Source organism: Mercenaria mercenaria, chromosome 8 (assembly GCF_021730395.1).
Source record: "Mercenaria mercenaria strain notata chromosome 8, MADL_Memer_1, whole genome shotgun sequence".
NCBI lineage: Eukaryota > Metazoa > Mollusca > Bivalvia > Venerida > Veneridae > Mercenaria > Mercenaria mercenaria.
The window spans coordinates 21,143,710-21,268,847 of NC_069368.1; the positions used below are offsets into that span (position 1 = coordinate 21,143,710).

Genomic DNA, 125,138 nt, shown 5'->3' on the forward strand with positions numbered 1-125,138 from the left:
AGGTACCTTGATAGTTTCTCTCCGTTCCTTATAGTATATTTCTCGATTCAAAATACGTTAGTTTACCGTAAGAACATAACGTTACGCTACAAACGATAAAACTAAAGTGGAACTTTGTTATTGTGCGTAACGCAAAACGTCATGACGTCACTTCTGCTTACGGACGTTAATTTCCCGCGCTCTACTATAAGAAAGAGTGCTACAAAGAAAGTATTTCTATCTGTTATTTGTAAAATACGGTATGCAAGAAAAATAATCTGCCAGAATAAAATGCTAACATGTATACGGTATGCAAGAAAAAATATCAGTCATGTGTTTACGAATCGGATGGAAATATCCGTTCCGAGGGCACCTGCGCATTGGGCAGTAATGAGGCTTGCCGATTCGTAAACACATGACAGATTATTAATCTGAATCAAGCAGACCAAGAGCTATGACGTCATTATAGTTGGAAGTGAAATTAGCGTGTTTTAAAACGAAATAAGTTAGTTTATTAAAACATGTTGAGGTAAATTTATTTTTTATCATTTTTAGCTAAATAGTATGGTGGCTGATTCTGCCATTTCGCGTTTTCGCCCCGCGACCCCGCCAAGCGAAAACACGAGAATTTACAAGTTAAAATGGCGGGGGCGCGGGGCGAAAACTCGCTATTTAGCGGGGACGTGGAGCGAAAACACGATAATTAGCGCTGAGTTTTCGCACCGCACCCCCCGACATTCCAGTTCCTAAATCTCGCCCCTCGACACCGCTAATTATCGTGTTTTCGCTTCGCGCCCCTACTAAATAGCGAGTTTTCGCCCCGCGACCCCGCCGAGCGAAAACACGAAAATTAACAAGATAAAATGGCGGGGGCGCCAGGCGAAAACTCGCTATTTAGCGGGGGCGCGAAGCGAAAACACGATAATTAGCGGGGGCGCGGGGCGAGATTTAGTAAATGGATGTCGGGGCGCGGTGCGAAAACTCGACGTTTAAGCAGCGCTTATTATCGTGTTTTCGTCTCGCGCCCCCGACATACCAGTTACTAAATCTCGCCCCGCGACCCCGCTAAACAGCGAATTTTCGCTCAGCGCCCACGCTAAATAGCGAGTTTTCGCCCCGCGCCCCCGCCATTTTAACTTGTTAATTCTCGTGTTTTCGCTCGGCGGGGTCGCGGGGCGAAAACGCGAAATGGCAGAAATCAGCCACCATAAAATAGGAAGGTATTCTTAGAAAATGTGTGCGAAACCGGGTACACTGACTAGCTATTACTTATTACCTTTTAGCTCACCTAAGCACACGGACATTTTTGAAACTATCTGATGGAAGACGACGAAACTTATATTGGATGTTCTTTGGATGGTAAGCTACCAGTGGTGTTGAAACTATTCTTTTTGTTGCATATAGGGACCGTCTGAGCTAAAAATAGAAAATTCTTTAATTGACATCTTCCTAAACAACTGGTCTTCTTTCAGCGATATTCTTTGAGTGACCATCTACCAAAGCTATTCAAATTATTCTGATTTATCAAAACAACATGGCAGCTAGGGAAAATTGTCAATTTTACCTATATGTATATTAAGGGAACCTTTAAGATCTATTTTTGGAAAGAGATGTCCCAGTTTTAAAATATTTAGAACCAATGATCATCTGTATTTCTGCAAGATTTTAATATACCGTTAAGGTTTAGGACTATATCATCAAAACACAGAAATATTTGATCTACGAAACAACCTACCTCTTAAAATAAACATTTGCTAAAAACAATGTTCCATCTAGTAATTTGAAATTTCAGTACTGTGACATTATAAATGCAAATGCAACAAAACGGAGATATTTAATAGCTCAGTTGTTTTGAAATGCATCAAACTATCCGAAAGAGTGGCCCCTTTATGCAGCCCTTATCCGGAATTCAAGGTATCTAGACTAATAATAAACTGACAATTGTTTTTTAGAGTAATATACATGTTTTACATGTTGTTTAATTTTCCTGTGAAACAACCCTTTCTTTCTATGATTTTGTGTTGTTTGAATTATTTTTCTCAAGATGTAAGGCTAAGCGTTAATTGTGTAAGTGTGGTATGAATAGATTATACAATAGGCCTAATGTTTTCCATTACCATTTTAATCATGATTTTGTACAGCATGTTTAATACCTATACTGAAGCATGTACATGTAGAATTTAATAAAATATTCTAACACGATCAGATTCATTTTCCTATTAAACAAAGAAGGCTGAAAACAGTGAATTATAATACAACAGTTCACTGTTCTGACGTCACAATTATTACATAATAGCGTCAAACGGCATAGCGGCGAACTGGAAAAGAAACCAATTGAAAACGGGCAAATATTTAATGAATGCCGCCAAGGATGTACTTTAAAGTCCTTGGTAACGTGTTAGAATCGAAATAATATCATTGAATAAAATCATTGTTTGTCGTTCAGATGCGTATTATTATATCAGTCGGGCTGCGCCCTCGTGATATAGGCCTAATTCCTTCGCATCTGAACTCCAAACAATGATTTATTCAGCGACAAATCACTAAATGAGATATATTATTTCTTAAATATTACATTAGAAATTTTGATAATGTTATTGTAAATATATTTTTCATTCTACATTCCGCTCTCATAGTTAAGCTTATAAACAGAATTTAATATGATAGAAAGATTTTTAATAGAAATTAGAAGATTTTCTCATTCATATAGATTTGTACAAATCTTTTTTCTTCTAAATTTAGTCGCAGCTCTATTTTATAAACGATTTTAACTCAAACCTTTACCTAAAATCACAATGTACTTGGAGTACCTAAAATATATTCCCTTATACTTACACATTACTCACATGGAATTTCGCCTCAGTAGGCCTACCAAGTATGTATGTAAGACGAAATATTTAAAAAGTCAGCATTTTTCTAAAATACTCAAATGTTGTTTTGTGACTGATTAAATTAAAAGAAATATATTGGGTCAGTACGATAAAGCCCTTCACACACACACACACACACATCTACCCCAGCCTCTCGCCAGTTTATCATTCTGACCCACATATTACAGTTGAGGTTCACTAACAAACCTCGCCCCTCCCCTACCCCTTCTCCATAATTATCATACTTACCCCTGACGTGTAGGGCCACTAACAAACCCAATAACTAACAGCGTATAAATATGTACGGAACAGTCAAAGATTACCACACAGATATAGAAACAAAGGTATATTACAGTCGCACACCATGTGTCGTATTAAAAAATGCCTCACAGTTTAGAAATGCCGCTGGCAAGATGACACTAAAAAGATAAAGGACCAACATATTATACGCCTCAATTCACCTGCTATACAACTTAAACAATACAGTTTATGCATAATATATACGCCACTGTAAGACAAGTTTCGCCAACTCATTTTCGTATTAAAATGAATGTGTTTTAATTCTGGATTTTAGACAGTGATATAACTTCCTTAGCACGGTTTTCGCGATCAGACAGAATGAATTTTAGACCTTTTTTCTGATATGATTTTAATTTTTGGATGATAATGTAAAAAAAAAGCAAGAGAGAAATATGTGTATCACTTAAGAGGATTTTCTTTTCATAAAATAATGAGGGACGGAGTTGACTTTTGATTTTTGTCAGGTAAGTTGTCTTAAAACAGTTTTAAAAGACAAGCCTTCACTCAATAAAAATAAGTTTGATCGTTTTAAATACCTTTATCCATAAAATGATTCAAGTAATTCGTCAATATAATTGAAGCTGTTTTTTATCAAGCATAATTCTAATTGTTTATATTCTGTCACATTTTTTCTGCGTAACGAATGAAATAAACATAGTTATTCTAATTCAGTAGATAATAAATATATTCTATTTCGATAATTTACAGACTCTTCTAGTTTTTTTCCTTTTTTTCATAAATAAAAACTGCAAAAAAAGACAAGTTGGAAAACTTTTTTTAGTTCGAATACTAATGACAAAAAATCCGGGGACTTGTGTCTTTTAATGTTATTCTCATTTGAGTCGCACCATGGGGAAACCAACATAGTGCATTTGCGACCAGCATGGATCCGGACCAGACTGCGCGGATGTGCAGGCTGGTCTGGATCCATGCTGGCCGGAAATGCACTATGTTGGTTTTCTCATTGTGCGTCTAATTTACGCCAAAGACTCTTTTTATAAATCATAACCACTTCGGCTGCAAGACCAGAGGCAATATTCATCAACTTTTAGAAGGCAATATTTAGACTGATAAAAATTCTTTTTGCTCTGTCATTTATAACTTGATACAGATTGTAATGGAACTTCTCATGCATGTGCACTCAGCCTTTACAGACAGTTCTGCAAAATTTCATCAGTATAATTTGCTATAAATAAAGAAATAGAAAATTGGTTTTTTACACGTCTTTGATTAAATCGGAATTTCAGACTTTAAATGTTGACGCATACGGAAACAGACAGGCTTTTGCATTAATGCATATTGCATATTTAAAATGTTAAATACATTAATGTAAAGGTTCTTGATGGCATTGGTGAGGGGGGGGGGGGATTAAATTTACCTCAGCCTCTAAAAATGCAGTAGTTAAAATGGCATTTTTATAAAACTCTTTGAGCCATTAACACTTCATTATATACTTGTATCATCATCGATTTTTACGAGTTCGTATACACGTTGTGACCATTGTTAATAAAGCGCAAAGACACATTTTGCATGTCCCTTTTACATAACAATTAAATATTAATTTTACTTTCGTATTATGTTAGAGAAATGACATATTTTACGGCCAAAACCTGCTTTTTTATTCTGAGAAGAAGGAACGAATTTATATATAAATAATGTCTTGTGTATTTTATGTAATATAATATTTTTTACAGGTTAGAAAATATCTTAGGTAAATGCACAAAAACAATTTTAATCAGTTCCTCTCATATCTGATATGAGATTATAAGTATTTTAAACTATATATTCAATAATTATAACAGCCTTTGCTTAGATTTTCATGATCAGGTCTTACACTCCCTGTTTTAAAGTGGAATTATACGCATTTTTCAAGTAAAAATACAGCAGAAATAGATATGTGTGTAAAAAGGGTGGAGGGAATTATAGCTTTTAACCCAGTATACCAAATTCTTCCAGTTACCAGTACGAAATAATAACTTTCCAAATATGACTTTTCTTATTTTGACTGGGGCAGTCTTTTTAAGAAAAGTCAAACTGCATGCAGGAGTTGCTTCCCTTCAACTTTAGAAATCTCTACTTATAGGTAGGGGAGATCACTGCGTACAAGACTGAAGAAATGAACTATTTTTTGTAAGTCCGATTTCTTCATTTCTAAAGCATCACTTTCAAATTCTTATGCGGCATTATTGTTAACTTAACACATTTAAATGCATAGCAACCAAAAACTTGCTTTTATATATAACATTCACCAAAAACACACTATGTGCTGTAAGATGCGCATAATACCACTTTAACTAGTTTTTAACAGACAGTATTTGCTGTTTTCTTCAGAATATGTAGCAATTACTCTCTGTAAGATTAACATTGTTATTATGTTTCTTAAAGTGGAATTATACGCATTTTTCAAGTAAAAATACAGCAGAAATAGAGATGTGTGTAAAAAAGGTGGAGGAAATTATGGCTTTTAACCCAGCATACCAAACTCTTCCTGTCACCATTACAAAATTATAACTTTCTAAATATGACTTTTCTTATTTTGACCGGGGCAGTCTTTTTTAGAAAAGTCAAACTGCATGCAGGAGTTGCTTCCCTTCAACTTCAAAAATCTCTACTTATAGGTAAGGGAGATCACTGCGTACAAGACTGAAGAAATGAACTATTATTTTATATGTCTGATTTCTTTATTTCTAAAGCATCACTTTCAAACACTTATGAAGCATTATTGTTAATTTTACACATTAAAATGCACAACAACCGAAAATTTGCTTTTTTAATATATTCACCCAAAAACACACTATGTGCTGTAAGATGCGCATAATGCCACTTTAAGTGTCAGTATTTAAATACATTGTACTTAAAGTGGTATTATGCGCATCTTACAGCACATAGTGTGTTTTTGGTGAATGTTATATATAAAAGCAAGTTTTTGGTTGCTATGCATTTAAATGTGTTAAGTTAACAATAATGCCGCATAAGAATTTGAAAGTGATGCTTTAGAAATGAAGAAATCGGACTTACAAAAAATAGTTCATTTCTTCAGTCTTGTACGCAGTGATCTCCCCTACCTATAAGTAGAGATTTCTAAAGTTGAAGGGAAGCAACTCCTGCATGCAGTTTGACTTTTCTTAAAAAGACTGCCCCAGTCAAAATAAGAAAAGTCATATTTGGAAAGTTATTATTTCGTACTGGTAACTGGAAGAATTTGGTATACTGGGTTAAAAGCTATAATTCCCTCCACCCTTTTTACACACATATCTATTTCTGCTGTATTTTTACTTGAAAAGTGCGTATAATTCCACTTTAACAAAATAAATTATAGTGTACTAGAAAGGAATGACACCAATGACCTTTTATTGTATCTTATAGTTCTATCTTAAGAATGGATATGCACAGTGCTATATTCTATTAGAAGTTATTTGCATAGATGATACTGTAGAAATGAATAAATATAAAATGTTATCATACGGTCACTTACTCAACATTTATACAGGTATTATATACTTAGTCGGTCATTTACTCTACATCGGTACACTCGTGTACTCACTCGGTCACTTAACATCCGTACGTGTACTCGTGTACTCTCTTAGTCTCTTAAAATTGTTGAAAAAGACGTTAAACCCGAACACATACACACACACACTTACTCAACATCCGTACATATATTCATGTACCCACTCGGGCATTCACTCAACATCCACACACTCATGTACTCACTCGGTCACCTACTCAACATCTGTACATGTACTCATGTACCAACTCGGTCACCTACCTAAACATCCGTACATTTATGTACTCACTTGGTCAGTTACTCAGCATATGTGCATTCATGTACTCACTCAACATCCGTACTTTCATGTACTCACTTGATCAGTTACTCAGCATTTGTGCATTCATGTACTCACTCAACATCCGTACACTCATGTACTCATTTGGTCATCTACTCATCATCTTCACATGTATTTATGTACCCACTCGGTTACTTACCTCAACATCCGTACATTTATGTAATCACTAGGTCAGTTATTCAACATTCGTGCATTCGTGTACTCATTCAACATCCATAGATGTATTCATGTAGTCACTTGGTCATTGTCAACTTTTATGTAGTGCCATACCAGAGGGATTTTATTCATAAATGATATTGAATATAGTACACATGATTTTGTATTTTAATTTTAATATAAATTTGTATAACTTATGGTATGTTTTTAAATATAAGTATGTATATTGTCTCTTATAGTTCTATTTAGAACGGTGATTTACAATTGTTTTAGTCTGCATGTAATTTTATATGTTTGTAAATGAATGAGACATAAATAAATAAAATAAATATGTTAGCCCGTTTATTAAATAAGATATCGAAATGTTTTATTTCAGCTGTGGGTCGATAGCTTTAGAATAGTGAATGAAGCTCTGTGACAGTTGATATTTGTTATATTACCCTTGACATTTTGTATGAGTGACATCAATAATTAAAGATCTGTGTTTTGTGTTACACTTTAACAATAAATGATGAATTAGTTAACTGTTTTCACTCTGTAGAGATAGTAAACGTTGAAGCAGAATAAGTACATGTGTTTTGCTTTATTTTTAACTATTAATGATGAATTATTTTTTCTCTAAATGAAAACGCAAAAAAAAGAAGAGCTGTGTTTTTGTGTTATTTAAAAATGATGAATTAATGCTTTATCTGGTCTGATAGAAAATGTTGAAACAAAATATCATATTCCACTCGTAGCTTGCTCAAACTGACGTCATAACCTAGCGATAAAAGTGAACTAATGTCGTCACAGCAACGCAACATCTGTCCCATATCCCCGCATTCCCTACACCATCCCCAACCCCACAACACTTACTTTAAAAAGGGAAATATTTTAAAAGTATATAATCGACGTCCCAACATCTGAATGTCGGTGATTTGCAGAAATGACGTGTGTATCGACGTCATCTGTTTCTTCAGCGCATGTCAGCAATCGGTACAGTTACACTTTTCCATGTAACTGTATCAGCTATCACAGCCTTGCCGTAAAAGTTATAGTCACGGTTGTAACTAAGCTTACGCTGTCTGTGTCATGAGAGTTTTTATCAAAACATTTTTTAAGTGATAAGTTTCAATATTTGTGCAACATTCAACTCAGACTTGATTGTAACGTTTCCGGTAGCCATGCACTAGTTGCATTGCGTTGATTTTGTTACGGCTAAAATGTAACTTTTTCCTATTGCCAAAGATGACTGCAGCGTAATCAGCATTGGCTGTATGTATGTGAAGTTACTACGCCACGTCATCTGAACATTCAGTTAGACACTTTAACAAAAGTCAAGCTGCATCTTCAAGCTAGCTAAACTCTCAACTCGATATTCGTTTTATGTTTTCAAAGTCAAGCCAACATTTAATTCATTTTTTTTCTAGGTCAAGCCGACATTTGATTTTTGTTCTCAGAATTAAGGCCAGCTTCATTTGCTATTATAAACTATCATCGGGGCAAATGCCAAGCTGATTATTATTGATGATTCAGATAAAATGTAAAATGTGGAATGTTGATAGTCAATCTAGCTTCGCAGACAATTTCCTTTTTGACATACTGACTTGAACACCTTAAAAAATGCAGAAGCACATGGGTTCATTGTTAACGTATATGTACTTTGAGTTTCTGTCCCCAAACAGTAAATGATCAAAAGTCCTTCAAACCTAAGTGGTGACATGATGTTTTTCTCACAGAAAATTTAAGATTTCTTCGCCCTATTTTGAATAAGTTAACATATAATTTGATGAGATATTTTCTTTTTACTGCTATGAATTTCATTAAACAATTAATATTTCTTATTTTCTGTTTCAACTTGTGCGGAAAGGAAGTACAAACATTAAACCGTATGGTTTTTCTCTCCTTTTAATTTAATAACATTTCAGTATTAAAACGACCACAATTCATTTTAGTTCCATTCAGCATTGTTAACAAATTTTTGTGGACAGCGGGTGTGGTTTTAATCATCAGTCATGACTTTGTTTGATTTCGTTATTACTCTGTTAAATCATTATGATAGTTATTACACTTTATATTTTACATATATCATTTATATGACTTAAGGAGGTAGGTTACCTTGTTACAAGGGTAAATTCAAATTAGTTGAACCGCAGCGTTTGTTTGTATTTCGTGTAATATGAAGTTTTACCTGCTACAATATCAATTTCGTTTGTCTCTGTCCCTTCAAATTCAATTTTTATCCAGGTTTGAAGAACATGACCCTCTAAAGGTATTTCATATTGAAAGAAGAAGGAAAATACGGATATTTAACACTTTTCAGTGTATTTTAGTTTCATTGATATCCGTAGAAGTCTGCATAATTGATAATTTTACTAATATGCACGTACGCTTTCTAATATAAGCTTTAAATGTATATGTCGCGGGGCTCGTGTTTCCATGGTAACGCATTTTCTCTCATTTTTAAACAACTATGTATAAAAATAGGGGTTTTCGACGGCTTAAGTGTCATTCTGTTAATGACCAACATAGAATATTTGGGAAATATTATAAGCAAAATACCAAGCACTTTACATGGTACCCTATTTTTCTTAACGTTTACAGTAACCATGGCAACAGAGATGTTTAAAATAGCTTATATCTTGCTTTTTGTCGTAATTTCTTATAAATAATTATTGAATAAGATTATCATTCTAGTTAATGTAGCTTTAAAACATATTATTTCTAACGTAAGTTATATTTTCTTGTTATTTGCATTGATTCAAACAAATTTCACAGCTTAGAATACATACGGCAGTACCCCTCGTCTGGCATTTTTCATGGAAAAATCGTTCAGCATGCTGCTATTATTCTCACGGATATTGTTGAAATGAAAATAAAAAACCGAAGCTGTGTTTCTTAAATAGACCAGTGTCAACGCTTTTGAATTTTACATTTAGATACATAGGTCACGGGCTTCGTTTCCATGGTAACATCAATTAAATTCAAGGAACCACATTTTTCTACTGAAATTTGAACAATTTTAGATCTTAGTTTCAGTATATAAGTAACAAATTATCAACGGAACCTGAAAAATAAGAATTACAAATCAAACTGCTAGATTTTTTATTTGAAAATGGCCGTTACAAGTAACCTTTCATCCAACTATATTCCAAATAACATTGGTTACCATCATCCATTTTCTTACAATCCGCATAACGTTTCAATATAACTACATAAAAGAAGCAAAATATTGATGATTATTCAGAGCAAAAGATTCATAACAAATATTTCAGCAAATTTTTGTTATTTGAAGATAGTTAAAATAAAGAAAATGCACAGAATTACGTACTTTCAAGATAAGTCTATTAATTTTGCGCGGTAACTGACACGTAACGTCATGACGTCAATGACGTCATTTTGAGGCAACATTGTTTTGAAGCGTTTCTGCGGCAATTGATTCATTATTTCTGCATTATTAAACCATAAAGTATCAGATCGGAGACAGGTTCATGATTTGTTTTCAGAAGAATGAATATACAAACACATTTAATTTGTCGTAAACGTCGTCGTAAATCGTCACGTTAGCTTCCGGTTGGACATGCGCACATACAAATATGAAGGTAACCTACCTCCTTAAGAAGAACGTTTCGTTTATATAGAGTTTAATATGTACATTATAAAGTTGGCTTTCATTTGATTTACCGGTTTGCTTGATAATGCATTCTGCTCTATTTTATTCGGTGAAACGGTATTAAGTTAACAAGATGAGACCGCAAAACAGAATTATTTGGCAAAAGACTTCAAGCCTTGTCAAATAATGTAATAATGCATGTTGGTAAATCGGAAGTTATTACCAATAATATTAGCAATTTCCGAAGCGACTTATCTCCCTTTAGAGTCAGTAGGGGCAGTCGCTGCAGGTTTTGTTTTTGATTTCAACAGAATAATTATGTTCTTGAAAAAAAAACTGTCAACTTTACTACATTTCGTATTACAGAATATTTTATGTGACAGAATTAAATAATTCGTGATACAGTAAGTTTGAAATCATACTCATCCTTGTTAAATTCGGGGCCGCCTACCTTCGATCAGGGATGTACGTATCCGACTGTTTTGCTAAACATAATTACCATGGTGGACGCCGAAGTTTATGTGAGTCAGTTCAAGAAAAGTGTAAACAAGAGTATATTTAAGAGTAAAGATAGATATCCGCTATGATTTCGATTAAACCATGCAAAAGTGTCACACGGAGTTCCAAACAATTCTGAGGTCTGTTAAAGTTTGCTTAAAGGATTCAAAAATGCTTTCAGGGTAGAAGCCTTTTCTTTAGATTGAACTGAAAAATCCAGGAAACAAATTTGGAAAAGCTCGTTTGCATGAAAAGTGGTGCATAATAAACGAGCCACTACTAAAGGCGATTCATACCCCGATTACTGAAAAGCCTTGTTTGAAAAAAGGTTATAATCATATAAATACTAATAATAATAATAATGTACCCTGTTTCTGTTATACTCAGCAACATCCGGACAGACACATAGGAGGGGGGAGGGGGGTGGGGTCATCGTCCACCAACAACAGCTAAAAATCGCCATATGATCTAAACTGTGTCAGTTAGTTTCCAATCCCAACAAAAATAAAAACAAAGGTTCGTTTCACAGTAACTATATAGTCACTATACATTTTATTTTCAATCTGAAATCGATTGTTTTTAGTAACATTTAACAAAAAGGTTATGCCAGGATTTTGTTAGTTTTACTGTTCGGTTTATTTCATTCGCATCAGTCATTATACCAAATTATATATTGTATTCTCAGAGAATTAAAAGTTATTGTCTTAAATGTAGCAAAAAAAAAATGTCAGAAATCAAGTACGAAAAGGTGGGGATAATTTTATAAAAATTCATATTAAGAATTCAATAAATTGTGATGCGTTATCATGGTCTAGTGAAAAATGAAAGAACTCTGTATTTTGTGGCTCTATTGGAAACGATATAATACGTATTTGAACCGCGCCATGAGAAAACCACCAACATTGTGCGTTTGCGAGCAGCATGGATCCAGACCAGCCTGCACATCCACGCAGTCTGGTCAGGATCAATGATGTCCGCTAACAGCTTCTCTAATTGCAATAAGCTTTGAAAGCGAACAGCATGGATCCTGACAAGACTGCGCGGATGCGCAGGCTGGTCTGGATCCATGCTGGTCGCAAACACACAATGTTGGTTTTCACATGGCGCTGCTCATTTGTTGACTGTCACCTTCTCAAGGAAATAATAAAAACGTACGACTGTCAACCTTGTTAATTATTACAATGTTTTGCGAGTCAGAACTTAACAACCCATGTAACGTTAAGACAAATGTTTATATACAGTTTAACAGCAGCCTCGAAATGACAATCGAGTTTATTTCCTCGTTTCCGTACCATTTCCGGTTCATGATTATCTACTGTTTTGATCAGTTTTGAAACGTCACGAACTGTACGACAGACATTAAATTCAGCATACACATAAATGGATCTTGAAAGTGTTTTTGAAGTTATTTAAACGTGCAGACACGCTTATTTATTAAGATTTATCTCAAACAGGTGCACATGTGTCCAGCACCTAGGTATGAAGATGAATGATGGCATAAACTGTAGTAAAAGCACAGTTTAAGAGTTTGTGTTATACACACATATACTATATTGGAAAGGGAACTTACCTATCATAGCCCAAGTTTCTGCTCTGTCCTATTTTCAGACCTTTATTTTGGTCCGAGTTTTACCCTTACCTTGCTAAATTTCTGTAATGAACCTGTCCATCTTTCAATTTGGACAGTACCATTAACTGTTAAAAGGGATGCTTGTTAAAAATATACTGACTGAATGGCGAACAGTGCAGGTCATGATCGGACTGCATGGATGTGCAGGCTGATCATTATCTACACTGGTCGCAAAGGCAGAATCAATCGTATCCAGCATGAAAAGGTTTAAGATAATTATTTCTCACTCTATTGAAGGTAAACATACCTTCAAAAATGAAATAATATGCCAATTTTTCCAAATTAGACAATGTCATGATATTGTAAATCATTTGTATGACAAGTTTAGAGAGGCCGGAAATAGAAGAACATTTTGTCACAAGTTGGTTCAGTGTTAACGCCTAGATTATTAGTGACAGCTGTTCTTTGAATTGCACTTCATTTAATTTTACACTTTACAAAGCAAGCAAGTATCTGGTTACAAATTATTGACAGCGGTAAAGTTGTTGGGATTGCATTTTCAGATTTTGGTTTTAGCTGAATCATAAAAACATGGAATTCTTTGGAATAAACTAGTGTAAAAAGTGTTAACATTTTTCTGAAAATTCCATAAAGTTTTTAAATTCATACCTTATAAACAGAAAGCAAATGATTTGAAAAAAAAAATAACTTTAAATTTCAACAAAGAAAAAAGTTTCTGGTGTTCAGCAGGGATCTGTATTTATACCTTATTGTTTGTACATAGTGTAAATGACATAGCTTATTAAAGCGATAATATAACATTGATTTATAGGCAGATAATTCTACTATTAATATGTCTGAAGAGAAACTTTATTCTCATTTAAAAAAGCACTGAAGTTTTGTTCCAAAGTTCACAAATGACTGACATAAAATATTTTTTTAAAAGTTCAAAATGCACACATTTATCTAGTATTCTTCGGCAGTTAGTGTAGAAACTGTTTTCTTTTTATTTAACTTTTAGACTGCTAAATTTCTAAAATGGGCTAAAATAGGCTGGTCCATCATTCAGTTTGGGCAATACCATTTATTACTTAAGGGGTGTTCACTGAAAATTTACTAACTGAATAGCGAACAGTGCCGACCGTAATCCGTGCAGGCTAATCTTGGCCCGCTAGGGGGCGTGAGAGGTTACTTCTCATGAACAGACTCAATCACACCGAGTCTACTATTATGTTGATGGGTTGAGTTCTGTGTTTCCAAATGATCTTTTCACAGATTTTATTACTTATCAAACTCGTGGAACAAATGATAAGCATCGCATTTTATTAATTTTATCAACTCACATAATAAATTAAACAGGAAATGTCAATAATGTATCATCTATAATTAAGATAATCCATTAACCTGCTAAATTTCTAAAACTGACTGGTCCATCATTCAATTTAATTTTGGGCAATACCAGTTAACATTCTAAGATATTTGACTATCATACAACATATATTACTAACAGTTTAATGGAGGTGTCGCAAATACAGGTTACTGGTTGTAGGAGAAGAGTATTTTTGTATTAAAACCCTTAAAATGGTCATTGGCAAAGCATCTATATAACATAGAGATGAAAAACATTGCAGAACATGACAAGATGACGAGACAGCAGCATGTGTATTTGCGTAAGTTACGCTGCAGTAGAATTTATGATTCTGTTTCAGTAGTTTTTCGAAATCAGGCAACCTATAGATATAAATAAGCTTGCAAAAATAAACAAACAAACAATGTCGTTGTCATAAAATCTCTACCTCATTTGTTAATATGACTTGATAATTGCATTATCAACAAATTAAATTGTCAAATAAGTGCGAAAATAGCAGGTATTTATACAGATATAGTGCAGATATATATCAAGTGTTTTATGAACAAGTAGAATTTATGTGTTTTGTAGGACAGCTGCACACGATGGATGTGCATCATAGTTTGATAATTCACTGTTTCATCACGGTGGCCAGTCGCACCTTAAGTAGTCTGGGAAATATTCCTGAAATTATGTATTTAACCCTTAGCCTGCTGGCGGCAAGTGATTTTGCCTTTGAGACCAGCGCTATTCAGTCAGTAAATTTTCAGTGAACACTCCTTCGAATAATGAATGGTACTGCCCAAATTGATAGATGGACCAGTCCATTTTAGAAATTTAGCAGGGTAAGGGTTAATCCATTTTCTCGTAAGATCAAGCAAAAGTACCATTATAAGGCTCTTAGCTTTTACATAGAATCTAGACCCTCCTCACTCAGGTGACGACAATATTTGAAGATATACGTTACGAACATTCTATATTTTTTATTTGATTTAGAGTCACGACGGCTTACTTTAGGTTTCCAGTTTTTGATGATGGAGGAAGATCCCAGGTGCCCCTTCGAACATTGTTTCAAACATCGGCGGGCACCTGTGTAGAACCCCCGACCTTCCGTAAGCCTGCTGGATGGCTTCCTCACATGAGGATTAGTCACGGCAATGAAAAATCTTGAATCTAATTGTTTTGGTTAAATCTTGTCGAGTTTCATTTCTTTAAAAAAACACACACACACACATTTTAAATCACATTTTTACATGGTAATAATGAAACAGAGTTACACCCATATCTAGAAAATAAAATTCATATTGTATATGACTTCGTGTTGGATTAGTAAACCATATTTAGTTATGACTTCATGACATTCGGAACTCGCACTTCTCCCCATTTTACCGCTTTTATCAAACATTATATCAGTTTTAGATGAAGTAAAAATAAGATGTAGAAATATTAATAACGTTCTTTTGTTTGCTATATTTAGTCGATGTCTGGTTATAGTCCTAGTTTCGGTTAATAAAATACAGTTGAGACGATGTCGGGTTTTAGTCCTAGTTTCGGTCACAGACACTTGTGATCAGGACCCCTCCACGACTATCCTCCTCCCAGTACGCGTTATAATGCTAAAAAATACTGGCTTACAGTTAGCAAAGGCAGAGGGGGTGGGGGACCTGATCCTAAGTGTCCGGGGTTAATAATACAGTTGAGTCGATGTTGGGTTTTCGGCCTGATTTCAGTTAATAATACAGTTGAGTCGATGTCTGGTTTTAGGCCTGGTTTCGGTTAACTAAATATTTGAAGCAGCTTCAGTTAACCCTTAGCCTGCTGCAGGCGAATTTAACAGCCTTTGCAAACAGCTTGGAACCAGATCAGACGCCGATTAAATCGGCGTCTGATCAGGTTCCAAGCTGTTTGCTACTCTGACAATATTTCTTCCAATTTTGGAGCAAATTGAATGAACTTAACAATTTTAGCAGACGACATTTCCAGCAGACGACAATTTACCTAGCATGCTAAAGGTTAAATAGTAGCATTCGTTCAGCGTTTACCTTTTGCCTGGTAGAAGTTCTACTTGGATGTTCACGTACCCTGTTAAATTGCTTTATGTTTCTATTGTAGGTTAAAGAAGATACATATGCGAAATAAGGAAGATCAGGGTTATAGGAACCCAGCTTATATTTATGTAAGTACCTTTCTACGGTAACACGTGTTCTTTTGTATTGATATATAAGTAAATTGTACCTTACTGAACTTGACCTTATTAAATCTCTCTGTTGTTCTCTAGAAATTCGTGTGACAGTCACATAAGCATGGAACGGAGATCATAAGGCAATAATGTGGATTGTATATCAAAATTCCATCCACGGGCAAAGCCCAACTCCCCCATCACATGAGATCTATTAGTATTATTTGTTCTCCAACTCTGCGACGTGCGGGAAAGTCTGTCAGAATAAATTCGTTGTTCCTTGTTGAAAAAAACGCCTTTTAGGTAGTTCTGCATGTTTGATAAACCGGAAGTGATGGTGTAACGTCATTTATCCGGAAAACGTAGAATAAAGCGTGGATTCGGCGTACGGAAACGAAAATCATTTTATAATTGAAATCTGTGAGTAAATTTATTACAAAGGCACTGTTGCTATACCCGTATTTCGAAAGTCAAAATATGATATATATAAAACACGATGCGATAAAGCGAAAACACGATGCGAAAAAATATCGCGTTTTTGCGCTACTAATATCGTGTTTTAGGGTTTTCGCCCTCGATCTCCCATCGTGTTTTCACCTTCGCGGTCAATATGGCAAAAACGCAAAAACATGAAATTTATAGCTTGAAAACATAATATTTTTCGTTCCATGTTTTTGCGATTTTGTATCATGTTTTCGCCCTACTGACCGCGAAGGCGAAACACGAAAACACAATATTAGTAGCGCAAAAACACGGTATTTTCATGTCTCACTTTCGCCATCCGGATAGACATGCGTGAACATGGAAGACGAATTATACTCACGTATCTACGGAATTCCGTTTAGGTCATCGCCTTTGAATGTGTTGATCTGAACGCGATAGTCGATAGTACGATGATGAAAACGTGAAATCACGAAACTACGATAACGATAACGCGATACCACGATGATGATAACGCGATACTACGATAACGAAAACGCGATAATACGATAGTACGATGATGATAATGCGATATACTGTCGTGTTTTCTTCATCGCACTGTCACGTTTTCACCATCGTAATATCGTCAAATCGCGTTTTTGTTATCGTAGTATCGTGATTTTGTAATTTCATTATCGTACTATCGCATAATCATCATCGTACTATTGCGTTATCATCATCGTAGTGTCGCATTATCACCATCGTACTGTCGCGTTATCACCATTGTACTGTCGCGTTATCACTATCGTACTATCGCATTATCATCGTCGTACTATTTGGTAGCGGATATTGATGAAGATCGACAGCTGATTTATTGGTAACGCTCCGGGTAAAAATACAACTAAATATTCGAAATGATAAATGAGGTCTGAACATTAAAAACCTGAAAAATGTTTTATATATGGATAAATCTTTTATATAAAATTCATAGATGCGTCTAAAATGTAGTACCTTTAAAGGTCCCAACTGGCAGATTGAACCAAAATTAATGATCTGTTATTTGTGAAAACATCAGGCTGATATGATAACTAGTAAACTTTTGAAGTATAGATACTAACATTACATGAAAAATGGTTCAGATTTGATATGTAGTTATTTAAGAAATAATAAGTTCCGAAAAGTGGTTTATCGTAGAATAGTTCTGAGTTCTTATGCGTAAGAATATATCACGAAGGCCGTTATTCTACGATAAATCACACTTGGGAACTTATTATTTCGATTCTAACGCGACATACTAGTATCAACAGTGTTAGAAAAAATGGTAACTACTTTTTACGACCGTGCTACGCACCTGGATCGGATGACATCATTGCACGTGAGTGGTTTATTGCAGAATAACCCGAGATTGATTTTGCTCTAGGTTATTTGCTGGTCGTTTTAGAATATTATATGATTTGATTTGTAGGTATTATTATAGTAACATGGTTAGTAGCTGAATAGATTTTGGGGTGGATGAAGTACGAAAGCTGCACCATGTCGTTTTATAGGAAGCATCTAAATTTTACCAGCTCAAGGTCACCAGTCAAGGTTAAAGGTTCGAACCTTTGATTTTATGTCTGCTCCATCAATGAACGTGGTTGTTCCCCTTCCCAAGACAAAGTGCAAACATGTTGGTCCATCCATCTCCTCGGATATAAAATGGTCCTCCAAATATCTATCACTTTGAAAAAAAGCTTGGCAACGAATTCGAATTATGAAATTTCTTAAATTTCTACTGAAACGACATAGTCTCGAACGAATGTACTTTTCATTTATTCGTCCAATCTTGGAATATTCTGATGCTGTTTGGGACAATTGTACAGAAGCCCTAAAGAATGACATCGAGGCCGCCCAAAACGAGGCTGCTCGTATAGCCACCGTTTCCACAAACTCTGTAACATCCAGAAACTCTTATTCGATCTCGGTTGGGAACCTCTGACGGCACGACGAAAAAAAAACAACAACGCCTGGTTTTGTTCTATAAAATTATCAATGGCTTATCACCCGCCTACCTGTGTTAACTAATTCCCCAAAACCAACACAATATCAATACTAGATCTAACCAAAGAAACATCAGAAATACCTTTTGCCAGTCACATTCATACAGCTCTTTCTTTCTTCCAAACACAATACACGACTGGATCTTACTTCCTCAACATATAAAATTATCTTCTTCAATCAATGTCTTTAAATCAAATCTGAATAAAAACATACCAAAATCAAATTCATTATTTGAAATATATAAATCGGATCCAGAAAAAGGCCAAATTCTTCATGCTCGGCTACGTTCTGGGATGTAGCTCCCTTAACCATGACCTCAACCAGAATTCATGGCAGATTTAAGTAACTTGTTTTCGTATCCATTCGACTAATATTTTCTTTGTTTGTTTGTACTATTTTGATTGGTGTATGTTAACTTTATTAACTTAAATGTACTACTCGTGTTAGTAAATATAATTATAATTGTGGAAATAAATACGGTTTAAACCAAAGTGCAGAGCTTGTGCGCCGGCTACGGGCGCTCAGGGTCAAGGTCATCAGTGAAGGTCAAAGGTTTAAGCCTTTGGATTTCATGTCTGCTCTATTTCTCATAAACCCTTGGAAGGATTACCATGAAATTTGGGTGATATGTTCACGTCCTGAAGGCTGTATGCGAACTCACAAGCAAACCATGCTGGCTGAAGGTCAAGATCACTATGTCAAAGGTGTGAACCTTGGATATGACCCTTTTATGACAGCTGTTTGAATGCAGGCAACAAAAGTGTTCCAAGTGTTCCGAGAAACACGTCTCTAATTTCTCAGATCTATGGTATTCAAGTATATAGAAAACTGGCAGACAAAGTGGCCACATGAGAATGGTAATAACACGACAGTATGTTGATGATAATGCGACAGTACGATGATGATGGCGTAACAGTACGATGACGATAACGCGATAGTACGATAATGACATTGCGAAATCATGATACTGCGATAACGAAAACGCGATATCACGATATTACGATGATGAAAACGCGATAGAATATCGCATTATCATCATTGTACTATCGTTTCATCGCGTTTTCTTCATCATAGTATCGCGATATCACCATCGTGTTGTCGCATTTTCGTTATCGTAGTTTCGTGATTTCGCTTTTCATCATCGTACTATCGAATATTACGTTTAAGATCAACACATTCAAAGGCGATGGCCCTAACGGAATTCTGTACTGATACGCGAGTCTAATTCGTCTTCCATGATTATGCATGTCCAACCGAAAGATGACAGTGCGATTTTAAAATATCGTGTTTTCGCGTTTTCGCCCTTGATCTCCCATCGTGTTTTTGTGTTTTCGCCTTCGCGGTCTGTAGGGCGAAAATGCGATACAAGATCGCAAAAACACGATGCGAAAAATATAGCTTTTTCGCGCTATTGATATCGTGTTTTCGCCCGACTGACCGCGGAGGCGAAAACACGAAAACACGATGGGAGATCGAGGGCGGAAGTGCGAAAACACGATATTAATAGCGCGAAAACGCGACCTCCACTTCGCCACACAATTTTTCATAATAAAATGCCTAAAAGTCTGACAATTAAGACGGATCTAAGATTTATTAGATTGTACCAGAAAAAACTGTATTAAATGTAACTGAGATGCTGAAAATAGTTTATGTCTTCCGCTCAAGTAAGCCATAAAGATCCATTAGTCACGAAACTTCCTCGTTAGAACCTGATACACCTTATCCGTATGAAAGATTGAAAGTATTAGTAAAATCTTCCATAGGGTGATGAATTACCACCAGGTCCTTTGCAAGTATGTGCCTAATACAGACAAAATTTTGTCATGACAAATTAAGTTGTGTCAGCAGCGTACATTGTATTAAAGACATAATTTTGATAGTCCGCATTGTTTACTTGAAGTTGTAAATTATTTGAGGCTTACACATGTGATATAAGAGGTTCTGGAAAGGAAAAGTGAACGCCACGACCGCGGTTGTTCTTTTTTTTCATATTTTTGATAACCTGCTTGTAGTTTCTTTTTGAAAAATGGTGTTTCATATAACATTCTATAAATATGTTATGCATTATGCTTCTCAGTGACGTATAGAGCTATTGTCTCGGATGCGTTCATTTGTCAAATGAGCCGTGCCATGAGAAAACCAACATATTGGCTTTGCGACCAGCATGGATCCAGACCAGCCTGCGCATCCGCGGATCCATGCTGGTCGCAAAGCCACTATGTTGGTTTTCTCATGGCACGGCTCAAATGTATAACATGCACTAATGTTGTAATGTATATACGTTCATCCAGGTCACGCAAAAAAAACGTTTCCCTCTTTTTGAAATACGAAATTGCAACATTTGTGAAAGTTTGCTGAAACAAATAAAGTTTAGAATACACGTTACAAAGGTAAACAATTATATTTATTTCGCCTCTCTACATTCTGATCTATGCAGTGTAATATTGGTAGCAAAAATACATGTAAAAATGCATCATGGAAACACATCACAAACTCAATTTAAGACTGACATTTCATTTATTGTTTGTGCCAATTTTATTTCAAGCATAATTATAATCTTTATTTGAGTCTCATAAATGTACATACATTATATCATACAAAGTTATAAACAAAAAGCAATATACAAGTACATCACCTCTCATGTAATGAGTTATAAGAGAGTTTTGGTACACTTAACATTGCATTATATAATTATACTATTTGCATATTACTAAAGCTAAGACGTAGACGCTAATCCATATATTATAAGGATATTAAAATGAGCGATTAAAAACACTGATATTTAAAAATAGATAAAGCACTATTTCGCAGATTAAAACAAAGGCTAAAAAATCAGATATCACCACGATCAGATCGTAGATGAACTGATTAGCACTTACTTCTTAGGAGAAAACAAAAGGTACAAATAACAGTTTAAAAAAGAAATTACATTATTTGCATAGATAAAACTTCTGTTTAAAATGTCATAACAGGTTTTGGCACAAAATCTGAAGAGTGAATGATTTGAAAACACAAGTTTTAACTTATCGACATCTTGCATACTATTGAAGTTAGAACAAGCTCAAGCAATTTAATCCTAAAATCATCATACATAGAGCAATTGAATATTTTCAGTTGAACGTTTCCGTTCCAATAGCTTGACAAAATGGACATGTTCTATTTTCTATACTCAAGTTTTCGAACCTACTAATTTTTATAGGTGCCACACCACAACGAATTTTACAGTAAGCAGTCGCAGAGCGATGCCTGTGAGATATTACAGTAGTGCTCTGTGATAAATTCTGATTTATATTTACAATAATTTCTAAACTTGTTACCACCTTTTCCAATAACATTCGTGGTCCTATTGATAGTTTCACGCCATTCAGCAATATATTTACTCTTCATATATGACTGAATACCAACCACAATGTAGGTTTGTGACACATGTACATTTATATCAGAACAATTGGCAAGGTTACATCCAGTTATTTGCTTTTTTTTCACAAAAAAGAAGCAATTCTTATATGACACAGCAGCCTTTTCATTTGTCCAAATTGCAATCCGTTTACTGATACGCGATGAAAGAGTATTACAAATACAGATCCAGTAAGCCGATATAGTTTTCCATTGGCGAACAATAGGGGGCTGCCAAGCCATTTCTCCTGCAAGAGCCGCGTTTGGTGGGTACACATAGGAAATACCTCATCGCTCTGTTCTGGACTGCATTTATAATACAAGAAAATGACCGACAACCCCACACTGCTGCACTCTAGCTTATTACAGGCCACACAACGGTGTCATACAACTTAGTGAACACGTTATAAGGCACACCACCAATTATTTTACATTTAGCAATTGTCCTAGCTGTTATATATAGGTTCATGTAAAGTCTATTGAAACCACCCCTCGGGTAAATATTTGTTTTAGTTTTTTACGCCACATAGGCCTTGGCCTATTATAAATAATACACCAAATTGTTCATAATAAGTAGATGAAACTTTTAAGACAGTTTATTCCCTTTTGGACAACACATTTTGTTTTATATCACATGTGCTTTTACTGTTCATGTTCTATTTTGTAGAAGAGGTCAAACTTCTTTTTCAAAAGTACTTTGTCATTACTTTTATTATCATTATGCGTCTAACATATTTGTCCAGGTACTACGGGAGTTGCAAGTGTTACAAACCATGTACATTTCAAAACAATTCAAACATTGCAAAATGAAAGTGAAAGTAGAGCTGTCAAATTGACAAAAAATAAACTGCAGTATTTCAATAAATATAAAAGTAAACTATTTTTCATTAACCGGAGTACCTAGATAAGTATATAAGACACACTACAAAAAAACAAACTTAGAGAAAAAATATTTTTGAAATGGAAGTTTGATATTTTGTACAAAATATAATGTGGACAGTTGAAGTATGTTTTGTAAGACAAAATACATATTACCAAACAAGGTGACCTCTATTGAAAGTATATTCTACTTCTTCTGAACAACTCCGTATATATATCTTATGAATATTATGGGTCTGTCGAGTATAATTTCCAAAATGAAAATTTACCCTAAAGGTGGTCTCAACCTTAAAATCGAGGTGTTCATTATACCAAAGTATGTATATTTATCAATAATATGGAGAGTTTCGCTACCACATGTAAATACAAAATCAGTTTTGTTAACCGAAGGTGATCTTAACTGTACGATATTGCTTTTTGTACAATTAACTTGCATATGGTTAACATTACACCAATCATTCAAAGCATTAAGCAAATTTGCAGATCGTGCTTGTTTTCAGCTAACAAAACAATATCATCAGCGTATAACAGAATACTTATAATGTCGTTAATAACGGAAACTTTAATATTTAAAGATTTTAAATATACAGCAAGGTCATTAATGTATAAATTGAAGAGCAAAGGGGACAAGGTGCAGCCCTGTCTTAAACCAGAATGTACAGTGAACCAGTCAGTTTTATAGAAATTTTACACGAACACATGATGAATCATTAGAGTATAATGACCTTACAGCGGTAAACATTTTCCCAGAAATACCAGTGTCATGTAGTTTCTTCCATAACTTATTGCTATTAATATTGTCGTAGGCCTTTTTAAAATCAATAAATGCACAAAATGTTGATTGCTTTAGTTTCTCCCAAGTATCAGTTAAAGTTGTCAATGAGGAGTTGTGATCAATAGTTGTATGCTTCTTCCTAAATCCAGTTTGCTCGTCAATCATGAACAATATCGTTTTTCTTTAACTTAGGCTTATTTGTACACAGTTCTTAAAAATACTTAGATTAAACAGGCACAATATGAGAACTGCAATTGTTTTTGTGTTTTTTTTTTATAAAATGAAATATAATCAGCTATTCAGTTTGTATCTAAAACACTAACATATTGTGCATAATGTATACAAAGAAATTTGAACATTCGTTTTTCTTTTTAAATATCAACAGTGAAAAAACAGTTTACATGATAACATAAACAGCTTGTATTCATTATGTAATAGGGTGTATGCTCTTGAATGTTGTATGTTGTATGCATAATTGAATATATATTTGCGAATTACGCGTTTTGAATACGAAATAAATTGTAAACAGAGCAATGAAGCATAATTCGATTCACTTTAATTCCGTAATGATCATATGGTGGTAAAAGTAATTTTTAATTCTTACAAGTTAGTTCTGTCTTTGATAATGTTCAGTCTCTCGCTTTTTTTTTTTTTTTTTTTTTTTTTTTTGTGCATAAAACTGTGATTAAGAATTTATGTCAAGTTTAGACCCAAAAAATCTGAATGCTTAAAATCCAAAGAATGACGCAGGGATTGTTCTAAGATTATAGTAGGGATTTAAATGAAAATGATTTTAGGATTCCGTCAAATTTCCAGAACCACACGTGAAGACTTTTAACACTTTAAGACAAAATTCCTGTTTCAATATGGTATCTAAGAATGACGTTGTTTCCTTACAGAAATTCCCGGTTGTTTTGTTACTAAAATAGTCATACTCTTTATTAGGATGTACAAGAAAAATATTCGTTGAAGATAACAAAAGTACTGACAAAATTTAATGTCTACCGCCCAAGTAAGCCACGCAGATTCATTTGTTATAACAGCATTTCCTTTTTAAGAGTCAGCACCTAAAAGTATCCTTAACTTTACTATAGTGTAAGATCAGGTGTAACAGTAAAAACATCTACTGAGTGATGAATTGCCTTCTGTTCTTTTTAAGTGGTTTGTGGTATAAAAGTACGCAAAATTTATGTCATACGCCAAGTAACACGAATATTGTTTATACGCATTCTTTTTAATTGTATAATATAAATTAGCATCATTAAATTATAGAAGAAAATAACTCAGTGTAACTGCAGAAAAACATTTAATATCGAGGATAATGCCTTCTAATCTATTAACATGTATAAGGCAAATCCAGTTAAATGTATGACCAATAATCCCACACGGACGTGCACATACTGCAGCACAATACCATCTAAAAAACCCCGAAACAAACACAACCTAAAAGAGAAACAAACACAAAAGGACACGTGGGACACCGCTTGGAACGGTCATCGACAAAACCACCACTGGGGAGCTAAAACCAGTTTATGGTGAACCTAACCTAACTCTTACCCCCATCATGTTCCCAAGTCACATGGCAGAGCGAATAAAAGTTATTCCCTACAGGTGAAACCCTAAGATGCGCAATGGCAACAGAAAGCATGTTATGTAAAACAGAAATGCTCAAGAAGTGTGCATTTATATAAGAAGCAATCCTAAAACACATGTACCCAGTGCCTTTGCAGAAGACAGAGCAACAAGGAAAATACCCTTTAGGACCCCGATGAAAACCAGAACAATATATTCACCGCGCGAGAAATAAGATTTTCAGTTCTGCAGCCAGAAGTATACACTAATTGTTTCACGAAGTAATGGGTACTTCATTTCTTTTTCTTGTCAGTTAATTTCTTTTTTCTTGCAAAATACAAAATCAAGTTCAATTATCAACAAAGAGCATTGTTATAGAATATTTTGTTTAGACTGAAAAACACTGTGATGAAAGGGAAATGGTTAAAGTAGAACTAGTTCAAACATCACAGTGGTGTTTTTAGTTGTAATGCATTCAGTATTTTCCCTATTTATTCTCTTTTCAAACATGTACAATGTTTACAGTGTTACATATAGCCAGGCTCAATTTAGATTACAAATCCACTACAGGGTCATATCATAACTGCATTGCTGTGACCTGGGTTAATGCTCATACTAAAATTTAGATTTAGGTCACCAGATACAACATTCTCATTTTTTTCTAGTAAAATACATAAATACTTAAACAAAACCTGGGGTTAGCATATACTTCTAGGGTCATCCCAAGTGAAATATTAATGTTTAACCTGTCCATCTTGACGTGATTAAACCAGATGGCTCCAGCGCTGGTTCCTTTAGGTTATTTAGTCCTTTGGTCACCGGTAGCTCTAAGGCGTTGCCTGACTGTGTTTGATTGGTTATTTTGTCCTCGTTTTCTACATGTTTTATTTGTATAGATATCAGTCACGCTAAAATCCATATACTGTACATTGCTTCGGAGTATTGTTACTGCAGTATATACTATTTACATAATAAAAGCATTCGAGTAGTTTGTCGCCTGACTTATCACTGTTCGGAACTCAGATGCGCAGGAAGTGAACTTCCATGTTAATATCTAAGCATCTGAACGATTGCTTAATAATAAGTATGTATTGAAATAATTGTAAAAGACATAAGCTGCAGTAACACTGCTCTGTAGCATTGTATAGTCCATTTGTGAATGGGCGATAAGAGTTCTTGGCATTTAGGTAAATATACAAAAGCCTTAAACAATCATGTGATGACTGATTAAAATATGTCTCTGGTTTTCTTTCAATTACTACAATGGAGACATATTGTTATGATTTTATTCGTAACAGAATTGTATGTCAAACTACATCATGGAACCTTAGACAACACAATTTAAGTACTGATTTTACCGCGTGTTTGTGCGACTTAAAAGATTATTCATGCATAATCGAAAATGCATTTGCCCAGTGGGGTATATTTAGTTTTACTAAATAATTTGTAAATAGAGTAATAAAACTGAATGTTTTGCGCATTTTTTTCCGTAATACTTTTTTGTTGGTTTCTCGGCAACTTTTCATAAATAAGATTATTCTAAAGAAAACTGAAATGGTAGTAAACTGTTTACCCTAAACACAATGTTGAAGATACTGAGAAAGTCTCAATTTATTGGGGTATTTTCCGTTTTACATTTCAGACATTTTCATATTGGATAATCTATTGAATTAACGCTAGTTAATTCATATCAAATCTAAATGTATTTTTTATAGTCCGAAGAATTGCAAAGGGACTTCGCAATCTTTGTAGGGCTTTACCTTGTGTGAAAAGACACAGTTTGGTTGCGTCCGTTGCTTCCAAATGATGTTCTTGTGATTTTATTTATTATTATTATTATACCAGTTTTATATAGCGCCCTTTTCATGATCAATTTCACGTTCAAAGGCGCTTTACATAGTTCAAATGTAGCCACACAGGGCGCATAATTCATCCTCTACTAATACAGACACAGAGCGATCTGATCAGAGTGAGACAAAGCCCCCACGATAGAGAGATCAGAAATCAGATACAGGCTTGTCCGGCTAACTTAGCCCAGCTCGTTGCGAATAGACAGCCTGGTTCTTTAACGTGCCCAGTGTATAGCACTGATACACGCAAGGATTGCCTGGGTTCCTGACCAGTACACCTCTAGTTGGGTGGGAAACACTGAAAAGCGTTTCTGAAAATTCCCGAGTAGCTGCTGGGGATCGAACTCCTGACCTCAGGATTGGAAGGCCAGTGTGCAAACCACTTGAAAAATGAATCATTATACTGTCAAAGCTCCATGAGTGTTTGTGTTGCGCCCATACTTGGACTCAATGCTATATTCCTGTTTCTTTTGGATAATGAATTCCATTGAAGGTATATTCGTAATCCTCCTAAGGTCGGGCTAGGGGACATGAGGGGTATTGTACATTTAATTTCATCTCGTAACATACTCGGACAAACACACTCTGTTATTATTTGATATTGTTATGTTCTACGCTTTCTACGGACTTTTTATAGGCTTTTTATATGACGCAACATCAGTTAGAAGTGTCATGTGGTGGACCCTGTTTAGACTTTGTATTTATATCTTTTCCTTTTGGATCATGTTGTCTATTCATTGTCTAAGTATGGTAGAATTCCACTTAAGTTGACCTTAGGGATGTTTATGTTTAATTACTTTTCACGCACAGACTCAATGAAATCGAGTTTGCTATCGCTTGGTTGTGTAATATGTTTCCAAAGGCTCTTGATTTCAATTACTTCTTCTTCTTCTTCTTCTTGTCGTTCGCGATTTCGATTACTTCCTCGCCTTAATGTTGTCTTATTTTACTAAACTGTTTGTCTACCTGACAGTAACCTCGAGAAATACAGTCCTGGAATGAGTTAACGAAACAATAGTGCATAGAATTCGTTGACAAATATATAGCCCATCCATCATTCATAAGTGAACCACCTTTGAATGTATGAAATAAATTAAATCAAATCATAATAGAATAAAGGAAGTTATATCTAGAAAGTATATTTACTAAAGATTAACACTTCTAGAACCCTTGCGTTGTTATGAATGGCATACGGATTTCTGAATTTTCGTTTGAATATACATGTACGTCGTTAACTGACTCATATTATTTGTAAACTGTTTTGATTTTAGGATATTCAACAATGTCAAATCCAACGGTCCGTCAGTTAACTTAATCTCGTAACATACAGTGCAACCTCTCCAGAGCGGCCCTCCCTTAAGCAAAAACCTCTCTATAACAACATCATCAAAATTTCCCTCAGCTGAAATATACTATCAAATTTACCTCTCCAGAACAACAACCTCTACATATCAATCAATATTTGTATCTCCCAAAGGGTGTTGCTCTACAGAGGTTGCACTGTATGCTATTTATATAATTTATAATTATGTATGTTACCAATGTTGGTCCAGACATTTTGGATCAGGCTTGATACACGTTCGGATTAGGGTGGATACATTTTATTCAACGATAACCATTTAACAGTGTATGACAAGGACACGTGTTAGGTTTGTTATCATTTATTTAGGTCATATCGCGTACGTTTGTGGTTGGCGTTTACGTTTTCGAATCAAGTTGGGAACAGTCAGGTTCATATTTATAATTTTGGATAAAGTTTGCTACAGTCAGATCTGCTGTTTTACTGTTACGTTTTAGGATATATTTGTTTACGTTTAGGCAGACAGTAAAGTTTTCGGATGAAACTGGATAGCTTAAGATTGGCTGTTACGTTTTCAGAACAAGTTGGATACCTTTTGATTGACAGTTACATTTTCGAATCAAATTGGATGCCTTCTAATTGAGAGTTACGTTTTTGGATAAGTTGGGATTATCTGTGTTTACTGTTGCGCTTTTGGATCAAGTCTGTTGTACCTTTCAGTTATAATGTAACGTTTTCGAATCAAGTTGAGTGTGTCCACTAAGTCGGTGCATTTAGTTTGACCATTTTTTATAGTGGATTAAGTTGGGTATATTTAGGTCGATTGTCACGTTTACGGATCAGTTGGATAAGTTTATGTTGGTTTATACGTTTTGGGATCAGGTTGGTTACATTTAGTATAACAATTACGTTTCCGGATCAAGAAAAATTAAGGTTAGCTGTACATTTAGGTTTACCATTTATCTTTTAGGACCATGTTGTGTTTTTTAAGGTTGCCAGTTGTAAACGTTTTCAAATCAAGTTATGCATAGTTAGTCTGGCTGTTAAATTTTCAGAACAAGCTCGTTACATATTGGTATTTTTCTTACATTTTTAGATCCAGTTGTATATATTAAGGTTGTTACATTTTGGTATTTTTCTTACATTTTTAGATCCAGTTGTATATTAAGGTTGTTACATTTTCGAATTAAGGTGGTTACGTTTAAGCTCGTTGTTGCGTTTTCGGATGAGATAATATTTAAATTGACGATTCTGTTTTCAGATTCGGCAAGGGGCATTTTATGTTGACGCATAAATTTTAGGATCAGAACGGGTGCACCAAAATTTTTCGAATACGATGTGGCAAGGTACATGTAGGCTTACAGTTTCAGTTATTGATTAGGCAATGTACATTTCGGATTAGTTACAATTATTGTTGACACAAAGTACATCCAGGGTTACAGTTTGCAGTCATTGTTGAGGAAAGGTACATTAAGGATCATAGTTACAGTTATTGTTGAGGCAAGGTACATTTAGGATTACAGTTACACTTATTTTTGAGACAAGGTACATTTAGGAGTACAGTTATAGTCATTGTTGAGACAAAGTACATCCGGGTTTACAGTTACAATTTTTGTTGAGACAAGGTACATTTAGGATGACGGTTACGATTATTGATGAGACAAAGTACATCTAGATTTACACTTACGATTGAGGATCAGGAAAGGTACATGTAGGTTTACAATTACAGTTATTGTTGAGGCAAAGTATGTCTAGGTTTACAGTAACTATTGAAGATTTGGCAAGGTACATCTATATTTACAGTTACGTTTATGGATACGGCACAAGATTCTTGTTATTGATTAGGTAATATGACAAGGTATATCTAGGTTTTATATTACAATTATTGATGAGGCAAAGTACGTCTAGGTTTACACTTAAGATTGCGAATGAGGCATGAGAAATATAGATTAAGACTGTGGATATGGCAAGGTAAATGTATGTTTCAAGATTCAGTTATTGATTAGGCAAGGTATATCTAGGATTTCTCTTACAATTATTGATGAGACAAAGTACGTCTTGGTTTACAGTTACGATTGTGTATATTGCAAGGGGCATGGAGGTTTACAGTTTTATATATTGGTTAGGCAACGTGCATCTAAGATTACTGTTACAATATTGATTAGGCAAGGTACGTCTAGGATTAGGCAAGGTGCCTCTAGGATAACTGTTACAGTTATTGATCAGAAAATGTACGTCTAGGATCACAGTTACAATTATTGATTAGGAAATGTACGTCTAGGATAACTGTTACAATTATTGATTAGGCAAGGTGCCTCTAGGATAACTGTTACAATTATTGATTAGGCAAGGTGCCTCTAGGATAACTGTTACAATTATTGATTAGGTAATGTGCGTCTAGGATTACAGTTACAATTACTGATTTGGAAATGTACGTCTAGGATCACTGATACAATTATTGATTAGGCAATGTACGTCTAGGATCACTGTTACAATTATTGATTAGGCAATGTACGTCTAGGATCACTGTTACAATTATTGATTAGGCAATGTACGTCTAGGATAACTGTTACAACTATTGGTTAGGCAATGTACGTCTAGGATCACTGATGCAATTATTGATTAGGCAAGGTGCCTCTAGGATAACTGTTACAATTATTGATTAGGTAAAGTGCGTCTAGGATTAAAGTTACAATTATTGATTAGGAAATGTACGTCTAGGATCACTGATACAATTATTGATTAGGCAATGTACCTCTAGGATAACTGTTACAATTATTGATTAGGCAAGGTGCCTCTAGGATATCTGTTACAATTATTGATTAGGCAAGGTGCCTCTAGGATAACTGTTACAATTATTGATTAGGTAATGTGCGTCTAGGATTACAGTTACAATTATTGATTAGGAAATGTACGTCTATGATCACTGATACAATTATTGATTAGGCAATGTACGTCTAGGATAACTGTTACAATTATTGATTAGGCAATGTACGTCTAGGATAACTATTACAATTAATGATTAGGCAAGGTGCCTCTAGAATAACTGTTACAATTATTGATTAGGCAAGGTGCGTCTAGGATTACAGTAACAATTATTGATTAGGAAATGTACGTCTAGGATCACTGATACAATTATTGATTAGGCAATGTACGTCTAGGATCACTGTTACAATTATTGACTAGGCAATATACGTCTAGGATCACTACTACAATTATTGATTATAGATCCTATGTACGTCTAGGATCACTGTTACAATTATTGATTAGGCAATGTACGTCTAGGATCACTGATACAATTATTAATTAGGCTATGTACATCTAGGATCACTGTTACAATTATTGAGTAGCAATGTACGTCTAGAATTACAGTTACAATTATTGATTAGCAATGTACGTCTAGAATTACAGTTACAATTATTGATTAGGCAATATAGGTCTAAGATCACTGTTACACTTATTGATTAGGAAATGTACGTCTAGGATTACAGTTACAATTATTGATTAGGCAAAGTACGTCTAGGGTCACTGATATAATTATTGATTAGGCAATGTACGTTTAGGATCACAGTAACAATTTTTCATTAGGCAAGGTGCGTCTAGAATTACAGTTACAATTATTGATTAGGCAAGTCACGTCTAGGATTACTGTTACAATTATTGATTAGGTAATGTGCGTCTAGGATTACAATTACAATTACTGATTAGGAAATGTACGTCTAGGATCACTGATACAATTATTGATTAGGCAATGTACGTCTAGGGTCACTGTTACAATTATTGATTAGGCAAGGTGCCTCTAGGATAACTGTTACAATTATTGATTAGGCAATGTACGTCTAGGATAACTGTTACAATTATTGATTAGGCAATGTACGTCTAGGATCACTGATACAATTATTGATTAGGCAAGGTGCCTCTAGGATAACTGTTACAATTATTGATTAGGTAAAGTGCGTCTAGGATTAAAGTTACAATTCTTGATTAGGAAATGTACGTCTAGGATCACTGATACAATTATTGATTAGGCAATGTACGTCTAGGATAACTGTTACAATTATTGATTAGGCAAGGTGCCTCTAGGATATCTGTTACAATTATTGATTAGGCAAGGTGCCTCTAGGATAACTGTTACAATTATTGATTAGGTAATGTGCGTCTAGAATTACAGTTACAATTATTGATTAGGAAATGTACGTCTAGGATCACTGATACAATTATTGATTAGGCAATGTACGTCTAGGATAACTGTTACAATTATTGATTAGGCAATGTACGTCTAGGATAACTGTTATAATTAATGATTAGGCAAGGTGCCTCTAGAATAACTGTTACAATTATTGATTAGGCAAGGTGCGTCTAGGATTACAGTAACAATTATTGATTAGGAAATGTACGTCTAGGATCACTGATACAATTATTGATTAGGCAATGTACGTCTAGGATCACTGTTACAATTATTGACTAGGCAATATACGTCTAGGATCACTACTACAATTATTGATTAGGCAATGTACGTCTAGGATCACTGTTACAATTATTGATTAGGCAATGTACGTCTAGGATCACTGATACAATTATTGATTAGGCTATGTACATCTAGGATCACTGTTACAATTATTGATTAGCAATGTACGTCTAGAATTACAGTTACAATTATTGATTAGGCAATATAGGTCTAGGCTCACTGTTACACTTATTGATTAGGAAATGTACGTCTAGGATTACAGTTACAATTATTGATTAGGCAAAGTACGTCTAGGGTCACTGATATAATTATTGATTAGGCAATGTACGTTTAGGATCACAGTAACAATTTTTTATTAGGCAAGGTGCGTCTAGAATTACAGTTACAATTATTGATTAGGCAAGTCACGTCTAGGATTACTGTTACAGTTATTGATTAAGTTAGGTACGTCAATGTTTACATTTACGATTGTGAATCTGACAAGGTGTACGTAGATTTACAGGTACAATAAAATTTATGTTAAGGCTAGGTATATTTAGGATTACATTTTTCATTATAAATCAGCTGAGGTTAGACTAGGTTTCCAGTTACGATTGTGGATTTGGCAAGGTACATTTAGGTCAGAAGTGTTACCTCCTAAATCTCATAAATAAATTATCATTAAACTAGAAACGTACATTTACAGTTTGCTTGCTGTCATTTTCATCGTTTCTAATGCCGTTTTCGTATGTAGATTTTGTCTCGTTTATTATTATGTTAACCCTTCCAATATGTACTGTTACAGTATTGGCAACATAGAATATTAGACGTATTAAATGCAAATTCAGAGCTTTAGCATAATAATAACGATGTTCCCTTTGTGTTTTGCATGAGAACTTTATTGTTCTGTTGTCGTTTATGAACTTTGCTGTGGCAAGGACAAAAACACCACTACATCCATTTCCAAATGCTCTTTTATTCAGAAATAGTATATCAGCATATTAAGCAGATGTTTAGTGACAGGTTCTCCGTCGTCTATTAAGCAGGTCTTTCTAATTATGCAAAATGAAGTATATTTAGAATGAAAAGTGTCTAAGAGCACGCGTGTGATGTATTTGCATTCTAACTGTATAGCTCCGGTTTCATTTTGATTTTTCTAATGCGGAAATTGTACAGAACTTTTGTTTTGTTGTTGTTGGTTTGTTGTAATACGGTACGCCTATGTTTTGGGACGTCCAAGTTTTGTGACTGAAAAATAAAACCAGGTGTCCCACTGGCACAATCTGACGACTCCATATAGTTAGTGAGGTTCGAACCTGCAGTTGTGTGGCGGTAGTGATTTAATGTTTGTGATCTTTACTTCACAGCCTAGGAGACGTCCTATTTGAAAAAGTTCAATTCTTCAGCTGTGTTCCATTTTTTTCCAATTTATTTTACTGGCAAGACGCATTATTTGTCAATGACATTTGTCGTCTACTTGAATTTACAGAAAGTAATCATTAATAAAAGTGATAAAAGTAGCAGCAGCATGAAACATTTGCAGTTAACCTTTAACTTGCTAAATTTCTAAAATGGACTGGTCCATCATTCAATTTGGGCAATACCATTTATCATTAGAAGGGGTGTTCTCTGAAAATATACTGACTGGATAGTGAACAATGAAACCACGGATGTGTAGGCTGATCTTGGTCTGTACTGGTCGCAAGGGCAGAATCACTTGCCGCCAGCAGGCTAAATGTTAAAGCAGTTGCTGCAACAGCAGCGACAGTAGTAGCAGCAGCATATGTTTTCAGTGCATGTATGTGCAGATGGGAATACCCGCCACCAGAGTCACTGTTCAGCTGGAAACGAGACTCTGCACAGTTGCCGCATGAACAGCCATCCGAGAGCCGAGTTTTCCCATCTGCGCGCACAGTCGGTGTCAAAATCTCTTTCCAAGCACGCCATATTCAACAAATAATGGCAAAAATCAAATCAAACGATTGGCTCCGAATCCGTTATACGGCCTCGTGAAATCTTTCCGCAGGCGTATAGCTTCTTCGCCGTGTTTGAATAATATTATATAAAAACATATTTCTGTTGCATGTATTTCTTATTTAAAGAGAACCACAAATCAAAATCACATTTCTTTTTTATATATTTGAATGTCACCTCATGTTGCAATAATAATAAAATAACTTTATTTTTATCTTTCGAGTGCCTATGCTCATTAAATATAACCTAATTTCGGCAAAGCTGTATAATTTTGATATAAAATTATTCTCGTATGTCAAGTTAAAAAGACTCAAACTGCTTCTGTAATTGCCCAACATAAATGTCACATTGTTTTGTCATTTAATGATATCAACGAGCTTAATTTGAAATTCGTTTACTTTCAGCTGTGTCTTTAGATGCACTTAAAATAATAAACAATACAGATTTCCTGGCTTATTTGATATCATTATCAGTCTTTTTTGCCAACCTTTTTATGAAAACATAATTCAACTAAAATTATTCGATTTATAGTTATGTCACAAATTTTACGCTAGGTATTTTACATTATAAAGTACGCAAAGTTCGTCATTTTCGCTTGAATGTTTGTATATCCCAGTTAAATATTCGCATTACGTGCACTTTTAAACGAAAACTGAGAAATAATAAAATAAGATTCGACCTTTTACCAAAATGTATGCTTTCATCTGTGTAAAGGTTACTTTACTCTATAAATCCAAACGCTTGGCTATAAACGAACACACTAAAACCCAGGAAAAAAACCCGTAATCAGTCGCAAATGCCATTTAAATGCATGGAATTCTGAGACCTGAAGTTTTCCGCATGAAAATGACTATTCTAAGAAAGCATAGAATTCTAAAGCATGAATATGACTTTCAGTCTAGGATTCTAAGACCTGGCCCCAATTTTAAGGAAAAAAAACTTAAGTAGTTGCTACTTAAAGTGGAATTATACGCATTTACAAGTAAAAATAAAGCACAAATAGATATATGTGTAAAAAGGGTCGAGGAAATTATAGTTTTTAACCCAGTATTCCAAACTCTTCCTGTTACCATTACGAAATAATAACTTTTTAAATATGACTTTTCTTATTTTGACTGGGGCAGTCTTTTTAAGAAAAGTCAAACTGCTTGCAGGAGTTGCTTCCGTTCAACCTCAGAAATCTCTACTTGTAGGTAAGGGAGATCATTGCGTACAAGACTGAAGAAATGAACTATTTTTTGTAAGTCCGATTTCTTCATTTCTAAAGCATCACTTTCAAATACTTATGCGGCATTATTGTTAATTTAACACATTTAAATGCACAGCAACTGAAAACTTCCTTTTATAAAACATTCACCAAAAACACACTACGTGCTGTAAGATGCGCATAATGCCACTTTAAGTCTTTTTATTTAAAGTCGTGCTATTGCTTAGGTTATTGTTAGTTAATGTTAATGTTTTTCTGTAACAATGTATTTTATTAACAGTTAAATAAACTATGGTTAGTACATGTAGTATTTGTCTGGAGTACTTATTTCAGCCACACAATATGATATTTCTGTTTAAGCACAATATAACGAACTTAAGAACATGTATTTTCTTAAATATATTTCTGATTTCTATACTTCGTTTACAGTTAAATTCAGAATTGTTGTTTTGATCTATGAAATAGTCATGTACGGTTCTGATATAGATGAAAAAATTCAACATTAAAGACGCATAAAGGGCAAAAACAAGCACTTGAAATAACAGGCTTAGCTAAGCAATTACTTAAGTTTTTTTTCGTGAAATTTGGACAGAAATCTCTGTGTGAATGTGAAAATTTACTTAAAAGCATAAAATCTTAAAGCATGAACTGTTATGCACAAATGTGACTCATACATGAATGTGGATCTTTTCTGAAAGCATAAAACTTGAAGACCTAAGTGTCCTGCATGAACATGCCATGAATATCCTACCACTTTAGATTTCATACAGTTTGCCGGGTTTTAGCGATGAACATAGCCAGTCTATCCCTCTGATCCATGACATTCCGTGCAAAGCATTGTTGCAAATTCATTCCGTGCAAATCATGGTTGTAAATTATCTAAATACATGTACACTGCTGACTAGCGTACAAATTAAACCAACTATCAGTCAAATCGAGTCTGCAATATTTACTATTTGTCCTCGTTGCTTCTGAGGGATCTATTTTTCAGATTTTGTTAGGGCCTAATATATTATGTTGTTATTAAGTGATTAGGTATATATAAATATCTAATTCAAGAAAAAAAAACATTAGATAATTTTAGGATTTTATTTAATGATAACATCCTTACACCATTTAAAGATGTTTCAGCAAATAACTTTTTATTTACACTACAGTATGTTCTTTGATTTTAATGCCGACCGTAACTTTGTAAATTCTTGTCCGGGCTGTAATTCTGTCATCCATGAAGGAATTTTGAAATAGTCTGGCATAAATATATTAACCTTAATGAGACGACGTTTCATGTGTAACTCTCAGACCCCTTTCTACAAGGTCAAGGTCACACTTAGAAGTCAAACAGTCTGTTTCGTGTCCGGATCGTAACTTTGCCATTCATCAAGAGGTTTTAAAAGTACTTAGCATAAATGTTTATCAAAATGAGAACCCTAGCTCCAAGGTCAAGGTGTTAACAGGGTTATTTTTGTGTCCGATCCATATTTCTGCTATCCATGGAGGGATTTTGAAATATCTTGGCATAAATGGTAACTATAATCAGACAATGTGTCACGCGCAAGACCCAGATCCCTTGCTCCAAGGTCAGTGTCATATTTAGAAGTCATATATCATAATAGATCTTTACGTGTCCGATATATAACTCTGTTATCCATGAGGGGGTTTTGAAACAACCTGGCAGCAATGTTTGCCATAAGGAGGCAATGTGTTACGCGCAAGACCCAGACCCCTAGCTCCAAGATCAATATTACACTTGGAAGTCAAGTGAAAGGTTAAAAAGGTCTGTTTCATATCCGATTCGTAACTCTGTCATTAATCATGTTACAATCTAAATATTTTAAGATTTTGTACCAATTGCAAATTAGCTCAGTGGTAAAGAAATAGAAGCAGATAGACTAGTTTCGCTCTAAGCCCTCGATTTAGATTCCTTCATGAACTATGTGACAACACAACAGAGACGTATCATAAGCCGATATGGCAGATCAGAAAAGTTTACCATTATATCAAAGATGATATTGACTAAATGCATGCATTTAAGCCATGCAAATAATAAACATACTGTTGTTTTATATAAAGGCATACATACAAATACAAACCATCAAAGAAAGAAACAAAAATATGGGAATGAAAATGAAAACGAAAAGAAACACACACACACACACACACACACAAACAAAGACAAAACATGAAAACTTGCACTTGCTCTGTATAAGCGACTGGTCCCGGATTCGAGTCCCTGACAGCCTACACATTTTTCTTATCTTTGACATTCGAACAAGTCGTCTGATTGGTTAAAAAAAAATAGAATTGCGAAAATAATAAATAGCAATTCTGGAAATCAAAAATATACAGAAGACGATTAAGAATGGGTCATTCTCGGATCTTCGTTTAGAAGATCAAGTACTTCAGTCAGATTGTTCCATAATTGTAATTATACATTTTTGTATGGAGAAATGAGAAATAGCAAGTGTCTAATTACAGTTTGACAGTAACAGATATAAGGCTAAGACAGTGTATTACTAAATATATTATTCAATTAATGTAGCAGTATGCACGGTACTTCATGTATTAAGGTGAGTTTAGATCACACTTTGTTTCTATATACAGTGTAAGATAGTTATTATTCTATTTTTTTTATAAAACTATACTGAGAAGAGAATGACTGAGTAAGTTTGCAGATGAAGTTATGAAAACCGGACTGAGCTTGTCCACCTGTCATCTTGTAGAATAGTTGTATGATACCAGTATTACCAGAATTATTTGCACAAAGTTCATGTTGGAGGAAAAAGTAGACCACTAGGTATTGGCGGGTCTTTAACTCTTCTAACTTGTTAAATACCGATGGATAAAAATAAATGCTATAGCCTATAATTAACGGTCAATGCGAATACGTTAATGTTACACACCGATAGCCACACGAAAACTACATGCAGATATAGACTTGCCACAGTTCTCTACTGCGAAAAACTAAAGTGGTAATTTTGACTGGGAATTCACGGCATGTGTGTCTCTTTTCTAAAAAGCATGGACTTCTAAAGCATGAACTTTTCTGCATGGATGTGTCTCCTCTTAAAAGCACGAGAGTCTCAGTTTTTAAATATGAATTCGACAGTCTACTCAAAAAGCACGAGTTTCCAAAGTATGAAACCTTAAGTATTTACCCTGACAGTACACTTTCTTTTACACAAATTTGACATTTTACCCAAAATTATTAAACGTTCACATTCTCTGACAGTTCCTCTCAAATGACATGTATTTCTGGAAGAGTGAACACCTTTTATCAAATAAAACGCACGTTGGTATGAACAGTACAATCGGTATTGAAATTTTTTCAAATCAACCTGTTATTGAAACTGAATCCTATAGTTTGCCAACAAGGTGGTCAAACCAAGTGACTTTTGGATACCATAAACAAGAAGAAAGCGTCTCGATCCAAGTAACATATTGCCTCTATTTTATTTATTACATGACATATTGTCATGAAATAAAGTGCGTCTAAGACAGCAAAATGGGTGCTTTCCTCCGCACAAAGCGTCTGCCATCGGTTCTCAGTACTTTATGCAAGCACTCATTAGCTGTCTTTGTCTCTCTTTATCTTATGAAAATTCGTCAAGGAGTACGAAAAATATACTTATTTGGGTACGGTATCCAAACGTCATGTGGGATGGCCGCCTTGAAACAAGCCTATGACAGAAATGTGCTTGATTAACTCTCATTTTAACTGGGTGAGTAATAACATAAACATCTTATTTGTTTTTCTTCCTCTGCTGTAATGATAAGGTTACTTCAATCACATACATCTCATTAACCAATTAATTAAACAGTTGACTGACAAAGTCCTTTCAATATTCAACAATTGACGTGGTATGAAATGAAAATGACATGACATTGTAACGATGGAAAGAAAATTATATCATTCGGAAGTTTTCACGGGTCAAGATCAAAGCAAATATGACGTCATCCCTGTTGCAAATGTTAACCATCATTTAGACATAAACGTTTTATTATTTTATTTTATTTAATTTTTTTGTAAAATTTTTCAAAGTTCCTCTATATTTTACAAAGGAAATGCACAGTCATGCTCGACTCATTTAGTTAAGCGGTGTTTCAAAACAATATAGGTAACCAGCATTTCAAAACAACTTTTGATGTGTGTTTGGGATTTGGAAAACCACAGATATCATCCAGTTTTATTATGACAGAGATTGAATGATAATAGAGGAACTTGTTCCGCAAAACGCGGAAGAACATAAAAATGTATTTATAGTGCTTTCTGTTTACTGTGGTTTTGTCAGATTTTGATTTGGCGTTGTGAACTATGATTAGTAACTATCATAATTCCTCGTAGGTCGTAGGATTTTGGGATGGACTTTCGGCAAAATGTACGTTTTATGAGAGATGAGGCACTAAAGTATTGTCATGCTTCACCAATATATGAGCCGTGCCATGGGAAAACCAACATAGTGGGTTTGCGACCAGCATGGATCCAGACCAGCCTGCGCATCCGCGCAGTCTGGTCAGGATCCATGCTGTTCGCTAACAGTTTCTCCAATTCCAATAGGCTTTAAAAGCGAACAGCATGGAGCCTGACCAGACTGCGCGGATGCGCAGGCTGGTCTGGATCCATGCTGGTCGCACACCCACTGTGTTGGTTTTCCCATGGCACGACTCATATGTATAATAATTCCTTTGAGATAATTGCATAGGTATTGTAAATACGAGACCAGCCGATGTTAAATATGTGTAACGGATAAGAGATGTTGTCGGATATAGCAATTTATATACCTTGTTACCCGTGACCATGCAGTTCGACGTTTCGGTTGGTTAATGCTAATTTAGTATATAATAACAAAGAAATATAGGATTCTATGAGTTATTTGGGAAATATATTTTAGTTTTGCGTGTTTTGTGGGCAAATAAAACACGGTTTTGAGCTCAGATGCTTAGTAATCTAATCACGAAGGCCGACGCATCTGAACGAAAAAATGTGTTTTATTTGCCAGCAAATCACGCAAAACTTAAATCTATTTCCATTCTAACACGTTCGAATTACACCAGGAAGGGATACTAATCTGGAATAAAATGCGGTTTTAAATAGGAAGGAGTTAACCGGAATAGCCAAAAGTAGGCCATTTTGCGAAACGTGTTCTAATCGACAAGACAATACACGGTAAAATCCTTCTTTGTTTATATCAAAGTGTTAGAACGATCTGTTTATATTATTTCATCTTAAACAAATGTGAAACTTACATTGCGTGTATTATGATAGTAATGAAAAAAAAAACTGTGTTGCACAGAAATTTTATCATATGTGAAAGTTTCGTCAATATACTTAACATTCTATTTTACACATTTTTTAGGATGAAGGAAGAGGTGGCGGTGGACCAGACTCACGCTCAGGGTCTTCAACATCTTCGAAATCTAGCATGAAGATCATAAGCACAAAGTTGAAAGGTCAAGGTCGACGTCGATGGCTTACGTTAGCTTTGATTCTAGTTATAGCAATCGTTATCATCATCGCAGTGACGACAGCAATCTATTTCACAAGAAACAATAATAAAGGTAAAACATAAGTGCTGTATTTGTGCATTCTTTTTCGTTTGTTTGCGGTTTATACAGCTTCTCAATAGCAGTTTGTCCCGACATAAAGTACTTATCGCATAGTCAAGAGAAAGTTTCTAATTTTCCTAATGAAATAATTTTGAAAACCAAAGACAGCCAGAATGTTCTAATCAACACAAAAAAAGCAATTATATCTTTATGTAAACAAGTTCAACATTGAAGTCAAAATGTTCCTCCTACAGACCGTATGTCACTCAGTATAAGAATTTTCCTTAAGTATACATTCACAAACTTAAGAGATGTTTATGTCTGTTTGAATATTGTTTAGTTTCTTTTGTGTGATGATGGTGTTAACTAGACACTCCAATGGTTATTTATAGAATGCGGTAAATTCCAGATCTGGAATTTATAGCATAGCTCTTTCTGTAACTTCCAATTCTTGCATTCTATAGCAAAGGTGCTAATAATAATAATATTAAACTTGTCATCATATATTTGAAAAGATCCTGTGTACAGTATGCCAATCAAATATCATTTTCTTCGGTTATAGGTTCGTCTACTGGGAATGGCGGGGAATTTCAACACACTAGTAAGTATTTAATATTTAAAACAATACAACTGTTTCGTTAATTTGTCCCATTTTCTTGTTTAATGCCAGTTCGAAACGTTTGGAGATCAGTTTTATATGATATCCATGGCTCTATGGTTGTGTTCGGGGAGCTTTGTGCTTCCGGAAAATCTGCCTTTATTTTCCAACATCTGATTTTATATTTCTGACGACAATCTTAACATATTAAGATATACCAATGTTCACGGGTATGAAACGTTGTCTGCGGCACAAAATGTGCCGCACTGAAATGAAGGCATCGCGCCTCCGACGGCGCAGGCATTGCGCAGGATGTTTACAAAAATAACGAGCAAGGAGAGTAAAATTGAATGTTTTTGGTTATTGTCTTTTTACAGTAAAAACTTTTTAGAAATCGGGGAATGCAGCGGGTTGTAGTTGTGTCTTGCCGACAAATCCATGCCCAGTTTTTTGAAGAAATATGTAATATTGTTATTTTGCGCGTGTTTTTCATCGGATACAGTAACGTGAAAATTACAAAAGCAGTGAATATTCCGAGTCATTTCACCTCCTGCTGAAAAAGGAATGATGTATTTCTGTAGTATATCATATAAAGACATGATATCTGATCGATTGAGATAAAATACATGCCTAGGAAAAGGCATATCCCTTCGTTCTGCCGACTTTTCAGTCCAGTGACGCAGGCATCTCGATGGTGCAGCAGACATCGTGAGAGGCGCAGTCACATTGAATACTATTGTAGTCAGTAGTACGTGTAATTTCGACCTTCTAACATGTATTGAAGTACAAAAATATCAATAACAATTTTGTTCATCCAGTTATTGTGTAAGATAAATCTGCTTAATCCGAACTTTGTAATATTAATAGCTATTTTAAGAAGTTTGCAATATTTTTTCTTGCTCTTTTGGGGGATGGGACCAGGTGCCTCCCAGTTGAGAAAATCACGTCATTTTGTATCGAATTTGGATTATTTTCTCCTAAAAAAACAATATTCAATTACCAAACATTCTCATTTGTAACAATTATTGATGCTTAGTTCAAAGCAAGGTATGAAAACTAGCATTGGAGCACAAAAACTGTCATAACTTTTGTCATTTTTCAACCAATTTTGATGTTTTTGTTTCAGCATCAAGTTTTGTTGTTGTTTTGTTTTTTTTCTTTACAGTTTGGGCGTACTATTTTGATAAGCGATGAGCTGAATTTCACCCCCTTCCCCAACCCCCGAAAAATAAATGGCGAAAAATCACTGTTTTGGCTTTCCGAAGAAAAGGAACGCAAAAGAAGACACACCAACAAAAAACCCGTAAATTTAAAACATGAAACTTCCCTTAAAATGCTACTGTTTCCAAGTTTTGTGTGGAAAAGAAGCAATGAAGTTATTGATAGTTAAATATGTTGTTTATATTATATTTTCAGATGGATGTACATGTATTCAGTGTATATTAAAAATAAAAATAAAAAATCATTTCTCCTTATGATCAGACGAAAACTTTATGTGTACAGTCAGTGCACAGACCTAAATCATAGTTGAACGACAAAGGGTGAGTAAAATACGTTAATATTTTTGTAGAATTTCAGAAATAATTTGAACAAGTTAAGCCCCATTTTGGACAATTTTTTCATTAGTTCTTTTCTACACAAAACTTTTTTTTCGGAACGCCAAAACTGCGAATCTCACCATTTATTTATTTATTCCTATTTTTTTGGAGTGGGGAGGGTGGGAAGAGGGTGGGGTTGAAATTCAGCTCGCCGATAATAAAAAGAGTACGCCCAAACTGTAAAGAAAAAAAACTCGATGCTGAAACAAAAACATTAAAATTGGTTGAATAATGACAAAAGTTATGACAGTTTTTGTGCTCCAATTCTGGTTTTCATACCTTGTTTTTGAACTATAAGCATCAATAATTGTTACAAATGGGCTGATTGAGTATTGCTATTTTACGTGAGAAAATGAATCCCAGATTGATAAAAAATGACGTAATTTTCCCTGGCCCCATTCCAAAAAACAGCGAGAAGAAATACTCTATTTACATTACAACGTTCGGATTGAGAAGATTTGTCTTACTACTACAATAACTGGATGAACAAAATTGTTATTGATATTTTTGTACTTCAATACATGTTAGAAGGTCGAAATGACACATATTCTGACTACAACAGTATTCAAGATGACTGCGCCTCTCACGATGTCTGCGGCACCATCGAGATGTCTGCGGCACTGGACTGAAAAGTCGGCAGAACGAGGGGATATGCCTTTTCCTAGGCATGTATTTTATCTCAGTCGATCAGATATCATGTCTTTATATGATATACTACAGAAATACATCATTCCTTTTTCAGCAGGAGGTGAAATGACTCGGAATATTCACTGCTTTTGTAATTTTCACGTTACTGTATCCGATGAAAAACACGCGCAAAATAACAATATTACATATTTCTTCACAAACTGGGCATGGATTTGTCGGCAAGACACAACTACATCCCGCTGCATTCCCCGATTTCTAAAAAGTTTTTACTGTAAAAAGACGATAACCAAAAACATTCAATTTTACTCACCTTGCTCGTTATTTTTGTAAACATCCTGCGCAATGCCTGCGCCGTCGGAGGCGCGATGCCTTCGTTTCAGTGCGGCACATTTTGTGCCGCAGGCAACGTTTCATACCCGTGAATGTTTTGATTATACAGATACGTTTGTCATTGGTTAATATCAACACATGGTAAAGACTGTTTTATATTCTTGATGACGTAGTTATAACTAGCTACTGACCGTGTTTTTCTTGTATCTTCAGTTACCATTGAAACAAGCACGTCAGTTCCAAACACTACAACTAAACCTGTATCTACAGCACCACCTACATCTAAACTGACATCAACGTTGTCAGTATCAACAAAGACCACTAAACCTACAACAAAACAACATGTAACCTCAGCTACAATCTCAGCAACGACAACAACAACAGCATCAACAACCACGCAATCCTCAACCTTACAGACCTCTCAGGTATTTTTAGACTCGATCATTTACGGTAGTACATTGTAATGGAAGTCGGAAATTTCCGTTCAATTACGCATTTTCCGTATGCGACCTCGGCATTTTCCGACCAAAATGAAAAGCCGCTACAATACGGCCAAAACACGAGAATATGTATTTAAACGCAAGGCAATTACCGATTGCCTTCAAAATCATCTTCTTGATCTGTACACTTTGGATTCCATTGCCGATTTTTTTAGTTTATACTGATTTGTTTTAGCTCTATTGTGATGAAAGTTTCAAGCTTACTGGAACCACTCTCGAGTCTGCTTCCTAGAAAAAAACCAGTACTGGTGACATATGAGAAGTCATGGTCATGACCCCAGTGGGCTCGAACCAACAACCCCTGGATTGAGCGGCAAAAACCTTATCCACTAGACCGCTGCTCCCCTTTTTTCTACTCACTCGTCCCTAGCCACACTGGCTTTGAATACCGCATCGATTTCATCTCGGAAAGCTTTACTGCTTGCTTGTAGAAAGTTCATGTCTCCCCCAAGGCATTTGTCCGTGTCCTAAATAATTTCTGGAGTCTTGCCTGAGGTCTTCTCTAGCAGTGAATACATTATAATGATATTAGTTTTGTCATAGTGATTCTTAACTAACAAAACATAATACAGTTGAAGCTCTATATCTCGAACTCGCTTCATGTGATCTCAAACTTTCGGCGATCTCGAAGACATTGTTAAGTCCCGTCCCGAAAAAAAACACGTGCACAAAATATCATTTTAAGTTGAATTTTGTTTATCTCGAAGTAAAAACACTCAATCCCTTAGAATTCGAGGTACCGATTTCAACTGTATGTGGATGATTTCCGGTTTTGTCAATGTAATGTATACGAATGCGGCTGTAAGGTTTTTAAAACTGAACTTTGTGATCAATCTCTAAGTACAACCTTATCATTTATCAGTCTAAACATTCAGAACCTTTTGTTTTGCGACTGGCTTCAAACTTTTCGAATTAGTTTTTGGCAGCCTTTGACAAAATCTTTACTGGATTAATACATAATGCTCCATTTATTCAAGCCAACAACCAGGCGAACCACAACAACAACAGTGGTGACGACAACAACTTCAGCTACAACAAGCACAACAAGCAGTGTAAATACGCAACCGAGCACAAATATAACAATAGTTTCATCAACCAAAGATCCGACTAATAACAAGTCAGGCAATTTATGTAAGTTTATTCTTAAAGTTAATAAGGACAATTATTGGGTAATGTATTGTGCTCTTCATATCACCGACACTTGGGGTCAGCCCCCGCACCTCCCCCCACCCAACCTCCACACTCACCCTCACCCTCACCCTCCTTACTGTCCTCCGCCCCTGCCAAAGGTTAGCGAATATTTTGTAGCATTTTAACACGTACTGCACATAGGTGATGGCCATTTAACACATTTTAGCTCACCTGAGCCAAAGGCTCAGGGTGAGCTATTCTGATCACTCACCGCCCGGCGTCCGTAAACTTTTACTTTAAACGAAATCTCCTCATAAACCGCTAGGCCAATTTCATCCAAACTTCACAGGAATGTTCCTTGGGTGAAGCTCTACAAAAATTATTTAAAGAATTGAATTCCATGCAGATCTCTGGTTACCATGGCAACCGAAAGGAAATTTTTTAAAAATCTTCTTCTCAAAAACCAGAAGCCTAAAGCTTAGATATTTGGTGTGAAGCATTGCCCAGTGAACCTCTACCAAATTGACCCCGCCCCAGGGGTCACTTGATTTTACATAGGAAAATCTTAAAAATTCTTCTACTCAAAAACCAGAAGCCCTAGAGCTTAGATATTTGACATGTAGCATTGCCTAGTGGACCTCTACTAAAGTTATTCAAATCATGACCCCGGGGTCACAAATGACCCCGCCCCAGGGGTCACTTGATTTTACATAGATTTCTATAGGAAAATATTCAAAAAATTTTTAAAAAATAAACCAGAGGGTCTGGAGCTTAGATATTTGATATATAGCATTGCCTAGTGAACCTCTACAAAATTTGTTCAAATATGACCCACGGGGTCAAAATTGACCCCGCCCCAGGGGTCTCTTGATTTTACACAGAAAAATCTTCAAAATTTCCTAAAAATAAACCAGAAGGCCTAGAGCTTAGATATATGACATGTAGCATTGCCTAGTGGACCTCTACAAAATTTGTTCAAATCTTGACCCCAGGGTCAAATTGACCCAGCCGCCAGGGGTTACTTGATTGTACATAGGGAAATCTTCATAAATTTGCTAAAAATACCAGAAGGCCTAGATCTTAGATATTTGATATGTAACATTGCCTAGTAGACTTCTACAAAATTAGTTCAAATCATGACCCCCGCGGTAAAATTGGCCCCGCCCCAGGGGTAACTTGATTGTACATCGGAAAATCTTTGACATTTGAAACATGTACCTCATATTACTCAGGTGAGCGATCCAGGGTCATCATGACCCTCTTGTTTACAATTTCAGCGTGTTTTAAAAAGCAGTTTTCACCATCAGTGTCTCCTAAAACACGCTGAAATTGTAAAATAATGCGTTTTATGATCGCCACCTATGTGCAGTACGTGTCAAATGCTACAAAATATTCGCTAAACTTTTGCAGGGGCGGAGGACAGTGGGGTGGATGGGGATTCCTGGCCCCAAGTGTCTGTGCTACATATATAAAACAGTAACTTTGTTATTATTTTTTCAACTAAAATTTAACATGTTTTCACTTCGTTTTCGAAAAAATAAATACACGAAGGAAGTAAGTTCATTTAAATGAGCCACGCCATGCAAAAACCAACATAGTGGCTTTGCGACCAGCATGGATCCAAATCAGGCTGCGCATCCCCGCAGTCTGTCCAGGATCCATCCTGTTCGCTAACGGTTTCTCTAACTGCATTAGGCTTTGAAAGCGAACAACATGGATCCATGCTGGTCGCAAAGCCACTATGTTGATTTTCTCATGGTGCGGCTCAAATACTATTAAACTAATAATCAATAAATTAGAAACCATAGTTAAATTCTTCACGTGACTGTCTGAAACCTATTAAGCTCGAATGTCTCAACTGCAATGAATACGCGTTTAACCTTTCCCGAAAGGTCATTTTGAATTTGACTGTTATAATTTGGGCCGCGCCATGAGATAACCAACATAGTGCGTTTGCGACCAGCATGGATCCAGACCAGCCTGCGCATCCGCGCAGTCTGGTCAGGATCCATGCTGTTCGCTAACAGTTTCTCTAATTCCAATAGGCTTTGAAAGCGAACAGCATGGATCCTGACCAGACTGCGCGGATGCCACTATGTTGGTTTTCCCATGGCACGGCTCATTTCCTCATTATGTCTGTTTTCAATCGGTTAATCATTTTTGCCTCTGAAAACATTCATATAACATGTTTTTCTTTTAACAGCTGTAACTATGTCAGACATTCTGTATCATCCCGATGAAGTCAAATCTGTGACACTGAGATGTGAAGGTCGTCACCAAGGTGATTGGAGAACGCTTACAATCAGACGACAATTCAAAGATGGATATGAGCCCGTTGGTGTTGCCGTGTTAAACGAAGAAAATGAAGTGGAAGTTTTTAAATTTTATCCGAATGTGACTCATGTAATCAGCATTGTTGACAATGATGTCACATTAACTCTAACATTTGACCCGTTTTTGTGTGCAGAATTGACAAATTTTACATGTGCAATGGCAAATGCAGAAGAAACAGCCACTACAAGGGCAAATATATCGAGTAAGTTTTATCTATTTCATTATAGTTAAGCTTATTAACCGGTGTAATAATCTTCTGTTATTATACATGTTCGTGTCTTTAGTCTCACAGTGTAAGAGTAGTTTGTCGGCCATACAATGTCGGTCCCAACATGGATTCAGTATTGTTTGTATTTCTTGGCGTCATGGGGCCTTTTCAATGTTTCTGCGCAAAATAGTTCCGCATCAACTGGTACTGGAAGGCGTGAGAGGTCTTGTATATTGCAGTCAGATTTCATTAAGTCTCTTATGAACAGACTCTATCAAACAGTCTGTCATGAATTGTACTCTGATGCATTCTATGCTTCCAAAAGGGTCTCTTTAAAGATCGTACTTAGATATGAAAATAATCTGATTATAATCTTTTTGCAAAATCTTCATGTTTGAAATCACTTTGAATCATTTTAGGTAATTTTTCGGATACAAATATAAATTCATTTCAAAATATGCATTTTTATTCCTGATAATAGTTTATGTGTGTTAATAGTAATGCGAATTAACCACAACTCTAAGTTTAAAGTAGGCCTAAATTACTGATATTCTTGGCTTTTTTTGTTGTTGTTGTTTTGGTTTTTTTATTTGTTTCTGGTGTGTATTTTTTTTTCTTTTTCGGGGGGGGGGGGGGGGGGGGGTGTTTATTTTTTGTTGTTGATGTGTTACTTTTTGTTGGGCTTTCCATCACAATTATATAGGTCATATGGCTGCTTTCTAGGTTTACAAGATTCGAGGAAAATACCCAGATCTCCCTCCTAGATGCTAAATGATTCCAAATCAGTTACCCAAACCACTAGGAATTATACTGTACATTGTTTCATTATAATAGCATATCTATACGCCTACATGGATGATTTATATGTTTTCTTGTTTATATCATTAAATGACATATCTAAAAACAAAACAATCATTCAAATGTCATCCTTTGAAAAATTTAACACGTGTACCAGTTACAGACACATGTGCAAATTATATCTGAGGCTGTCAAAACATCCCAACGATTGTAATTAGAAATAAATATTAATATATTGCATGTTTACATCATTCGTTGTGCATAAGATACGATCAGGTAAGTATTATTAGACGCTCCGCGATCACTGTTAGGCCAAAGGCGCGGTTTATCATCAAGATTATCCTAACATGAAGGTCTTAAAATGATGTTAATTTCTAAAAAAATATATTCAACTTTTTATAAATGTTAACGTTAATGGAAATGAAACCTAATCTTTTTCACATCTGAAACTATATATCGATAGTTGAATAATCCTTTGAAAGTCTTAAAATTTTGTCATTCTTAAGACTGGTTCACAAGTCTTCTCAGCCCTTATTAAAAGTATTTACTAAGGTAGTACACCCAAAATTTCCGTTTGACTACATTATTGCCCGAATGCGATTTCGGTATTCTCCGGTATGAATGGAAAGTCAGGTGCTTGTATAGCTACATAATCGTCCGAAAAATGCCGAAATGACAATCGGAAGTTTCCGTTTGACTACGTATTCTCCGGATGCGATTTCGGTATTCTCCGGTATGAATGGAAAATCAGGTGCTCGTATGGCTACATTATTGCCCGAATGGTACCGGAACGGTAAACAAGAATGCTTACAACTTCATTACCGCAAATGTTTTAATCTGATTTATTGGCGGTGCTTGAAATAAGTATTCAATTACATTTTAATATTAAATTAGATTGATTGAATAATTTCAGTTTACATGCCTGAGCCAGTTATTACTCTACCTCATGCTATAGTTGAAGACAGGAAGATATCTTTGCGTTGTGTTACCGAAGTTTGGGGATCGGACGCAACAGTCGTCTGGAAATTCAAACCAGAGTACAACACAAAATTTATGGACTTTAGTGTGCAACCGGCCAATAATATTACCCGGAAGAACTGTTCCACTGTAATTAACAGTAGTTTAGAATTCAATCCAACCATGTATGAGGATGGTGCTGACTTCCGGTGTGAGATAAAAGATCAGACTTTTCACCCTCAAGTGATTCAAGAAACTAGTAGTGACGTCACGTTAAAGGTTGTACCCAGTAAGTAGTTTGTTGCATCTTTACATATTCATTTCAAGAATTTAGTACTTACATAAAACATATAAGCACTGTCTGATCAAGATCATACTATAAAGGATTATACTATAAAGGATCAAATGAAAAATAAACCCTTCGCGGATGATTCTTTTGTTGATATATATTAGAGCTTTAAAGTGTATGGGGAATAAATACACGAGTATGTATGATATAAATTATGTAAAATTGTGGTGGTTAGAAACTGAAACAAAAGGCCAAACTGACGTCTATTATTACACATATCCGCGCTTGTTAGCACGTGACATGTACCTCAAATATCAAATATACTTAAAGCTGGAAAACAAACTAACCAACAGCAGAGATGTACGTTTGTCAAATATGTTCTTCTTTATAGGAACCGTTTTAAACCTATAAAATAGTTCGTGTGTTTCACAATATGAAACACAGTTTGGTTAAATGTTCATTTATTATTTCTTTTGAATTTCTTCTAGGCACTTACTGCGAAGGAAAGCGACAGTTTACAATTCATCCCCATCCTCATGGACCTTGCACGTTGGTTGTTTATTGTCTAGATACGGGTCCCCTTGTATATGAAATCGAATGCGAGCCTGGCCACTGTTACGACTACGTGAAAACAGCATGTGTGCCAGAGAACACTTTATGAACGTGAGACGGTATACATACGTTTTCAGACCAATTTTAAAACGTACACAACATGTCGGTTAAGTCGGACTACTCGCTTACCATTGAATTTGTGCATTCTGGGACTTGTCAGCTTTAACTTTTAGCATGCTAGATAAATTGTCGTCTGCTGGAAATGTCGTCTGCTAAAATTGTAAAGTTCATTCAATTTGCTCCAAAATTGGAAGAAATATTGTCAGAGTAGCAAACAGCTTGGAACCTGATCAGACGCCGATTTAATCGGCGTCTGATCTGGTTCCAAGCTGTTTGCAAAGGCTGTTAAATTCGCCTGCAGCAGGCTAAGGGTTAATATGTTACAAATAATATACAGGGTATCTCCGTGGTCTTGTAAGAGAGTTTAATTGACATTTACGAAGTGAAGTAAATGTACGAAAATAAGTGATATGTTATAGATTTTGTTCATTGGGTATTTCAATCATTTAGATGAACTAGATGTACAAAAATGCAGGCATGAACAATTTCTGTGTTTCATTTGCTTTTGTTATTAATCTGTCAAAGTTACTAATAAACTTTGATAATGTGGCAGTTGAGTCCAATAAGTACAGGGGTATTCAATGATAATCCGTCATAGATCTATTGTAAAGCAAATATTGGATTTACCTGTATTGGAAATTAAACAGTGTCGATTGTATTTAGGTCAACTGCCACATTATCAAAGTTTATTAGTACCTTAAATTAGTAAAACTTGATGTAAAGGTATATGACATTTGTTACGGTCTCGAAACAGTAACAATGACACAAATATAACTGTTATGTCTATATACAATTTGCTGCGGTTGTATAGTATTTATTCCGGTAAAGGAATGGCAAAAGCTTTCCTGTTTAATTTTTAAACACAGCTAAGTTCATATTCCTTTTTGTAAACTTGATTTATCGTTGTGCAAGATTTTTCTCGAACGTAACGTAATCGAACAGTGTCACGTTGTTACATTTTTTTAGCTTAGTTTACTTTATGCTTTCACTGCAAGTGAAGTTATTTTAAACTACGGTTTATTTACAGTAGCAAAATGTATTATATAAGAGCATTTGTTTACTTTCAAGAAAACTTACATGTTTACATCATCAAAACTTACTGGGAAAAAAACCATAGTTTTGTAAGAATTGAGATAAAAGATATAATGATGTGCAAAAACTCGACGAAATGGTATTTGAGTTTTTAAGTTCTTACATTTTGTCTAAATATTTTGCAATATTTCATAGAGAAAGTAGTGTTCATAGGATCACATTACGACTGAGCATGTGTATAGTGTTTTTGGCTTTGTGTATGACCTGTTTGAAATTGTGTATGTGTTTTTTTTCCATTTGAATGTTTGCGTTATGATTCATTCTATTTTTCGAAATTTACATCTGCTTTTACGTACAGATACGTATGATTTTATTCATGAGATAAATATATCACCTACAGTAAGATAGGGTTATTACAATAGTAGCTCGATCGGGAATGCTGTATTTGGCTCGAGTGGATGTTGCCAGATTGGATATCACGAGACGCAACAGCGCCGAGTGTAATCCGTACTTGCAAAATACACGAGAGCCGTATACAAAATCCCAGATTTTGATACTGTTGTTATGATCCTTTTATTATATACCTTCACCTTTTTCTATGGAACGAAATCTTCAATGTTTGTCGATGATAAAATAGGAATTAAGTTTTTTGTGTGCGCTGTGTCAGGCAATGCATATTAAATGAAAGTAGCCCGGCAACATACAATACAAAAGGTACAATACGGATTTTTTTTCTGCCTGATCATAATTACTTATGAAACACAAGCAGCATTTTTGACAAAATTTATATAGCTAATTAATTAAGATATTTATTTCATTTCTTCTACTCTGAAGCTTAAAATTTGTGTTAGAATGTGAATCACTAACGATATGCCTGTTTTCAGGCATGACTGAATTAGACGTAATATCAGACTGAAATGAAATGAAAGTGATAATTACGACTGAGTTGGACTAAGTTTACATTAGAAAATGGTCATGTTTTTTGTTGTTGTTTTTTTTTTAATTCCACTGAAAATTTTAGACAGCGTATGAAATTAATTGTTTTTATCACATTGCTGTATAATTTAATGAAATATGACAGAAAACGTTAAAAAAAACTTTATTACAGTTACATAACTTATTTCTTTAATTACCGCATGACTCCATGGGCATTTTAAGTGCCAGAAAACAAAACTTTTATCTAAATGGAGTCCTCCATCACGAACCATAGTTGTAAACATATGACAGACCTTAAACTGTATTGTGACAGGCAGCTCCATTCTAAAGAATTTTGAAAATGACAGTCTGAGCTATGATGTTTTTGAACACAAAATGGCGAAAATATTTATACAATTTATATATACATGCGGTTATTCAGAATTTTTTTTCATGCATAAGGTGACATATTGAGCCGTGCCATGGGAAAACCAACATAGTGGGTATGCGACCAGCATGGATCCAGACCAGCCTGCGCATCCGCGCAGTCTGGTCAGGATCCATGCTGTTCGCTAATAGTTTCGCCAATTCCAATAGGCTTTAAAAGCGAACAGCATGGAGCCTGACCAGACTGCGCGGATGCGCAGGCTGGTCTAAATCCATGCTGGTCGCATACTCACTATGTTGGTTTTCTCATGGCACGGCTCATATGTTCTTCGATTTGTCATCTATATAGTAGAAGCAAGGTAGTTTATGGTGTTATAAACCTTCAAAATTTCGGAAAATTGCGGACCATTTCCTTATTCAAATTGTACATGTCCTCTTTACCATATGTATAGGTTATGTTACTGACATTGTAACGAAATTAAGTTTTGCCGTAGAGGAAAGCAATAACCTATTTCATTAGACAGTTAATAAGTGATCAACAAACTTTACCTTTACCAACTAAATAGTCTATTTAATAGATTCACTTCCATAATAAACTAGTATGTGAGTCAAAAAAATTGAAGATTGTATTTTATTGTATTTAACGTATTTTTCATTTGGTTATGTAACCATTACACATTGATTACTAAATTAGTTTCTACTATATATTTTCTTAACTGAATCATTTAAAAGGTCTTCCAGATGTTACATACGTATATGAGACTTAGATATTTAACACAATTAAACCAAAGCGTATGTGAAAAACGGTGGTGCCAAGAAAATATATGTAACAATCATGTTTACAGGGAGTTCACTAATAACAGTTTGTTTCTTAAGTTTTGTTTGCATTGTCTCTTTTGGACTACATTTTACCTAATTTTCAGGATAGATAATAAGTAGCAAATGTATGTGTCCATTGTTTGAAATTACGACAGTTTATTACATATGTAGCAAGTATATGTGCTTCAATATATTGAAATAATGGCGAAGTTTAGAAATCTAAACGTTTTTCCCACTGATAAGCCATATTGCGACATGGTCCTTTTTCACATGGTTGTATGCTTCGTACCTTCTCACCGTTGTCCATTTCTAAAAGTAAGTGCATTCTGTAAAAAAAGCATCTAATAAAATAGCATAAATACAAATGAAAATTTTGACCAGTAAAGTTCTTTTTTAAAACTAGTGGAGCAGCCTATGATTATATCATCGTAAGAAATATTTACAATGTGTGTGTAAGTACAACTTAATAACATAATAATATAGCTCATTTCCAAAAAGATGATGTTCCCAAGGTCCTCGTTTTGGAGAACTTGTCCAAAAGTTCAATTACAGAAAGCGTCTGTCTGACTCGGAGATAAGCGTCTGGTTGATCCAGAGATAAGCCTCTGGTTGATCCGGAGATAAGCCTCTGGTTGATCCAGAGGGTGAGGATCACCATGTCAATGATTACAAATGTACGTAGATTGTTCAATGACGGCGATTCTAAATATTATGTTTCTTTCTGGTGATTTTGTTAGATTTATTGCTGGGGTAGTGTAATGCTATTTGCAGTTAAAAGTATCGGAGTTACGAGAAAATTGCATAATTCTGAATCAGTATAATTTGAATGTCTGAAATCCTTTTGTATTTATATTGTGTGTATGAAATTACAATATACATGTTGATCTGCTGGTATAAACGCAAATATATGTTCTACCTCAATTAAGAGCCACGTGATCGTGTAATTCTGTATAAAAATGTTCATAATCGTTACTTTTCTTTTCATATTTCAAATACATGTAATATTTGAATAGTTTGAATGAAATGGAATATTTAACCAATAAATGAAATATTTTCAAACTCGTGTTTTCTTTCTGTGACCTTTGAAGGGCAAGGGAAACAAGAAGTTAGCCAATCATAGACCCTGGTTAGAAGTCAGTGATGGAGAATTAATCTTGCCAAAACATGGACATTATTGACACAGTAAAAGATAATTTTTTGAAGAATTTTAATGTTTCTGGGAAACATGTCAACATTTTTTCACCATTTTGCACCAATAAACAAAAACACATTTTACTCTCTTAACCGAAAGCATAGATACTGTACACGTCCTTATCTCCTGTTGTAAGGCATGCATTCGTAAGAAAAAGAAATCAAAGGCCTGAATGACCTGAGTCGGCTAATGATTGATGTACTGACAGTATAGTCTACCAGTTTCAGTTTGTTTTTAGTTTTTTTTTCTTAAATATTTCATAACACAGCTCGATATTTACCCAAAATATTATATCCGGATACGATTACACTTTTCTCCAGTTTGAACAATATATTTTACAAATTGTGATGATACGAAGACATTTAGCAGCAAATGGCAGTATCTGACATTGAAGTTTACGGTTAAATTACCTCTTATTTAAATCTTTTCATAAAAAAGTTGTTTCATTTCGCCAAACATAGACGATCTACTTTCGATTTCAAAAACTACAAGAAAATACAATTTAATGTTTCGCCGATTTGTTTATTTCTCGAAAAATAAGAATTAAAATCATTTTTAATATCTGTAGTAACTAAACAAACCAGTAAGAGCTTCTTCTTCCGATAATTTATCCGTTTACTGACTGCAAAATTCATGTGTGTGTGTAGAAACCCACGCAAAGTTTATAGAAATCATACGATGCGTGTATACGTTCAATGTGGGAGAATTAAGGCTGATCGGGATCGGCTATGTTACCTAACGCATCCAGATGATTCAGATTTTGTTTTTAAAAAAGCATTGTGTGCATTTCTGTAATTTCATATATGTTTAGAAATTATTAGACATGCGTATTTGCATTATTTCTATACGTAATTTACGCTAATACGCATCTTATCTGGAGCCCTGTGGAACTATTTTTTGTCTTTCGCTGGATGTTACGCAAGCTTTGTAAGCCTGCGCAATTCATAAAATGCACATTTATGCTTAATGAGTTACATTCGAGTATTGCACAATTACAAGTCATAAATATGACAGATTACATCGTATATTGGTCATAGCAAAGGGAATTCACGCAACTTAATTTCATTTTGCAGTGAACTGTTTGAAGTTTGAGAAATCTATGGAACTACATCGCTTCACTGTGTTATTTGGCCATTTAGACTTAAGAATCGCTGGATAGCAAGGATCGTAAACGATTACTCGTTTAAGGCTGATCAAAAAAAATAGACTGTCATTTGAAACAAAAAGTGTAGAGTTAGTGTAGGTTAACTGCGTAAAAAGTGCGGTAACTCGCATTTCAGTAACTTTTTTGCTTATAATGCCCCTTTCATGCAGGAGCTGATGGCCCCTATTGGTCGAAGGTCACGGTCACTCTAAATGAGCCGGATAGAAACCAACATGAGCTCTTTGGACCACATGATTTAACAGCCTGCGCATCGGAGTCTGGTAGGATTCATGTGTTGCGCTAACAGTAACGTAAGTTTTATGGACTTGAAAGCGTAACAGCTGGATCTGCAGACTTCGTGGATCGCAGTTGGACTGGATCAGCTGGTCGCAGCACTATGTTGGTTTTCCCATGGTACGGCTCAAATGGTTTCCGATCAATATCTAAAGCACTTTTGGGCTTTCAAATTTTTAATGATTTCTGTGGTCACGAGATGACTCGTATTATTTTGGGGTCAGTAACACAAGGGTTATGGTAAAAGTAACCAAGCCTTGAGTCTGATAACAGTGTCTGATCAATTACTGAAAAAGCTTGGGCCTATGTCTTTCGATCGTCACATGATGGTTGCCTGTGATCAACAGAGGAATCTAGAATTTTTTAGGGTATTTAATCAAATGCCAAGGTCACAATATTCAATATTACATACCCATTGCCCCGACAAGCCGTCATCGGACATATGCTTTTCGCAAACAGTTTTTTTATGGTGGCATCCTCTTATTCATGTAGACAGTTTTCTCTAAAAATGTCACATAGCCCAAATAGACTGCCATTATGAAAACTTGTATGAGGTCCATTTTTTCAAATTAGTATAACAAAAAAAAAATCAAGCACACGACCGTATATTTTTTATTTGCCGAACTTCCTAAGTATATTCTAAAGATTTTAGAAATCACGCTTGTATCAAATTCTAAATTGTAAAAAAAATATCCTAACGTGGCGAACTACCTTAAATAACTTAAAATATATTAAAATCCAATATTACCGCGGTCGCAATTTCAAGAGCAATTCATCAGAAACATATGAGCCGTGCCATGAGAAAACCAACATAGTGGCTTTGCGACCAGCATGGATCCAGACCAGCCTGCGCATCCGCGCAGTCTGGTCAGGCTCCATGCTGTTCGCTTTTAAAGCCTACTGGAATTGGAGAAACCGTTAGCGAACAGCATGGAGCCTGACCAGACTGCGCGGATGCGCAGGCTGGTCTGGATCCTTGCTGGTCGCAAACCCACTATGTTGGTTTTCTCATGGCACGGCTCATATTATGTTTTTATAAGTTAGAAAAGGGCAACAGCTTGATGAAAACTCCATCCATCAAAACAAAAACACAGATTCAATAAACCACAGTGAACGTTGTTTTATGATGCACTATTTCAGAAGTACAAAGAAATGTATAAAAATGAAAAATGAAATTAATGCAGTTTAAAGCATACCAGCTCGCAAACAACAATGAAGTAATAAATCAAACCTTAGAAGATGTAGGCGTTGAAAAAGATCTAATTAAAGCGTATATAAACCCAACTTATGGCGTATGTAAACCCCACTTAAAGCGTATGTAAACCCCACTTAAGGTGTATGTAAAAACCCCACTTAAGGCGTATGTAAACCCCACTTAAAGCGTATGTAAACCCCACTTAAGGCGTATGTAAACCCCACTTAAAGCGTATGTAAACCCCACTTAAGGCGTATGTAAACCCCATTTCAGGCGTATATAAACCCCGACTAACAGCGTAGACTTTGAGAGCACTCCACGTTAAATGGCTGCTATTAAGCCCTTTGTAAATTGATGAAAGGGGGTCACGTTCTCTCTGAAACACAATGTCAATTAAGAAACAATACATCCCAAATAGTGATTATAGAGCTTACAATTTCCAGACATATTGCGTAGATTCTTTGGGTGGAACATTCGACCGTTACAGTTTAACTAATCTATGCTTTAGTATTTTTAACCTACAGCATTCATCTGTGACGTTCTACGTAATTTTTCTTTTACGGAATCGATAGCGATAGAAATTTTGCACGCTTGTTCAAATTTATTCAGAAAGAAATCTGGCAGTTTCTTTGATATAGGCGTCTTTACGCAAAATTTTGTGTAAACTTCGAAGTCAGTGTTCATAAATCGTTTTCCTCCGATGTTACGCCGAACCAAACATAAGAAATTATATATCACTGGAGAGATAGTTTTAATACAAACTTGAAAATAAAGAAATTTTGCCGTGTTTTTGTTGTATATAAAAACCCTACTTAAAAAAATAACCTGTCAAGTACGTCATTGTCCGCTCTGCTGAAAAAATGACGTTAGTGGTCATGTTTGAAGATTTACAGCTGCAAAATGGAGAATAACAGAGAACTGAAAAATACAAGTCTATCGGAAAAATCGTCAACATTAATTTGGAAAAAATTCATAACAGTTCGTTGAAAATCGTTAGCTGGCGCATATGACAACCTGTGTGCAACGTCTAATCGTTAATTTTGCCATTTGTGACTCTCTTCAACGGCTGTCTGTATTAATTTCAATAGCAGATATATAATTTCAAAGTCAACAAAAATAACAAACTTCGTAATGAATACGTTCTGACGCATACCATCTAACATATATTTATAATTCCAGTATTTACAGCATAACAAATATCATCATATTTCTACATCAGCTTATAGCTTAATTGATAATCTGTCCGTCGTATGCAGCGTGGAACTGGACACAACCTAGGTATTTGCTGGTCTTCCTAGTTTTGAATGTAATTTTCACGGCATACCGATCCTGAAAACATAATGATAATATTGTTGTTATTCAGGTAGATCATGTGCTAATTACAAACATTTGTATTTATGCGCGTTCCATGGCTTAACGCAAATATATAGCGGCCCTGCAATGCACAATTGAAACAAGTCGGTTCAACATATAATAGTCTTTTTTCACGTATTATGCTAAACGATAGCAATTATGTTTCCTTCATCTGCAGAATATTGCGTAACAGGCTCGGCACCAGTCAATGCATAGGGATTCCAAGGATGTGATAAATAGAATTTTAAAACACACGTTACGAAATAACTTGTACAAACAATAGCGATGAGAAATATGATAAACGTGGGGTTGGTTTCTGCTAGCTCGAATATATTTTGAACTGTCAGATCAATCATGAAGACCAAGTGCGAACAGAAAACACGTTGCTCTAAAGACAAACCCTCTAATTTCCAGTTAAAATAGTGTGTTTAGGCCTGTGAAAACGGACAACCTTTTGGTTCTGCATATTCAGGTTTGACAGTTTTGACCATTTTTATTCCAAAATTCTTGCTCGGTAGACAAGCTTTTGAAGAAAAGGAAAAAATATAAAACAGGTGAAAATTGCTTTGTAATATTGGAGCTTTGTGATAAAATTATTGCAGTCGACGGTTAAAAAGACAATAAATACTGAAAAATTACGACACCTACCTTTCTTAAAGCATTCATTTCAATCGTATCAACCGGAAGTTTGATAGGCTGGGATGAAAACGTGACCCTGCCCGCTAGAAACGGACATCCTGCGTGGTATCTGAAAGTGACGGCGAAACAATGAATAACTCACTAAGAATAAATCATGGACAAAAAAAACTTGGTCTGTATTATGACATTATTTCAACACATTTCTTGTGTCAAGTACGTTAAGGGATTTGTACATGTATTTTGCATCTATAACATAAAATATTCAATTTATGCCAACATTTTACCTCAGAGAGCTTCTGGTTGCGCGGCATGTTAAATCAGGTAGAACAAGGTATTGTTATAAATTGCACATAATTTGTTGCATTTAACATTATAATTAGCTCCCCAGTCATTCTGTTCACAAGACAGAACTCCTACGACGGCATCTAAGGAAAGTTCTCCCTGTCAACACGTGGACGTCGTCGAAACAACGGCACGTTTTCACTAAACGTCGTTATCGTAAATTTGGCGCCTTTCCTGACAGCGGTTCATACAAAATGAACGCCATAATTTTCAATAGAGCGAACGGATAGAATATAAAAACACTTATATTAGCTGTACTTGAATCACGTAATCACGATGGCAAAGCGCGAAATTATTTCACGGTTTCACCCTTTACCGTCGTGATACTGCGTTTTGCACTTCGCTTTTCGCAGTTGTGATTTTGCGCTCTGTGCATCACATTCTCTTGTAGTACGAGAGAGGAAATTGCTACCTCTAACCACCCATATACTCTGCCGGCACCCGCTTACTTCAATCCGTCTGTAAGTCCACAAGTGACGCGATGTGTAACTTTAAAATTACAAGAATTTTTTTTCTTGAAATATAGCTAGACAGAGTGCTATATACCGCGTTAACTTTCCGTGGTATGATACTGAGCTAAACTCGGTGCACCCCTGGTCAGTTTGGGTTCGAAACCACGCTTGGGTGGCAGAATTCTTTATATAAGCCGCATCATGAGAAAACCAACAGTTTCTGTAACTGCAATAGGATTTCAAAGCGAACAGCTTGGATCCTGACCAGACTGCGCGGATGCGTCTCGATCCATGCTAGTCGCAAATGCACTATGTTGGTTTTCTCATGGCGCGGCTCAAATGAGGAAACCGCCTAGCTGGTTTATTTATAGTCAGTGGTTCTAACTATGGATCTCCCCGTGTCTGAACTATTACTTGGAGGGGCACCTGGGCTTTTCATTCTCCATCAAAAGTTGAAAAGTCACCATATGACCTAAATCGTGTCGATGTGAATTTAAACCCAACCTAAAATATCAGCGCTATATAATTCGTCTAATCATAGTTTATATTGCCTAATAATACATCTTTTATAACATAAAATGTGATGAGTTTTCCTTATCAGTTATGCTTTTATGGAGCTCGTGGGTGCAGCGCAGATGTGAAATGCATAAAACGTTTTAATGTTTCTTTCATGATAAAGATCAAACAAATATGTGATACGTTATAATATTCGAGAAACATGTTTACATGTGGTGAAATTGGCCAATAGGCGAACATTTTAATCTGCGAATAATCATTGTGATATCTCATTCTGTTATACCGCCACTGTCTGTATCAGCAGCCATCAACAAAACAAACGCTTTTTTGTCAAAACATTGTCAATAAAATCTGCAAAACGATTCTTTGGTAGCAAAGAATTCAACCATGAAGAATAATAGCAGACTCGGTTTGATTGAGTCTGTTCATGATAGGTAATGAAATGTGCAAAATTAAAAACTCTAGGAAGTTTTGAACAAGGTCAACGCAGTATAAGCAAACAAAAGTTTCAATGAAGATGACGTACATAAAAAAGGTAATAAAAAATCGAGTAAGAAAAACACAAACAAATCGTACATGGAAGATTTGAACAATAAAATCTGTAAAAAGATCCTTTGGAAGCATAGCATGCAATCAAGCAGAAAAATAACAGACTCTGTTCATGAAAGGTAATAACATGTGCAACACCTCTCACGCCCCCTTGCACCGGCTTAAGCGGAAATCTATTACACATCTATTGAATGGATTCCATGATCCCAATGGACCCGAAAAGATACCAACACTGAACAAAGGGAAAACGAAAATTTGAACAAGACGAAGTTAAAAGATACATTGCAGACAAAAGGTACAGCATATATATATATGAAGGATCAGGGTAGATAAAAGATAATAAATGAGGTCAACGCACTGCCAGACAAAATATACAAGGTAGATTTAAATCAGGTCAGCGAAGACGAAACGTTGCAACAGCACTAGAAAGACTTGAATTAGCTTAATTTCGACAACAGGTGCTCGGAGAATTTGAACAAAGCAAACAAAAGGTACATGGAAGATTTGAACAAGGACAACGCAGACAAAGGGCACACGGAAGATTAAAACAAGGCAAATGCAGACAAAGTTACATAATTTAAATATTACATTTAAAATCTTATCAAGAGATACATTGATGCTTTTGCAAGGCCAGTGCAGAAAAAGGTACAGCAAGGAACGAAGGTAGGTATAGGTAAACAGAAATAAATATAAATTATTCAAGGATGTATAGCCCTTCCTGTAGGATACTTTTCTTCGTAGTAACAGCCTTGTCTAAAGATATTTTGACAAACGCTTGAATGGAATCTTTGCTTTAAGCATTCTCTTCTCTTTAAATGATTCTGTTTAAATACCTGAGCGCGTTAACTAGAAGTTTGTCTATGTGTATATCTAAGTCGTCTGCTATGGCGACGGGATCACTGAACAGGCTCTTGTTGATTACGTAGCATGCATCAAACACACGCCTGAAACACAAATAAAACAACAAGATTTGCAACAAACCGAACTAACAGCCTGTAAAAAGCAGAATGAGTAACCTTGTAAGATGGCCACAATTTTAACCGTACCAAAAGAAAATTGAACTGAACTGAATTTGCTCGAGTGGTTTGAATTTAATTTGAGACCATACCATTCAAACACAAAGATGAGGTTATAACAAGTATGGTATAGTTTTATTAATAAAACGTTGACGAAACATCAAAGTAATTTTAAATTATTACTATACCAGATTAGTTCAACGGATGAAGTCTTTAAATATCAATCATTTACTTTGAAGTTTTCAACTCTGTATTCGTTTTATTACAAGTACATTTATAGCTAGCTGCAGGTGCGTCTTACGAGGGAAAAAAATTAAAAATCCGTTTAGTGTCTGCGTGCAACATGACATGCAAACTTTAAACTTGGTATTTTCGCGTTTCGCATACAATTTCTAGCGAAACGTAAACACTGTTTGGATCAAATGTAGCGTTCGCCACAGGGACCGGTATCAAACACAAAAGAGCAAAAAGGCCTATTTGTTCTACACCATTATAATAATACTGTAATATAATATATGTACATATAGGAGGAGTTTCATACTGGGCACCTTTGGTATTCACAGATGAAGTTACCAAGTGAAATATCCTCATATGCACACAGACTGATATAAAATCATACATATTTCATAGACATAAGTAAATTTATAAAAAAGATATTTAAAATAGGAGAAAAACAGTGATGCAGTTTTAGTTTTATTCATGATTCATGATTCAAGGGCGTTGCAAAGCTTTATAAGCCTCAAGAATCTTTGATTCGTATAAAAAAATTCATTAACCTCTAGAATCCTAGATTAAGCTTTAATCATTGATTCGTATCAAAACTTTTAAGCGTCTTAAGTCATTGATTCTTGTCAAAGAGTTTGTGGATCCAGAATCTTTGATTCGTACTAAAGCTTTTGCGGCTCTAAAATCATTTATTCGTATCAAAGTTTTATGAGCCTCTAGAATCATTGGATACAATCAAAGATTTATGGCATCTAGAATCACTGACTCGTATGAAAACATTAGCGGCTCTAGAAGTTGAGCATCTACAATCATTGATTCGTATCAAACGTTTTTGAGCCTCTAGAATCATAAATTCATTTAATAACTTTTGAGATTCTAGAGTCATAGTTTCGTACCAAAGCTTTTAAGGCGCTAGAATCATTGACTCCTATCAAAGCTTTGAACTTCCATAATCTTTGATTGAAATAAAAGCTTCTGTGACTGTAGAATTATTTATTCATATGGAAGCCTTTAGAGCCACTAGAATCATGGATTCGTATAAAATATTTTGAGCCTCTAGAATCTTAATTCGTATCAAAGCTTTTGGGCATGTAGAATCACTTTTGTATGAATTATTTTGGGCCTATAGAAGAGCTTCATGAGCCTTCAGAATCACTGATTCATTTAAAAACTTTTGAGGCTCTAGAATTATCGATCCAAAAGCTTTCAGAGCTGTCATATCAAAGTTTTTTAAGCCTTTGGAATAACAGATTCATATTATTTCATCGTCTCTAGAATCATTGCTTTTGTGCTTCTAGCATCATGGAATCGCACGAAAATGTGTTAAGCCGTTTGAATCACAGATTGAAATCAAAGCTTTTTGAGCATTTTAAATCAATGTTTTCATATAAAAGCTGTTAAGCCTTTAGAATCAGGATTCGTATCAAACATTTATATAAGCTTTGTGGCTCTAAAATCTTTGATTCGTATCAAAGTTATTTTTAAATCCAGAATGACTGATTTTTGTCCATGTTTATTAGGCTCTAGAGTCATTTTTTAAAACTGTTGTATGAAAACTGTTTGAACCTTTGGAAACATTAATTTATAATTAAGCTTTTGAGCATCTGAAATCCTTGATTCGTAGATCTTATACGACGCAGGTTAGAAAAGTTTATGTGCCAAGTTTATTAAAAGGCCCACTTCAGTAGAATGCAACTTTTAAAACTTTTAAAACATTTAAGACGTAATATTTTTCTGTGAACAGCTCACTTAAAACAAAGACCGTATATAAAATATCTTATTCTTTATTCACCTGCTTCATCTTGTCCAATTTCCCTTAGATTGGTATATACTGGTACGTAAACTGATTGTTACTCACAATGATTTATTTTCATCTGCCGGATAGACTTTCTCCGTTTCTCCAGATGAACGATTCATCCAACCAATGTCTAAATCAATGACAAGTTCGTCTATGTAATTGCTTATGACCGCATCAAATGATACATTGTATTCTCCAGGCAGGCGAATTGGTAATGGAGACACAATCAGAGAGTGGACGTAGATCGGGTCCGCAAATTCGTTAGGTGCTTGAAAGGAAGACAAGAAGAAATCAATAGACGGCCACACTGTTGATACTGGCCAATGACAAACGTTAGTTTATGCTAATTTGTTTTACCTTGATTATGATGAAATTTTCAAGCCTAATGGAACCACTCTCGAGTCAGCTTCCTAGAAAAATCAGTGCTGGTGTCATATGAGAATTCATGGTCGTGACCATAGTGTGACTCGAACCCACGAACCCTGGATTGAGCGGACGACACCTTATCAACTAGATCACCGCTCCCCTTGAACGTTAAATTCTGAGACATTGTTGGATAAAATACAAAATAAAACAGAGTGGTGGTTCACGACCACAACCTTAACTAATGGAGTACAAGATAACTACGCTATTGATCAACTTCGAACGTGAATCCGCTGTGAAATCGTGTAGTTTTGGACTGAGTAATACAAACTTACACCATGACTGCTTGTATCTCTGCACAGCCTTGAATTACAATTTCAAAATTCAGTTCGACCAACTGCATAAAGATGGTTTGATGCATCTAGTCATAATCTTCACAAAGATTAACCCTTACCCTGCTAAATTTCTGTAATGAACTTGTCCATCTTTTAATTTGGACAGTACCATTAACAGTTAAAAGGGGTGCTTACCAAAAAAAATGCTGACTGAATAGCGAACAGTGCAGGTCATGATCAGACTGCATGGATGTGAAGTCTGATCATGATCTGCACTAGTCACAAAGGCAGAATCAATTGTGTCTAGCATGATAAGGGTTAAAGACAATCTCAATACATGCTATAATCGAACGAAACTAATATATGATAAAAAATTACGATTAAAATTTAGGTCATACTCCACAAATATCTTTGGAGCTCCAGTCTTGAGCAAGTTGTATTATGTGAGAGTGTAACTCAAGTGTCAGTATGATAACAAAGTAATTATCCTATTTTCATTTTTAAAGACGGACTTATACTTCAAGGAAACGCAAGTAATAAAACGAATAGTGGTCTAAGGCCTAAAAGGATTTTTACAAACGAAAAGCTATTATGTGTGATGTACCCCTTGTGACAAAATCTACACTGTCTTGCAAAAACCACACCATTTTACAGTTACACGGTGTTAATCCTTTATATAACGTACATATTACTTGAATAGTGTTCTATGACCTAAAATGTTCCTCATTTTAAGAAATGGAAAAAGTATTGTGTGATGTTCCCGTTGTGACGATTTGCGTAGTGCAAGCAATGTGTATCTTGCTAAAAACCTATCATTTCACAGGTACAAAATCATTCCTGTATATTATGAAATACGAAATTACTTACAGCAATCTGTCCAGTTCAGTTGTCCACTTACTAAATTAATATAAACAAAAAATATACTACTAAATACATAAATCAATTGTAAATGCGCCATTTTGTTTATCAAACTAGCTGTTATATAAATGATGCGTGTTAAGAGTGTTCCATTTGATAAGGACTCTAGGAGTAAAAGGTGAACGCTCTAAACTCCAGACAGTTAGGACGAAAACCTGCAAAAAGATAACACTAAGTACTGTCTGGTCCACCTTTAGAGTAACATTTTTCACTTTGAATTCTCTCTAATAACAAGATATTGTGATCATATTACGCATCCTTTAAAAATAGTTTAAGGTTAGTAACTTGATTTTTTACGCCCCCATATTTATGTAGAGGCACACAGAGTCGCTGCTGGCCGTACGTCCGTATGTCCCGAAATCTTGTGTCCAGCTTGACCATCCAGTTTAGCCTGATTTGCTCCAGGTGAACAAACTTGATGTGCAGATGACTTTAAAGGAAGGAACTCTTATTGTAACTATTTTACCGCAGTTATGGCCCTTTGATAGTTTTGCTATATAGAATATTGAGAAAAATATTGTGTGTCCAACTCCTCCAACATTATTGAAAGGATATGCTTCAAACTTTCACAGATGAACAAGGTTGATGTGCAGATGATTAGAAAGGTAGGAATTTTAGCCGTGACTATTTTACCGCAATTATGCCCCTTTGATAGTTTTGCTATATAGAATACAGAAAAATAAAATTATGTGTCCAACTACTCAAATACCATTGAAAGGATATGCTCGAATGTTTCACAGACGAAAGACCTTGATGTGAAAATGACCATAAATAATAGACTTTTTCTGTGGCTATTTTTTCTAGAATTATGGTTTTTCTTTATTTCACAAAATAGGCCATTGTAAGAAATTTAGTGTGCTCAACTCCTCATACACTATTCAAAATTGCTCAGACGAACAACCTTATCTGAATACAATTTGCTTAAATGTGAAGATGGTATGTACTAAAATCTTTGCTATTTAGAGGATGGCGCAGTATTTGGGTCATCCGTGTCCTATGGACGTTGTTAAAAAATTATTCTGATGAGATGTTTTCCGTATTTGGAAAACAAAAATGTTTCAATTTCAGGCAATAAATTAACTGACAGTAGGAAAACTTTTTGCAACATTTCTTTGTAAAGACTTTTTTTTCGGAAAAGTTTATGGGCTGAATTTTTTCAGAGGAAAAATGCATTTTTGGCAACAAAATTGACATAATAAAACATGCATCATTATATTAAAAATTAAATAAGGCCCTTCTACCAACCGTTGACACCTTTGGCATGATATTTAAGTACTATCTGGCTCTTGCGAAATAAAGCCGAGATTTCGAGAGGAAAACGTTGTTACGGATTTGTGAGATCAAACAATAGAACAGAAGTCTGCAATACTTAATGCACTTCCTGATCTTGATGCAGACGACATTAATCTTAGGTGTGAGAATTATTTGCAATATATGTATATATAGGTCAAGTTCTATGCCACGGTCAACAGAAATGACGCAAAGACGATAACCTATTTCGTAAATTCACTGAAATGGCCTTAATTTCCCACGTTTACACTTAGCAAAAAGGAAGTTAAATAGTGTGCTTTTTTTCAAAAGGAAAGTCATCAAATATCCTGATATATGCTTTCGCAGCAATGAGGAATCATCGTCATTTTAACTGGTGGGTACCCGGATACTATCTGATAACCGGGCGTCTGGTACCCAAAACCAAAACCAAATTCTACTCCTCTGACCCTACCGCGGGCAAGCATATACATTAGCCCGTGTCCGTTCGTTCTTTCATATCAGGAAAAATCGAAATTTGCTGTTGACTCATGATACTAGATCTAGTAAAATGTAGAAAAAAAACACTTAAATGGCAACACTCACAGAGTCATGGCTCATTGTTACTTTACATAACATGAATATTGTTTTAATTAAAAGATGCCAGTGTCGTAAGCTTCGACTCCGAAATGGTTAGAAACTTCGATGGGACAATAGCTGAAAGCCTAGAGGTAATGTTTACTGTGTCATGGAATTTTTGCCAAAACAAATAAAAACAATGCTAAATGAAATACTATGATGTCATAGAGACTTACCCTAAGCCCTCTTTACACAAGGGAAACAATCTTTTTATATATTGAAATTGTACACATATATCTAAAACAGATAGTTCCTATTTGAAATTTGTATTTTTAGTTACACTGCCTTTATAATGATGCCTTGTAACACGAGTAATGGTTACAAGACGAGTAAAGTATCAGTTAGATGTCGATAAATGTCTAGGTTTTGACGTTTTGTAACGTTTTTGGGATGGCAGATTGTATATATTGTATATAAATGAAAACAAGCAGTGATCCAACACTCATGAGAAAAATAAACATTACAACTGATCAGACGCTAAGTAAACATGAAATTGGATTCGATGTGTTCCTTTTGTATGGTATGGTACATAAAATGTTTTATTTTTATGCAGCGGGACCATTCAGTAATACTAGTACCCATTATTTAGTCTGTTCTACCATCATATGTTTGCTGAATGATATCATTTTTAATTTCGTCGTGCTTACAGAAGGCCTGTGACTCAACAAACACCCTGGTGTCTGCCCGTGAGCAATGTTTATGAACTCTTAGAAATTCTAGTATATGATTAAATTTTTATACAACAAACAGTTACTAGTAGCTTTTTACGTTTAGAAACCCGAATAAACTAAAATACCCGCAACACAACTATATAATATATTACAAAGTAGCTTGTTTTGATTTGATAATGTAATTTTGTTTAAATTTACAAATGAAGTAATTATGATTTTGATATTTACATTACACATTCTATCTTTAGTCTTTGTTTAAAATCGGGGCCTCCGTCGCCGAGTGGTTAAGGTCGCTGACTTCAAATCACTTGCCCCTCATCGATGTGGATTCGAGCCTCACTGTGGGTGTTGAATTCTTCATGTGAGGAAGCCATCCAGCTGGCTTACGAAAGGTCGGTGGTTCTACCCAGGTGCCCGCTCATGATGAAATAATGCACGGAGGGGCACCACCATCAAAGCTGGAAAGTCGCCATATGACCTATAAAGATGTCGGTGCGACGTTAAACCCAACAAAACAAAACATTTGTTTAAAATTCCGAATTAGCAGGAATGCATGCGTTAGCACGTTACCGTACGTGTATGATTGTCAAGATGTGTTTTATAAGTTACCTGGTCATTTTAGTAGGTTTCTATTGTTTTTAAAACGTTTTGATAAAATGATAAAATATTCACACGAAATTGTCTTTTGCAGACAGTCTGTAATAAATATAGAGACAGTATAAGTTAGCCTTTTACTATAGTCACATAGGAATTTTGTATCTTGTTCTTATGCGTGAAGACTAGTGAACTGATACCATTACGGGTTGTTGTTGTTTTTTTGCTGCAAGGAACGAGATATTTTTTCAAACAAGGGATCAGTGAAAATGGTCCGCAGATATTTATGCTATAGAATGGCATTTTTGACAATAAGATTTTCTCTCTCATAAGTATTTCTTACCAGGTGATCTAGAACCAAGAAAAAATTGTAGGCAAAAAAGTCGTAACCGGACAGTGGCACAAAATCTGACATCCACATCAAAACTGCTATAAACTCGGCATACAACAGAGACACCCCAAACTATTTATATGCTCATTTAAGACAAACTAACGTCAAATAATGCTTTTTAAGTACACAAAACAGTTATTAGATACAAGACAGCAACTTTTCTTAAATGGAATTCGTGTAATAAGTTAAAGATATTGTTATTTGGATATCCGCTTAACGCACTTCATTGTATCCATGTGATCCAGTTAACTTTCAGAAGGAAATATGTATTAACTGTCCCAGTCAGTTAACATACTAAAACGTCACTGCTGATTTGCAAGACAAGATAACAGAGATTTGAGAACATATACAAATGTTGAACCAGTTCCAACGTAAATTGTAGTTCGGTCGTTTATATATAGCTGCGCTGAAACCAACTTTATTGAGCTGGTGGCTTTGTTGTGGAATATGCACACTTGTCTGTGTTGTTAGGCGTTTCTCGTTACTAGTCTGGTGTATTGTGATGGTGATTTGTCTGTATATATTCTCCTAATGTCTGTACATATGTATATAATCATAAAAGACCATTTTGTGATCTTTGACATGATTGAAAAAATTATATGCCTCGGAAAGACAGAAAATACACTATTTTCGGTGCTTAGGAAAGCCGCAGCAGGAATCTCATTTCAACCTTTTCGAAAACGTGCCATACCGTGACGTTAATTATCGTCATCAAACCAATACTTCACTTGTCTTCCAACCATTCCTAATGTTACCTATAGTACACCCACCCCATTCCCAACCCAGTCTGTGATAGGCAAGCCGGTCAGGTAGGGTTAAGAACAATTCTAACAGTAGTATAGGATAATCCAATGAGCTGCACCATGAGAAAACCACCATAGAGCGTTTGCGACCAGCATGGATCCTGACCAGACTGGTCTGAATCCATGCTGGTCGCAAACTCTATGTTTGTTTTCTCAAGGTGCGGCTCATATAGAAACATTAATTCTGAGTCGTAACTGACTTTTTAATGAAAATCATATTTCATTGTTTTAACTTCCATACGATTCTAGCATTTTCACTAGATAAAAGGTTGTCAGGTGGTGACTGCCTATATTTCTGTGGAGGGTCAGTGGATTTTCATGTCGTTCTACACTTAAAATAAGTGATCGATAAAACAAATTAATTCTACGGTTTGTTAGTGATCATGAATATATCCTAAGTGTTTCCTGTCTTGGAGTGTCAGTTCCTGAGAGTTCCTGGTATTCAGTATTCGGCTAAAAATCGACAGCCTCGGCTCTCCCACCCCCTCCGAATCCCATTTTTCATACTGATATTTACATGGAGTGCCACTAGCAAATCCAACAATGATACCTTCATAAACTAAAGGGAAACTAACCATTTAAGCATAAAACCAATAGCTATACAATAGTTGTCTACCATCGAACGTTGCCCGACAGATCTTACCGCGAGTCTGAAAAAATCTTCTTTCACCAAGATTTCAACGAAACAAGGGGGAATAATCTTGCTAAAATATCAGCCAGAGTTATGAAACTTTCCACGAGGGATAATTTCATAATGCCAAAAGCGTGTGGAGAATTTGAAATTATCTATTCTAGTAGATTCAGAAAAACCAGTTTTCATGCAGAACTGAACATTTTTATGTTAAAAAGGAGCACGATTATAACAAAATAAAAGCTCGGGCTATGCATCTTTTTATGTGAGATAATCAATCTCATAATGCTAAAGACATGCGTGAAATTTAAAAACATTGACATGTTTGAAGTTTGAAAGCATTTGGCCTAGTAGTTTTAGACAAGTTTGCTTAAAGGCATAACTTCTGTGACGCGGGTGCAGATACCGACGCCGGCGAATGAATGAAAACAAAAGCTCTTAGACTACAATTTGAACAATTTCAAACAGGTGAAATGATGTCAATTCAAAAACGTTATACAGTGCTAAAAACTTCAATAATGGAACACTCATGTATACCTATGAACTTTTCTCTATTTCGTATGACTTCTAGGTTCTATATCAAATCATTTTGAGGCTTTGTTACAACCGACCATCTATATGCTTTAAACGCGCTTACAATAGCACGTAAGAAATGAGTTAGTTTGCACGTAGTTTTGCATTTTGTGGCATTATTACCCCAAATTTTCTGGTTTGTATAGTTTTGCAAATACCAACTGTAAAAATTACTAAATGATAAGAATTCGTTAAAACAATAAATGACCTTAAATCTTTGTTTAGTACAACCATATGTGCATTTGAGGGAAAATATTTCAGAACTTCTAGAGCTAAGCTTCAGTTGGAAAATGAAACAAGAGGGCCATTGACCCTAAAGCGCTCACCAGTGTACAAGACTTCAAGTGTGTTTGTATAATACAGGGTTAGGTTTCTTCTATGTTAGCCTATAATATATACAAGTCACACACATTTATGAACCTAGGGCAATAATTTGAAGAATTACGGTAGCAATTATAAATATGATATCACACGACAAATATTAAGGAAAATGTCTAGCTATTATTGATTCAAAGAAGAAGATTTTCAAAGTTTTTTATATAAAAGCCTGTAGTAAGTACATGTCATCCACGGGGGCGTGGATATTTATTTTACCTTAGGGCAATAATTTGGACTAGTATGGTAGAGAGTCAAACCCTTATATCAAATGCTAAATATCAAAATTCTAAAGAAAAGGATTTTAACAGTCTGATAGCTGAACCGAAAAGACCCGTATGTTCAATGAACCGGAACCATTTGAACAACTCTGAAAGAGGGCTACCCAGAGATCATGTGTGTAAAGTTTCATATAAATCCATTCGGTCATTTTGGAGGAGATATTGTTTGAAGAAACTGTCGCCTCTGGCGTCCATGTTTTTTGATGAATCAGAAAATTTGAACATTATTTGTAGAGGATCACATAAGAACCATGTGTGTAACATTATTTTAAAATCGGGCCAGCAGTTTCACTCAAGAAGATGTTTGAAGTTTCAACTGCTCACGCCCTCAGGCGGCCATGTTTTTGACGACTCTGTATAATTTGAACAATCTTGGTAGAGGGTCACACAAGAACCAGTTGTGTAAAAATATTTTAAAATCGGACCAGTAATTTCACACACAGAGATTATCTTAAAGTGGAATTATACGCATTTTTCAAGTAAAAATACAGCACAAATAGATATGTGTGTAAAAAGGGTGGAGGAAATTATAGTTTTTAACCCAGTATACCAAACTCTTTTTGTTACCATTACGAAATAATAACATTTTAAATATGACTTTTCTTATTTTGACTGGGGCAGTCTTTTTAAGAAAAGTCAAACTGATTGCAGGAGTTGCTTCCCTTCAACCTCAGAAATCTCTACTTATAGGTAAGGGAGATCATTGCGTACAAGACTGAAGAAATGAACTATTTTTTATAAGTCCGATTTCTTCATTTCTAAAGCATCACTTTCAAATACTTATGCGGCATTATTGTTAATTAAACACATTTAAATGCACAGCAACCGAAAACTTGCTTTTATAAAACATTCACCAAAAACACACTACGTGCTGTAAGATGCGCATAATGCCACTTTAATTTCCACGATATACATATATAGAGAAAAGTGACCACACACCCTGGTGGTCATGGTTTTTACGAATAGGTATAATTTGAACAATCTTGGTAGAGGGTGACATAAGGACCAGTTGTGTACAATTATTTCAAAGTCGGTTTAGGATGAGATATCGTTTGAAGATTTTTCTATTTTTAGCTCCGGCGGCCCTTATATGCAGCCATGCAGAACTGTTTGAACAACTTTGGTAGAAGACCATCAAAGGAACATCTGTGCAAAGTTTCATCAAAATACATTCACTGAAGATGTCTTTTAAACACAATTGTTGACGACAGACAGACGGACGCATGCACGACGGACACAGCGTGATCACAAAAGCTCACCATATACATTGCTCAGGTGAGCTAAAATACTTTAATGTGTGATCTCTAATAGCAGGTTAGTTTACAGTGCTTGTAAGTTAACGAAAAGAGACTGTGGTAACAATTTTTTTGCATTTTTTATGGTGGTAGGTTTCAGTTTGAAGAGCGGCAAAACGCCAACACGCCAAAAAAAAATTAGTACGTCAATCTAACAAAAACTTTATTTGTTTTTGTCGAGTGTCGTTCTTACGTTTATGCGCAAACAAGACAGAAAGAAAAGGCAGAGATAGTTACAATATCTTATAATTGGATATTAATCCTTCATTTTTTAACGCATATTAAATTAATATGAATGTTTTGCAAACTTAGAGTGACGTGCTGACAAGACTGTAATTATGAAACTTTATAGAATGAATCTTTTGATATGGTATTTTCTATTATAGCTATTTCTCTTTTTCGTTATTTAGATTTTAATTTTGTTTATGGACTGTAATATGAAATAAGGCACTGCCTCAACCGGGAATCAATCCGACTTCAACTCATCCCCTAACATTTGAAAAAAAACTGTCTATTGAAAGCATAGAAGTACACATTTTTTAATTCGATAATAAATATATCATTTGGTATATCGCATGTTACCATAGAGGGACCGATCCCGATTTTCGTCGGTATATACGCGTATACATATAAATATATGTAGGATCGATTTCCTATCAATTTAAAGGTATATTTTGGAATAAAAACTGCACTCACATTGTCCATATTGTATTGTATTACAGGTAATTTCCGCCTCTTATATAGACGCACCCTCCAGAGAAGTGAGGTATATCTATTTATATGAACCGTGCTCACTAGATGCTTATATAACGTGTGTACGAGATGTCATATTTTGTACTGATGGCAACGGTTCGGACAAATTATGTGGACGCTTATCAGGCACAAGGAAAAGACGTATTCTTCCAAAAAAATCCGAAGTCAGACGCTCTGTGCACGCGCCGGAAGTACACATTTTTTAATTCATAGTAGGGATATCGCATGTTACCGTAGAGGGATCTATCCCGATTTTCGTCGCTTTGTATTCATAAGCTTCAGGACAAAAATGCTGTCACTGTGGGGAATCACTGACATGATTGAAATAATCTCTAAACAAAAGTTATATTTTGAAGAACATGAATAAATTTCCTACCATGATAAGATATGAAATTTTAAACATAGCCTCACATAAGACTAATGAAAATTGTTAAATTATAAATTATTATGTAATTGACAATAATCATAGATATCCTGTAATTACAAACATTAAGGAAAATAAGAAGTCTAAGTTTCTTGATAATCAGAAGGTGATTGTGATTGAAATCTATGCAGTTTTAGGATACATCTATGCTGCCATATGATAGGCTATATTTCAGATTTACAGCAAAAGTTGCTTCAATATTATCCCATATTATTCCTAACTTTATTTTGGTTTAGAGATTATTTTGAACATGTGATTCCCCACAGTGGCCGCAACGTGGAATTCGAAATGGGATTTGTTTTCATGACCGCGGAGGAAATACTGTCTGAATCATAAATTTGTAAAGGTATCTTACAAAGTCAAAATGCTTCTATACGTAAAAGAGGAATTTCACGGAAAGCATTGTCACGGATTTGGTGAATAGATCATGTATGGTCTTAAAAGGTTGATGTACACATGCATTTGATCGGGGATTTCTGCTAATCAGCTTCAGGACGGATATACTGTACTCGTATGAAAACATTATTCAGTCATTATTGCCTTTATTTTCTTATAAAAATGGTCAGAATGCCAATAAATACTAGTTACTGTTACATTTTCGAAACATGTCAGTGAACAATGTCATGGTTTTCTTTTCACGTGTTTTGTGGCAATATTTAACCTAGACCAGAAAGAAATGACGGAGACAAATCAAATTCGAAATCGAACTCCAAGCACCCAATATGATCTTTGCTGGCCTTGTCGTCCTTGAAATGGAGCCGTATCTGAAACATTCTCTGAAATATGAAAGAGTAAATCAATCAATTAGTCAAAGAATGTTTTAGCAAATAACAAATCCGGTGATTTAACCCGTTGATTTCACTAAGAGAAACAACGTTCTACCGCCATAACTGTATCAAGACAAGGTGATGCTTTTGATATTTACTTTGTAATAGAAAGATTATGGGTTTACGAGAATAATTAGGTTAGTTCGAGAAGGCGTAGCTACGCTTTCTGTTTTGTATCATGGTCCGCCAATATGAACAACGCATTCGGTTACTAAGTTTGACTGACAAGTAAACATTCCAGTTTAAGCGTTGGTACTATCATGTGACAAGCGTACACTAACTGAATATATAGAGAACGGTTTCAGGAAGTTCAACATTTCCCTACAGTATTCCAGGGTCATAGGAACGGTTGGGGGGGGGGGGGGCAGGGGGGCGCCACCCAATAATTTGACCGGTTAATGTAATTATCTTAGCAATATTTTGACAGCCAGACAATTTAAGCAGTTTTGTAATTGTTTTAGATGGACTAAGCACGTACAACTAAAAAAAAAAACTTTGTTGAACGTTTGTTTGATCTGGGTCTGTGTTATAGGTCGTCTGATTTTCAAAATATGTGCCCCTATCCCCACCCCAATCCGAAAATGCTTCCTACGTGCCTGTATTCTATATGTAGGCGGGACCTAAGACATGTTCTCTAAATTAGTTAATGTACGGCTTATAGTCACGCCTCTTCCTCATTTGAAGAATATATTACAGATAGAAATTAACAGTTATTATGACACTGCAGGTAAACCATGTTACAAGTTTTGATATTACCCAAAGTACAATCGAAAAGATTTGCATTGTTAGTTTGCAAAATGTTTTTTCTTTCATTTATAAATAATTGTTGTCGTTAAAAGGATTATTCATCAACAAAATACCTTTGCAGACGCTTAAAAAGCTCTTAAGGGTACTCAAAATGAACAGAAATGATCGCCGTTTTGTTGTCAAATTTGTAACTTGTCCCAAAAGCACTTTCCAAGATAGCTCAATCAAGTCACAACCTACGTCAAATATCTTTCATAAAGACCATTTTTGTGTCTTAAATATTTGCTTGCGACTGTTCTAGGTGACAGGCTTGGACTCATTTTTTCCTCCCCATTTACTTTGAAACCTCTCATGCGCCACCATTTTCGTTTATGACCGCGTATGTTAACCAAGATGGCTTATGAGGAAGGCAAGTCTTTGTAGCGTAAGTGGGATGATTTATTTACTTATACTAAACTAGCTGTTTCCATGGGCTTTCATTGAGCGATGTATGATCGGCGGTAAATATCAAGTCAATGAGAAAATATATTTACGTTTACCAAACTGGCATATTCAATTCGCATGTCTCTTGCTGACAGACATGAACAGGTGTGCACTACGTAATAAAAAGATGAGGTGCAAAAAAAGACTTACGTTTGCCATATTAGCAATTTCCATGGGCAGAGAAGGTATATTCACCATTTCATCCTGGATAACTACAGATTTAGATGGTATTGGGCAGTCAGTGTCATTGCCTAACATATAAAACATGAATGTTTCCCAGATGTCTGGCACGTTCTGGTCTCTGTAGTGGCACGAGTCAATATCACTACTGTAAGACAACAACGAAATGCATGTAATTATTAATTGCAAGACGTTTAAATGCATTCCGGCCCATCTCGAAGCGTCGGTATACGTTAGGCTTCTTTTGTTTAAACACGAAAATTACCTAAGTTTTTACCTTGCTTTTTGTACGATTAATTGCAATGAATTGTAAATGCACTGGCAAGCGGAGAACCTGCTAGTGCAACATACACTTTCTGGATGAAAGCTGTTCCCTTTTGCGTAACTGATCGGTGGTATACCACTTTATGTACTTAACTACGAAAGACCGGTGGTGACTTCCGACTTCTGACTTCCAACTTCTGACTTCTGACTTCTGACTTCCAACTTCCGATTTCCGACTTCCGACTTCTGACTTCCGACTTCCGACTTCCAACTTCCGAGTTCCGACTTCCGACTTCCGACTTCTGATTTCCGACTTCGCTTCAGACTTTTCATACTATACGCATACGGAAGTACTAAACCTTTGGAATGTGCATTCGAGTTATAAGAAGAGATGTCCGTAAGACAGCCAATGCTCGACTAATCGAATTGTTGTCCCAGAATCAGGGATATTACGACTAGTTTGTTTTATAAAAGGGGCAAAAACACATGTCAGACTTATGGAACTTGAACCAGTGAGGTAGGTTTTTGTTCTAGAAAAAGAAAATGTAAGTTTCAAATCAATTTGCCTTTAAGTAACAACTATATGTACTTGCACGAAAAACCTTAACCAGGAAGTCCAAAAGGGGGCATAATTTGGCCAAAATGCAAGTCAGAGTTATGGGACTTGGTGCTATAACATAGTTTCATAACCCAAAAGACACATGTGAAGTTTCAATTCAATATCTGCATTAGTTTTGGATAGTAACTCCCATGTTATGGGACTTGACCCAGAGAGGTTTGTAATTGACTTTTAAAGAAAAAATAAGTTTCAAAGCTATATACCTTTAAATGATAGTCATATGTACTTGCATGCAAAACTTTAACCACGCCGACGCCGACGCCATGGGGAGTAGAATAGCTAGACTATTCTCTGAAAAGTCGAGCTAAAAAGAAATTTTCAAAGCAATATGCCTTTAAGAAATAGTTATAATACATGTACTTACAAGAAAAACTTTAATCAGTGTTTACTAAGTCCAAAAGGGGGCATAATTTGGCAAAAACGCAAGTCAGAGTTATGGAACTTGATGTTATCATCTAGCTTTATAACCCCGAAACCACATGTGAAGTTTCAATTCAATATCTGCATTAGTTTTGGAGATATTATTCCTACTGTACACAATCATGGAAAGCATACTTCCGACTTCTGACTTCCGGTTTCCGACTTCTAATTTCCGACTTCCGACTTCTGACTTCCGACTTCCAAGTTCCGACTTCCGACTTCTGACTTCCGACTTCCTACTTCTGACTTCTGACTACCGACTTCTGACTTCCGACTTCTGACTGCCGACTTCATACTTTCGAGTTCCGAGTTCCGACTTCTGACTTCTGACTTCCGTATGCTTATAGTATGAAAAGTCTGAAGTGCGAAGTCGGAAGTCAGAAGTCGAAACTCGGAAGTCACCACCGGGCTTTCGTACTTAACAGATCCTTCAGTCTCGGATATCTTGAACATTGGCATAATAAACGGGCTTTACAATAAACTAACCTTATAAGATATTTCCCGCAGCTAACACAAACACCATTGCGTGGCACTGCGTAAATGAGTTTTGAGCGCAGGAGATCATAGGTTGGCTCCCTGATTGCGAAATACATATACTAGTAGCTTCCTCGCTTGGTGCTAAGCATTAAGAGGATGGTACTATTAGAACCAGGACCGGTGTCAGTATTATGTGATTGGGAGGGGTATCATGTCGTATGTCTACGGCGTGATATTCCAGTGAGGCAGCACAGTTATGGGTATTGATCTCACTGCTACAAGTAGACACCGTCGTTCACTTGTTTATGACTGGAAAAATTTTGAAAAAGGCGCTAGACCCTATTCGACAAAGTACTCTAAGATAACTAAAATGAGCCGCGCCATGAGAAAACCAACATTGTCCAGCGCAGTCTGGTCAGGATCCATGCTGTTCGTTTTCAAAGCCTATTGCAATTAGAGAAACCGTTAGCGAACAGCATGGATCCTGATCAGACTGCGCAGATCCATGCTGGTCGCAAACCCATTATGGAATTTGATATACCAAACCAAGATTTTGACCCTACATACATTACCCGCACAATGCATTGTGAAAACCTTCTGAAGATAACCCTCGTCTATATTCGAAATAAAGTTCATCCTATGAGATATGAATGGACTCGGTCTATTTAAAATTGCGATGTTTACTCGCCATATAATATACTCTTTCAAAAGGCAATTCCTTGCCAACACGAACCAATTTGACAACAACGAACTTTGTGATGACCTTAGCCTCCTTTATATATTCGACCAAAACAAAGATGCCTTTGTAATCAGGTGTACATGCAACAGCCAATGCCTTCCTCAAAACATGGCAATTTTAAGATGGACTTTGAAAAATACCTCGGTCTACTTTGAAATGAAGTGTTTGTATGCCACAGTTGCATTCTCCAACACTTTTTGTGATTACCTCATGTATATCAGCATTACCTACCACGAACTTACCTTCACAAACACACAAAAATGTAATTACCTCATCATCTAGAAACACATACCATGAGCGGATGCCTTCAATAACACACTTTCTAATTACCTCGTCATCTAGAAATACATACCATGAGCGGATGCCTTCAATAACACACTTTTTAATTACCTCGTCATCTAGAAATACATACCATGAGCGGATGCCTTCAATAACACACTTTTTAATTACCTCGTCATCTAGAAACACATACCATGAGCGGATGCCTTCAATAACACACTTTTTAATTACCTCGTCATCTAGAAATACATACCATGAGCGGATGCCTTCAATAACACACTTTTTAATAACCTCGTCATCTAGAAATACATACCATGAGCGGATGCCTTCAATAACACACTTTTTAATAACCTCGTCATCTAGAAATACATACCATGAGCCGATGCCTTCAATAACACACTTTCTAATTACCTCGTCATCTAGAAACACATACCATGAGCGGATGCCTTCAAAAACACACTTTTTAATTACCTCGTCATCTAGAAACACATACCATGAGCCGATGCCTTCAAAAACACACTTTTTAATTACCTCATCATCTAGAAATACATACCATGAGCCGATGCCTTCAATAACACACTTTTTAATTACCTCATCATCTAGAAATACATTCCATCAGCGGATGCCTTCAATAACACACTTTTTAATTACCTCATCATCTAGAAATACATACCATGAGCGGATGCCTTCAATAACACACTTTTTAATTACCTCATCATCTAGACATACATGTACATACCAACAGCCGATGCCTTCAATAACACACTTTTTAATTACCTCATCATCTAGAAATACATACCATGAGCCGATGCCTTCAATAGCACACTTTTTAATTACCTCATCATCTAGAAATACATACCATGAGCGGATGCCTTCAATAACACACTTTTTAATTACCTCATCATCTAGAAATACATACCATGAGCGGATGCCTTCAATAACACACTTTTTAATTACCTCATCATCTAGAAATACATACCATGAGCGGATGCCTTCAATAACACACTTTTTAATTACCTCATCATCTAGAAATACATACCATGAGCCGATGCCTTCAATAGCACACTTTTTAATTACCTCATCATCTAGAAATACATACCATGAGCGGATGCCTTCAATAACACACTTTTTAATTACCTCATCATCTAGAAATACATACCATGAGCCGATGCCTTCAATAACACACTTTTTAATTACCTCATCTGCATTTGAAATACATACCATGAGCCGATGCCTTCACCAACACACTTTTAATAACCTCATCTGCATTTGAAATACATACATGTACCATGAGCCGATGCCTTCAATAACACACTTTTTAATTACCTCATCTGCATTTGAAATACATACCATGAGCCGATGCCTTCACCAACACACTTTTAATAACCTCATCTGCATTTGAAATACATACATGTACCATGAGCCGATGCCTTCAATAACACACTATTTAAATACTTCATCTGCATTTGAAATACATACCATGAGCCGATGCCTTCACCAACACACGGCAATGTGAAATAGAATTTTGAGATGATCTCATCGACATCCTCATCAATGTAGAGTTTATGAACCTCTCTGTTAACCGTCACATCCACAGAGAAATGTACATCACCAGGAATAAGGACAGGGAAGGGCCATATCTTGAGAGAATTGAATGTCAGTGCAGCGTTCAGTGGGTCCGAGGCTGAAACGGTTAACTGCATTTATATATGATATTGGAAATGACAACATTAAAGTGGAATTATACGCATTTTTCAAGTACAAATACAGCATTAATAGATATGTGTGTAAAACGGGTGGAGGAAATTATAGCTTTTAACCCAGTATACCAAACTCTTCCTGTCACCAGTACAAGTTATAACTTTCTAAATATGACTTTTCTTATTTTGACTGGGGCAGTCTTTTTTAGAAAAGACAAACTGCATGCAGGAGTTGCTTCCCTTCAACTTCAGAAATCTCTACTTATAGGTAAGGGAGATCATTGCGTACAAGACTGAAGAAATGAACTGTTATTTTATAAGTCTGATTTCTTCATTTCTAAAGCATCACTTTCAAATTCTTATGCGGCATTATTGTTAACTTAACACATTTAAATGCACAAAACCCGAAAACTTGCTTTTTAACAATATTCGCCAAAAACACACTATGTGCTGTAAGATGCGCATAATGCCACTTTAAGCCGCACCATGAGAAAACCAACATAGTGCATTTGCGACCAGCATGGATCCAGACCAGCCTGCGCATCCGCGGATGCACAGGCTGGTCTGGATCCATGCTGGTCGCAATGCACAATGTTAGTTTTCTCATGGTGCGGCTCAAATGTTAATCAAATATTTATAGCAAATAATTTTATCAGAGACGGACACTACTGACACTGTAACAGAGCTACTGCCAGTTTCTAGCAGTGTTGGTGTACCCAATAACCAAAACATTCTGACGAAAAAATATCAGACAAACAAGGTAAAGGTTTAATTGCTAAATCTGAAGATTCCTAAAATGTGTCAAAGATAAGAGAGATTTGCAAAACGTTTCACTGAAAATTGTGTTTCTCTCTTTCTTTGATCGGTCAACGATAAGAGTTACAGAGGAGTACAAAGACTTGCTTGTACTTAATTCTCCAATAAACCCATTCTGTAGTTACTTTGTAATATTTTAACGTTTTGAACCTACTACAGCCTCGACTTGTTGTAAAAGGCATTATTTCGAGGCCTATACGGTTGTCGGTCAAAGAAATGATTTCTGACGAGCCTCCGTTTTTTCAAAACAAATTCTGTCTTATTTACCGCGAACAAAAACGAAGCACATATTCGATCTGTGTGTTCAATATTTCACTTTATTATATACCTATATAAATTCTGTAAAAAATCGGCTTGTATTTCACAATTAAATATGAACAGACAGACAAAAATTCCGTATTGTACCTTTTAAATTCCGTATTGTACCTTCCGTATTGTATGCTGCCGGACTATTTTCATTAATATGCATGACCCGACACATTTCTATAAATAGCGCACATAAAAACTTCAGTAAGCTCCATTTTATATCGATAAACATTAAAGATTTCGTTCAAGAACAAAACAAGAATCAAAAAGGTAAAGGTATTATAACAGTAGCTGGATCTGGGACTTTGTATTCGGCTCTCGTGGATTTTGCCAGGTCGGATCACACTCGGCGCTTGCGCGCCTCGTGAGATCCGATCTGACAAAATCCACTCGAGCCGAATACTGCATCCCAGATCAAGCTACTGTTATAATAACCCTATTTTATTTTGAGATTATGGTGTCATTTTGCCTCAAATAAACAGATTAGGCCAACAGCACATTAACCTGATTTCGCAGCGACCTATTTTTTCTACGTCACGGATTTCTGTCTACACTACGACTAATTTATGACAATTTGGACAAACTCTGTCACTGATATTTGACCAAATCCTGTTGAAATCTTTTACCGGTATCTTTAAATAACTTCCGTGATTTGGGAATTACCAGTGATACATTTCTCATCGCTTAGATGTTTGACAAAATGATACCCGAAATCATGTCAAACTTTCACTTTAAGCGGACGTTTCACGTTTGAACAATCAAAGAAGGCAGATTCTGTTTCTTGTTTCAGATCCTATGTTCCCAATATGTTACCTTACCAAATACAAATAGCCTTACAGACCAAATCCTCTTCTGGACTAAAGCACATGGCGTAAACTTTATCAGTGTGGCTGAATCGTACAACGTTTTGGCTGCAGGTATCTGATCAGCTTCAAAATATTCTAAATATGCAGTCCATTCTTTTTGACATAATAGGTATAAATTTTATGACCTGGATTTGAACATAGAATAAATCGGAATCTTGTACTTGTTCGTTCAGATTTAATTGACTCAACAACGAAATCCATGAAAATTAGTCCCCCACAAATACAAATGACTGGCTGTGCCCTATAAGTACTGTATCCCCTTTTTGTTTGTTTTGTCTTCATTTTTTCCCTGTGCATTCGTGTGTACATGCTCAGTGTATGCACATCCACGAGGGGCTTAAGTTGATAACGCTTCTTTTCTTATACATGACTACAAAATTGTATGCAAGCCGTCACGTAAAAATGAAAGGTTGTAAGGTTTAAGCTTCCTGTGTTGTTTTATTCCATACGATATGAGTTTTTTAACAATATACTCTTTAACTGCTTGTGGAATTACCAAAGATTTAAAGCAAAATAGGAGTTAAGATTCTCCAAAATGTAATGAATATTTGCGATCATACGTGTAAGTGTGCACATACGTGTAGTAAAATTTCATCGTGTTGCTCGACATGCATTAAGGCCTCAGTTCAGTTTGTTTTGTTAAGGACACACTCTCAAGGTCATATGGCGACTTTCCAGGAAGCCAAGTGTCCCTATATACATATCATTTCAGGCAAAGACGGGCATCTGGCTAGAACGAACAACATTCTGTAAGCCAATTTTTGTAGCTTTCTTACAAGAACGATTTCTACAAGCCAAACGTTGGCGAGGTTTCGAGCCCACAGCTGTAAGGGGCGGGAGATTCGTAGTATCGGCGCATAGACTTCATATATAATGCTTTACAAGTAAAATAAATTTTTAAATACGTAATAATAAACCAACCGCAATCTTTCCATCGTAATCCATGTCCTGATTGAAGATGAGCCCCTACAATGACAAAAAGAATATTCAAAATCATTGCAAAGGATGCTACTAGTGATGACAGATAGTAACAAATACCGCTTTGTCAATTGGTGCATGTTATATTTAAAGATATAACACCGCGAAGGTTCAAAAATCATTCTGAAAATAGAGAATCGTGATTATAACGCACAAGTCCCTGATAACCCTTTGTATTCTGCAATGATTTTACCATTTGTGATGGCGTGTTAAGTGGCAGGTAATCCAGAATAATTTGTGATGGTGTACTGAGTTGTCGCCCCTCGAAGTTATCAGAAAGAAAATACATGTACCATAAATCATTTAACCGAAGTGGATTCATGTCTTTGTACTCATTTGTCGACTTCCAGATTCGACAAATTAAGCAGTTTTAGTAAATGTTTGCCTAATTTCGTTATTTTGTTAAGTTATTTCAACATATAAGCGCACCATAACTTATTCCCATACTTATAAATAGCTTTTAGTGATTATCAAAATTACTCATTTTCCAGTAACTCTGGCATCTTGATTAGTTTAATTGATTTGATATATACTGAACAAAACAACTGGCCACACCTCTTGTTATTTTGCTAATATATTATAAGTACTTTATGTAGGAAAAATTATAACAATCAAACAACGTTGTTGTTGTAACCTGTATGAAAAGAGCATTTAATATTTGTGTTAAATTTAATTATTTTTCGAGTAAATAAATCAATATATACGATTCAATATTCTTATAAATTGCTATTTATTCGTTTTTCTAAAGACCGACCTTTTGTGTAGTTTGTGACTTGAATTGTATGAGACAGTAAAGTTATTAAGACTATATATTTGCATTAAACAATATTTTTGAAAATTTAATATGTTATTGACAACACTTTGTACTAAAGGTATTTTGCATTTCAACAGCGTATTTCAAAAGTTTTTAAGGACGCATGCGGCAGTTTTGGGTAAAAAATCCCAATAATGGAATTTGTTCAAACTTTGTATATAAGCACAGTGTCATGTTAGAAACGGAATTATGAAAAAAAATCGAAAGTCACCATGCTTGTTCAGTAGTTATCTGCTCTTGAATATGCAAATTTGAAGAAAAATCCAGTTTTAAGGGCATATAACTCCTGAACAAGCACGCTGACCTATGATTGTTTTTGCATTTTTCTGTTTCTAACATGAAACTGTGTCCATAATACAAAGTTTGAACAAGTTCTTTTATTGGGAAATTTTTACAACATCTCTCATACAATAAGTGTCTTCAAGACATTAGAAAAATAGCAAATGGCGAGCTACATTCTAACTTTGAATTTAGTATTGTTAAGCCACCAGTGAAGTTTTACATCCCAACGTATTTCTGTTGTTATGATTGTTGCTTTCTATGTATTCTATTAGTTTTTTATGTCTTATGCTCTAAAGGAGCCAATACTTTGAATTTTGAATTACAGTCTTAAAACCAACGCCATTGTGCATGCCAGTCTTGTGTGTTTGTGTCGGGAAATGAGATTTGGCCACTACACAAAGACGCTTGGCAAGGAGTTTTGCAATATGTTTTGCAATTTGCAAAGATTAATTTATGCAAACGCATCTGTTTACTTTGCAGGTATGCACCATAATATTTTTTCTGTATCGTGTGCACGTTTTCTTTTGTTTTGCACTTTTTCTTTTGTTTTGAGTACTTAATCAATACATCCACAAGCAATCATAAGAATGGTATTTTTTATATAACAATACTTAGATATATATGCGGCTCCATATATCTATTCATTCAGTACATACCTATTTGTTAAATTCCATGTTAGTATAGAATATATATGTACCGATATGTACTGTCCATGTTACCATACAATACGCATTTAAAAACAAAATTTTAAAAGTGATGCATTTAGTCGGAATTCAGTTGTGCATATATCTGAAATAGAAATACGGAAGTTCCGGTCGCATGTGTTCGGCCCTTTTCGCCAAACTCCGGTAAAGACTTATTTATAGTCGCCGAGGAGGACCGATTACAACCGTTCTACAAAAGAGAAAATGTATGTTCTAATTATTGACATGGAGTCCCACTTATTTCTGTTTGCGTTCCAGTTTTACTTGATATTTTTAGCCGCCTTTATGCAGACGATTATCCACTTTATTGGTAAACAATTCATGGATTTGGTTTTCAGGACTGTTTCAAAGTCCTTCGCCATGGTGACGACTGTTCTGTTGGCTTAAGACCAAATGTTGCAGGAAAATTACGTAAATGTATCATTCACAAGTCATACATTTTAAAGTGGAATTATACGCATTTTACAAGTAAAAATACAGCACAAATAAATGTGTGTAAAAAGGGTCAAGGAAATTTACGTTATTAACCCAGTATACCAAACTTCCTGTTACACAACGAATAAACTTTTTTAAATATGACTTTCTTTTTTTGACTCTGGCATCTTTTAAGAAAAATCAAACAGCTTGCAGGAGTTTACTTCCCTTCAACCTCCGAAATCTTACTTATAGGTAAGGAGTTCATTGCGAACAAGACTGAAGAAATGAACTATTATTTTATTAGTCCGAATTCTTCATTTCTAAAGCATCACTTTCAAATGCTTATGCGGCATTATTGTTAATTAAACACATTTAAATGCATAGCAGCCGAAAACTTGCTTTTATAAAACATTCACCAAAAACACACTACGTGCTGTAAGATGCGCATAATGCCATTTTAAGTTCACAAAATAATATATGTGTAACGTATTGCTGACTAACAGCGTTCGGTGCGCTATTTTTTACTGGTTGTTAAGTTGCAGTCAATGATATAACAGAGCTCAAACATAAAAAAAATGTTTAACTGGCCATTGAAATAAATCTGGTCTAATACGAGTCAAATAAATTGGAAAAATAAGAGCTATATTGCTATACCCTTATCTATAAAAATTGTCTCCGCAAATTATAAGCTAAAAATACCCGGGAAACCAAATTGACCTGGCTTGTAGTATTGGAAATTCTATATTTAGAAATAAATTAAAAATAGAATTTCCGATTGACTGCGTATACATGTACTCAATCGAGAAAAATAATGGAGCGAGAAAAACTTTATAGAACGCAATCGTAGAAATTAAATGGAGCGCAAAACGGATGAATCTGACCACGAGAAGAGAAATTGCAAAATTGTCGTCTTGGCGGGGGCGTAATATACATATATGAACAACTCTTATTAAAATATTATATATACTAGCAGATAAAAGCTAAAAGGAGGCATAATAAAATTTAGTATAAAAGTAAAGATCCACCAGCTGGAAGGAGTTGTCATATCTTAATTAAAGAGCTACACACGGAATCTTCAGAGATAGGAAATATGGAAACGAAAAATAGCAACGATGTGGTACGTTTCATTTGCTTATGGCATTTTAGTTGTTGTTGCTTTAGATGTTGTCTAATTGTATTTTCAGTGACGTGCAAAATATCGAACTCCGTCTGTACCGCAGTTTTCGCAACTGCGAAAGATTACTAATTTATGCGCGCATTAATTTCTATTCATAGATTATGTACTCCACAATGTTGCTTATATCTTATACTATCTCAATTGCCTTTTGCAAAAAAAAAAAAATGATTTATTTTTGTTGTCCTTCTTACAAATGATATACAAATGTACAATACATCTTATATTATGCAGCCGTTTCTCGATATACATACGCATGCTACCGCCATTTATATAATTTTAAATGTTTTTCTTTGCTGTGATGCTTCGCTGTTCATTATGACTGAGCCGAAGTCATAAAAATTCAAAGTATTGTTGTTTAAAAGGTTTTCCATGAAACACGCACCAATTTAAGTGATTATTTTCAAATCGTGTTTGATAGCTTTACATTTTAGGTTTATATTTTCGCAAACATTCAACATTTTATTTACCGTATAATTATAGGTTATTAGCTTTGTATCGGGAAATATGCACGAGTTCTCAGCGGAAATATTGCGCGACTTTAGGAGCGCAATATCCTTCCGCTGAAGAACGAGTGCATATTTCCAGATGCAAAGATAATAACCTTTTTATTACATACACATCTACACGAACAAATATAATGATAATATTATAAATTTGCTCAACAGCCCGAATAGGATTGACAATACTGAACTAAATAGAAACAAAATAGTGCAAGAACACACACTGAATTACGTCACGCACGCACCCGATATGAAATTCAGGCGTCAGTGTATGGAAAAATATTGACGTTTCCGGTACCAGTGTAACTTAACGGGGAATAGAAACGAGTATGTAATAATTGTATTTATTTATAAACAGTTAATGCATTTTATATTTGGTATCTATTAGGAAAGCTTTATCTTTTTTTATATTTTTTGTTTGCCAAGTAAAGTAACGTTTCTATAATTCTCGGGACAAATTAATTATATTTTTGTCGTCAAAAATTCAACATTTAACGTAGAAATAACGATTTTCAAAAATTCATGCGAATGTTAAATCTGACAATGCAAAATACCGGAAGTAAAGGGAAAGTCGATAAATAGAGGTCATTGCCTTCTAATCAACGTTTCAAGTTACTACAGTTAGATTTATATATTCTGAAACATAATTTTCGCTATTTTGTATAGCAATATTGTAAGTATCGTGTGATATAGCAGAGAAGGAAAGGATCCAGCCATTAAAGATCTGTCTCGAAATATTGCTTTGTCATTGGCCAATTTGAAAATTGACGTTAGAGGTTAAGTAATAACCTTGGGACAAGTATTGTTAAAAATAAGATTTAGAATTACATAGAATTGTTGTCTGTTATTTACAAAGGATTGGATGAGCTGTTCCATTGATATTTTTTTGCAATGCTGATATCTCCTAGTATTGTCGGGTGTTCTTTCAGATATGACAAACGTAAGGGGTTTTCGCCAGAAATTAGAAAAAAAAAACCTAAATGGACTGGCGTGTCGGGGCATAGAAATAAAACTTTTTTCACTAATACAACATTTAATGTATTTTACTAAAACAACATATGATCTATAATTAGTTAAATTACAGTACTATAAAACTTGTTACTTTTATAATGAAAATACATTCCATTTTTTACTATAAGAAAATGCAACAAGTCATAGATTAATTGCATACTGCATGAACATTCAATGTATTACTGTGTACGGTTGTCAGTAAATTTTTATAAAGCTTTATGTAATACAATTGGCTTTACGCTAATCCTCTTAATTTTGAGTAGGTATGATCCTTAATCCAATGAAAAGATTAATTAATGTCCAATAAGCTACACATCGTGGGAGTGTATGCAGATTTGTTACCCGTATGGGTGACGTTGCCCTCCATGTATCATGTATTATGTCTTAGTTATATAAATGTATTGTCTCATGTTTTTGCATATGCATAAACTGAGAGTTATATGAAATAAGCTTTGAAACGTCTCAAAGAGAATACTATACTAACGGTTATTTAACTTGAAATTTACTTAGAGGATAGTGCAAGATACAGACAATATTCCATGTTTAGAGGCTTCCCTGATTCTCTAACGTGCCAAGTGTACAGACTCGAAAGTTAATAATTTTAGATGGTGGAGCATGGACTTGAACGTTCGTAGTTCGACATATCTACCACGTTACCACTAAGTATGTTAACTTTAAGTCAAAGTTAAACGATATTTGTAAAAGAAATATAGGAGGCAGTGGTGTAAAGTCTATTAAGTAATTTGTACAAGTGCACTTCCGGCTACAAAATCGATACAAGCAACACATTATAAGCCGAAGAATTAAAAAAGCAAAATAATACTGTTGTGAAATATATCAACAATACAATAATCTGACACCATTAATGGCTGAAAAGAATGATCACCTTTCGCATTGATTTTTCGGCGAACGCCGTCTAAATTCGTTTTCGTTACCTAATGCCACGTGACTTCAGTTTGCAAATCAAACTACTTGATAACGCATTATAGATAATTTATCAAAATGGAAGATTTATGCAACACTCTGCCTGATTGGACGAGAGTGTTAATTTCTTTCACTCTGTTGATTGTGCTACGCTGAGTGAAATGTAGACAAAGCGTTTATCCTAAACGACGCTGTTCACAGTTTTAAAGCTAACTTTGGCTCAGTAGATTCTCTATATTTAGCAAGAATATTGATATATCTCAAAATGATAAGTAAGTTTAATAAATATGATAAAAACCTGTTCAAATACCAACATATATCAAATTAAAGAAAGGGATGAATACGGTCTGCGTATCACATGAATAAGGGTGTGATAAGAGTCTTTTATGTAGAGAAGTGCTTTTTAAAAGATTTTCCTTGTTACAATTGTCGTCTGTATATGAAAAGGTTTCTTGCTTTTGTGACTTATTCAGATTGCATATTAAAATGAGTACTTGTTTGCTTTGATATATTTGTTATAGATTATTTAACTGATTTATTATATATGAATATTTTTCTTTAGTATGGTATGCAAATATTGAACTCAGTTGAAATCTGTTTCATTATATATTTGCTATATAATGACTGAATCTCATTACACTGAAATGAAGGTACGCTGCATACAGTTTATCTATGTGATATAACTACGGTCAAACTTTGCTTATGAAACAGAAATATTGAAATAATTACAATTGTATGTTTTGCTTGACCTTCATTTTTATAGGTGTGACGTCATTGTCCAAAGATTCATGAATAGCGAAAATGCATTTGTTAAAGCGGGATCAGTTGGCCTATTTTAGAAATAAATGAAAATAATAAATAAAAAAATCCTTTAATTGATTTTTTCTCATGTATTCTAATCAAACTTGATTTGCAGCATCTTTATTAGGCCCGCAGCCAACTTTGTTCAGCTGGGACATTTGACCCCTTTAGGGGCTGCTAGAGCTAAAACTAGAAATGCCTTTATACAGCGTCTCATGAACAGCTTGGTGGATCTTTGTCATACTTTGTCTGGAGCATCATTATAAGGTCCTCTTCCAAATTTATTTATATAGGAACTTGGGCTCTATTAGGGACCACTATAGCTAAAAGTAGATATGCCTTTCTTCGCATTAACCACTAAAATGTAATGGATTTTTACCAAACTCGATGTGTAACAATATCGTAAGGTCTCCTGCTATTTTGTTACAAATGGGGATAGGGACCAATTTAGCTAAAAATATAAACACGTTTAATGACCTCTTCTCATGAACCGCTTCATGAATCTTTATCAAACTATTGCTGTAATTATTCGTCTAAGGATAAACGAAACAAAATTGCAACCCTACGAAACCTTTGCGAAAAATTAAAAGAGAACCATTTAAATTGTTAAAGTGCGGTGTTTAGTTTTGCAATTTGAAAAATGTTAGATGAAAGATGAATGTTAGATGAAAAATTCATAAACTTCTTTCCTTATTAAATTTCGCCGACCATCATTTTTAAAGATATTTCTTGTTCTATATGTGTCAGATATCATCAAGGTTAGCCGACTAATTAACTTTAAAGCAAGTATTTCATAAATGGGTTTGTATTTTAAGGTAACTTCGATTTTTAAAGCTTCTGAATTATAGGAGTTAGGAGAAAGGAGTTATGTTTTAATTGAAAATAATGTAAAAACACGTAAGCGCCTGCATTTTTAGACCTCTATTGTGTATCCATAATAAATACAATTTTGAACATTTAAAGCAATAGCTAGGGTGGGTAATTCGGTCAAATATGCGTCAATGGTGTTGTGAAAAAAGTAGTCTAAAGTTAATACGTCCCAGTTTCAAACCTTTAAATGCGAAATGGAATGGAATTTCACTGTTTACACAGAATACACTTATCGTATGGATTACCGGTCGTTAACCCTTACCCTGCTAAATTTCTAAAATGGACTGGTCCATCATTCAGTTTGGGCAGTATCAATTATTATTCAAAGGGGTGTTCACTGAAAATTTACTAACTGAACAACGAAAACTGCAAACCATGATCAGTCTGCACAACAGTGCTGAACTTGGTCTGCACTGGTTGCAAAGGCAGAATCAATTGCAGGTTTGTTTTCCCCTTAAATGTCTTGATTTTTACTACCAACATTTCTGCCCGACCAGATAGATCCTTTTTATTGTTATCTGCAGAAAAAGGAAATATTTCGGATCCACCCACGAGGAAATGTAATGATTATTGACCGGTAACCAAGCTAAAGACCGGTACTACAGCAAAAATTATTGACCAGCGGTTAATGAGTAAAACAATGATAATTTCTATTGAAACGTTATACCAAGAAATAGGATATATGATAAATATTTGAATAACATTTGAAATGACATTTTGAAGATAGACTACCAGAGCGTGAAAAAGAAGAATTGTAGCATTCAGCATTAACCTCTCGATCATTTTATGCTTATAATAGCAAAGTCGAAATAATAATACACAGTAAAAACAAGCTTACGGCCTTGGATTATAAACGAAAATTCAGTTTTGCTTTTAAAGCAAGCTAGCGCTAGCGCGAAGCCTGTTTTCACAAAGAAAGTGCATTGAGGAGAAAAAAAAACATGGAATTTAAACAAGATCTGGTATTTATTTGCCTTTTTGTTTGTAATTAAGCACGATAAATTTGTACACTAAATTAAGAGAAAATGCTTCATTTTGTTAGTATGTGTGGCAACGTTAAATGTCGCAACACCGCTAAATGTCGCAACTACCGCTAAATGTCGCAAAATCGTCTGCCGCTAAATGTCGCACCTTTAACGTTAAATGTCGCAAAAAATTGCCCATCGTTATATGTCGCAACACCAACGCTAAATGTCGCACTTCCTATTTGACACTATGGCTATCAATTCCTTGTGTATATTTACTTTTTTCAGGGCAGAAAATTAACAGGTTTATGTAATACAAATAATTATATTAATGATAAGTACTGTTACGTATAGTAACACGAGGGCCTTGTTGGCCCTAGATCGCTCACCTTGTTCCAAACCTTGCTTGAACAGTCAAGCAAGAAAAATATTTGTGAAATTATTTTGTAATAGGGCCAGTGTTTTAGGACAGAAATATTCTGAGGTTTCTTCTAACTAAATACGATTTGGTAATAGTGTTGTATATTTGTGGGGATTGGGAATGGGGTGAATAACGACACAGAAATCTAAGACACAAACACACAGCACCAAGACAATTAATAGAAAATATAAATATTTACATTTTTGAAGGGGTGTGGGGGGGGGGGGGAGGAAGAGAGAGAGAGAGGGGGGTTATGTGTGGGTAGGATAATGAGGGGAAAGAAACTAAACCAAATAATTTTAAGAGACTAAAGGTAAAATAATATCAAAATTCCCGCTTTACCTGGAAGAATGTACAGAGTGCCACATAGGATCTTTCTCCGCCATTGAAGCTTGATAGTTACCTTATGACTTTAAAGTAAACCTCCAAACAAAGAAATAGAACCCATGGCTGATTAATAGAAAATCTTCGTTTTCTACAGCTGGTACAAAACACAGTCTTCGTGTCGCGTAGTTGAACATCCTGTTGTGTAACAGGCCTGGATTGTTGCCCGAGCCGATTCCCCCCGACCCAAACCCAACCCTTGTTGGCTTACTAGTGACTTATACTCATCAAAGTTGCACCCAACTATTTTGGAAATAATATTTTCTCAAAATGTAGACCCAAAACGCCCCAGAGGCGAACATTTGATACTTATATTTCAAAATTTCCCAGGGGGAAGAACCCTTGACCCCTTAAAATGGGGGGTGGGTGGGGGGAGTACCCCTCCAGTACTTTAAAATTAAGGAGAAAAAATGCACCATAGGCAACCATTTTATACCTGTTTTTCAAACTTTCCCGGGGAGAGACCCTGAGCCCTCGAAAATGACAGGGATAACCCCTGCCGTACACCGGAATTTTGAACAAAAAATGCAATAAAAGTCCAGCATTCCATACTTTTATTTCAAAATTGTCAATGGGAAAAGACCCTAACCACTTAAAATAAGGGGAGTGCCCCTCTAGTACGTACCTAAAAATAGACAAAAATGCACCACAGGCCAACATTTCATACCTGTATATGAAAAACTTTCCCACAAATACGGACAGGGGAACCCCGTACCTACCGCACGTCGCCCGTGACGCTTTTGTTTTACCCCAACCACCTCCCATCCTCCATCAACAATTTCTGGTCCCCGGTCTGTTGTGTAACGAAATTCAGGTCGACTAAAGACATGCGATACAACGCGCGACAATACGGAGCGCGAGCTTAATGTCTCATGAGCTAAGCAGGACTCCATAGAATTACATAGTTCAGACCTGAAATGAATCTAGTACTGTGGCGAGTACCACGTTAGTGCTCAAACCTTTAGATATGAAATATATAACGTATGTATGGTGCGGAACCACTGAAAAGCAAACGTGCAGATTAGAGTGAAAGGTCAATTCAGCCCTTCCCAAATCAAGCATGCATTACCCAGTCTTATCTCTAAGTTATAAAGACTGTTTAACTTACCTTATTTTGCTGTGCGACATTTAGCGTTGGTGTTGCGACATATAACGGTGGGCAAATTTTTGCGACATTTAACGTTAAAGGTGCGACATTTAGCGGCAGACGATTTTGCGACATTTAGCGGTGGTTGCGACATTTAACGTCAACCTTGCGACATTTAACGGTGGTTGCGACATTTAGCGGCGTTGCGACATTTAACGTTGCCACAGTATGTGTAAAGGTATGATACAGAGAATTGCGCGCAATAGAAATTGTCAAATTGTAAACTAGAATCACTGGCACCAGATCAGAAAGAAAATGCCTCCATACGTGTTATACCCTACCCCTAGGCATTCTATAAGAACCATGGTCATGAACGGGAAAATATACTAACCCGTTTCAATCGCGCATTTCATACCTAAAACACGCAGTGCGGTAAATGTGTACTATGGATATCAAACAAGTGGTAATTTATCTTCCATTGTGTATCGGTCACATTTTTTCAATACATTTTATCTTAGAAAAACAACGCGTAGTTTATGGTAATTTCAACGTTACACAAAAAACTTGCTTGAACTTCCCTGGTGAAGTTCCGTTCTAGATTACAAAACCATTCTGATTGGCTGTTGTGAACACGTATGCCAATCGTCATTTTACTACACGTGTTCGCTAAAATGTGAAAATGCAGCCTAAATGTGCAAAATGAATAAAATAAACAGAACAGATGCAGACCAATGTACGGTTTCAAATTAAAGAGCATATACAAGATGAATTTCATTCATCATTTCGAGTTTTAGTGTCAAATTATGATGTTTTTAAATTCTGTTTTTGTTTGTTTACGTTTCGCCAAACATGTGCACACTGCCGTGACCTCTAGACCGGATGTTCATTAGGGAAGGTCAAGCAAGTTTTTTCTGTAACGTTGACGAAAGCATAAAATATGTTGATAATCTCAGCAATATGGAATATTGAGACAATGTGACTGGTGCACGATGAAAGATAAATTATCGCTTGTTCAATATACTAGGTACCCATTCACCGAACTGCACGTTTTAGTTGAGAAATGTACGATTGAAACGGGTTAGTACACTTTCCCGTTCATGACCATGGTTCTTATAGAATACCTCGGGGTAGGGTATAACACGTACGGAGGCATTTTCTTTCTGATCTGGTGCCAGTGACTAGAATGTTCGATTTATACTGCAAAATTGAGATAAAATTGTGAAATTCTTTGTAGTAAACATCAATAGTGAAAACAGAATTATATAAAAAAAAATAATATATGCTTTTAATACACTTATTTTCATTATAATTTATGCACGTGCCGATAATAACTTTTACCAAACGCATCCAGTATAAATGCCCTATTTCGTGTGATTTAAGTTGTTAGTCAAGTATATACATTCTTCAGGAATATATTTGTTTCTTTTATACAAATAGTGAAAAAAAAACTATTTGTCGAATAAATTGCTAAAAAATATCGAATCTCAAAAGATCTATCGGAATCTTAGAAAGCAACAGTAAAAATAAAAGCAGATTCGGTTTAATTGAGTCTCTTTATGAGCGGAACGGAAACGGGCCACACCCTTTATGCCAAAATCGAGCACAGTGTTACTTCCAATTATCGGTACAGTATTCATGCGCGGTTGTCGTCTTTATGCCATAATAGTAGGTTCAAAACGTCGCTTGGGATGCAGGATTCTTATATGTGAAGATGTCATCCAGCTGGTTTGCAGAAGGCCGGTGGTAGCCGCCCGTGCCTTAGATAATGCTCGAAGGATCATATGGGATCTTCCTCCACCATGACAAGCTGAAAAGTCGTCATATATGACATATAACTATGTCAATGTGACTTTATATGATACAAAAACCAAAAAATAAAAATGATCAGATGGACTCCTTTACGATAAAGGCTCAGTTTTACCATTCTTTTTTTTTTCTACAGTCCAGTTGTCGGATCCTCAAATATAATATTTTTACTCCATAAACGGAACAAACAGTAGAAAAATTTAACGGTACATCAAACAGGCGTGTTTTGAAGATTTGCAGAGATAAATTTTACGGGAATATCTAAATATCAAACTGGCATTGATTCGAAAATAATGGCTGCATTTTTTGCAAGACAAACATGCAAAAAGAAATCCTACACTTTTCACATGGTTACAAGTTATGTTTAAATGTAATGATTTAATTACACTACGATTACTTTTATTCGGCAAAACCTGAAAAAAATCAGTAAATTGCCACTTTTCTTGTATGTTATTATCTGGCACTTTTGTTATCTGTATGCTTTGTTGCGCCTTAAATTGGTAGCAACGCGTTTTGGTAGTCACTACCAAAATTCGGCCGAGTTTTGGTAGTCACTACCAAAACGCGTTAGACTCAACGAAATTTGGTAGTTTACAGAATTGTAGTACCAAAATGCGTCGGATATGTACACATCCAACGAAAAACGGTATTAATAAAAATCACATGATTTGCAAAAAAGAAAGATATTTTGTGACAAATGGTCAATATTATTTCAAAGAGTGTCATGATGGAACTTAATCGCTCATCCCACCTTGACCTTTCAATCATGAAAATATATTCAGTCAAGCAGGACCATTGGAACACACGTGAGTCTTACTTTGACATATATCGGGAGATATTGAAGGAACTTGGCACAACTGTTTACCACAATTATTATTGATGCGTCGGACGCATGACCTGACCCTGGGACAGGTTTCACAAACGCTCATAAGTAAGTATAGACTGTATAGACTGTTTGAGGTTAAAATTCTAGCGATTCACGAGAAACTGTCACATAAGACGATCTGTATAATACCTTTAAAAGTGTATACAAGGTAGATATGCAACATTTATCCACCAAAATTCTTTAGAAGTTTTCAATGTTGTTTAATATAGTGAAGTGAAATGCAGTTAAATAATCCAATCCCGTAATGAATTTAATTCCGATGGTTACCGATTAATTTATTCACAGAGTTATCGAGGTCGGCCGAGTAAATATCAAGCACTTGTACTTTTGTATACCGGGCATAACTTTCTGGTATGTTCACCTGGTGCTGGAAAAAACTTTTCGTACACCCCGGGGAGAAGGACTGCCGTTGGACTGAATGCACAAATGTACACTCCTGAATTGTTACATCTGTTTTAAAGTTGAGTTTCAGTTGCACATTAGCTAAGCGTCTGTCCATTACTCGACTAAATGTTGGTATCTTGGAAACATGAGCCTTATTATAATAACTGAATATTCAGGATAAATACTTTATGCGACTTGGAACGAGAACCATATATCACATTAGGACCTCCACAGAGGTGGCGTCGGTAGCAGCGTTCTAGTTGGCGTCCGCTTATAAATTTACATGTAATCAGATCCTTCGCCAGAGAATACTGAAAGTTTAGCACCAGAGAGTGCAGATCCTTCGCCAGAGAATACTGAAAATTTAGCGCTAGAGAGAGCAGATCCTTCGCCAGAGAATACTGAAAGTTTAGCCCTAGAGAGTGCAGATCCTTCGCCAGAGAATACTGAAAATTTAGCGCTACAGAGTGCAGATCCTTCGCCAGAGAATACTGATTCAGTGCCAGAGAGAACAGATCCTTCGCCAGAGAATACTGATAGTTTAGCACCAGAGAGTGCAGATCCTTCGCCAGAGAATACTGAAAGTTTAGCGCTAGAGAGTGCAGATCCTTCGTCAGAGAATACTGATTCAGTGCCAGAGAGAACAGGTCCTTCGCCAGTGAATACTGAAAGTTTAGCACCAAAGAGTGAAGATCCTTTGCCAGAGAATACTGAAAGTTTAGCTCCAGAGAGTGCAGATCCTTTGCCAGAGAATACTGAAAATTTAGCGCTACAGAGTGCAGATCCTTCGCCAGAGAATACTGATTCAGTGCCAGAGAGAACAGATCCTTCGCCAGAGAATACTGAAAGTTTAGCACCAGAGAGTGCAGATCCTTCGCCTAAGAATACTGAAAGTTTAGCGCTAGAGAGTGCAGATCCTTCGTCAGAGAATACTGATTCAGTGCCAGAGAGAACAGGTCCTTCGCCAGCGAACACTGAAAGTTTAGCACCAAAGAGTGAAGATCCTTTGCCAGAGAATACTGAAAGTTTAGCTCCAGAGAGTGCAGATCCTTTGCCAGAGAATACTGAAAATATAGCGCTAGAGAGTGCAGATCCTTCGCCAGAGAATACTGAAAATATAGCGCTAGAGAGTGCAGATCCTTCGTCAGAGAATACTGATTCAGTGCCAGAGAGAACAGATCCTTCGCCAGAGAATACTGAAAGTTTAGCACCAGAGAATGCAGATCCTTCGCCAGAGAATACTGAAAGTTTAGCACTAGAGAGTGCAGATCCTTCGTCAGAGAATACTGATTCAGTGCCAGAGAGAACAGGTCTTTCGCCAGTGAACACTGAAAGTTTAGCACCAATGAGTGAAGATCCTTTGCCAGAGAATACTGAAAGTTTAGCTCCAGAGAGTGCAGATCCTTCGCCAGAGAATACTGAAAGTTTAGTACCAGAGAGTGCAGGTCCTTCGCCAGAGAATACTGATTCAGTGCCAGACAGAACAGATCCTTCGCCAGAGAATACTGAAAGTTTAGCGCCAGAGCGTACAGATTCTCTTGATCCTCAGATATAGTGTACCGACCCTCAGCCAGTGAATACAGATTCTCAGCCGGATACTTTAACTTTGCTACGATTAGTTGAGAGACAGCGTCATAGGAATAAAAAATTGCGTTCTCCTTCTTTATTTCGCTTTGATATGCTACCATTGCACGTACAAATTCAAATAGTGAAAATTTGTCTAAAGGAGAATCCATCAAATACGATTTATCTAAATAAAGTAGAGCACTTTTGAAAAATAATTAAGTTAACAGGAATTGTCAGACCCAGCATCTACCTTTCTGAAGGAATATCTGATAGTGGAGGAAGTCCCGCAAAGAATCAGCCTTTAGAGGATTTTTTTAAAATGTGGAAGAGACAGCGGTTAATTTTAGAAATAAATAAAAATGTGATAAAGGAACCAAGATGGTCAAATACACTAGTCTTTGTTCAGTCTAACGCAATTTGGTAATGACTACCAAAAGTCGGTCGAACTTTGGTAGTGACTACCAAAACTCGGCCGAATTTTGGTAGTGACTACCAAAACTCGACCGAATTTTGGTAGTTTCTACCAAAATGCGTTGCTACCATTCTGAGGCGCGGTAATGGAACGCATTTTGGTAGTTTGGTCTACATCAGTGGCTGGGCTCATTTTAATGATACACACGGATGGGAGAGATAAAAGGGGAAATAACAACCCAAAACTGTTAAATTCTGAGCGTGCATAAGGGGTCTTAAACATATCTAAACGACAATCAGAAATACGATATATATTATATATCCTCGGAAGCCCATGAGCCGTCCCTTTAATGATTTCCAGCAAAAATGCATTTAAAATCTCTAACACTTTAGGAAAATTTTGATCTTACCTTAATAGATGTTCCTATTCCTTTCAATCCATGCAATATTTTCAGAATAGTTTTCCAAGTTATAAAAAGAAACTAACAGAAAAACAGCAAATGTCAGTTAGATATCGGCCATTTTGGAATGCCCTTGTGACGTCACACCAAGTTATTTGTCACATCACGTGACTCATTGAGGGAATGTAAACAAAGCAGACGTAAATTTTATCCTGAAAAATAAGCTTTTATTACAAAGAATCTTCGATGAATCTTTGGAGGATGGGAATAAAAAGTAAGTTTTAGTTGATTCAAAATGAAATTATGCTAATAATTTATGTTTTCTCTGCATAATTCATCATCTTCTTCAAAGAAAAAAATTAAAATGGAAGTAAAAGGTTTTTCCACAGTTTGCACATGTGCGGTGATAGATCTCGCGAGATACAAGTTAAAACTAAACATGGTAACGGGTCAAGGGAAGGGACGGCTCAAGGGCTTCCAACGATACATTGTTTCATGTAATTTTGAGGGATCTTATACGAAGCTTACTTCGCAGTAAGATAAACTGTCGTCATCATTATTTTCATCCTCAATATCATCATCACAATCATCATTTTTCATTATTATCAGTTTCATTATCATCATTATCATCACTACCATTATCATCATCATACAGGTCGTCATAACCATTGATTAAATTCTATGAAAATTAAACAATTTCACAACACAAGCATATATACGTTACTTTGATTATAAAACATTTAAATAATTGTAGGGTACGCACTGTCAAGTTTAAGAATTGAAATGTATGCAAAACACAATCAAGAACTGTAAGAAATAGGAAAATGCTGATTATGTGATTAATATGTTTAATTCTATGGAAATTAATCATTTTCACAACACATGCAAAACATACGTTATTTTGATTACAAAACATTTAAACAATTGTAGGGTAGCTCTATGCAAAGCTAAAGGAAAGCATTTAGTTTTTGCTGCTGGTTATCAAACTTGCGCGAGAACTTGATGATTATGCCCATAAATATTCTGACCAAGTTTGGTGAACAATAAAAAGAAGTTTGGTTAACATCGGACAAAAACTGCTCATATAAGAGAGCGGAAACTGTCAACATTCACAATTCTGAGTTATTCGAGGGTCATACCTCCAGAGCTACTGAGATGATCTGACTGGTTATAGATCTTGACCAAGATATAATGCAAATCAGCATACTGACCAAGTTTGGTGATATTGGAAAAGATTGCTTAAGTTTAAGAGTGGACGCTGCCAATACTTGCAATTTTGAGCAACTGAAAGGGCGAAACTCTAGAACTACTGGGACGATCCGGCTGATTATCGAACTTGTCCCAGATGTTAACATTCTGACCAAGTCTATAGAACATTGGATAAAAAATGCTCAAGTTAGATAGCGAGCCGCCCGCCCACCGCAGGTGTTCTTACAATGCGTCGTATACAAATGAAGAAGAAAGCCAAAATCTGCGATAAATATTAAGAGAAAATCATTCGCATATATGTACATAAATAATAAGATACATGACATTGTATACCTCATTGCGGAGCAAGTTTCATTTCTCAGTAAATTATATATTTCTTACAAATCTAAACATACAGAATCCGCCATTTCCATGTGTTGCCAGAGGAGGACCCAAAATACCACTCGCATGTATACATCAAAATAAAAATCAAAATCTAACGACGGGGAATTCAGTTTTTGGAAAATTAGTCAAGTAAGCCCAGGCCCACATTTTACCATTTCTTACGTTGTGTTTCAAAGATATCTGTGATTTACTCTCGAAACCCCTCACCTTTAAAGAGAAAAAAAAACACCTTTTTTGCCGGAAATATTTATCTGAGACCCACACAGAATTCACCATTTATGTTTATGTGGGATGTTTTAAAAAATATTTTGGTGGAGGACCCCCGTGCCTTCCTCACATATATACTCTGTTTCACACATAAAAACAACAAAACAATACAATGTTATTGCAAAGGAAACGTCGTTTGAAACCCCTTTCACACTCTCAGGAATCTACATTTTGGTTGATTTATACGAAAACTATATATCGAGAGAGGAACTCCGACCACCCTCTCCGACCATTTTTATGAGACATTCACTCCTTTTATCTCTCTCTTTTATGCGTAATGCAAAAAATGAGCTCAGTCCCCGGTGTAGAAAAAACTACCAAAATACGTTCCATACCATGATCCTTAACACATCATATGTACCATTGCAACGTATTTTGTCGCTACCAAAACTCGGCCGAATTTTGGTAGTGACTACCAAAACGTATTGCTACCATTTTGAGGTGTAACACTGCTTAATTTAACGTTCTGGGGCGTAATACTTTTTCAATTTCATGGACTTCAAGTGTCGTATTGCACCATTCAGAGTGTGACAAGTTATAAATTAATGCTTTCATTCAGAGATTTTTTATCTTCAAGCACAATAGCATCTACCCCAAAACGGTTAAAAATATGCAAAGTATAACTGCTTTTCATACACACCTGTTAATGAAAGTTACCCCTGTAATACTATTTAAGTGGCTTAATCTTTAAAAACATTTTGTTTTGTTTTTTAATAAAGATAGCATTTATCTTTCCAAACGTTTTAGGAAATGAAATGTGGAATTTTTAAACAACATTTTCAACAAGGGTTTTCACTTATTTCAATTTGAATATTTGTCGTAAACCCAACACTTGATCAGAGTAAGATAATTGAGTCGTGCCATGGGAAAACCAACATAGTGGCTTTGCGATCAGCATGGATCCAGACCAGCCTGCGCATCCGCGCAGTCTGGTCAGGATCCATGCTGTTCGCTAACAGTTTCTCCAATTCCAATAGGCTTTAAAAGCGGACAGCATGGATCCTGACCAGACTGCGCGGATGCGCAGGCTGGTCTGGATCCATGCTGGTCGCAAAGCCACTATGTTGGTTTTCCCATGGCACGGCTGATATGTTTTAACATACATTCTCATTGACCTTTTATAAAGTAAATACACATAAAGCAAAACACCTTTAACTTAAATTCAAACTTTGACCTTCGTCAGCTGTTTGAAGTATTTACTGGTTGATTCACTTTTTCCTTAAAGTGGCATTATGCGCATCTTACAATACGTAGTGTGTTTTTGGTGTATGTTTTATAAAAGCAAGTTTTTGGTTGCTATGCATTTAAATGTGTTAAATTAACAATATTCCTGCATAAGTATTTGAAAGTGATGCTTTAGAAATGAAGAAATCGGACTTATAAAATAACAGTTCATTTCTTCAGTCTTGCACGCAATGATCTCCCTTACCTATAAGCAGAGATTTCTGAAGTTGAAGGGAAGCAACTCCTGCAAGCAGTTTGACTTTTCTTAAAAAGACTGCCCCAGTCAAAATAAGAAAAGTCATATTTAAAAAGTTATTATTTCGTAATGGTAACAGGGAGAGTTTGGTATACTGGGTTAAAAACTATAATTTCCTCCACCCTTTTTACACACATATCTATTTGTGCTGTATTTTTACTTGTAAAATGCGTATAATTCCACTTTAAGATATTTTTAAAAAATCACAAAAAAGACAAAAGCCTTAATACCACACATTGAGACCTTTAGAAGGATGTATAGTTGAAACTCGGACAGATTGAGCGTTTTACTTGGAGATCACAGAGACTTACAATGATATTTTGTGCACGTTTTTTTTTTGTTTTTTTTGGGGGGGGGGGGGGGCCGGGGACGAGACCTGATAAGCGGAAGTTTGAGTTAAGCGAGTTCGAGATATCGAGTTTAAACTGTATTTGGATCTTGCAAAATGAAGCCGCAATTCACGAAAATCCATGTTGATAAAACAGTAGTTTCAAAAGCACCAACTAGTTAATCTGTTGGAATACGATTTCTTGTTTGGAACAAAAGAAAATTGTCCACATATCTAAATAAATTATGTTCATATATACTATAGCAAAAATAGTACAATGTAACATTTAGAAGGCTTTGTCGTAATTAAAGACCAAAAAAGTTTATACTAATACAAAATATATTTTCTGTTTTCAGGAAGCTCAAAAAGGAGGTAAGAACTTTTTTCGATTGTTTTATTGTGTTTGACATATACGATTTATATTTAACACCGCTTTTCATACGTACTTCAGTTAAGTAACGAATGTCTGCTAGTCCTACTAGCATAATATGTTCTCCGCAAGTAACAGCTACATTTGTACTTTAACAACTCTTCCACTTGATGGGCTGACTTCAGACACAATGTATTTTATCAAATCGAAATAAAAGATACGCCTCGCCTGGAGATCGATCTCGCGACATGCCGCTTCATTGTCTTGTGCTATGCCCACTGACTTAGAGGAATTCATTCATGTGGTGATAGCTTATACAATTTTCAAATTCAAATGTTTCTAAGAGAATTGTTCTTTTTTACTTTTCGCACCCCGGCCTTAGATTGTCTTCCTTAGATCCAAAAACACATACATAAAAGAAATAAAGCATATCATGTATTTGTTAGTTTTCTTAAAATTCTTAAACAATATCTACCATTTTAAGACTGTAGTCCATACATAGCTATAGTAAAATAGAAAATAGGAGCAAATTTTCCAAAATGTTACCTTTCTGCTTGGTGGCAAAAAGTTAGAGTAAAACAAAGCACAGTGCCTTGCACACAAGCCCTTTCACGATTTATTCAGCACAAAGAACTACCTGTCAACCGATTATTTTTTCATGTAGATCCGACATTTGCACGTAGAGCTAGAAGTTTACATTTTCAGTTTCGCATTTGAGCAACTTCAAGACACTAATTCTACTAAGACCAGGCGAATGCTTGTCCAAAGTTTGAAAATGTCCGTTCTAGAGCATCATAATACAAAATCGACATTGAATATTATTCTTTAAAAGGCAAAATAGGGCTTTCATTTTGAGACTTACTTTTAAGATTTTGACCCTTGCCAATTCGCATCTAAGACGTCTAGTACATGTGTGTTTCACTATAACTTTACTATATTACAGCACCACCGTCATACAACAGCTCCATGTTCGAGAAGATACAGGCAGCTAAAACAGAATCCGACGGAAATGTAGACTTTGGCAAGAAATTCCTCATGATCTTATGTGGTTCCAGTAAGTCGGAGATTTTTCTATCATGCCCTACCATACCGTAGGTAACTGGAAGTAATTCTTAGTTAACAGTTTACTACTATATCAAAATGACATTTTGAGAACAAATAGTTGGAATCAACATTTGTCAGACTTGTACTACATTTAAGTATACATGTTGTAAATAATGATACGTTATGAATGCAATCAACAGTTCTGTTAAAATGTTTCTTTATTTGGTCGGGTCATACCGGCACAAGTTAACCTTAAAGCCTTTGTTGGTAGGGAGAGACACCTGGTGCCCTCTGAGGATTATTTCAGAAGCAGACGGGTACCTGGATAGAAACATCGGCCTTCCACATGCCAGCTGGATGGCTTCCTCGCATAAAAGAATTCTACATCCGTATTGAAGTTTCGAACCCACAGCGTTTGGGGCATGTGATTCGAGGTCTGCAACCTTAACCACCTGATTCCGTCAATTTTAGACCATATAAAATGTTTCACAGAGAAAAAATACGTTAAAATTGCATTTGTTCAGATTCGACAAATGGAACTTTGCTCAGACACGACAACAGTTATACAGTAACAGTTGTTGGTCAATACAGTTAATAGGACGTTTCATTTTGGCCTTTGTTTAAGGTGTAGTTATTCCATATTCCATGATTTACGTTTTAAAGACATAATTTTGTATGTGTGCAATGACTGCCTTTGACATAGCCCCGTGTGTTTTTAAGTATATCACTAGCATAATTATCATTGTACTTTTTTCAGTTGGTTGCACAATCTGCCTAGGTATCTTCCTGGCCATCCCAATAGCAATGATAGTTTTGGGTAAGTATATGGATTTTTCTTTGTGGTTTCTTTGTCTATAGGTCGTCAGCGTATACATAATCGTGTTGTACATTCGTGATTAGTATCGAGATTAAATGAAATGTTACGTTTTAACCAAAGCTGAGAATTTTAACTCAGAGAAAAATCCGTAAACTGCGTTAAACAGTTTTTAATCAAACATTATTTTATACCTTACTATAAATATTAACAAAACTGCAAAGGACAAAATCCTTTTACGGCCCTCCATGGATGAGTGACGTCCTTTTTGACGTCATATATCCCTCTGTCGTCGCGATAAGGATACGTTAACGTCGATATTTTATATGATTTACTGATTCAAGCAATTGTTATTGTGTTTAGGTATGTAATAAACAACTCATTAAACGGCAATGACTTTCCTTATATGGTTATAGCACTCCTTAACCTATATTGGCCTCGTGCAATATAGGTTAGTCGTGCTAATGACCACTTCAGGCCCGCCACTGTCGTTTAATAAGTGTATTGTATGTTATGGAAATTGCGATATGTTCGCCTATAGAAAACGCTGCTTTTCACCATTACAGGAGCCATTCATAAAGATGACTGTCCAGCTGAACGCATGATCCCTATATATTTGATTGTGGGAGGCTCTTTTGGTATCTTGAAAAATCTTGCATCTATGGGGCAGAGATGTAAAAACAAAAATGACGAGGATGGGGAAGAAAAGAACGTAAAACCAAACCCTTTCGACGGCATCCTGAGCTGTTTCTTGCTGGCTTGGTTTATTGCAGGTATGTAGTGTGGTATTTTTCTGAGTCATGTGGAGAAGTTGTCAGTCACTTGTAGAGAAAATAAATCAGTACTGGTAATGAAACAAGGAATACTGGTCCGGTTATAAGACAGCGCTTATGGGGAATATAATTCTGACTGATATTTACATTACCCATAGCCAGAGAAAAATCAAAATCTGATTGAAATTCGATTTGGACACCTACTTTAAGTTAGAGGACGGCAAATTACGTATTTAGCTTAGGCGATTTCGGCACTCTACGGTTTTTGCGGAAAGCCATAGTGTTATTACGGGTCCAATACCTTAATGCTTATAGATGATAGAAATAATGGAGGCACACAAAGGTGGCAGGGGAGTGCAGATTTGCGAATTCCACATTGACGTGTGGGTACTAGTGTTGAAATATCCATAGAAATCTCGTTTTTGCTTATTTTTCTTTGAAACTACTATGGACTATTGCAGATACTATAGACTACATAAAGACGACTCTCCGGTCCTATGCACCTGTCGCTTTCCATGCCAGATGTAGTGAAAATTGGCCAAATCACCCAAATTTTATAGACCAAAATTAGCCTAACCGGGCCTCACTTTGAACTCTGCCATTCATCCATTTTGTATTTTAAAATCCAATTTCGTAGCATATATGTATAGTGCGAACATAGATGCATACCCAGGTGGTGTGTAATGTGTCTCCCAACCACCACTTTATTTCCCTAATTTTCACTTGAAAAAATGTGGATGGATGACAGCCGAGCGTCTGGCCGACTTTTTGTTCTGATGTTTATGTTTTAGCCTCAACCGGAAGTACGGAGCTAGGAATTTTAAAACACCCGCCATGTAGAACATTAACCGTTCCTCATTCCCCAAATATATTAAAGAATTAATAATGATAAATAACCAGTAAGATAATATGTCTTTATATGTACCCTGTTCTGTTTATACAGAAAATCGACGGGGCCAAACTACGAAACCGCTCCCCTGCCACCAAAGGCCTATTATTCGCAATAAAAGTAAAGAATAGATATTCGCTTATTGACTAATTACTGAAACAAAGGAAATAGTAAAGTACACCATAGTTTTAAACAAGAGTTGTTTCTGTTTAGTTCTTTTATGGAATTTGATTTCACTTAAAGTATTTCGGAGAAGATAAGGAAACATTACCCCTTTAATGAAGCTCTTTTTCCGGAGCGAGAGTTCTCTCCCTTTGACGATGTCGATTAATTCTTGCTCGGCTATATTTGGAGTCCTTAATTTGTCGATGTCAGTTGTGCGTACGTACGTACGCACGCACTCACTAACATCCAGAATTACTTACAACGAACATTTATCCAACCATTCTTCATTAGTTAAAGAATTGTTGCGGGACTCAAACTCGTCTGTCAGTGTTTTGGGTAATATGACTGGCCTGTATTCAACAAATGGTCAAAACTTGAAGAACATTGCTGGTGAATTTCATTTCTTACTAGAATTAGAACCGGTTATAAGATCAGTATAATTTTTAGAAATCTTAGTGTATTAAGCTTTGAACAGTGATGAGCATAGGCATTCATAGTACGTGTAATACATTTATGTTCGTTTTAATACATTTTGTTGATTTCCCAAAGGATTCTGTAATAACATGTTCTCGTTTTTTTTGTAATCAAAATATTAATGACTCTAGTCTACATTTGAATAGAGCGAATATTTTGCAAGCGTTTATTTTCTATATATGTAACAGCCATACAGTATTTTTACCTCGTTTATATTTGTCTATATAATTTTACCTAAAAGTAACATGTATCATGTATTGAGTGAAATGATAAAATCTTGAAATCTCACAATAACCGTACTCTTTTGTAGGAAATGTGTGGGTTTATCGAACATATGACAGTTGGACAAGTGATTCGACAAAGGATAATTACTGTGACCCGACGCTATACTGGTTCGCCTTCTGGATCGTGACGTCAACATACATCATTCTTGGCGTCGTTTTTTGTCTCGTCTGCTGTTGTGGAGTCGTATGTTGCTGCTGTGCTGCTAAGGGGGCGGCTAACAAAAATAACTATGACACACAATAAGAAGACTATCTCAATGTCACGTGACAGTTTGGAATAGATATTAAGTAGTTCAGAAATATCTAACTACGTTCTTAAACCAAATCTGAATAATAGATAGATCTATCACATGTTGTATTTTTTGTCACACTGAAGAGGGTTTTTTTCACTATGATAAAACGCTTGAAATATACATAACATTTTACAAAGTTTTCCATTCGAAGTCAGAGTCGAACAACCACATATTCTTACTGTGCCTTTTTGTACTTTTGTACTCCAGGATTATTTCTATTTTTTCCCGGAATTTTAAAGACTTTTATACGAAGTGCTTTTTTAATCATTTTTTAATGAATGAAAGTTAAAAAAAAGTTAAAACAAGGTTTGTCAGTTTGCTTCAAGACGTATTTTTTAATATTGAACATATAGGAGCATGTCCCTGTATACATACCAATGCTTGGTGATTGAGCCACTCACACCCAGTCACAGTTATTCCAGTTTAGTGTGGTGAATTCCAGAGTGAACAATAACGGTTACACTTTGTACTCTACCTCTTTGCTTTTTTATTTCATGGTGAACATGTACTCGTTATATAAGATCTGTTTTCTTGTGTTTGAAACTGTACCTTCTTGTACTTAGAAGGAATTTAATATGCTATTGATAAGAAGCTATATTGTTACAGAACACAATCAAAATAGAAAAAGGGAAGTAATCAAAATTTTATAACTGATATTTCTATTTATTAGTTTCAACAAAAATACTTCGATGTATACGATTTGATGAAGTATCTTAATATAAATGTTCTAACACCCATAAAATTCGTTAATTAAGAAATATATATTTTCATATTTCGTCTTGTGGCACATGCAAACATATAATAATAAATGAGCCGCGCAATGAGAAAACCAACATAGTGGGTTTGCGACCAGCATGGATCCAGACCAGCCTGCGCATCCGCGCAGTCTGGTCAGGATCCATGCTGTTCGCTTTTAAAGCCTATTGGAATCGGAGAAACTGTTAGCGAACAGCCTGGATCCTGACCAGACTGTGCGGATGCGCAGGCTGGTCTGGATCCATCTGTTCGCAAAGCCACTATGTTGGTTTTCTCATGGCACGGCTCAAATATTTTTAAAAATCAAATTTTGCAAATATTTATAGTAGATACCTTACATGACATTAGTAACCAGACATTTCTGATCATTAGCACATACTCGTGTGTCATTTCCGAATTCTGATCACTTTTGTAGAATAAGGGACAGTAAGTCGAATTCTGTAAAGTCACTGCCATTACTAACTCGAAGTGATTTTTTCATAGTTTTAGTTTGTGTTATCTCGAAAACCTGTTTTAAAAAGTGCTCATTATACAGACAAGGCTTTTCATTTCAATCTTATTATACGACATATGCGTGCGTTCGTGCGTGCATACGCCGTGCGACGCGCCTGCGTGTGTGCGTACTAGGGTAAAGTAGTATACGTGATGGTTCAAAGGGTAAATTTGTTTTTTGTTTTCATTATGTTAATGTGCATTTTACATATCTCCTGTATCAGCCAGTAATAGAATATAAATATGTGTTGTCTCTGTCATTCCGTTGTTTAGATTCCCATATATACGGGCAACTCCTTCTCATTAGCTTTTTGATTTTTTTATGAATTCTTTTATGCTTTCATATTTAACATTCTGTTGCTTTCATATAATAAAAGAAAGGAAATGAAAAGCACACATTTTTGAAATGCATGACTTGCAGATTTTGTCTCAGTTAGCTTTATACAACTGCAATGCTTTTAAGGATTTTCATTTTTGTTTTTAAAAAAAACGTACTTCAAAATGTTTGTATGAAAGACAAAAAAGTATACATGTTTACGATGATATTATTTTTTACTCAAAATTGTAAATAAGTCGATTTGTGTCAAACTGCTTTATTTGTGCCGCCTTTACATTGTTTTAGCTGAGAAAATGAATGAATTGTGTGTAATAATTTTACATTGTATGCATATAGGCAGCTTGCAAAGATTCATATCACATTTTATAAATTTTATGCTCAGACTTATTTTATTCGTTCTGTTTCCTTTTATATTTGCTATCATCAGGCGACAACTTATTGTCAAGTCTAACAAAAATGCCAATAAACGGGCATAAAAGAGATCGAGTTTGTCTTCGAAATTTGACCAGACATGTCGAAGAAATATCCTCACTCTGTCTTAGCCTTTACCCTGCTAAAAATCTAAAACGGACTGGTCTGTCATTTAATTTGGGCAGTACCACGTATTATGCGAAGAGTTGTTCGCAGAAAATTTACTGACTGAATAGCGAACAGTGGACCAAGATGAGCCTACACCATGCAGGCTGCCGCAAGCAGACTCAGGGCTAGTATGTAGCAATATTAGTACAGGGATCATTGCAATGTCGCGTTGGCTGAATCTTTTTTTAGACATCTTTTTCATTTTTTTTTAGATTTGGAACAGGTGCTTTTGTTTATATTCTGTCTATGTAATGCTATATTGAAGAAGTTATATACTAGTATCTCATTTATTGATTTGTCATGGAATAAAATCACTGGCCTGAGTTCAGATGCGAAGAAGTTATATCACGAAGGCGCAGCATGCCTTTTTCTTTTCTTTTTCTTGAAGAAAATGTATGGATGTCTTGTGGAAAATAGGTCTCTGACGGAGTTATAAGCTAGAAACTATATCAAAATGGATTAAGTGACTGAATTTTATATAAAACAAAGAACAACTTCTTTTTTTTTGTATATACCCACAAGATGCCCCAAGTGAATACTCTCCCTTCAATTTTTACCGCCTGTTAGAACAAATTATAAAGCGATGGTATATATGTAACATATGTAATACAATAGGCTTATTATAACAGTATCTCGATCTTGGATGCTGTATTCGGCTCGAGTTGATTTTTCCCAGATCGGATCCCACGAGGCAAGCAAGCGCCGAGTATTATCCGACCTTATAAAATCCACAAGAGCCGAATACAAATTCACAGGTCTAGCTACTGTTATAATGACCCTTTTGTTATATAGCTCAGTCTACCTTTTTGTTTGTTCTTTTGTTATTGAACGAATCTTCAATGTTTATCGATATTAAAATGGAACTAAGTGAAGATTTTGTGTGTGATTTTATAGAACTGTGTCAGGTCATGCATATTAATGAATGTAGTCCGGCTAGCATAAAATACGGAAGGTACAATACGGAATTTAAAAGGTATAATACGGATTTTTTTCCTGCCTGTTCATATTTAAATAAATAATTTCAAAAAGGGATAGAAGGTTATTAAAACTCAGTGACCATGCGCACGCTCAAAACAGCTCGAGAGGCTAAGATGAAATACCGCAAGACCCACACCCCAAAATACTTTAACCTTCTATATGCTACTAAGCCTTTTAAAAAAGACATGGCAGAGAAGGTAAAACTGAATATATGTGCCAAATTCTCTCAAAACCAAATGTGTGCCTTCACAACCATTGGGGAATAGGCTACCCGCTGATAAGTATACTGACAATTTATCATATTAATTTGTAATGCTATTTCTACTTCCTATAATGGCTCTGTTTCAAGCAGCATTGCAAGGTGAACTGACTAGTCTAAGGATGCCGCTGAGGAGCCTTGTAGTCGCCCCGCTGGGTTGTTTTTGTTAAGGTTGTTGTCAAATCAATTTCCGATTTAGACAGTGTCTTATTATTTCCCATCGAAGGCGGAGGGAATAGTTTTGGCGTTGTCCGTCCGTCCGTCCATACTTCCATCGTGAAATGTGGATTCATTTTTAGTGTAGGGGTTGGGGGGGGGGGGGGGGGGGGGGGAGATTTTGACATTTCACGAAAAGTTAAAAATTTCCCGAAAATCAATTTAATTTTCATGAAATTTAACGGGTTATCTTATGCAAAAACATGCCACCATGAAAAATAACCTGCTGGACTTCCTTCTGACCAAACTTCAATTTGAAAGAAAGATTATTTTTTAGCCAATTCTGGAGGCATGCTGCTTTAAGTTTATGAAGAAAACTTGTTAATAAGAAATATGACAGAACAACCATATAGGACGGGGCCAGTCTACTCCGTGACCGAGATTCGCTGATTTCGAGTCACTTACCTTTCACCACTTTTGGCTCGAAACTGGAGGTAAATTATACTTTTACGACAAGACGTTATCCTTACGGAAGGTCGCCGGTTCTACCCTCGTGCCTGAAATATTACCTGGAAGGCCACCGGGGGTCTTCTTACACCATCAAAGTCTGGAAAATCGCCAAATGACCTGTAATTGTGTCGATGTGATCTTAACTCCAATAAAAATCCACTTATTAAACGCAATTTATCTAAGAGATATAGCCTAATCATGTTTACTTGTACACTCAGCGCGCTCTATGATATGTATGGTAACGATCGTCCAATACACGGGTATATACGGTACCTATACGTGTAACAGATGCGGTGTAATTCCAGCATCATTTTCTATTCTCACTACAGGCTCATCAGGTCGCTGTGAGAATTGTGTTCACCTATTTCTGCTTATTATTATATCAGTGTTAGACAATTGGATAAAACAAAATGGTGAGTAATTTATTTTATGTTTTGGTACGATTGTAATTTTAAAACGATAGAAATAGGAGGGTATAGTTCAACAGAGCTACAACTTTCGGGAATTTCAGTTCGTTTACGAAGAGAAGTGCCAAACAAGTGGCTCTCATGCTCTTATTAAAAGTACTACAGATGTTTTAATTGGAATTGAAACATGCTGTGTTAACTGACCAGATGATTTTTGTTCACAAGATGACTGGCTGTATATTTTATTCACATGATCATTTAAGGTCAGGCTTAACACAAGACTTACTGGCTGTATATTTTTCTTTCGGAATTGATATTTTCAGTTAATTATACAAATAACAACTTAATATGCTCTCCAAACTAAATATATACAGAAACGTGACTTATACGCCCACACTCCCGTAGATAGTTCTTAGTGACTAAAACATGGATTTATAAAACAATCATGTCTGTGCTGAAATCATCTTGAGAACAAAATAAATCAACGACGAGACTTATGGGAGCTTATTAGTTATAAATGTCACATTCTTTTGCTCACTTCCAGTTAGACTAGCTCCTGCACTATGACATACATTTTTGTAATTTTTATTTCTAAAGTTGTGAATATAGCCAGTTTCTATCCTAGGTCCAATATCATATTAGATTCAGTTCTCTGAGAAAATCTGTGAAATAGACTGGCATTTGTCACTATTAATCAAAGTAAAAAAAGTCACAAATCTGAAATTTTGTGAGAAATATTTTATTATCAATCTAGTGGCTAGTCTAACTTTTAATCAAAAGTGAAAGCCCTAGAATTAGTAAAAAAAAACTAGGTGTTTCGCTCATTAATTGGATTACCTTTATAAATGAATTAAGAGATTTCCCTTAAGGCATTCGATCGGCAACTCGGCCATTTAATTACACTACATCTGTACCATCTGGTTTTTCTCGCTGGAATGGTTCAAAGACATAAAATAATGTACTATGGTATATGGAACGCCTAAACTGCCTTAGCAATGATGGTTATTAGTTCGTCATGTCTAGTGTAGTAAGAGGATTTTTATTGATATGCCTGAACTAAGGCCAAACTATGAGTGTTCTATAGGCTTTCCTCTCTAGCCTGGCTACCGGCTAGAAAATCTGTTTTACTTATTTACTTTTTTTTTTTTGTAAATATTTTTCTAACTTTATACTTTTTCGCTTTTTCTAGAAGAAAATGGGCATACATGTAATTCTATAAAAGTTTAATAGCCTCAGCAGTTATATTCTGTAAGCAAATACAGACTATTCATTCTTTGTCAGTATCTCCATTTCAAATGAAATGAAATATGTGTATGGAAATGCGGGCCTCCGTCACTGTGTAATTATGCTGCCACTGTCTTGAGTTCGAACACTTTCCCGATATATATTTGTGAGTAGTAGGTAAAGTCCAATGTGGAAATTAGATGACCCAGTCTTGACAAATTACTTCCAATCAAAAGTAAAGATATCTTGGCTAAGCTTATATCAAGCAAATACCGCGCTCGAGAAAAGGTTCATTATTTGATTACCGCTTACCGAAGTGTTTCATTATTCTTCAGCGTGAGTGTATCTCCATCCATGTCGGACAAGCCGGGGTTCAGATCGGCAATGCATGCTGGGAATTATATTGTCTGGAACACGGAATCCAGCCCGATGGAACCATGCCAAGCGATAAGACAGTTGGAAGCGCAGATGACTCATTTAACACATTTTTCAGTGAAACTGGGGCCGGAAAACATGTTCCAAGAGCTGTCTTTGTGGACCTGGAACCAACAGTTGTAGGTATGTAGCTCTAATCCAAACTTACCACAAGGAAGTAGAATAACATCAATGATTTTATGGCCATATCTCAAGGGAAATAGACCTACCCTACAGGAACTTGTAGGTATGGGTCCTGGCTACCCTTTGAGATCAACAGCGGGTACCCAGGTGGCTGTAGATTTTTAGAAGAGGTCAAAGACCGATACGGCGTAGTGTTCAAACTTAGAATATTTCACTATTTTGATCATATAATGAAGGTTTTCGACCTGGTTCGAGACCCTAGGTAAGGGGTTTAGGAGTAGTCTATCCGTTGACAAACTGGCGTTCAAATTTTGAGGATAAATAGCAATAAACTAAGTCGAAATTTCGAGTAAAATTTCCCGAAAATTCGAGCCACATAACTCTAAAACTTAGAATATTAGTATCTCGAAGTTTCAAGTTAGTAAATAACATGGAACTAATGCTCTTCCGTAATTTTATAAGATTTAGATAATTTGATTCTCCATAAACTGTGACTGTAGCCTACATGTGTAACTTTCCTTATAACTAATTTAAAGTAACATTTGATGATACACATGTACTCGTTGTTAGTACATAGAACATTATCTTTAGACTGCCGCTGCATTCATCAAAAGCACTTTGTAATACAATTGAAAGCATGGTATTTAATATAAAAAAAACTTGGCACGGATGCCAGACTATATCTTGAAAACTTGACATTTGACTTGGAGTTTTTGTCAGACTTTACGACTTGGCGCTCACTTTTCTGTTGACGTATGCAAGATTTATACTTAGTTTTACAATGTAAAAACCATATATTATAGGAAGACAGTTACCTCAAAAAGACACATTCTACGTTGAACTGTTAAAGACTGTTCTATGAAAAATTATTCTTCACTTGAGAATGTGTTTACCTATTTATAACTGCGCAGTGTGGCACCTGTTAAACATTACACATTCTCTCTGGTACAACTCATGATCTTGTAACCATGGTTACAGCGGAACGCAGTTTACAAACAAAAATGATACATACCTCAGACTGTTAGGATAGTGCTACGTGTCAGGATGTAGACATAAGACTATCATGTACAGTAACATGCAACTAATTTCTATGTAATCTGTCAGACTGTGACTAGCACCGTATGCGTCATTGCAAAAAATAAATAGGCTCTAACGAAAATGCACGTGGTTTCTAATAACTACTTACTTCTGAATCATAGCGAGTTTTCGCTTGATAGTAACAAAAATTTACTTTCATATTTATGGAGAATCCAGTTGATTGTTGATACAGTTGATCAAAATGGGGTTATACATTGCCTTATACTCTCACATTTGGTTTTTAGATTGAAGAAAATTAATTAAGTAAGATCTTCTTCTATTTATAACAGATGAAGTTCGTACGGGGATATACCGCCAGTTGTTCCACCCAGAGCAGTTGATTACCGGTAAAGAGGATGCAGCAAATAACTACGCCCGTGGACACTACACAATCGGCAGGGAGATCGTTGATCTGGTACTGGACAGAATCCGCAAGCTGTCAGACCAGTGCACGGGACTTCAGGGGTTTCTCATTTTCCACAGCTTCGGTGGCGGCACGGGTTCTGGATTTGCTTCTCTCCTGATGGAGCGTCTGTCCGTTGACTACGGGAAGAAATCCAAACTTGAATTCGCTGTTTACCCAGCTCCACAAGTTGCCACTGCGGTTGTTGAACCTTACAACTCAATTTTGACCACACATACAACTTTAGAACACTCAGACTGCGCATTTATGGTTGATAACGAGGCCATTTACGACATCTGCCGTCGTAACCTTGACATTGAAAGACCCAGTTACACAAATTTGAATCGTTTGATTGGTCAAATTGTTTCCTCAATTACTGCGTCTCTACGCTTTGACGGCGCTTTGAATGTTGATCTGACAGAGTTCCAGACCAACTTGGTGCCCTATCCACGCATCCATTTCCCTCTAGCGACCTATGCCCCGGTAATCTCCGCCGAGAAGGCATATCATGAGCAGCTGTCCGTTGCAGAGATAACAAATGCATGCTTTGAACCAGCCAATCAGATGGTAAAATGTGACCCGCGTCACGGCAAGTACATGGCATGCTGTATGCTGTACAGAGGTGACGTGGTACCAAAGGACGTCAACGCCGCGATTGCTACAATAAAAACCAAGAGAACCATCCAGTTTGTCGACTGGTGTCCAACTGGTTTCAAGGTGGGAATCAACTATCAGCCACCGACGGCCGTGCCAGGAGGTGACCTTGCTAAAGTCCAGCGGGCCGTGTGTATGTTGAGCAATACCACAGCCATCGCCGAGGCTTGGGCACGTCTTGACCACAAGTTTGATCTTATGTATGCTAAACGAGCCTTCGTTCACTGGTATGTTGGTGAGGGTATGGAAGAAGGCGAGTTTGCCGAGGCCAGAGAGGACCTGGCTGCACTCGAGAAGGACTACGAGGAGGTCGGTGTGGACTCAGTCGAGAATGAGGAAATTGACGAAGAAGAATACTAAAACGATTTCCTATTTGATTTTGATCCAGTTGTTAATGTTTCAGTTTAAAACGAGATGGTTTCTTAAACGTTTGAACGACCTCTTAGTGTGTGGTATCATATCTTTACAATAAATCACTTTTTTCAGTGAAAATGCAACAAATCTTTATAGCTATGTTACGTTTTTGTAAAGTTCATTTCATGTTGTTGGACTCTTGATAAATGTCATGAAAGGATAATTTTTAGAAATATAAAAGATATAATTAATTGTTACAAAATCGTTGCATTTTTTTTCAAGTTTGACACGAGAATTTTTTTCCAAATAATGGCTTGTCTAACTGAATAAAATCTTATGAAAATTATAAATGTGACTTTTTTCATTTTGTTATAAATTCACCGAGAGAGTGTTGGGCATACGGCGACTTCCCAGCTTAACTGGCATACACTCTACGAATAGGGGTTTAAATAGACTGGTCCCAGTCCTTACATTTGCCAGTCATAGTCTCTTCTCATATTTTATGTCAGATTACTTCCCTTCATAGTTATAACATGGTTACCTTTTCTTGCTGCCGAATGTAATACAGCCAGATATTCAAAAGGGAGCAGTCTATAAACAGGGAGCTATCTATAAATGAAAGATATCTGACAAGGAAATACATTAGTATATAAAAAAAACTTATTATCAGACTAGTAGCTAGTCTAGGGTTTAAATAGAACCACCAACCTTTTGCAACACCAAAATATTTTCACGAACATAAATGATCCGATATAAAAGCCTACAGGATCGGATATTAGTCAGTGGGCACATACGCGCAGAATGTTTGGTTGTTTTAAATTACACTAAGACATACACCAGTGCTTATGGGGAAATGTCTCCGATAATTTTACCAGTACATTTATCGCATTTCTAACATACAGTCAAACCTGTCTATAAAGGCCACCCTTGGGAGAGCCAAAATGAGGTCTTGATTGGAAGGTGGTCTTTATTCACAGGTTAAAAGACACTGTAAATGTTAAAATGGGAAACAAAAATGTGGTCTTTAGAGCCAGGTGGTCTCTGTTCAGAGGTGGTCTTTAACACAGTTTGACTTAGACAAATGTGTGTTACTTTCATTAAAATCGCATAGTAGAAAAAAATATTACTTTCATTTTACAACTTCTACCAATTTTCAAAAAGTCACAAAAATACAGATAAATTCAAAGAACAATTATATCGACGTCCCAGTAATAAAAGGTTGTAAATTAAAACAGCAGTTTTTAGAAAATTAAGAAATAGCTATACATTCTCTTTTACAGATTTCTCACCAAAACTGTTTGTACCTACGTTCTTACCTCATAGCAAAAGCTTTTAAATACTGACAGTATCTTTAGGAAAGTGTATATTTACGCCTTTTTACATTCACCAGTAATCAAACGTATCTTCTACTTACGGCCTATTTACTATATAATTATTACTATATAATTATATGCAATCTTAAAAGGTCGAACGTTGCAGATACGACTTTTTTCGTCAGTCGATATTCCTACAGACTGGTCGATATTCACGGGCGCCATATTCAAGTAACAGAATACCTTGAAATGAAAGATATAACACTGTAATTTTCACTTTTTACTTAAATGCCCGTCTTATGAAAACTTAAGGAAGAAATATATTAAAAGATATTTTTACCAAAGACCTAATATGTTTAAAATGATACAACTGTTTACAAACACTAAACATGCTGTTATAAAAAACCTAGCTAAATATGTTAAAGCTGCTATGTCTATAAGACTTTCACTGTTACATGTGTTAAATAATTGACACTGTTGTTCATCCTCTATACTTTGTACCTTTAACTTTGTTATACTGTATAAAAGTGGTGTTCTGCAACAATCACATGATCACGTGATACAAAATATTTGTATTTTGTACTATTTGTATGACGATGTACTATTTTGATTTGAGCCGCACCATGAGAAAACCAATTTAACATAGTGCATTTGCGACCAGCATGGATCCAGACCAGCCTGCGCATCCATACTGTTCGCTTTCAAACCCTATTGCAATTAGAGGAACTGTCAGCGAACATTATGGATCCTGACCAGACTGCGCGGATGCGCAGGCTGGTCTGGATCCATGCTGGTCGCAAATGCACTATGTTGGTTTTCTCATGGTGCGGCTCATTTGATCTAATAGTTATAATTTGTCCATATATCAGTGATAATTCAAAATCTACAATCCGGTATCTTTAGGGATGATTTTAAAGCTAGATAGGAGTTTAGCTGTAGGGACTGGAGACGAAATTCCAGCAGAGTTGTATGTAACAGAGGAGATTTAGCTTTGGTGAAGTCCGTCTAACCTCCCCCCCCCCCCCCCCCCCCCCCCCCATCCCGGAGACAGTTGAAAGCTGAGATATTGTCTTAGGCAGCAGGATAGCTCTAGTTTACAGGCAGACTGCGTACAGGTAGACGACCTACAGGCAGCCGACGTTCGGCGTCACTTGAGCATTGTGGTTATAATTGTGAGGTAGTTGATTGCTATATTTAGTAACATATACAGTTGAAACTCGATCGATATCTCCAACCCGCTTATCTCAAAATTCCAGCCGTCTCGGAGTCATTTTTATGTTCCGTTCCAAAAACACGAGCACAGAATAATTGAGCCGCGACATTAGAAAACCAACATAGTGGCTTTGCGACCAGCATGGATCCAGACCAGCATGCGCATCCGCGCAGTCTGGTCAGGATCCATGCTGTTCGCTAACAGTTTCTCTAATTGCAATAGGCTTTGAAAGCGAACAGCATGGATCCTGACCAGACTGCGCGGATGCGCAGGCTGGTCTGGATCCATGCTGGTCGCAAAGCCAATATGTTGGTTTTCTCATGGCGCAGCTCATATCATTTTAAGTCGAATTTCGGTTACTTGAAGAAATATGATCTATAGATTTGAATTCCAGATACCGAATTTCAATTGTATATTCACTGAACAACCAGAAGTCAAGGTAAATATATCAAGCAGAAAGACAAAGGCTGAACATTAATGCGATAGGATAAGCAAGTTGGACAGGATTTTCAATTAAAAGGCCATTAAAAAACAGAAGTTCAAGTTTGTAAGAGGTTACGCTGAACATTATAAGATGTATACTGTTAGTTTAAAACATTGTGTTATTTGTCCGATCCCTACAATTATTGAGCTCACAATTTAAATTGTTTAAAAGCATTGGTACACAAATTATTTAGGCGAGGGAGACAGAGGAAATTATATATATAAGGCAGACAGGTCTCACCAGCTAGTATAAGACATAATATGAAATAAGGCACTGTGGCCTCAATCGGGAATCGTTACAGTCCATCAGCTTGCCCAGAAATATGCGTTTGTATCAATTTAAAGGTAGATTTTGGAATAAAAAAAACAATACTGCCCATATTTGTACTGATGTGCAAGACGTTGCGGTTCAGACAAGTTATGTGGACGCTTATTAGGCACAAGGAAAAAAGAGTATTCTTCCAAAAAATCCTAAGTCAGACGCTCTGTGCACGTGCCGGATGCGATTTCGGCATTCTTCGGTCATAACAGAAAATGAGTTTTCATAAGAACCGGAAACTGCCGAAATCGCATTCGGAGAATATTTAAAACGTACGGAAATTGCCGATTGTCATTGCGGGTCCACTACCTTAAAGGACGATTTTAGATTGCTTTCCATATGAAGATAAACTCTGCCCAACTCTGCGATAAGGTTGTAAATCGAGTGTCACGTGCTCTTGAACTCTCTCTTCAAAGTTCTTTTCAACTTTCCCTCACGGTACTTGTCCGCTATCGGACTCGTGCCAGTATTTAGCCTTAGGTGGAGTTTACCACCCGCTTTGGGCTGCATTCCCAAACAACCCGACTCCGTGCAGACATTAAGCTGGTATAAATGATATATTCGACCGATGCGTGGGAGGGTAATAAACGGGAAGCAGTGATAGCAGATTTCAGCTTTTTTTGTACGCATCAAAAAGCAAGTGCAATAACTTATACAGTACACTTAAACGAAACTTCTAAAGCTCCCTGGATATCTTTGTCAATATCTTTCATATTACTAAAAGTACATTTTTGACATTTATCACATATGTAGCAAAATATGTTTAAACATACATGTGAAATTTTCAGTAAAATCGAATGATGCTATGGTGTCATTTTATTTCTTCTCCTGCCTCAACCCAATTTAAGAAGTGACAAAAAAACGCCTACATGGGTACAATTTACAAACGAGCGAATTTCATTTTAAGGCAAGAAAAGTGTGTAAAATCAAAATATATACTTTGTATTTCCCCATCTTTGGAATAAATCTTAAAATTATGGTGGCTGATTTCTGCCATTTCGTGTTGGCGGGCCGAAAACATGACAACACGAAAACACGAAAACTCGACAAAAACCTAATTTCTTATTTGTCGTGTTTTCGTGTTTTCGAGTTTTTGACCCGCCGACACGAAAACACGACAAATAAGATATTTGTCGTGTTTTCGTGTCGGCGGGGCGAAAACACGAAACCACGACAAATAAAGGGCGCCAACACGACATGTTTATACCCGCCAAAAGGAAAACTCGACAGATAAATTTGTTCAGACATCTCTTATAAAACGTAGAGTTATTTTAAGCCAGGGGAAAAGAGTTTTAGAAGCAATTTTCTTACTATTTGAACGAACCGTCAATTCAGAATTTATTTATATTCACTAAGTTGAGATTATAAAACAGTACAATATGTCAGATGTCAGTTATCGTTTTAAGAACGTGAAGTGTATGTATAACAGACCCGGTTCCAGAAATATTTCATTTGGGTGGTGGGAGCGGCACCAGTTAAGAATGAAGGCGGCATCGGCGAGCCGAGTGGGGTTAAGTACGGAAGTGGGTAGCCCCTCCTGTTAGGTGGGTCAGAGCGTGTCCGCCTGGAAATGTTTGAAATATATGTATAAAATGGTAGACCATGCTATAATTACGTATACGCGTGGGCCTCAGTGAAGATTTACTTCCCTCGTTAAGAAGGGCTTTGATATTATTATTATGATATTGTTCTTATAAAACAATAAACGTATGGCAGAGCACAACCTTATCATAGAATACTACACATACAATAAATTTATTGTAATTCTGTATTGTGGTCATGGGATTAATATCAGGTATATCGAATATCTATCCTGCAATTTTAATAGTGGTGATATCCTCCATATGTGTATATATTAGCTAACAGCTAACGCTGTAATACTGGGTAGAATTATCAAAATTAAAACAAAAACAAAAAAACTGTCAAAAACACAGACTTATCAGATTTGGTCATTATCAAAAAATGTTCTAATTATTCTAGTAAGAAATTGCTTTGATACATTATCAGAAAATACATAAAAAGTCGGTGAAGAGTAAAAAGGCAGAAGTAATTAGTTTGATATTCGACGTTCGTCATTCGGTATTTTTTATGTAACAAAAATGGTGATCGGCCGAAATATACATATTCTTAAACTTATATTCTCTAGTTGTTTTGGCATATGTTTGCGTGCAGTTATGTTGTGTTTAGTTCAGTAATTGTTGTGCGCATGTCTAACGGAAGACGCCAAAACGAAAACACGAAAACTCGATAAATAAGACATTTGTCGTGTTTTCGTGTCGGCGGGGCGAAAATACGAAAACAAGACAAATAATGTATTTGTCGTGTTTTCGTGTCGGCGGGGCGAAAACACGAAAACAAGACAAACAAAGGGCGCCAATACGACATATTCATACCCGCCAACACGAAAACTCGACAAATAAATATGTCGTGTCGGCGCCCTCTAAACGTCGTGTTTTCGTGTAAAATTTTTCGTGTTTTCCTGATGTCGTGTTTTCGCCCCGCCAACACGCCAACACGAAATGGCAGAAATCAGCCACCATAAAAAATTGTTTTGATATTTGACCATGTATCAGTCAAAAGTCAATTTCCACCCCTCTTTATCATTATAAACGATTTTGCTCGTTTTGAAAAAACACCACTTTTATGTGTATTTTTGTGACTTTTTAAAAATGAGTAGTGATCGTAAAATGAAAGAAATTATGTCTTTGCAAAACATGATTTTGTTGACCAATAATGCAAGTTACTATTAGTCATTGCCCCTTGCGCGATTAATGGATTTGCAAAAAATCCCGATGCGGATTATACCCGTACAAA

At 35.7% G+C, this 125,138-nt stretch overlaps 5 protein-coding genes across 8 annotated transcripts; 3 read left to right on the forward strand and 2 right to left on the reverse strand.

Moving 5' to 3' along the window:
* The first annotated feature begins 3,325 nt into the window (after positions 1-3,325).
* Positions 3,326-54,232, forward strand: LOC123522909 (uncharacterized). The gene is made up of 9 exons (XM_045300420.2): positions 3,326-3,613; positions 16,271-16,334; positions 41,552-41,753; positions 42,304-42,342; positions 45,129-45,340; positions 46,393-46,546; positions 48,750-49,082; positions 50,800-51,132; positions 51,621-54,232. The coding sequence occupies exons 2-9, from the start codon at positions 16,287-16,289 to the stop codon at positions 51,791-51,793; spliced, it is 1,494 nt and encodes a 497-aa protein (XP_045156355.2). The 5' UTR covers positions 3,326-3,613; positions 16,271-16,286; the 3' UTR covers positions 51,794-54,232.
* A 5,682-nt stretch (positions 54,233-59,914) lies between these two features.
* On the reverse strand, positions 59,915-67,401 carry LOC123565830 (uncharacterized). The gene is made up of 5 exons (XM_045359612.2): positions 67,238-67,401; positions 65,733-65,940; positions 63,467-63,577; positions 60,784-60,883; positions 59,915-60,111 (listed from the first exon to the last, which is right to left on the reverse strand). Exons 1-5 carry the CDS (start codon positions 67,326-67,328, stop codon positions 60,010-60,012), a joined length of 612 nt encoding a protein of 203 aa, XP_045215547.2. The 5' UTR covers positions 67,329-67,401; the 3' UTR covers positions 59,915-60,009.
* Positions 67,402-76,488: 9,087 nt separating this feature from the next.
* On the reverse strand, positions 76,489-87,556 carry LOC123522908 (uncharacterized). 3 transcript variants are annotated; one of them, XR_006681014.2, is made up of 5 exons: positions 87,420-87,556; positions 85,611-85,655; positions 82,481-82,685; positions 78,174-78,351; positions 76,489-76,742 (listed from the first exon to the last, which is right to left on the reverse strand). XR_006681014.2 is itself a non-coding variant. In XM_045300419.2 (5 exons), the coding sequence occupies exons 1-5, from the start codon at positions 87,483-87,485 to the stop codon at positions 76,623-76,625; spliced, it is 573 nt and encodes a 190-aa protein (XP_045156354.1). In that variant the 5' UTR covers positions 87,486-87,553; the 3' UTR covers positions 76,489-76,622. The 3 variants fall into 3 exon arrangements, 2 of the variants coding, with proteins under 2 accessions (XP_045156354.1, XP_045156353.1); XM_045300419.2 differs by having other exon boundaries at positions 87,461-87,553; XM_045300418.2 differs by lacking the exon at positions 87,420-87,556 and having other exon boundaries at positions 85,611-85,752.
* A 1,154-nt stretch (positions 87,557-88,710) lies between these two features.
* Positions 88,711-112,317, forward strand: LOC123565829 (transmembrane protein 272-like). Of its 2 annotated transcripts, none has more exons than XM_045359610.2 (6): positions 88,711-89,001; positions 105,503-105,518; positions 106,460-106,570; positions 107,318-107,377; positions 107,941-108,147; positions 109,986-112,317. In XM_045359610.2, exons 1-6 carry the CDS (start codon positions 88,975-88,977, stop codon positions 110,201-110,203), a joined length of 639 nt encoding a protein of 212 aa, XP_045215545.1. In that variant the 5' UTR covers positions 88,711-88,974; the 3' UTR covers positions 110,204-112,317. The 2 variants fall into 2 exon arrangements, with proteins under 2 accessions (XP_045215545.1, XP_045215546.1); XM_045359611.2 differs by lacking the exon at positions 88,711-89,001 and adding an exon at positions 93,960-94,129.
* Positions 112,318-114,572: 2,255 nt separating this feature from the next.
* LOC123522907 (tubulin alpha chain, testis-specific-like) lies at positions 114,573-119,346 on the forward strand. The gene is made up of 3 exons (XM_045300417.2): positions 114,573-114,732; positions 116,286-116,508; positions 117,876-119,346. The coding sequence occupies exons 1-3, from the start codon at positions 114,730-114,732 to the stop codon at positions 119,000-119,002; spliced, it is 1,353 nt and encodes a 450-aa protein (XP_045156352.1). The 5' UTR covers positions 114,573-114,729; the 3' UTR covers positions 119,003-119,346.
* Positions 119,347-125,138: the final 5,792 nt, after the last annotated feature.

Bases quoted from the DNA above. Each gene is read 5' to 3' on its own strand.
- LOC123565830 (XM_045359612.2), bottom strand. From the start codon at position 67,328: ATGGCGCATTTACAATTGATTTATGTATTTAGTAGTATATTTTTTGTT. The intron at 65,941-67,237 runs GTAAGTAATTTC...CTTCCTTTCAAG, and splicing joins ACTGAACTGGACAGATTGCT to CACCTAACGAATTTGCGGAC. The intron at 60,112-60,783 runs GTAGGTGTCGTA...TTATGTTTTCAG, and splicing joins AAATGAATGCTTTAAGAAAG to GATCGGTATGCCGTGAAAAT.
- LOC123522908 (XM_045300418.2), bottom strand. From the start codon at position 85,686: ATGATTTTGAATATTCTTTTTGTCATTGTAGGGGCTCATCTTCAATCA. The intron at 82,686-85,610 runs GTTGGTTTATTA...TAACCGTTTCAG, and splicing joins ATTACGATGGAAAGATTGCG to CCTCGGACCCACTGAACGCT. The intron at 76,743-78,173 runs GTAAGTCTTTTT...TTCATATTTCAG, and splicing joins AAATTGCTAATATGGCAAAC to AGAATGTTTCAGATACGGCT.
- LOC123565829 (XM_045359610.2), top strand. From the start codon at position 88,975: ATGGAAACGAAAAATAGCAACGATGTG. The intron at 106,571-107,317 runs GTAAGTCGGAGA...TACTTTTTTCAG, and splicing joins CATGATCTTATGTGGTTCCA to TTGGTTGCACAATCTGCCTA. The intron at 107,378-107,940 runs GTAAGTATATGG...TCACCATTACAG, and splicing joins AATAGCAATGATAGTTTTGG to GAGCCATTCATAAAGATGAC.
- LOC123522907 (XM_045300417.2), top strand. The intron at 116,509-117,875 runs GTATGTAGCTCT...TATTTATAACAG, and splicing joins CCTGGAACCAACAGTTGTAG to ATGAAGTTCGTACGGGGATA.
- LOC123522909 (XM_045300420.2), top strand. From the start codon at position 16,287: ATGCGAAATAAGGAAGATCAGGGTTATAGGAACCCAGCTTATATTTAT. The intron at 16,335-41,551 runs GTAAGTACCTTT...CACATTTTTTAG, and splicing joins GGAACCCAGCTTATATTTAT to GATGAAGGAAGAGGTGGCGG. The intron at 41,754-42,303 runs GTAAAACATAAG...CTTCGGTTATAG, and splicing joins CACAAGAAACAATAATAAAG to GTTCGTCTACTGGGAATGGC.